This window comes from Gavia stellata, chromosome 2 (genome assembly GCF_030936135.1).
Source record: "Gavia stellata isolate bGavSte3 chromosome 2, bGavSte3.hap2, whole genome shotgun sequence".
Classification (NCBI taxonomy): Eukaryota; Metazoa; Chordata; class Aves; order Gaviiformes; family Gaviidae; genus Gavia; species Gavia stellata.
Window position 1 is genome coordinate 46,404,979 of NC_082595.1, and position 144,179 is coordinate 46,549,157.

General features: G+C 38.6%; 3 protein-coding genes across 5 annotated transcripts; 1 reads left to right on the plus strand and 2 right to left on the minus strand.

Annotated features, from left to right (window-relative positions):
* Positions 1-13,841: 13,841 nt before the first annotated feature.
* On the minus strand, positions 13,842-55,001 carry VTA1 (vesicle trafficking 1). Of its 3 annotated transcripts, none has more exons than XM_059833443.1 (8): positions 54,893-55,001; positions 41,510-41,604; positions 38,019-38,146; positions 37,293-37,368; positions 32,654-32,765; positions 23,764-23,937; positions 21,929-22,009; positions 13,842-15,048 (listed from the first exon to the last, which is right to left on the minus strand). In XM_059833443.1, the coding sequence occupies exons 1-8, from the start codon at positions 54,999-55,001 to the stop codon at positions 14,903-14,905; spliced, it is 921 nt and encodes a 306-aa protein (XP_059689426.1). In that variant the 3' UTR covers positions 13,842-14,902. The 3 variants fall into 3 exon arrangements, with proteins under 3 accessions (XP_059689426.1, XP_059689422.1, XP_059689434.1); XM_059833439.1 differs by having other exon boundaries at positions 23,764-23,940; XM_059833451.1 differs by lacking the exon at positions 21,929-22,009.
* Positions 55,002-60,159: 5,158 nt separating this feature from the next.
* GJE1 (gap junction protein epsilon 1) lies at positions 60,160-61,913 on the minus strand. The gene is made up of 3 exons (XM_059831378.1): positions 61,875-61,913; positions 60,991-61,173; positions 60,160-60,603 (listed from the first exon to the last, which is right to left on the minus strand). The coding sequence occupies exons 1-3, from the start codon at positions 61,911-61,913 to the stop codon at positions 60,160-60,162; spliced, it is 666 nt and encodes a 221-aa protein (XP_059687361.1).
* Positions 61,914-70,518: 8,605 nt separating this feature from the next.
* Positions 70,519-89,239, plus strand: NMBR (neuromedin B receptor). Its single transcript, XM_059835629.1, has 3 exons — positions 70,519-70,934; positions 86,127-86,475; positions 88,838-89,239. The coding sequence occupies exons 1-3, from the start codon at positions 70,519-70,521 to the stop codon at positions 89,237-89,239; spliced, it is 1,167 nt and encodes a 388-aa protein (XP_059691612.1).
* Positions 89,240-144,179: the final 54,940 nt, after the last annotated feature.

Genomic DNA, 144,179 nt, shown 5'->3' on the forward strand with positions numbered 1-144,179 from the left:
TAGGAGAGTTGGCAAGATACAGAAATAAGTGAATCCTTCCATCCAGAGCTAGGCTGCTTTGAGCAAGAATGTGGATCTAGAATAAAAAGTGAGAAGTTGTGGAAACCTGTATCTCAGAAGAAAACATAAGGAAATTCTATAGCATGCCAACAGTGTCATGGTACAGGCAGAAAACTGCACTCTCCATGAATGCCCATACAGGAGTATGCCAGCTGGTAATTACCACTTCCATTCCCAAGCAAATCTTGGAAGTGGCAAATACTATAAAGGTAGGAAGGAGGTAGGTAAAGGAGCACAGTATAGTAGCTAAAATATTCAGAACAAATTAAGCCCTACACCTTTGAACTGATTCTTAAGAGTATTTTTCTGGTTTAATAATCTTTGCTTCCACTTCGGGCAATCTGGATGTAAGTTCTCCAACATCCTCAAATTATTCCTCCCCCCATCCCTGGAATTTTCCCCACTTCTCCTTTACATGCTCTGCAATCACACGTCACCAAAGAGTATCTGTCCCTTCTCCAAGAGCCTGCCATTCCTGCAGCAATTATACAGATTGACAGAAATCACACTTGCACCAATGTGTAAAATCGCATACGTATGTATAAGCATGCTCCATCTCAGGAGAACAAAGCAAGCCATTCACCAGCAACTCACGTAATTTTTACAACATAATGTTAATAAAAGAAGCTACTGACAAGTCTAAAGTACCTGCCGTTACTGTTGCCACATTGCAGGGGTGGGATTGGGTTCCTTTTAAACTGTTTATGTGATTTGTTCATGACTCATGGCAAATCCAGGAACCAACAAGCTGGCTGCATGCATGAAATGATAATTGAAAGCAGTCACAGAGAGGTAAACAGACAAAAAAAAAGAGTAATTTTTCTTGCACATAAATATTCATATTGTATAATCCTCTCTGCAGAGAATTCCACATGCTTATTGAAAGTTCTGATTTTGTCCCCAGGAAAATGCTATTTTCATCATTTTAGTAAAAGATCTCTACGTCTCTAGATTCCTCCTCCCATAAGCAGAAAACTTGACATCTAGACACTAAATTAGATATGATAGAATCAGACATTAATAAGCTGGAGACCAATGTTCATATACTGAATTTTATCAGCTTTCTTTTCATGTAGAATCTGATCAGGTAATATTCTTCTCTCCCTGCCTATTTTGATAACACTAATCAAAATGTGTGGTGCTGGGGAAGGGAACCACCAAAGAAATCTTTATTTGAATTCAACAGCTGAACATTTGCAACAGATTCCAGGATTTAGCATGATCATGAAGCATGCTGGCTTGTTTGCGAATACCATAATGCATGTTACGAACCTCCATTTGGTGGCAAGTGTAGCATTTAAAGAAATAACATAGCATGTCCATTTTTATCTGCTACCTTTTAAAGCCACCCTTCCCAAGTGTGGAATATGTTTAAATGTCTATGAGGCAAAACACAAATTTGCATCAACTTTTCCCAAACATTTTACTTCGCCTCTATCTGGTCTAAAATACAATTTTAAGCACGATAGTAGTTAGTTGAGCACTTTAACTTAGTAAAAACTCTGGATACAGAATGTCTGTGCAAATCTCTCATTCTGCACAATCAAATGAATCTATGGCATATTCCACTAAGAAAAATACTTAAAGGATGAGTGAATTTTGCTGGGGAAGTTTCCTCTCCCACTTCTAGCCTCTCTTACGTTTTACTATTTTGAGACTTCAAAGACATAAACCCTCTGGTTTCAATTATATCTAGCCAGAGACAAATATTAATTACATTAAAAACTATAATTTCATTTACACTTACAAGAGTTAAGCACACACTCATCTTACTATGATGCCCACATAGAATAAAAATAGCTTACAGTATTGAAAGCAGAAATTAGCATACGAGTACCCAAAACCCCCCACTGCAATGAAGATGTAGGCAGTTCAGTTTTCAACATTTGTTTTACTTTAGAGTCTGGGTTCATTTTTCTTTCTTCCATCCGCTTCTATGTGGAAATTTTTGTGTGGGATGTGAATTCCAAATAAAGTCCTTTTACTGCGCACTGCCCACAGCATAGCTGGAAAGAAGGACAAATATGAATGCCCACCCTAAGTTTTCTAGTATTTTATATTTTGCATATGCATTCACTTTATAATTTACGTTGCATCTTCATCAACAATATCTGATATGGTCATTTTAGTGATGAAAAGGTGTCTTGAAAACTTATATGAGATTAGTTACCTATAATTCCTTCTAAGTTGTATTACCTACAGATATAGCAGCACCAGCTAGCAAATTTCTCTTTCACCATCCCCATCCACTCCTTTACAATGGCACATTTCCAGCAGCATCTGCCCTGCCCCACTGTCATCCATGGTTCTATCTCTTCCCATGTCACCTCATCACAGTCTACTGAGAGGACCTCCACACCAAAACTGCCAATTGCCTGGAGACACAGACAAAAGGACAACCTGGATGAACTTCTCCTATGAACAGAAAAAGATGCAGCCAATGTAGCGTTCACCTAGCCTCGGTCTGGTGAATACACTTAAGGATGAAGACAGACAATGGTTTCAAGTGAAACTTCAATACCTATCAAAAAAACCCAACTTACGGTGAATCCTCAAAGTAACCTAGTCCTCAAAGGATGTAGAACATCAGGTTCGTACCCTAGAAACTGGCTCTTCCCTACTCTCCTGACCAGATGGATAGCCAGCAGAAAAGCATTTTTTTTTACAGGAGACAGTACAGCCGTTGGTCAAAAGGCTGGTAAATCAAAAATGCAAAGACAAGATTAAGTGACAGCAAAGATCCTGCCTTTCAATAAAAGGAGAAGCCTTCACCAAATGCCTCAAATATAGGACATTCAGAAACCTGCAGCTACAACCACCAGCTGTACTTTGGCTTCTGTATTCAATGCTTGAGGCACTTGATCCATTGACTGAATCCCAGGAAAGTGAAGAGGGCCACCCTCTGGAACTACAAAGAGGACTGTAATCTGGAACAGTCCTCATCAAGTCTGATTTCATTGAGAAATCTGAACCACTGAAGATGACATCTGTGTACTCTTCACTTAAACTCAAAAATATATTCATGTTTTTAAGGCTTAAGACTGGCCTATGATATATTCATTTTTGATGACAAGAAATAATTTAAATTTCCTTTCTCCTAGGCATATTCTGAGCCCGATTCTATTAGCAAGGTAATGGGAGTCTCATGGGAGGACTTCTAGGAAGAGAAACAAAAACAAGAGTTAAAATGTAGTGAAGAAAAACTGTTTCATAATTTTGAGCATGTTGGAGGTTACCAGCTGTCAAACACTGGAAGTAACTGGCATCTGAAATGACATTAGGTCATGGAGGCCAGTCATAGTATACAGAGGATGAACAATTTGGATTGCATTCTACAGAAACACCTTGAAAAAATTCCTTTATAGCTAGAATGTGCAACATCAGAGTTCATATCAGTACCTCCATGGAGGAAGAGTCTGCAGGAAATTGCCTGTGTGGGATTTGGGAGACTGAGGGCAAGAGAGCATAGCATATACAATAGATTTACTATTTTTTAGAGTGAAGAAAGGTCCCTTAGAGACAAAAAGTACCAAGTAGCTATTCTTATCAAAGAGACAGCCTCACTGTACAAGTGCTAAACATGGTTTCCTTCAAAGGATTATTTCTCATTGCAGGACAAATTTTCTTCAGGAATAAAGAGACACACAGCAGACATTCGTGCATATGCTCTGGTATCCTCCTGGGAGGCCCAGAGTTATATGACAATAGCTTTGTGCCACTAACATCAGAATCCCAGAAGAAATTATTTAGTGAGTCTTCAAATATTATTAAATTGTCAAGTGGTTGACAGTCTTCTACTATAAACAAAGGCACTCAGTTTTTGTTTGTTCACTCTTTTTAAAGGCTGTAGTAGACACAGTGGCTACTGCATTTGGTCACATGAACAAAACAAGCCTCTTCTGCATTTTTTTGTACTTTTTGTCAAATTTCCTAGATATTTGAGTATAATGTCAAGTATTTTGAACTTACCCAGTGAGTGTCAGTCAGCAAGACCTTTGTTTTGGAGTGATGATGGAGGAACCTACCAAGATGTAGACTGATTGAACATATTATCCTTGCAAAGTACTTCTGAGAGTATCGGGCGAAACTCTCAGGTCTTCTCTAGAGTGCCCTACAAAGAGAAAGCCTCTTCAGCCTCTGAAAACATTATGTCTGCAAACTCAATGTTCCCAGCCTGTGTTTTGCATTTCCCTTTTCTAAAGGCTTGAATGCGAAAGAGCTTTGAAGCTGGGAGGCAAAAAGATGTTTTCTCTTGGGTGCTCTCGAGTCCTTACATTTTGCACAGCGGAGGACTAAAAAGACAAAGAAGTTGACTGAAGATGAAGAAATTTCTAGACAGGAGACTAACAGACTAGTTACTAACTAACTAGTCACTGAGAGCGAATGCCTGTAGAAAGTCATCTTGTTTTTAATCTGAGACTGGAGCTGTATAAACCAAGGGAAAAAAACTGGGCTGTTCTGAGGCTTGTCCCTAAGATTTGCACAGTGCACAGATGTTTGTGGCAGCATCTGTGTCTAAACTGACTGGAAAGACTGATCAAAGCAGTCAAAAGAGGCAAGATGATCTCTGAAAAGATGAACTGTGACAGAGAAAGAAGTTGTGGAATTAGGACTTAGATTTCAGTAGAAAGGTGACAGGTGTTTCCATTGTCAGAAACTGAAGAAATTGCAGGTGCTAGAAATGCAGAAGCATTTCTCCAATGTGCTTAGGTTTAAATTGCTTAGGGATTTGACCAAATACACATGGATCTGTAAACTTGACATATAAAGGTAGAAACATTTACAAACAGATGACTTCACAGAAAGCTGACTGAACAATACCAACAAATATTACATAATTACTATGAAAAGTGGCTGTAGAAAGAAACTTCCACATTTTATGCTGTTTCTATCTCCCCTGAATCATAGAATCACCAAGGTTGGAAAAGACCTTTAAGATCATCAAGTCCACCCATCAACCCAAAACCACCGTACCCATTAAACCATGTCCCACAACGCCTCGTCCACACGTTCCTTGAACACCTCCAGGGAGGGTGACTCCACTGCCTCCCTTGGCAGCCTGTTCCAGTGTTTCACTACTCTCTCAGTAAAGAAATTTTTCCTAATAGCCAGCCTGAACCTCCCCTGGTGCAACTTGAGGCCATTTCCTCTTGTTCTGTCACTGGTCACTTGGGAGGAGAGACCAACACCCACCTCTCTGCAACCCCCTTTCAGGTAGTTGTAGAGAGCGATGAGGTCTCCCCTCAGCCTCCTCTTCTCCAGACTGAACAACCCCAGTTCCCTCAGCCGCTCCTCATCAGACTTGTGCTCCAGACCCCTCACCAGCTTCGTCACCCTTCTCTGGACACGCTCCAGCACCTCAGTGTCCTTTTTGTAGTGAGGGGCCCAAAACTGAACACAGTATTTGAGGTGAGTTTCAGCAAGGACAACCGCTAAGTACTCCAAAGAGTCTGCAGGAGAAATATATCATCTAACGCTATGTGGTAAGGGGAAGAAAGCTTCAACAGTGTTCAGAATGCTCTCTTTGAGAGAGAGCTGAATGTTCTGATTTAGGTAGGTGGTTAAGAGTGAACAAGAACAGAAGTTGCCCTCTTTCATGATCACCTGCAGTATACACAGCAGGGCCTGTACTATGGGGCTCGTACACATTCCTGCAGGTGTTGCTGAGAATAAAAATTTTTTAGCTAATAGGAGCTGTGTTTAGATGTATCTGTACCATAAAATATAGTGCTGGAGCCTTGAAAGGAGTACCATCCTTTTCTGCAAGTCTAGAGCAATTAGGTTCAGTAAGATTTATCATTATTACTTTGCGTAAAGTACAAATAAAACCTCAGCATTTCTGACAGAAAATGTAAATGGAAAAAAGTCAAGACTTCGATCTCAAAATCTGTCAGTATAAAGATTATGAGATTAGAACCCCCACACTGGAGAACTAGCAGCACACCACACTTGGATTCATTAAAGCCATTGCCACTGTTCTAGCTATATTTTACTGAACAACAAGCAAAGCTTTCTACCCGAACACAGCAAACACTTATGTACATGAGTACTCTTACTGCCTCAATAGGACCATTCACATGGGTGAAGTTACTCAGGCAAGTAAGTGTAGGATAAAAGCCACATGTGTGTAAAGCTTCTATTATCGAAGGGCTGCTGAGCTGAAATGCAGCAGTCATGAGTACCTGCATGCTTGTTTTACAAATACAGATTTAATATTTACACTGAATAAAGTATTTTTCCCAAGACTGTGCTGATACACTTGATCACCTTCAGCAAAAATGAAATATTTCCTGTTTTTTACAACAGCTTACAGGGATTTCAGTATGGGATAGTTCCTGCAAACCTGTATTCACGCCAACAGATATGGTCTCTATTTTGAGCAGTACCATATCTTGATAATATGCTATACATATTGCAAGTTTAAAAGGTGTCTGCATTCAGAAACATGCAGACTGTGTATAGTCTTCCACAGTCACAAGCAAACATACTCTAGGTATTGAATTCATACAATGCATAAAAATCTCTTAATTCTGCCCCACACTATTATTCACAAAATACTTACAATGCATTACAATTACAAACATTAGACCTCATCAAGAAAAAATAATGCATCACGGGAAGACACTGGGAGAAATCAGGTCATCACAACACCTCAGGTCCTGCAATACCTTTTTTTACAGTAGTATTTCCAGGTATTTTGGGAGATGGACCATTACTCAAGGTTGATCAGAAGCCAGAAAAACCTTCGCAAAAGCTCAGTGACTGACAAATCGAAGAACTACTTCAATCTTGCAATCCAATCCATGAATTTATCAAGATGTCTTAAAATAAATTAATGCTTTGTCCCTAATGCCTTAAGAAAGCCATTCCATAAACAATCTATTTTCAATAGATAAGGTTTTCATCATCTCAGTAGCCCATCTTTGCATCTCTTACTAGCAAATGACTTTCATCAACAATTACCAGACTCAAACCCAGCATTGTGACAGTTTAATTACTCTCTATATTGAGCAGTCTCATCCAATGCATCCTAAATTCGCATTAGCCTGGTGAACTAGGTGAGGCTGATCAGAATTACTTCAGCTTCCAGTATCCTAATTCTGTTTAAAAATACTCTCTTGTTAGAACACAAGTGAGTGACTTGATATTTTGTCCTTTCAGCTCCACTCCATTCTAGTCCTTCAGTCAAAGTCAGAGAATTTTTCCCAGTTCTTTGCAGTACTTGCAATACTTCCCAACTTCATCTCATCCACAAATTACATGCGACTTAGATGGTGACCTCAACTTCACAGAATCACAGAATCACTAAGGTTGGAAAAGACCTGTAAGATCATCAAGTCCAACCATTACAAAAAAAAAAAAAAAAAAAAAAAAAACCACACCCCACCACACAAAAAAAAAACCCACCCACACCACACAGCACCATGCCCATCAAGCCACGACCCACAATGTCACATCCACACGCTCCTTGAATACCTCCAGGGAGGGTGACTCCACCACCTCCCTGGGCAATCTATTCCACTGTGTTACCACTCTCTCAGTAAAGAAATTTTTCCTAATATCCAGTCTGAACCTCCCCTGGCACAACTTGAAGCCATTTCCTCTTGTCCTGTCGCTAGTCACTTGGGAGAAGAGACCAACACCCACCTCTCTGCAACCCCCTTTCAGGTAATTGTAGAGAGTGATGAGGTCTCCCCTCAGCCTCCTCTTCTCCAGACTGAACAACCCCAGCTCCCTCAGCCGCTCCTCATCAGACTTGTGCTCCAGACCCCTCACCAGCTTCGTCGCCCTTCTCTGGACACGCTCCAGCACCTCAATGTCCTTCTTGTAGTGAGGGGCCCAAAACTGAACACAGGATTCGAGGTGCGGCCTCACCAGTGCCAAGTACAGGGGCACGATCACCTCCCTACTCCTGCTGGCCACACTATTTCTGATACAGGCCAGGATGCCGTTGGCCTTCTTGGCCACCTGGGCACACTGCTGGCTCATATTCAGCCGGCTGTCAATCAACACCCCCAGGTCCTTTTCTGCAGGGCAGCTTTCCAGCCACTCGTCCCCAAGCCTGTAGCGTTGCCTGGGGTCGTTGTGGCCAAAGTGCAGAATCCGGCACTTGGCCTTGAACTTCATCCAGTTGGCCTTGGTGCATCGATCCAGCCTGTCCAGATCCCTCTGCAGAGCCTTCCGACCCTCGAGCAGATCAACACTCCCTCCCCACTTGGTGTCGTCTGCAAACTTGCTGAGGGAGCACTCAATCCCCTCGTCCAGATCATCAATAAATACATTAAACAAGACCGGCCCCAAAACTGAGCCCTGGGGGACTCTGCTTGTGACCGGCCGCCAACTGGATTTCGCTCCATTCACCACGACTCTCTGGGCTCGGCCGTCCAGCCACTTAAGTCAGTGATATATGAAACAGGATGTGTCCCTAAGCTGATCTCTCTCCATTTCCATCCTGAAAATAATTCAGAATTTACTGCAATCTCTTCCACCAGCTTTAATCCATCTTTCAATTCTCATGTTAATCTATTTCTAGCTGAGTATTTTTAGAGCCTTATGTCAAGCATTACTTCATTTTAAGTAAATTAAATTCATCGCATTCATTTTCTAAAAACCTAGTGTCCCAAACCACCCAGGGCAGGGGGCAGAACGAAAGGGCTAGGAGAAAATATACTATATGCTATCATACCCATGTTTGAACTTCAGGTCTTTTGTTCACAATCTGAAGGTTTCTTTTAACTTTGTGGTTAAACTAACAGGCTTCAAGTTGATCACAATGTTTTTTTCATAATACAATTGTTTTATTTGCTGTTCTTCTGCTGTAAAATACTAACTCTGAACTTATAGATCCATTAAAAGTTCTTATTACTGGATTTATACTTATTTAAATATTGTAGAATGGAGGTTATGTTGGTCCTCTGATAAATCCAACACTTTAAAATTTGCATCAGATATTACTACTCTCTATAAATTGCTGCCCATGACTTACAACTACACTGTCTCTGTATCTCAGATCTCCTCATTCCTGCCCATTTTCCCCTAAATTATCCTATCAAGTTTTTTTCCATTTCTTTTGTTCTTATTATACATGTTCTCATTACATACTAATGCCTTCTCTGCTTCTCCTAACAACTCTATTTTGGGAATTTGTTACCACAATCAACCCTTGTCTTGTCATTACTTGTCAGGATTACAAAAATCCTGACTATGTTAAGCGTTAAATCTGAAGAAGCCCATTTTACAGATGGGTTGACTGAGGCAAGGAAAAGTTGACAATTTCACCAATTGCTTAGCTTTAGGTCTCCGAAGTCCTAGAAATCAATTTGTTGGGCTCTGATTGGGAATATGGCTGCAAGTAGAGTTAATTTCCACATATCCTTCTTTAAATATTGTAGTCATACCGCTGCCAAAGAGCCTCTGAAGCTCAGGCGGGAAATACAAGTGCAACATTTTTCTGCATAGCGCACCAGGTAAAACCCAGACCTGTTAATCTTCCCAAATTACCTGAGAATGTCTGCAGAAGAAGAGGCTGAGGGGAGACCTTATCGCTCTCTACAACTGCCTGAAAGGGGGTTGCAGAGAGGTGAGTGTTGGTCTCTTCTCCCAAATGACCAGCGACAGAACAAGAGGAAATGGCCTCAAGTTGTGCCAGGGGAGGTTCAGGCTGGATATTAGGAAAAATTTCTTTACTGAGAAAGTGGTGAAACACTGGAACAGGCTGCCAAGGGAGGCAGTGGAGTCACCACCACTGGAGGTGTTCAAGGAACGTGTGGACGAGGCATTGTGGGGCATTGTTTAGTGGGCATGGTGGTGTCGGGTTGATGGGTGGACTTGATGATCTTACAGGTCCTTTCCAACCTTAGTGATTCTGTGGTTATCACTTGTACTTAGCATTGTATTCAACCACAACAACTGCCCCTCTAGCTATGGGAACATCGCAGAATAAATACAGACACTGAAAAAGAGGAAGCAAATCAAAAGAGGAAGGAAAGCGAAAAAATCAGGAGATAGTATTTTAAGGACAAACATGGATCTCTGTAGTTCTCTGCAGACACCATGCAGTTACATATGTAGTCTCCTAAGTTCTCCAAAAGGGCCACATCAAATAAATTTTAATTATTTAATAAATATGACATTTTAATGAGCATAAAGGTCCCAAGCATGAGAAGATCTCCTCTCCATTTTCAAAATGCTGTCAACTTGTATCTTTCAGAGCTAGACTTAGTCTCTGCTATCATTTCCTCAACTAGGTTAACTTTGTCCCGTGCTATAACTCACATTTTTCCCAGTTTGCTGTAAAAATAAGTGGGTTTTTTTGGTCATTCTAGTGCACCTCCCCATCCCTCCTATCTTCCTGAAATATTTTGCCTTCTTTCTCATCTCTTTCAAGGTTCTAAATAAATTAGCCAACAACTCTAACTTCATTCCAGTCAGTGCCATGCTCCCGTCCCATGGGGAATTCTAAGTATTTCTTCCATTTTCTTCTGCAATCATTTTTGTGCCCCCTCCCATTCTGTGGAGAGTGTGATTTCTTTTTCTCCCCTAGCATATGTCTCCACTCTCTTCATGTTTGTTTTCAATGCTCTTATTTAAAGTTCCTGCCATTTAGGGCATTACATTCAAAACAATCTCTATGATCAGAATGTTCCAGTACTCTTGTAAGCCAAAAAGAGCTCTGTTGGCAACATAATACTCTTTTCTTGCTGATAGCGAAGTATCTAATGCAAATTAATGTTTTCTCCAATTCTCCTGTTACTACAGCTGTGCACTGAAAGGTGGCAACGCAATTAAAAAAACATTGTTCCTTTTCCCACCAAACTTGGTTAGAATTCCAACACTTAAAAATAGGAACTCTGAGGTGATTGTGAAGAACAATTGCTGTGAATATCAGGATGCACTGGTGGTTTAGAAACTTAGCATCAAACTTTAGGTTTTCCTAATTGAGGCTCAGGCTCTAATTCCATAAACTGCACAACAAAGTACATTTTAAAAGCAAGCAAGAATTATACTGTATCAGCAAGGGCACTTTCCAATCTCAATCAGAACATTACCACACAGTTTTTACAATAAACAGAAACTATCTTTGACCTTTAGTAAATCTAACTTCCTCTAAATTTGTGTTCTCATTCTTTTTGTACCAGGTTCCTATTTTACTGTTGACATGAAAAAGGAGAAAATCAAAAGATAACTCATTTGGAATAATGCACAATTAGAAGTTAACTTTTGGGACTACACTAGTACATTTAAAGTTCAGCGTTAACAACAACATTTGTCAGCAGTGTCTATATATTTGTACCTGACGTTTTTTCAATTCTTGTAAACAAGGTGCTAATTATGTTTTTTGGAAGGCATTCTTATAGCCCACCATTGAACTTACATGCATTATATTACAAATGCACAGACACATGCCTGCACCTCCCCCCAAATTCTACTTCAGACAGTAAGTTTTAATTTCTTGTAGTGAAGTATTACATAGCATCAAATACTACAATTACAATCACATCCTGCAATACGACCATACTTAAGTCTGTCCTTCTGAAACTTCACTTACAAAGGACATCATTAAAAATTCCACCTGAGATGACTGCAACAATTCGAAAAGAACACCTCCAGTATTAGTAAATCCAATTAGTGCACATTTCAAAAAAGATCTCCACCATTTCATAAACAATGAGCTGCTCCGCAAGACACTTTTCAAAGACTTCTATAGGAATGCTGAAGTACAATATGGAACTTTCCCTGCAGAGAGGTGAAAGTATAATGAACTGCAAAAACATTAAGTAATACCAAAAGCCTTTTAAGTAACAATCATTGAACAGATTTACTAAAATTCTACCCTACATAAGTAGCAAAACTGAACATGGAACATCTGACAGAAAACGCTTCTTTCTCCTTTCTGAAGCAAGATTGAGAACTCACAATCCAAAGGAGAAAGGCCAACAAGCATGTAGGTGGCAATCATCCTGAAGAAGAGAGTTGTCGGCTGTAGCATGCAACAAAACTGGCACTCTCTGTTATTTAATACTGTACTCATACATATTGAGAATTGGTTTAAGAGGAGCTATGGATTGATACTTTATCAAACTGAGTGGCTCTAAAATGAATCAGTCAACACTTAAAACTCACACAGCATTTAACAACGGGGCCATAAATATCAGTGCCTACCACAAATTCCAATTTTGAATAATACATTTTTTGAACTGTTCTGCAACATTGGTTTGTACTTTTGGCCTATCTGCCACATTTAAAGCTGTACCAGAGGCTACACTTAACATAATGGAAACATTTTGCTGTAATTTACTTTAGGCATCAGTTTGGATGATAAATACTCAGAGTCTGTTGCATCCAATGTTAGCAGCTTAAAGATGTGGCTTCAATCATGGCTACAAAACTTCTAAATTAGAAAAATAAATTATCAGAGTAAAATAATTTTATGCAAAATAAAACTCAGTCTACTAATTCAGGTATTGTGGTCTGAAGGGCAGTATTAGGATATGTTTAATTTTACAGAAGTCATGAGAATTTTATATGATAAATCTTCTAAACTCTAATTTATTTTCAGAAAGAATGTCCTGATAGCATCTTTAAGAATTTCTTAAACTATTGTATTAGCATTTTCATCTCCATTTCCCTCAGAGACACTTACTTTAATTTTCTTCTAGGCAGAAGAAAGTTACATATTTGTAAATGATCACTAAATAAAAAATGCTTATGACTTTTTCATTGCTTATCGCTTCTTCACTGATAATTCCCTCCCTAGAGGTTCAACATAAACACGGCCAACAGACAATCTTTTATACACTTTAAGAAATACTTGAATTTTCGTTTGCAACCTTCTTAGTTATGTTCTCCATTTCATATCATTCAATCACCAAAAAAATAGTAGTATCAATTTTAATTGAAAAGCTTCAAACTAATACAGTATTATATTATAGCTTGCTTATTTTTCCATGTAATACAAAAGCTCTGAAGTTCTTTTAATTATTTTGCAAATAGAAACAGGAAAACTGACTTTACACCTTCAAGTTCTGGGGACTGAAGCTGTGGTATGATCCCCAAATGAAAGCAACTTCAGATTTTTTATAGAAATGCAATATATGTATTTCTAAATGGATCAATGTTCTGCATCCTTCTTTCAAGTGAAAAGCAGCTTTGCCAATCACAGTGTAACACCACAATAATATACATGGACTAATTTACAGTAATTCAGTTTGATACTGAAGTGAGGGATCTATCTTGCATGAAGCACTGTACAAAACACAGGCTTATTGCCCAGGTCTGGACAGCATTACTGTCAAAAAAGTTTCAGACTGATTTATTCTAAATTTCCCAAAACAATTAAAATCTAATCCAAATCACTGTCCAGATTAGCATGCTATCCCATATCAGAAAGCAACACAAACAATACCAGACATTTAATCTATTAAATCTCAGTCAACTAAAACGCTTAAGCATACATTTAAAAGTTTCATACCACCCTTTTCAAACCTGCTGTCAAAGACTCTACACTCTTAAAAGGATATAACCAGCTAAACTTTAATGCATACTTATGTTTAATTTTCTTTTCTTCATCTTTTTGCTTTGAGTATCAGACTTATTTTAGTCACTGTAAAACAGTGCAGCTATAAAGAATATGTGAATTTGATCCAGCAGCTTGGAAAGAAAGACAGATCAGATGTCATTAAAATTATTACATAAATCAGACATGCTTTATGGTGTACTCAATTATTATGTCACACCAGTTAAAAGACTACTTATTCTTTCTTTTAAACAGCATGAATGGATTTTTAACAATCAAGAGCTCTATAATTGCAAGGGCAGACCTCATAAAGACTCAAAATTCAGTTTCCAAGATATTTTAATTAAATCCCAAGTCCAAAAAGTCTCCACAACAAAGCAGACAGGAAGAATATTAGCTGGAAATATGAAGCTCTATGACACTAATACCAGAGATGAACCTATACTGCTTTAATGGCTGAAGAACAGGCCTTTTTTTCAGCCTCTTAAAAAGATGGAACAGCTACGAAGTATATCTCCCTAAAAGTTAATGTAGTTTAGAATCTCTGCCTCCAGCTTCAGGATCATCTCTGATAAATATTAGTACTGTCTCTTAATTACCCATACATATACAAAATTGTAAGTGTTCACACAAAGGGAGCAAGAACCAATAATCAAGAATACATGTAGCAGTCCGTACAGTTGTGGGGGATTGTGTTGGAACACCATCAAAATTACTCTCTCTGAAGTATCAAGAGATGTTTTTTCCAGCAGGTTTTAAAATTAAATACAAATGTCCTCAAGTCTCCCTCAACTCTGACTTATGTCTCAGATAATACCCAAATAATTTATGTATAGAAAAAAGTCCTTCCCATTGTGGATCTGTCAGCCTTCTCACATGCTCTTGTTTCAGGAGGAAAGCGCTAATCTTAGTTACCATTTTAAAGCTATTATACTTAGTAAATAATTGTTTGAAATAATAAAATCAGAGTAAGAATTTTAACAGAACATTCTTATGCTCAAGTTTTTTACAGATTCAGCATTTCCCCATTCCGATAATCTAAATATTGTAAGATGAATTCTAACTCTCGAGCAATGTTCACAGTACTTTCTTCAGTATTTTGCTTACATCAAGCCACTGCATTCATATCTTTCTAGCTCCACTGTTTGTAAAATGAAAACAGAGATTCCTACTGTACCATTAATTGCTAATCTGACACTGAAACAGTGATTTCATTGTCATGGGTGATGGGATTGAGAACTTCTCTATAACTCCACTCCCCTAACAGGTACAGTAATAAGCTGTTAGTTCTTTAGGCAAAAGACATGAATCTGTCGGATAAAGGCTTCATTCTCTGCCCGTAATCAGTAACTTGAGGGCCTTCTGTAGATTCTGCACAGCAGTGCTCACATCTTCATATTGCAAAGCACTGCCAGCATATTTGCAATATTTTTGAGCTCTGGCAAAGTCCTCTGGAGTCAAACGGACTTCCCCTGCAAAAACATAAGTATTACAAAGTTACTATAAAAGAAATTTGACTGAGGCTTCCTTTCACATGATTTCTGTGTTTTGCTTATATTTGTGGTAATATTATGAAAACCAGGCTAATACTTGTGGTAATATTACAAAGACCAAGCTATGGTGTTTCTTCTGTTCATTTTTCTTCCCATTTGTATAATGCTTAACTTCTTTGCTGCTGGCATTTGAAAAATATAAGAGGACCTTTCTAAACACTGGTATTTGTATGACCCAGTGCCTTTCAAAAGTAAGTCAATACCTTTGAGAAAGATCTTCTCTTCATCTAAGGCAGCAAAGGAGAGCTTATTAATGACAGTAAGTTAGCTGTAATCACATTACAACCTGCAAGAAACAAGGACAGTGGTTTTTGTGTTTACAGTATAATTACTTTGCTCTCTTCTTCAGGAATAATATATAGTTAGACAACTGTTCCTTCTCAACTGGAATAACTTTTCAAAATGTAGAAGCATTTTTCACTGGCATGTTTTTGCAAATTTTATATTTCTGTTTTATCCAAGCAATGTTTATGTTTCCAATTTTATGTAAGATGACTGAAAACAAGACTGGTCCCATTAAATGTGCCCATTTTTGTAATACCAGAGAACACTAGCAAAAAAATTATCATAATATAGTATGAAACAAATAACTGCTATTTACTAATCAGAATATTTTCTTGACGTAAGTTAAAACATTGGAAATTCTGTAATGCTCCCACACATGCATTCAGTCTTCTAGAAAGCATAGTAGGGACTTACACCCTAAGTGGCAGAAGATTTAATATGTGAATAGCGTCACTGATGTGTGCATAAAATAAAGCACAGTTATGTTACTGTCCCTCCTTCCACCCACAAATTCACTGGGAGCTTTAAGGCTAATCCCATGCCACTCCAATAACCTATGGATAAATTATAAAACCTTTACTCATGTTCTTTCAGAACAACTTAACTTGTAAAAGACTGATTTTTATGCACACTGATAAATTATTATATGCAATACTAAAGAATTATGTATTTATTTAATCCCACACAGCATCTTATAAGCAATTAAAAGATTTCAGAGATTAAGAAAAAATGCATTTTAAAATGCACCATAGATTTTATACAAAAATTTGTTAAAAAAATGCATTTAAGTATATTCATGTCCTTGCTTAAACTTAGAAAGCTGTACTGAGAGACCTAAATCTTTGTTTATGGTACAATTTCAGTTAGCTGGATCCCCTTCTTTCAAAATAAAACTGTTGTTAGCAATACTGTGAGAACGTTTACTAAAGAATCTCAGTTCTTATCAGAAAATGTCTATTATATTTGCTTTTCCTTTCACCAATCTTATTATTTAAGAACAGCTTTTGAACAAATAAAACGGAAAACCTGGGAATATTAAAAACTAGACTGGTCTGCTGGTTTTCAAAACAACCCTATCCCAATAAAAAGCAGAAGGGTAAGTGCTCTTAAGATTAATTTTATCGATTTCTAAAATATACTCTAGAAGACTACTTATTTTCCCTTCAATAAATAAACATAACCACATAATAACTGTTGAATATTGAGGCACATGACAACTTGGTGGGCTCATGATCACGGCAACGTATATTAGTTTACTGCTGAATAAGTAAAGCCACATTAAATCTCTTAAAATACATACACATGTGTGTAAATATGCATGAGGGAGTGCATAAACACAGGCACACACTTAGGTTATTTTGTAACCTAAATAAAGTCACAGACTAAAAGCAGCTGGGGTCAATCTGCGACCACATTACTGAACATCTTTAAGAAATTAAAAAGACCAAGTTCCCTTCAAAGTGGCTTTATACTATGATGCCAAAAGAAACTACAACATAATTCTTTAAAAACTGGCCAAGGCATCAGTCCAGTATTCAACTAATGTATTGGAAGGAAGCCTAAATTCACCAGTCTTAATCTTATTTTTACAGTACGAGCTCTATGAATGTTTTGCTGGCATAAAGCCTTATTTATTATGAAATCTACTTCAGATGCTATTATGACATAACTTGAGGGGAAAAAAGTTAACAATTTTCAATTTATAAACCAAAGTTTACACAGTAAGGGTGTTGATCTTTTGATGTGCTCAGTGGCCTCAGCTCTATTGAAGTCAGCACTTCACAATGGACAAGCAGAATAGAAATAAAACAGCTCTGTGTTCTTAAGTTTTCAAAACAATGTGAAACTTAACTATAATGCCTGTATTTACATCAAAGGTATAACCACAAAAGTTAGCAACTTCAATTTACATATTCTAAGGGTTAAGCAGCTTTGGAGAAAAGGACCTGGGGGTCCTGGCAGACACCAATTTGTCCATGAGCCAACAATCTGCCCTTGCAGCAAAGTGGGCTAATGGCATCCTGGGCTGCATTAGGAGTATTGCCAGCAGGTGGAAGGAGGTGATCCTTCCCCTTATTCAGTGCTAGTGAGGCCACACCTGGAGTACTGTGTCCAGTTAGTACAAGAGAGAGACTGACATCCTGGAGAGTCCAATGAAGGGCCACAAAGATGATTAAGGGACTGGAGCACCTCTAATAAGAGGAGAGGCTGAGAGAGCTGCGACTGTTCAGCCTGGAGAAGAGAAGGCTCAGGGGGATCTCACCAATGTACATAAATACCTGAAGGGAGGGTGCATAAAGGATGGAGCCAGGCTCTTTTCAGTGGTGCCCAGTGACAGGACCAGAGGTGGTGGGCACAAACTGAAAAACAGGAGGGTCCTGTCTGAACATCAGGAAACACTTTTTACTGTGAGGGTGACAAAGCACTGGCACAGGTTGCCCAGAGAGGCTGTGGAGTCTCCATCCTTGGAGACATTCAAAAGCTGTCTTTTGAATTAACAGAGACATTTTTTTCTCAAACTTCTTCCTTCAGTGCTGCAAATTAGACCATGGGGAGAGTGCACGGGCAGGGGGAGACACAAAGGACATGGTCCTGAGCAACCCATTTTACAGGACCCTTGCTTGAGCAGAGGGCTTTGACCAGATGACCTCCAGAGGTCCCTTCCAACCTCAACTATCCTGTGATTCTGAGCGCTAAAAAAGCCCAACAACAGTGAGATGGAAAAAATACTTATCCTGAAACAAACCTGCTCCTGTGTTAATCTGGAATTATTAGCACAGTAGTTATACTCATTACTGAAACGTGACAGATATATGGAATCCATAACTAATGTCAACAAACATGATTCTTTTAGTTTAAGAGATACACAAAGTGAAAACCAAAAGGTAATTTGACCAGAGATTAGGAAAAAAAAAAACAGTTTTAGAATGAAAATAATGGGTACTTTACATGATGTATCTGCTTCTCCCTGGTATCCTTTTCTATCCATCACGTTTTTCCTTTTTATGAAGTTGCCCAAATACATGGCAGCTGATTTAAGAACATTTTAATAATGCAACTTGGTGTATAAAAACAGTGGCAAAGGTAATTGAAATGATTTTTGAAACAAGATGTTCTTTTTTCCCATTAAAGCACTTAAGATACTTGAAATACAAATTCTCAAAGATTTCTTCTTAAGATCATGAAAACACGTAAAATGTTAAATTATTATTTCTACTGTATGTGTAGAAAATCAAACATCAATATACACACAACTAGAATGGACAAATGGTTTCTCTATACTATACCACCTGTGGAAGGCAGCATATGGTAATATAAGAAGATTTTATAAAAACTCTGTGTAGCACAACCATGAATGCATTTAGTGTAATCTAGGGGTAATAAATTTTTTAGGCAAACTACACCAGAGAAGTGCACGCACACATTATACAAAGTTGCTGTGTAGCTCTATATTCTGTTGTCAGAGACATTAACCAATGCTTAATTGCATAAGCTATGACACTTTCAAAAGTCAATGCTAAACTCTGAAACCTGTTCCCACAGGACAGGACAATTATTGAAGGATTCATGCTGACTAAAATCAAAGGAATACTGTTACTTTAACTTAATTTTCTTTTCATTAAATATTCTACTCTTCTCCACAAAAAGTTTCCCTCCCATCATAGCATTAATCAAATTGCTTTTCCCATGTTATGGGAAGGAAAGAAAATATATAACTTACTTTAAAAATATACATTTGATCTTACTACCAGAAAGACTCTTGCAGGAATATGTGGAATATCCTGTTTGGCTATGACTATACTAGAACATTCAACAGTGCCAGGGAATGCATCTCAACACTCAAACTTGACTGTCTACACTGTCAAATTGCTGGAACAGACTCCAGCATGGTTTTGGCCCATGCAAACTAGCACTTTCCCAAACAATTCCTGGGCACGACTTGTGGTTAGAGCAGGCTAGAGACCATTCAATATTGGCAGCCTTCACAAACTACCTTGTTGAGAAGGTTTAAAAGTTTAATAGTGTGGATGTGAGTGGTTCTATGCCAGCTGTTCTCAGTGTCAAATATTTACAGGCATGTTTAATTTATTAGTATAGACACAGACATCGTGTCTAAATCATGGAGCAAATGCACTTTGCACTGTGCTAGCTCCATGGATCTACTGGAGGGCAGCACTGATCCCTCCTTCCTGTTCAAAGGAAACTTCAGTTCCATAGGAATGGTGCACACCAATGTCTAACCTCAATCCGCAGCCAGAATCTAGCCCAAATACATATATATTATAATATATTATTAATATATTATAATATATTAAAAATAATATATAATATATATAATAATATATAATATATATATTGCAACGTAGGAACTGGGGAGGGCTCCTGAGTCCCACAGTTTAGTAAGTCCATTATTACATACAGGCATTTCTAAAATCTACTTACAGGTCAGGGAACAGGGCTACTGCGGAACAGAGTACTGTTAGCATAAAAAGGACTCCTCAGCAGCATGAGGAGAAGAATGGTATCTGCTGTTACTCTTACACCTATAGCTGAAGGGAGGATGCTTTGGGTAACGACCAGGCATGCATGACAGGATGGTGACAGGCAAGGACAAACACTTTCCATTGCTCTCAAGCTTCTTAATTCTATGCATGCAAACAAAACTGTTACTGTATCTCTGCTGACTGACATATCCCTTATGCCCTCTCGAACTCCTGCATAACTGATAGTGTATTTTCTAAGCTTTCAGAACCAAGGATCTATACCAAATAATGGAACTTCTAATACTTATTGAAGAATTAAAGTTTAAATCAAAATTATGATATTTTTGACAACGAGAATTCAACATTCAAACCAAGAAACAATGATGACTAAAATTTTCAGAGTAGTTATCCAAAAATCTGTTAGAATGACTGTCTAGAGCATCATGATAAGCTGATTAAATATGAAAGCTTTACTGCCAAACAACACAAAATCTGTGTTGTTTGTGTTGTTGAGCTACCGAAACCCCCACAACAGCCCCCAAAACTCAAAAACTATCACCAAGTTTAAATGGTTCAGCTACAGGTCTGAGGTACTGTTTTCAATAAAATGAGTTAACTGTCACATGAGACATTACAGTAATACGCCAGACAAACAGTAGGATGTGCCTTTTGTTCTTCAAGAGAATACTAAAGGTTAATGTGTCTCTATCAAAGGTAAATTTTGTTATTTTTATCTTTTTAAGACACCTTCTACAAAAACGACTTCCTAATATATTAAGATGGATACATCCTTAAGCATTCTTATGACAGCAGACTAAAATCAAGCTAAACACTGAATTCCTATTGTAGCATTCCATTGAATCAAAAAATACTTTTTCAGTAAAGCTGGTATTTTAACATAGATATCCTCTTCAACAACATAATAAACTATCTAACTAAATATTTTTAAGCTACAACATACAAGTATATACCTATGTAAACTGGGTAGCCATAACAGGCAACATTTGACTGTATCTAGTACTGGAACTTAAAGCATCAACTATGTATACTATCAGCTTTCCCTGGTGAGGGTAAACTGCAGGGTAGAATGTGATCAGATTTCATACCAGGACTTCTAGACCTCCTCCTGACTCAACAGCCACGTTATATTGCCAACAAAAATCTGATTATTACAAACAGATATAACCTATCTTTTTACTATCTCTATTCCACAGACAGAAAAATTCCTAGAAAAGAGTTTATAATTTGTCCAAATGCACATCAGTGTTCAAATTAGAATCTAGGATGATTCCAGCTTTACTGTCAGTCACTACTCTTTCACAGTTTCCCTAAGGTTAGCATGTGTGCACTTCAAAGCATGATATATGCAAGCAGACATAAAATACATGTAATAGAGGTTATCAGTGATTTTAACATCAAAGACAGATGGCTTTTTAAAAGATAAAAGCCTTGATTAAATGGTACATCAAAATGACTTCATTAGCAGTACCTTATAAATTATTTCATTTAATACAGGTACTACTTATAATCAACAAGAACACATAACAATTACGCTGCAACAGAAAACACCACTGGAATGTTGTGATTACGTACTGACCCTGTAGAAAAAATTTTAAGTGAAGGGAATGTGTATTAATGACCAAAAATATAATTCAGCAAGACCATCAGGAATATACGCTTTGCTAAGTATATCAGAACCTCATCTGAGAAGAAACAACATAAATAATAAAAAAAAGGTAACACAATGCTAGCTCATTGGTTCGAAAAAGTCAGATGGACAACACTAATCATACACTGTAGCAAAGCTTTCAGAAACTATTAAACTCTTAGCAACGCAATGTTTAGATGATGTCCATTGTTTTTAAAATTTCTGAATTAGTAGCAGATGATGTCCGTTCTTTTTAAAATTTCTGAATTAGTAACAGTCAGATAACGATGACATCATTTCTCAAACTTCTTTGTTCGGTGCAGGGGGGACACACAGAACACAGCATGTCCATGTACAGACAACACAAATGCCACCACCTTACCTGCAGACTGAGCACTGTAAAGGGAAGGATCAACTAAAGGAATATTCTGAGGAGCAGGCTGAATGGTGTTACTTGTCACTCCTGCAAATCAATGCAAAAAATTGGACTTGGGTTATTTTTATTTATAGTCTTTAAAAGTAAGCAGACAAAATAAGAAAATAGAACAGGTAAACCTAATGACTCAATGATTTTTAAATTAAGCAGCTGATAGCTTCCCAATTCTGAAAGTTTGTAACAAAAAATTTTAAACCCCTCACTTCAGACTATGAATGTTTTATAGAATAATACAGAAGAATTTACAGGCTGTCATTCATTTTGTCAGTACAGTATTTCACAGGAATTTAATTTCAAACATTAAAAAAAATAAGAAAATACCAGTCCAAAAGACACTGGTTACCCTTGAGTATTGAGGGAAACCTGCTAAGGAAGAGTAGGAGTAAACTCTTATATTTGAAGTCTAAATTCTGCCTTTTAATATCAGAGCGAGTCTCCATTATTGTATTTTTAAAACTACCTCCTTCCTAATTCCTTCGAAAACAATTGGTGAGAATAAAAAAGCCAGCTACTTTATAAGGGAAATGCTAAAAGAAGAAACAGCACTTTACGCTGTGAAGCATTCTTGTATCTGTGTCACATTTTAGACACTCTTATTTGCATTGATCCAAACCCGTATTTTTGCAGTATGTCCAGAACATACCAGACTAACATAAAATTATTTCTACATCTGCTACACAAGACAATGGTATAATCACTCTTCTAAATTATCTGTTATTTCATGGAATGACTGATGGGGTTAAGACTATGTAATGCAAAGAGTTCATGTATTCCAACAAGGTACATATTCCATAATTTTCAGATCTGGTAAAAACAAAGTGCTAAATATTTACCCAGGCTGAATGTAAAAACAACACTCTCCCCTTCCCAGACCCAAAAAACCCCACCTATCTGAAGGATTTCCCTTTGATAAAGTTGTAAAAAGAGCATCCTGAACTTTTCATAGAGTGAAGCATTTTTAAAATGAGAAAGTAAAAGAAAAGGAGGAACTGGGTGACAAAAACATCTCATATATTCTATAATATAAAAATATATCTGAACCATCAAATGATAATCAGGATTGAAATCAAGGGCTTTTAGTTTTTTAGTCTTATTAAACATCATTATAGAAAGGTAACATGAGGTGAAAAAGTTGTATTCACAAACCATTTAATACAACTTTTTTTTTGGTCCAAAAATGACACAGAATAAGAAGGATATAGGAGCCAGTATTTTTAGGAGTAGGGACAAAATTTCCATTAATAATATTGTTCGAGGTCAATCACACTAAAGTACTTGCATGGGAAAAGGAGTATAAACCAAATAGAAGAGAAGTATGAATGGTACATCAGGCATGACTGCTACACTGGTGTTGTAACAGTTTCAACACTATGTTGGATTATGTTCCCACATAAAGAGCAGCAGACTCTCTGCACAGGGAAAGCTAAATATGAAATGAAGTAACATAATTTCATCTATCAAGTGAAAGATTCAAATGGTGCTTTACAGTAGGGCTGCTGCAAAGCATGATTCTAGAGAAGAAAAAACCATCCTATCTGCAGGAACAGTCCCTCTTTCAGTCCATACATCCCTCGTGGCAAAGTGCTCCAAAATATGAATTACGTATTTTAAAAACCATAAAAACATAAAAAATATTTCCGATGGCATTTTTATGATGTTAATTTATGAAGTTGCTTCTGCCATAGAATACCTATATTATTTTACTTTATATGTAATGGAAAGAGGGATAAATTTCACCTCTCCATAAAGGCATGAATTTTTTGGGTGTGGTTCAGGCATACCTGTGTTATGAGGTACTTCAGCTGGAGTGTTGGCTGGTGCATGGGCACCTGGTGGTATATGTATGCCAGTGTAATTACTAGTTGGTATGTTGTTAGCTTCATACGTCGATGACGATGTTGGTTGAGTTGTTCCACTATGGAGAGAAGATGACCCTGCTTCTTCCCTTTCAACATCTGCTAAGATGACACAAAATAGGAATTACTGCAACTTCTCTGTACAAACATTGGAAAACTTAGGCTTTCTTTCAAAACCTCTTTTCAAATTCTTGTTAGTAGAAAAATTGCCACCACATTGTGACATAAAACATTTATCAACCCAAACCACCTACGGTTGATTTGACAAAGTAAAAAAGCACATAAGATAGGATAAAGATCTAGAAACTCACATACTTTCAAAGACCTCTTCTGTTTAAATTGGTCTGAATATAAGCAATTCGTCTCATTAGTACAACCCCTTCTACTTCCATGTACTGCATCCACAGTAGTTGAACAAGATACTTCAAATATGCAGTAATCTATATTTTAATATATACATGAACCAGAATATGGAAAACTGTATTTGCCTTACAAACTCTTCATAAAAAGAAAGACAGTGCCAATCCTTCCACCCCACGTCAATTAAACAAACCATAAATAAGTAAAAAAAAAAAACACGGAGAACTTTGGGAAAGTAATACCAAACAAGAAAATGAAATGCAGCTTAGCCGAGCCGTAACTCTATCTAGAATAGTTAGAGTACATTAATGCACTGTAAGAATAATGAAGTTCAATATATCCTATAGCACGTACCAAGAACATACATATATTTTTCAATCTAGACATGTTCTTAAGGTTCTGGTCTAGTTTATTCAATGTTGCTTTGAAGGCTAATGGTCCAATTTTATTATGCTAATGACACAGTTAATTTAGAATATGGTTGATTTCTGCTCCTTAATTTGAATTCAGTTCAATTTAAAATAGCTAATTTTCTTTTACTGTGTATGTGTTCTTCTGTATCAATAACGGCAGGTGGAATGAGCACAGTTTTGGGAATGGCTTTGTTAACAGCCATTTCTTAAAAGGGAACAAAATGAATTTGGGAGCACAAAACTTGCATGTGTCTAGAGCTGGCAAAAGAGAGGTTTTTTCTTTATGAAATCCACACTGATCTTCAACTATACAAGATTATGTGATACGCAAAAACCTCCATTGCTTAATAATTAAACAGTCTAATATTACAAATATCAGAATTTTTTCCCATGTAAGGTCCTCTTCCTCCCAGAAAAAGTTCAGGTACTAGCTTTACTAAAAATGACTAAACATCTTCTAATTCACAAGACTATTTACTAAAATAAAAGGCTATAATCAACAGTATTGTCATTAGGACATTTTTACTGGACTTTAATAAATAGACAGTTAAAGAATATATTTTTGTTTTATATTGCAAAGTTGTAGTAGTTTACTTTCACAGAATCATTAAGGTTGGAAAAGACCTATAAGATCATCAAGTCCAATCATTCACCATCACTTTCATTCAGAACATCCAAGTACTAATAAACAAATTCACAAATTCCCCAAATACACAGTCTAATAAGAAGAATCTTTATTTAAAAGTATTAAAAAGCAAAGAAACCTAGAAGCAAAGTTCTGTCAGGAGTGTCAAGCACTGCTAGCAAAATTTAATATAAAAATACAGAACATAGTAAAATTTTTGTATGTCACTCTTGTGAAAATTACTTTCACTTGCTGCAACCAGTAATTCAGGCTGTGGTTTTATGAAGCTATTTCTGGCGTATACAAACAAACATCTGGCAGATTTCTAGAAGGCAAAGGATATCTTAAGGTACCAGATTTTTCCTTTGCTGTATTTTTTGTTAGTAACTCATACTGCAATATCATGTGGCTAACATGCATGGAAGTAAAATTAAACGTATTAAAACTGGCCAAAAGAAAAAAAAAAGGTGAGATTCAGAAGTAAACACTGGATATGCTACCTTTTAAATAATAATGTAATGATAGGAATAAGCCATTGGGTGAGTGCTATATTTTTCAGTGTTTTTGGTGTTAACTAAAAAAATTATTTTAAAACTGTTTCAGAAAATAAAATTTAGTTTAACAAAATCCCGGAGACTTACTCTACATAAGATTAATTAAATAGTTATGCACAACACTCATGCTGTCTGAAGGTAAGGCTGCTCAAGTTTTCTTGTAACACTGTTATCAATTATTTATAGCTTGGTCAAATTGTAGCCATAAAATTGGATTTTCCATGTTGGGTGTCTGCCTGAAGCTAGTATTTTGGGCAAGCTGTTGTAAAAAATTATTAAGCCATTTTTGAGAACGAGGGAGTAGGAGAAAACATGCTTTCATTGTACTTAGTATTTCAATGATGAGAAATTACTGGTAAGTTCTTGCCCAAGCTTAAACTGTTAATGCCATTTATTCCTTTATTCTGCTCCCTGCAGCTTCCTGTTGCCCTCACCTGGCTCTTCAATGCCATTCTGATTTCTCTTTCTCTGCACCAGGACTTCATATCCCATATCTGCAACCCCTTGCCCCATACTTGTATCTGTCTTGCACTACCACCCAATCTTCTCTCCAAGATATTCCCAGTTTCAGCTTCAAACTTCCTCACTGTATAGTTCTCTAGTCACTCCCGCAGAAGTGCAATGCTGTAGGCAACACTGGCCACGGAAGGTATGAACTCAAATGGTTGAAGTCTGGCAACGTTATAAACAAACAAAACCAACCAAACAAAAAAAGTGCTAGAAGTGCTGACCAACCTTAATACACTGCCTGTAAGAGGCAAATGCACAAAAGAGCAATATACTTTTTAATCAGGTATATGTATCAAAAGATCAAGCTCAACTGTTTGATTTGCTCATTATGCAATTGGCAAATGTTAAACTGTATTAAACATAAAAGTAGCTTTGTTTAAATTAACTCTTATTAGGTGTTTAAAGTGCCCAAATGTCATCAAAGCATTGTAACTATTCTTTCTGCAAAGTAAATATTTAAAATATTCTTTATCAAAGATTAAAGTATTAGAACCATTTTGAGATATGCACTTGCAGTATCTGTGAAGAGTTTTAACAGTAGTGCTAAATAAAAGGATTTCAGGCTGCTGGAAAAGGACATTTAAGTCAACAAACTGTTTTTAAGTTCTGTGGTTAGAACATCCATAATATTATTGAAAAACAAATCTTTTTCAGGGAATGGGAATGAATGCTAGAAAAATTAGAGAATTAATTTCTCATAAAGCGGTAATAACCTACAATTTAAAGTTCCTTGCAATTTGCTTAAGGATGCTGAAATACTAGGCTGTGAAACAGTGACACAATTGTTTCACATTCAGTTTCAGCTCCAGCTGAGTTCCTTGTCTTGGAACCTCATCAGCCTTTGTGCTTGGATCCCAGCATAATGAATCCATGTGCTCTTTAGATTTTCCTCAGAGCTACAGTATACCCAGACTATCTGTTTGTTTGTTTAGGTTTTTTAAATTATTATTTATTTTTTGAAGGCAAGACTGTGGGGAATAAGGCTGATACCCCCTGGCCCCATAACCAACTATCCAAAGATACTTTCATATAAATAGAGGATTCTCAAGGCTTAATGGCATTCCCTTGTCTAGTGTAAGGAAGCACCAATTATGACTTAACTTCAGCAGCCCAAAGCACTAAATAACTAGCAAAAATCTTTATTTTTAAGGAGTCCAGAGAATTAAAAAGGTAATCTATGAATTTTAATTTTAAAACATTTTCTTTTTCTCATTCTGCTGCACCGTTTTTCTTTAGCTTGAGATGTTGCTAGAAGATGCACAATGTAAGGTTCTACTGGAACACTGCTTTAAAAAAAAAAAAGGTATATTTTTTGCTACAACATTGAGAAATGGACTCAAAAATCCATCAACTTTTCATACACTGTTCTTTCTACTAGTTGGGACTATAAAGGTTTCCTGGAATTCTGTACTATAAATGTAGAATACATACTATATATTTGCAATGAAAGTGGTGGCTTTTAATGTATTTTACTATGACTATACCATGACCATTTAGGAACTTTCTCATATTTGAAATTACATTTTTAATTTTTTTCCATTACTATAAAATCTTGCTGGATGACCTAGAGCTACTGCTAAGTGACCTTTATGTGTACTCTAGGACTTGTATTCCAACTGCATTAATAAATCAAGCATGTCATTTAAAGGTTTCCATGGTGGCATCCTGACAAAAGCATCCATAAATCCAACAGCAGAATTGCATAAAGCATGCCTATGTTACTGTAAAAACATCTCCAAGAGTTACAATATGGTTTTCAAGAATCACAAAGAAAATAACACTTTGGAAAAAAATGGTAATTTGTCAAGCTACAGAGACCTAGTTTCACTCTGTTTAAACAGACTTTTTCCACTTGCAAGGGGAGGAAGAAAATGAGCAAGCAGAAAGGAATGGGGAAGGTCCAGTTGTACATTCAAACAATGCTGCTTTTCTTCTTATAATGCATAAAGCAAGAATTAACACTTTTTTTACTGATTCTTCTAATAAAAATTAATTTGCATAAAATGTTATCTTGGTTGTGTAAAGCATTATGGACACTTACACTACAGAGTTAATTTCCAAAAATAAACATTAGAAAGTAGTTTTCATTTCAATGCTCAGAAAATAGAAGTGTGAGAAGTTCTCTTATTACATGAAATACAATTCAACAAATAAAAAGATATTGCCAAATTACAGATATTGCAGGCTCCCTATCAATAAGGATGTTAAATTTTGGCTCACTCAGCATTTGCATCTCTTTTAAGTTGAGTTACATGTAGACATAAGTTGGTAATGAAAGCAACAGTCTTCACCAATTCACACTACTGCTTGTAACGACCTGCAATTAAGAGTAAGGATTTGAGTAATGTCTGAATTTTACTTTCTCTCCTACAACAGTTTCTTTTGCAGCCTTGAACAAGTCAGTTACCTTTGCCTCTACATTAATAAAATTAAGAAAGAGCCTATTCGTTGCTGCTGAGGAACAATTATTGCTTCTACACAAGCTGCATACACAGATTTTTAGCAAAAGCTCTGTAATATTTGCTTAGAAATTCTGTTTTTGCAATTGTTTAGAATTCATAATTCATTTCACATAATCAGGTGAGCTTTGTAAACATTACCACACTACGAGCCAGACCACTAAAGAGCAGTCATTTAAAGCTAGAAATACTTAACTGGGCTATTCATTACATTCACTAAAACAACAGACTTTTTCTCACATGTTGTCTTCTCCGTTAAATTATCAAACTGGTGTAATTTGACTTACAAAGACGTGGTAATGTTTGCAGCTGGAGTTGCATCATAAGTCTCTCTTGCTACAGCTGCACCAGCAGTTAAGAAAACTGCCTTGAAAAAGATTGTATGTTGAAGAAGAAATTAGTTTGCTAACGCTTCACTTCAAATATAGCTTTGCCTAGATTGGAGCATATTTCAGTGGGTAAGACAGCCATTCCAGTGTTTAAGTCTGCAGGGGCACCTTTAGGTAAGGAAAACATAATAACAAGAATAAATCCGTAGCTTGGAAATCAAATTGTATCATACTTGTTATTTGTTCAGAAATATTTGGATTCACTTATGTTGTAGTGTTTCTAGAGTATTAATACCCAAACAGTATTTTATCCAGGAAACGGCAAAGAAATTATAATTAGCAACCAGGCTTTTAGACACTTTTGTTTACTTTTAACAAAATAAAGGCTAACAATAAACAGGGATAGATGTTTGGTACACATTCTCATTAAAAAAATGGTGACGATTTTTTATTTTTTTATTTTTTTTTAACGTAATGGTGGCCAGGAGATATAAACGCCAAGAGTTTACACTGTGGAGAGCCACTTTTCAGACTTTTTTTGGCTAAATCTGAACCTCAAAAGCACTCTTATCTGGCTCTCTCCCTTTTCCACCCATTGATTCTCTTTTCCATATACAACTGAATGATTTTTTCAAGATTCGTAAAAAGGCTGAAGGATCCTTTGCAGGTTACCTGGTCCAATTCCTCACTCATAGCAGCGCTAACACAGATCATGCTGCTCTGGGCATAGAACGGCTGAGGTTGGAAGGGACCTCTTGAGATTATCTAGTCCAACCCCCCGTTCAAGCACAGTCAGCTAGAGCCAGTTGCCCAAGACTGTGTGTCCAGTTGGGTTTCGAATATTTCCAAGGATGGAGATCCCATAACCTCTCTTGGACTCCATTTTCAATATCTGACCACAGACATGATGGAAAGTATTTTCCTAATAATTAATTCACATTTTCCTTGTTGCAACCTGTGTCCTTGCCTGTTGTCCTATCACTATGCATGTCCAAGAAGAGTCTGGCTTATATCTTCTCAACGTTCTCCCATTAGGTATAGTTTAAGACAGTAACAAGAACTCTCCTTAGACCCACTTAACCTCACCTTGTATGCCATCTTCTCCAGTTCATATTTGGAAGACAATAGAAAACTCTCATACTACAAGCAATAAACTACTTTCTAACAAAGGTGGGCTTGGAAGAAGTAAGACTGCCTATCTTCTACTTCTTTACACTTTGCTCACTGTCTGATAAAGGTGGCAAGCCAGACAGTTTTTATTCATGCTACTTTGTCACTTTTTATCTTCTGCTGCACATTTGACTTCTGCTAAACAATCAGCTAGTGGCTGCCAAGTGGAATAGGATGCTATACCTTACTGGAAAGACCACCAGTTTAATCTTTCTATAAATAGTAGGTCATGCCCATCCTCCTCTTTCTTCACAGATAAACAGGAAAGAAGCTTCAAGATATAAGATTTCATGATGAAAAGACTGAGAACCAGAAAAGAAACCAGTTTTCTAATGTTTTGACATGTTTAAAATAAAACCAGTGTGCAGAAAATTACAAGCCTATTCATAACATTTGAAATTACAGGTTCAGACTTCAAAATCCACTGAAGACCCAGGTACAGACCCCAAGCATGAATGAATGGAAACAAACAATTAAATACTTGTGTGTGTATATGTATGTGTGTGTGTGCGCACGTGTAAATATACATGTACATAAAACTTTATGTAGCCACCTCTATGAGGTGGCTCTGCAAGTTAGATACAAGCCACACTCTACTAGTTAGATTTATCCCTTTTGCACTGTAGATTTGTTTATTGATCCTTTTCATTAGAAAAATTTGTATTCCGAAATTCAAGCTTAAGTTAAGAGATAAATGAACATCAACTTAAATGATATTTATTCAAGATAAAAAGTCTCGTATACTAGATCAGAGGAAAATTTCAAATCACTTAATGTTCTTAGTTGTTTCATTAGGTATGTGAAGAATTATATATAGAGGTTATTGTCATTGTGCAGAAATAATCTGTTTTAATTTGCATAATGAAAATATCCATTCCAAAGACATCCTATTTCCATAAGAGATTCATATTTAAAATTTGTATTTCAAGCTTCTGCGCTGACTGGGGAGGAAAACAAAGAGACCCCTTATTAATGAAACTGATCGCTATCAAAAGCAACTGGTGAAATGCAAAAAGAATTAAACATTCATAAAGCATTAAGCATAGAAAACCAGCAAACAATGGAAAAGAAAATGGGTGAAAATATTTTTGAAGTTAATTTAATAATTACATACTATTTCTATTTTGTTATATTTCAGAAATTAATAATTTTGCATATATTGTGCTTTTATCAATAACTGAAAAGCATGTTCCATTTATACACAGAACAGTAATACTATAATCTGTTTCAGCAGTTTAACAAAAAAGTTTCGTACGTGATCCCATTTGACTTCACAAAAACTTGCACATATCTGTGAAGTCTGTGGATCTATACTTTAGAAATAGGGTAGTATATAGTTTAGAAATAATATGGCAGCTCTGGTTTGATTTTTAGTTATTTTTAGTAAAAATACACATAATGAAATAGGAGAATGGAGATGTCTTTCTCAGAATAGGTTAGGATGTGATCTATACGCTCTGGTAAGAGAGAGTCTGCTTAGTATGTGTTCTGTTACTTCATGGAGAGGCTAGCTTGCATCTGCTCACAGTGGTGATGTCTGTTTTTAAAAAGCTCTAAATGAGAAAGGTTTGGATGCCCCTAACCTTTCTTTCTGAAGAGCTAGGACTTCTAAATTAGCAGAAGAGTTTAGCCAGGCCTGAGCGCATTAAATAGAAGACAGTAAAAGTTACAATTTGGGAGGTTTAAAACAACCAGTTCTGATAAACATTCATTTTGCTAAGTGGGTGTCCTTGGAAATCATCACTTTTTATCTAACAGTTAAGGAGGTAGCTTCAAGGAGTCCTGTACAGGAAAGTCAGGTAGCCAAAACAACACAGGGACTAACTAAAAACCACAAGGAAAAGGGGGATGAGTGAGAAAGTGTCAGGAAAGTCAATCTAAAAAGGGTAGGCCACAAACTTGTTTTGAAAACCACATTATTATACGGGGAGGAAGGGGTTGGTTCACAATCTGGTATTTGCTTTGAAGTTGAATTCATCTATGATCAATTCATTTTCAACTCCTATTTAACTTCTGAGAGAGGATAAACTGGCAAAGGGATCACAACTTTACAGAACAGATTTAAAAGGAGGACTGTGGGAAACATTTAAGAAATGCATGGTTCTGGTCCAAAGGTGACAATGCCTTCTTAGAGAGTAACTGTATTCAAAATAATAATCTCCACTACAGAGGAAAGAAAATAAAAATATTAAATAAGCCAATCAAATAGTAAGGTCCAATAAAAATAACAGTAGGAGAAGCAGAAAAGAAAAAGCAGAAGGCAACCTGTCATGAATGGAACATTAAACAGGGAAGCTGTGCTTCCTGCGGGGTGCTCCCTGAAGAACTGTGCATACCATCATTTTGGTCTTGGCCCAGCCCTCTGCTCTTTTAAAAAGAAAAGGGAAACACATACCGAAGCTCTCTCCTTCCATTCCAATAGGCCCAGGCTGAGGAGTCTCTCCATTCTTCAAGCAGTTATGAATGTATGCTGCCTTCCACCTGGCGTACTTCCTGTGCTGGGTGTTCTGGGGAAGGGAAAAGGCCAGCCATTTTAACCACTCACTTCTGTGAAGTAATGCATTCAAAACAAATATAAGCAGGTTTTCCACCCTGAGATTATAAAACTAAACTGCTTTCTCTGCCACCATTTGACACCCCTTTAAAGTTAAACAACGCATGTGAAATTAATCGGTGAATTAAAACTCTAACAGGATCTCAACATGAAAGGAAAATGTGGAAATCTTCAAATAGCGCAGCATGTCAGGAAAAGGAAATAAATTACACCAGGACCATCTAGTGTGAAAGACAGAGCACTGAGTGGTAATTACTGATGTGATACTGTACATAAGTACTGATTACTACTTATGTCCTATCTCCATAATTGTACATGATTATTTACTTTAGATTTAAATATCTGAAACTTAAAATGCTACTCCTCCTGATCAACAAAATAAAATCTTTTCTAATTACATTATTTTAAATTTTAAAAATGTATTTAATAGCATGAATACAGAAAGGCTCCTTTAGCTGCAGATTAATGTGGTGTTCGTGGGATATTCTAGGACATACAATATTTTGATTTAATATCTACACAACATAGCTAAAAATCAGATGAAGGACTTTAGCAATACATAAACTACCTGCAAAGCAAGTGGTTATGATAATAATAACTTCAAATAAACTGCTAATGACAAGTGTAATAGTTCAGTTATTAGAAAAAATATTAATACCTCTCAAAAAAAATTAACTACTATATTGACAGTCAACATAATTCTTTGCCAACTCTCATCTTCTGAAATGGTGTCAATATGAAGCAATAGCAATGAGAAGCAAATCTGCTGCTGGCCTTTCTGATTCCATTTCCATGGTAACAGTTTGAAACTGAAAAAATGTGGTAGTAACTTCAGTATTCAAAGAAAATCAGCATGATTTTTCACTGTTTTCAGTTTCTGGGAAAAAGGAATTCAGGAAAAGCATTTCACCTGGGTTTTCATAAATTCTTCTTTTCACAAAATATGAGTGATTAAAATAAATGTCAGAATCTCAACCATTTTGAGATTTTCCATTTCATTTTTTGAAATATACTTTACTGTTCTTAGGTACAACTTTGATATGTCAAAACATGAAATGAAATTGGCCACTTCGTATCTCCTGGGACTCTTACAATAGTGTTTTTTTAATCCAGGAATTAATAAAATAAAATCAAAAATTTTACTTCACAAAGTCTACTGCACTGTCATTTAGAACAGGGTAAAGAGTGACAGTATAATGGAAATCTCCAGCAAGCTCCCTTGCTCATATTTAATACATTGTTATCCACCAGGATGCTCACACAGCCCAGGAGAAAAATATGGTCCTCATTTTCGCAAATAAGATGTTATCCAGAAAAAAACGTATCCTGATGACAGATTTATTAAAGTGCATTTGCTATACCTCAGAAAGGAAACGTACAATTGGAAAACATGGCTTTCTGTTAAATAGTTTCTTTTAATAATCATTCCTGGCCAGGTAGCGTTATAGATGAAATTCTTTTATCATTCACAAATACACTAGAAGCCAGAAAATGCAGAAATATACATCTAGAGTATGGTACTTTTAGAAAAGACCATTACACAAGATTTAACAGCCCTTACATCCTCCTTCTGTTCTAATACCACAATTACTTCCTGATAAAGTGTGTAGATGCTGTTGTATTGGGTGTCCATGCCTGGGTGCTGGCAATGGGGGGCAGCAGGGGTGGCGTCTGTGAGGAGAGGCCAGGGCTGCCCCGTGCTGGACATGGCCAGCTCCAGCAGACCCACTGCAGGACATAGCTGAGCCCCTCAGCCAGGCTGGTGGCACCTCTGGGAAAGTGTATTTAAGAATGGGCCAAAAAAATCCCACAAAACACTGGACAGAGAGAGGAGAAGGGAACAAAGAGTGTTTGATGTGTGTCATTATGCATCCCAACTGCAAAGCTTATCATTCCAGAACTGAGAACCTAAATTTTGTTGCTTTTAGTTTGTTTTTAATATGCACTGCTGTCCCTTTTTGGAAGGCTGTCCTACTGTATGAAGATTACTACTGAGGTAAATGAAAATAACACTACTATCACACAGCTTCTTATTGATCTGACGTAAGCTGTGTCTTGTAAAACATGCCTTCCAGAAAATCCTTTTGCCTAGTTCTAATATTGAGATATGAAACATGCAGTCTTTCCTGTGACACAATCCATTCATACTACCCAATAATCAACCACTTGCCAATTAAGAATATACATATAATTTACAATACCCATGTTCTGATTTTAGGTGTTAAGTATCTGCCTTCTACTGTTGATTTAAAAGCCTTTTAATAGTTAATATTCCATACATATGAAGGCAATTACATACTGAAAGGACACACAGCTGGTCTGAATAATATGAATGGATAGAAAACTTGGATGTCTTACTATATAACCAGGTTTCAGGCTGAGCTTACTTCAGGCCAACAAAAGCTTCTGCAAAAGTCTAAGACAGTCACATGTCACATTTGTCTCATCATTCCTTCATGTGACACTGGATAAGGAAACTGTTGAAAAGTAATGATGCTAGCCGGAAGTGCAAACCTTTTACTGTATTTCTTGTACACTTTCTTTTAACAAAGTCTTCACTGATTAAACAATCAAAATGAGATAATTCTGCTTCTTTCCAATTACAAAGTGCTTCTGTCCTTTCAGCATCAACCAAAAAACCCCACATTCAGTAGTAAACATACCACTGCTAGCACTCCACATTGACATTTATAACAACTTTTTCCATCTACAAGAAGGATTGCTTCAGGACCTCTGAGGAGTCACCAAATCAGTCAGTGCACTGTTCTGCACACTGGATTCCTTCAGTCTAAGATGATTGTCTTTTCAGTCCAATTCAAAGTGTGTTCACTCTCTGGCTCTAGGAACCATTATTATTTGCTATTGTAAAGGATGTCAGGGTACGTAGCAGCCAGTTTTAAGAGAACACATGAAAGAGCAATCTTACTTGCGCCTCTTGATAGATGAAAATTGTAGATTGGTATAGTGTCAGGCTATGGAAGATGCAAGAATCTTGCAAGAACACCTAGCCAAATGTTCTTGTGCAAGACCTATCTTTAATAGCTATACTTACATTCATATATGTCATAGCATACAAGAAGTGCACCACTATCAAAACCATTCTTTTACCTTCCTCCTAATATCTAAAAATGAAAGTAGCCACAGCAACTGCATTTTAAACTGAACAAATATGCCTGCATGTTAGGCACACTTATCAGATTGGTAATTTACATACAGGATGTCAAGTCTGTGAATTCCAAGCAGGGCATGGAATAGTTTGGGTCCAACACAACCACGGGCTTGTTATGGGTCTGCAAAGCAGCAGAACTTTTGGTTTCTAAGGCACTTTTACTAGTGTAAGCATGGACGCCTGTAACACTCAAGCATGTGAGAAAAAAATATTTGTAGATTACCCGTGTGGATTTAGGTGTCCTGAGACGTATTCAGCACTTTCGTGATCAGGACTTGCTGATTCTGTCTTAGACTGTTTAGCGTCGTTGCTATTTCTTATTTATTTTTCCAGGTATTTCAACCCTCCTTTAACAATCTTTAAAACTTGTCTTCATGAGTCAGTAGCAGCTTTCTCTATTTTTTTTTTCTTTGCCAGAAGTTATCAACTATACCATGACATTTTCAAAATGAGCTTCTCATTCAGTTAATTTAGCAAGGAAACATCAATTTAAATTTTCAGAACAAGGACCACTTTACTAAGAGTACCTGCTCCTCTAGATCTGAGATGAATTCTTCTGAGGGGTATGAATAACAGAGAGCAGCTGACTATGCACCTAATAGAAAAGTCTGTTTTAAAACAGACCAAGAGATTATTCTGGTGTGCCTTAATAAAAGTAATCATGATCTTGTTCAGCCAATTCTGGAATGCTTGTTTGATTAAAAAAATACCTGTCATAAAGAGCACCGTGTTAGTTACTTCAGTAGATAATTTTTTGAATTAAAACATTCATGTCCTAGTGGCCAGATAGCAAGCCGTTTTTTATGAAGTAAATTCATATTCTTCCAACTTAACATACCACCTTTTAAAAGTGGGGTTTGTTGCAAAACCACAAACATCTGTTCTAACTAAAACTGTACACAAGTCCACCTCAGTTACTAGCACTTAAGTTCTTGCTTGCAGGGTGAAAAAATGAAGCTGGAAAAAGCCAGGAATCTTGCATCATTTGTCCTTATAATCATTCCTACTTGCTCAGTGTAATGCTATGTGTCCCACAGTAATAATCAGACTTTGCATTTCTAACTGATACTTAAGTCATGAAGGATCTTCTAACAGATAACAGTTATCTAATATTTCACATATAATTTATTTGAAATACTTAGCACAATTCCTTATTACTTACTAACATGGATTTGATTACACAATCAGAACTTACGTTCTTTGAAGTTCATATTCACAAATCATAAAAACAACTTTACAGAACTAATACAGTAATTTGCACCTGTGCTAGGAAAAGCAATCAAATAATACACTGATACCCCTAACACTTACCTCTTCAGAGAGCTCCCCAAATACTGTTAGAACGTCTATCAGAAGACTTGCAGTATAAAAGGACTTTATCATGTTTCTGTAAAAAAGAAAACATTTCACTAACTTGTTAATGTCAGTCTCTCAGGATCACATTTTAGAAGTTGGCATTTTAGATCATACTGGCTTATTTCAAGCCAATCATCACCAATTTTTTTTCTTTTAAACCAATGTTACAGAACTTACTTCACAATGTTAAATTTAGCAGTGTATTAGCTAGTCTCCTGACTACTATGCAGAAAGTTTTCAGTATTTTTTAAAGCTGGTCATCTGTTCTGCACTGAGTTTCTAGGTTGGAATGTTCAATATAGGACATCCCATATTATCTTAGAAAAAAACTAGCAAAGTCATCACCATGCTGCAGTAATTACTATAAATAAAACCACATAATGTATCATCACAACTATTTTAATATCACTGGACAGTAAAAACTATAACATGCTTGATGCCAAGCTCAGTATTAGCCTGGGGTTGCCAGTAGGTGAGCAACCTCTTAAAGAACACAAGAAGGATACCAGTTTACGTGTGAAGATAGAGACGTAAGAATAGTAACAAATTAAGTTTTCTGAAAGAGAAATGAATGCATTAAAGCACAGTTTTTGTTTCCAGTCAAATTAAAGAGAGTTAGGATATTCAAATTTCCTGACCAATACCTTAATTCAAATAACAAAACCAAAGATTTTCACCTACTTATGAAATTGCCCAGCTCTGTCTTCATTGTCTGCATACAAAAACATCTTCAAAGCATAGTTCTCCACATGAGCAGAACCAACAATTTCCTGAGTAATTGCTTCATTATCACCAAATTGCTTTTTCATCTGAAAGTAGTTGAAAAAAATACATCCATTACCTTATTAGACCCTAGCAATTCTGCAATCTAATTCAAACACAAGAAAAAGCTGCTGACTTAGAAAAAGCCAAGTACAATTTAAAAAAGAAACAACATACAATTATTTTACAAATCTCCAGCTTCTAACATAACAAACACTAAAAGTAGCATGCTAAAGAGAAAGCACATTCTTTTTGAGGGAGAAATATTACGAATAAGTAGCTCTGAATACCATCTTCAATCACAAAATACTTTAAAAAACCCCAGACCAAACAAACAAACAAAAACATTAAAAATAAACACAACTACAGTATTGTGAAGGAATAGCTACAGATATTTTTCCCCTTACTATCCAAAAGACCAGGCACTCTGAAGCCTGTGTCAGGATTCAACACAGTTCAACTGATAAAGTAATGCATGCTTTATAAAGGTACTCTCTGTCAGAGTGATCGTGTATCTTCTCTCTTGTACGGTTATTTCACTGCAGTTCACTACACCTTTCAAAGCGCCTGAGCCCTACCTTGACTGGTCTAGTGACCTATGGATTTACTGGAATTTTCAGTGTAAGCAGTGCTGCAATTCAAAGACCTCTTTTCAAAGACGTTAGAGTACAAGAATCCTCAGGTTTCCTAATAAAAATCAGTAAAGCAAATAACCCTCTAACAGTTACAACAGGTGGATTTACAGCTTCTGAATAGGCTTACTGTTCGCACATAAGGAAATCTCAGGTTATCCTTAGAGAACAAAAACAGGAACACTGCTTGATACTAACCTGCAGCCTTTATTTTGCCAAAAGATCTAAAACCAATCTCTGAATGGTAGTTATTTTTGACTGTGCATGTGAAGAAAATTTAATCATGCAGGCTGCATTTCCATATTTTTTAGATTGCTGCCAACATTTTAATACATAGAATGTTGCCAGAAAACTTACTTATTTCAGTAGTGAAATATAAACTTTCCAAACAGAACATCAAATTTGAAGACTTTTGTCAAACTCTTACTCAACAAGTATTTGTTTTACAAAGTGTAATTGTTTTTCTTATGAGTGTACCACAATATGTAATTTGCAAGATATTTAACTGAAACGAAACACTGAAGTTAACTGAGGAAGAAAATAATTTGTTTATATATATATTTCACCAGCCTATATATACACACCTTACACTCAGAAAATAACTTTTTACTATACTTGATCTGATGTTCAATGGAGATAATTTCAAATGCACAAATGACAGTTACATATGCTTCTAAAAATAGTAAAGCTAATCAGAAGTTGTTTATTTTTTAAATTACCCTTCACATAATCTGTGATTCAGTACAGCAGTACTGATGTTTTAAACGATGATTCATAATTTGACCCTAAAAATCAATAAATTTGGTTTAAGTTTACTAAAAACATTTAAATGAAACAGTTACCTATTGGAAAAGCAAAACAACAAAATCATATGTAAAAATCACAGAATCACTAAGGTTGGAAAAGACCTGCAAGATCATCAAGTCCAACCATAAAAAAAAAAACCAAAACAAACCAACAACAACAACAAAAAAACCACAAAAAAAAACCCCACACACCCACAAAAAACCAATATTTCTGACAGAAACAGGTAATTTGGATACAAAATCACTGTATTTAATTAATTCACATATTTGGAATATTATGAAGTTTCTTGCAAGGAGCACATCTGGTAATTTCCAGGTACATCTACACTGTTTTATTCTTTGCTACTATAAAGTTCAGGATTGTTTGTAAGCTTCTGTCTTAACCTCTAAAATAATCAGTTGTGGCAACACACAGAAAGTGGTGAAAAACATTTAGCATAGAGTTGCAGCACCCCTTTGTGTCCCCTGCTGGCTAAGGGCAGACTGAAAATGGCTGCTACTGAATTACCGCAAACGTCCAACTTCTCAATATACCCATGCTTCCTAGCCCCAAAAATGCTGTGTTAGATCTGCTTAGAAGTGCTCTCTCCATCCTGCCACCACTTGGTTACGCAGAAAGAACTTCAATACCTGAGTGTCAGCTGTCACACAGACAATCTTACCAGCAACTGAAAGATGAAACCATGGGTTTTTGCTTGTTTTCTAGTCTTTCCAAATTTGAAACAAAAGGGGTAACTGAATACTCCATGCAGATTAGCTGCTGCAGTACCACAACGGATGGAATAACTTTTAACAATTCTTCAGGAATGAAGAGGAAAATCTTTTGGAGTTTTAATCTCATCTCTCCTGCCACCTCTCTTCCCTTTTGAGCATGAAAATCAGACCCGTTAAAGATGTTAAAATTTGATGAAATAACACAGCAAGAAGTCACTGCACACTGGATTTTCCATTGCTAAAAAATCAGAGATAAAACATAGCAAGAAGCACAAGGTACGAATAAAGGAGAAATGGTTCATGTTGGCTTTTTTTTTCCTGAAGAACTGAAGGCTGTTGCACTAGTTTCGCACAAACTCTTCAGGCATTGCTATGGCTAGATTTTGGATGGAGTCATTAATACTGAACACAAAAAGAACCGCTGCTTTACTTTTCAACATTACTTTCTGGTTCCAAATGAGCACTTAAACCTTAAAATCCACACACTGCTTCCTCCAGGACTACTGAAAACTACAGCACATGAACATAAACAGCTCCTGGAACTTAAACTGACCATCTGTACAATGACTTTACCTTTCTTTGTTTAACTCTGTTCTATTTAAGGTTGTTTGCTTCTTAATACTATCAGGACCCCTCAAAAGAGTGTGGCTTCGCTATCTCTTACCCACACAGGTAAGACTGTGCTTACAAAAATTCATAGTGTAAGATCCCCAATCTCTAACAGGGGATACGATCAAAAGTATCTTTATCTTTTAGAGAACGTTTTAAAAAAATCCCTGGGTACAACAGTTTAGATCAAAAATTTCAAAAGCATCAAGGACTAAGCTAGCCAGTCCTACAGCAGTGAAAATAATTCTCACAAACTTCAAGGAATCAAAGACAAATAAATAGAAAAAGTCTTCTAGAACGCCTGTATTTATTTCATAATGAATTATGACTTCTCATGAGAATATGTATGAATAAAGTATTGTAATTTGTGTTGTCTAGAAAAAACCTTAAGGCAAATGTCTGCCGCATGAAATTTCAGTTATATTTGTGCATGCATACCTACATATAAACATACATACACATATAGTTTTATCTCTTTTCAATCCTTCTCCCAATTTATTATATACAACTTAAACTCATACAGTATGCCTGCATACAGAATAGTTGCATCAATGACGGATGACAGAGGAAAGAGTATTTGCAAAAGCTTAGATAAAAATTAAAGTAACATCATGAATCATTTTAGAGAAGAGCAATAAATTCTACTTACAGCTTCCAACTGATCCATAAGTTTGGATAAAAATTTACGGCATTCTGGGGTTTTACTATCAATCTTCATCCCTGTTTGCATTGCATACAAACGACCTTTAAAGGAGATAAAACACACACACAAAAAAAAAATCAGAAGTGATTAAGGCAAAACCCATAAGCAAACAAAGCAATGCCCCCCTAACACATCTGAAAAGACAATCTCATCTTGCGGTTTAACAACATACTACTACAGTATTAGTGAGCAATGACAGCAAAATCTAGATTAAGTTCAGTCTTGCAGAGATAGTAGGAGATATTTTTCTAAGATTTATGCTTTATTTTTCTCAATGAGTATTTCTGCTGATTTCAGACTGATGCTTTTATGACTATGATGCAGTATTAAGTGCTTTTGTAAATAATCACCATCCTTATTTGCAACTCTCTCAAACAGGAACTTCAAGTCTATGTTTATTCCTAATTATACATGAATAATTTTCATATTACTTACATGTATGTATAGAATGTATGGATATCTCTAAAAAATGGAACTTCATATAGCAGGAACTAGCTAGCTTTATAACTTCACTTTAGCAAATGGAATTAAGTATCTATTATATCCATGTATATGCATACATATGATCAAAAGACACAAGACACAAACCTGATCTTTAAATCAGACAAGACAGACTTTATTAAACTTTCCCAGCAAGTAAAGTTGCCATTTTTCATATGATCTTGAAAATGAATGATTAACAACTTCTGATTAAAAATTATCTTTTTACTATCAAAAATCTATGAATTTTAGATATGCACATGGCAGAACTTGATATGCTTCAGGAAATTGTGGGTAAAACCAAACAACTATTATTTACTAGGACTGACACACACAGAGAAGGGAAAATGGACAGAAACATTCACTAACGAAATGCAGAACATTTTTCACAAAAAACCCATTCCACTAACTGTCACTCCTGACCCTCAAGGGAGTCCTACAAAACACCTTCAAATGCAGAGCTTAAGAACTAAAAGCTGTAACGTTACCAAATATTATCATGAGCTAGTTATTATGGCATACCCCAATGCCCTTCTTCCTGCAGGACAGTTCTGCAAGTGATCCTTACTTGCTTCACAGCTTTACCATCTCTCTCCTTCCAAGCATCTCTTCAAGTACTAGAGATAGCCTTTTCCCTCTAAATTATCTCAATAAACACAAATAAAAACACAGTTGTTTTCAAACTGCACTTACCCTGATGTTTGCTGCAGAAGAAAGCATTATATGCTCAAAAGCTTGTCTGACTTTTCCATCTATTATCAGTCTGTCTAATAAAATTAGATCTCTCTCTACAAAACTGACCTAGGTTCTGCTGGTGAGCATCATAACTTAACTAATTTTTCTGGATTTTAAAAGTAGTATTTCACATTTCATATACAACTGATTATTCAAACCAGACAAAGTGTACATTCCTTATTTGGGACTGCAAAGCTGACACATTTTTTAATGTTAAAACTGTTGGGCTGCCCAACCATTTAAAGACACCACCCACCCCCCCACCCCCCCCAAAAAAAAAAAAAAGTACGTGTGCCCTCCAATGCCTCTCTACTTTTACATTTACAATTTATAAAACCACCTAGCACCTTCGTATTCAAGTTTTCAGTAAAGAACAACCAAGTAAAAGTCTACTCTGAGTGAAACTTCAGGAATGAATAAATGCTACGAACAACTACAACTGACCATGACAAATGAAAGACAGCAATTCTAACAAAAATTGCTATGTAGGTTTCATCAAGTGACAACACTAATATTAAACTAATTACTGATATGTATTCTTAAGCCCACCTTATTTATCTTCAGGATGCTTACATATTAATATTAAAAATTATGAAACCAGCACATGTAAAGTTGAAATTACTTTTCAAAAGAGATCCAAACACAGAAAAATACAGAGATTTGTACGTAAGGCACTCAAATTAATTTAAGTCTACTGCCAATTAAAGTACCATAATCACATGGTGAGGAGTTAATGCTTACAATCTTCAATTAAACTTATTCTTAAGTACATACTTAACTGTAAGCTTCCCTGAACACATTTCTTAATATGATTTAATAATGTAAAACTTAGGAATTAACATAATGGATGCTAGACCTATGGGCCATCTAGCTCAGTTACTTCTTTTTGACAGATGCAAATATCAGACATTTTCAGAGGAAAGTAAATTAATTTTAGACTGCTATGAGTTAGGGTGACCTAAATTCAGAATATCCTTGGTCATTACTGGATATAGATTTATCTTACTTGCTGAAGTATGCATCTTCAAATCTCCTCCAAAATTCATTTACATGAAAAGAACTCTGTTTCCATATAAATGGAAATCTTGCAAATGTCTTTAGTCTGGAGGATCAGCTTAATCATTAAAAGGTCTGCTTATTTGTAACTGTTACTCTTCTGTTACCTATATGTGGCTGTTCTCATATTCATTGCAAATATATCCATTTAATTAGTGAAAGCAAGATAATTTTTCTCCTCAGTAATATCCAAAGGGGTGAATTGACATGACTGTGACATCTGTATGCTTTGTAGGCAGCCCTAAAAAGCCAGCCCTCTCCCCTCTTAGGATTTCAGAGACTGGGAAAAACTCAAAGACTCCTTCAGGCACTCCAACGAGCAAATGCAGAAGAGCGAGTCTTGAACACACAGAGAACACAGGTCAAAGAACAATAGTTACAGATAAGAAACATGTTTTTCTTGTCTATATATAAATTCACACTGTAGGTGACATCAAGCAATGTTCCATACCAACACCACCTTCCTGCTAACAAAAGACTCTGGGACCAAGGTGCCCAAGAGTCCTCAGGTCATTCAGGATTGAAGGACTATTATCCAAAGCATACAGACTGTCAAGAAAACTATTAAACTGCTCTAGCAGCAGCTCTACAGATACTAAGAACAGAGACATCCTACAGACAGACTATTAACGTCACCTGAACTAAGATTAAATGTGTTCCACCTGTCACAGCAATTACATCTCTGTACCACACAACTGACTATACGCGAAGAGCAATATGTGAGTGAATCTGAAAACAGTAAGTAATCCCTTGCCTTATTACAGACAACATGACAAAGTGTCTACAAGTTCTACTCTCTGCATTTTTCTGTATTATTATTACATCTTATTCCTAAGGCACAGAGTCTTAATTTATTTCCAAACACAAGTACTTCCATGTCTGCATTTTTTATGATCTCTCTAATTTTGAAATGTCTGAAGTATTCTATACGAAGGCTATCTGTAAGACCATGTTCGTTTTAATTGGCAAAGGTAGTAGTATCAAGGTGTCAGAAGTCTCTTCCACATCTTTTACTTTTGTATGTAGTTTATCACACAAATACTACTTACGGTGAGGATACATGATAGTAACTGAAAGATATGCTTTGACCTAGTGAAGGAAATCTATTACGTTCTTCTCCCGTTTCACTTGCAAACAAAAAAATATGGGCAAACTCACTTCATTACTAAATTTTCAGCAGCAATGAGCAAAAACATAATTTTCCTGTGTTAATATCATCAGTGAAATTTTAAACTGGCAATTAATGGTCAAAGATCTGTCCTCCATGTTTATGTTGACAGGTAATCTCAGTAGCAAATAACTCATAAGCAAGAGGCCAAAAGTTTACCGCCTCCAACATCTTTGTTGAGAAAGCCAAACGCTAACATGAGTTCAGTGTCATGTGTGTGTGTGCGTGTGTGTGTGTGTCCATATCTGGAAGAAAACAGAGTAATTATTTACATTCCTTTAAATACAGCTGTTCTGGTTTCTATAATATTGCAAAAGCAATGGAATGTATTATTACTGTGCCGGTGAAGTCACAAAAATTTTGTTTTGATGCAAGTGGTTCAATTTCTAATAACTAGAAGTTAATCTCCTGAGTGGTATGGACACCAGAGAAAGAAATCCTCTTAGTTTTCTGTATTACAATTGCATTATTTCACCTTTTAAAAACACTGCACTTGAGATGTCATTTTACATCAAAATTATTTCAGAGTTTTCTCTTCAGAACTTCTCTCTATACATTGAAAAATGTTTAAACTGCATGTCCCTGATGACCGCAGTAATAGACTGTAAAACTAAACAGGAACCATTTGCTTGGTAACTTTTGATAAAAAATTTCCTCTGTGAAAAGCCAAGCTGCTGAAAATTCTGATATAAAAAGACAACTAAAACCATACATTGTAGCTACAAAAGCTTTCAAGTTTTTAAAGCCTAAACGAAGTATTTGAAGAATGTAGACAATCTTGGAAATAAGTGACTTGTAATTCTCATCTCCACTATTTGAGATGAAGATCCGGAATACCTGGAAACAAATAAAGGAATGCAATATTGGTTCTTTTTAAGCTCGTTTTATGCACTTGGCTTCATAACAGATATAATCTATGGTTTTTGCCCCCTTTATCCAAATCAAGTAGCAAAAAAGATTTTTGTGTGGCCAACAACAGTAGCATATTCATAAAGTAAAGCACTAAGGAGGTAAAGGAGGCCACAAAAAGCTAATGTCTAAATATTAATTAATATTATAAGTAGAGCTAAAGTAATTGGTAAACTTTTATGCATGAAGACAGAACTGTTTTGCCAATTATTAACTAAAAGAGGGTTTGCTCTCAGTTTGCAGACAGGACATTTATCTTCAAATTCATAAAGACTTGGCAAGTAATCACTCTCAGAAAAATGTTTAGCCAAGACAACTACAAAATTTATGTCTTGATTTGTTGCCCTTAATCTTTGTTCAGCAAATACTAAGTGTGGGTGTGCTGGAAGGAATTATACAGTGAGCTTTACAGAAACTTCTCTGCTTTTATTTATGTCACGTAATACCACGTTATTTTTCCTTTGCTAATACACAGCACAATTTCAGAGCAAGTATTTTGTCTTTAGTACGTGCCAGGCATTCATTCCTAATACACAGTAAGTTATTCCAGATTTATGTTTTGATAACAACTGAAACTCCCCTCACTCCCATTTCAAACTAACTTCATGCATAGTAAAAATACTGGAGAACAAAATTTCCAGCCAGCAGGCATGGACGATAGGCTGATTCTACCTTCTAAATTCTGTCCTACTATCCATCTTTCTTTTTTCCTGGTCTAACAGGATCAAAAGATTACTGTTCTTTTTCCTTACGTGTATTTAATTCTCTAGTATAGAAAAAAAAATATCAGGAACTGGAATATTTTTGACATTTAATAGTAACAAATTGACATTAAATAATAACAAAAAACATTGCCATAAACTCTAGCCATATTTTGATTCTGATTAAGAGATGAAAGCTTTTTCAGCCCATAATTCATTACTCATTCATATTCTATACACTTCTCTTCCCTTTGTCAAACCACTTACAGAAAAATGTTTGTTAACTGCTTGGTACAGGAAGACAACAGTTGGAATCAAATGTGTGAAGCAAGGGACACAAAAACATTAAGTTGGATTGTATTCAAACTACTGTGAATGTATTTTCATAAAGAAAGCATCTGCAAAGAAAAATAAAAATGAATTATTCTTGCTTTCATGAACATTAATGTATCACACTTCATTCATGTAATTTCTGCATGCAGATCATAAATATATGCTATTTCTATGTGGCTAAGTCAAAGTTGTCTGAATTCAAAGACTCTTAAAAATAGGTTTAATAGCACTGACAAACAAACTTCGAAGGGCCTTATACCGCCTCTTCATTACATGATGCTGGAAACTGGCAAAAACGACAAGTATTAAGCCGGCAGCATCAATTCAAAATCTGAAACATTCCAGAGAAAACATTTTACTTCTAAATATTTATTTTCAAGTAAAATTAGTTTAAGGAGAAATGAAAGGAAAAAAATTTCTAAGACAAAAGTGGGGGGAAGGAAGACTACACACAGATTTAATTAAGAAACTCAAAACTAAAAAAGGATAGTATCATGACCCGCTCTTCCCCTCAGATTCTTTCACAGTATTCTAAATCCTACAGAGGAAAATGGATTCCTAACAGTGTATTTCAAGGTTACGTTACATACTAGACAAACTTTGTCAAGTCAAAACTATCTCAAGTAAAATGTCTCTTACTTAGAATTACTGAAAGTTATAATAAATTACATTAGAATTCACTGTTATTTGAATAGCAACTTGTAAACAAACTAAATAGGTGAAACAAAATTTGCAACTACAAACAACAGGGGTAATTATTAAGGTTAGATGACAAAACAAGTAGTCTAATAATATATATTATGAATCCCAGGAAAACACTCAGTATTCTACACTGCCATTCTTCAGTGGGGTTTAAGGACCAATTTTGGTCTTGTAAAATTTGAGTAAGAGATCTGTATGTGGAATTCATAAGTTTCTAAGCTTTTGCACAATATTTAAACTATCAGTATTTTTCAAAGCTTGTCTCTATAGGCTAATAAAGAAAATGAAATATTCTAATTAAAACAGAAAAACTACCTCAACTGTAGGATTTCTAGTAATTGAGATCTCAAGAAGGCAAAAGGAGGAGAAGGCAGCTACTCTGGATTAGTTATGGTCAAGTCTTGCAGATAAAACAGCTTATAGTGATTAGAGCATAAATCTGAAGCACTCCTGTGGAAGACCCTCCAGTTTAGTTTAAACTGGAAGAAACCTATTTCATGCTGCCGAACTACTCTGTGAGGTGAACTAAAGCACCCTAGATGGGCATGATCATGAGGTAAGTTTCTGAAGTGCACTCCTGACCTTAATTGCTAACAGCATCCAGGGCTGCATTAGAAGCATTGCCAGCAGGATGAGGGAGGTGATCTTTCCCTTCTATTCAGCACTGGTGTGACACACCTGGTGTGCTGGGTCTAGTTCCAGGCTCCCAGTATGAGAGACATGGGCAAGGCCACGAAGATGATGAAGGGCTAGGAATGTCTGTCATACCAGGATAGGCAGAGAGCTGGGACTGTTTAGTCTTGAAAAGAGAAGGCTCAGAGGGTCTTACCAATGTGCATAAATACCTGATGTGGGGAGGGGGGCAGTGAGGAGTGAAGACAAAGCCAGACCCTTCTCAGTGGTGCCCAGTGACAGGACAAGAGGCAATGGGCACAAAATGAAATACAGGAAATCCAATTTAAACACAAGAAAAATCTTCTACTGTGAGGATAATCAATGGAACAGGTTGCTCCCAGCAGCTATGGGGATATTCAAAATCTGCCTGGACACGGTCCTGACCAACCTGCACCAGTGACCATGCTTTGAGCAGGGGATTGTAATATATGACATACAAACTTCCCTTCAACCTCAATGATTCTGTGATTCTGTAAACTAGAATGCTAATATTTATGCATCCCTTCTTCAGAAGCAGCAGTAAACCTCAGGCAGGAAAAGACAGTTCTTAATTCTACTTCCAGAGGTTCAAGTTGAATAAAGATCCACCAAAAAATGTGAACTATACAGTGGAAAAATGCATATTAGTATATTTACACCGTACAATTGAACTTTAGGAGTTTTATACAAATACACCTCGGAAATAAAGTTTCAATCTCTGAAGTACACTTGTTCTATTTCATGTTCTCATTCATGTATCTGTCAGAGCAGATTATTTTTAAATATTACCTATGTAACCAAAGCAAGTGCCAAAAAATACTACACAATAGTTAATATCATCTTTAATTTTTGCTTCTACCCACAGTTTGCTTTGAGGACTGTGGCGTTTATGTGTTTATTTTCGTTATTCCAATCACTTGTCATTGTTTTAATGTCTCTACAGACAAACCAGTTTTAAGAGGACAGATTTCCCACTTACAAATCTTTGAAACAAATCACAGCAAACAAGCTAAGACTGAAGACAGAAAAAATAGAAAGCATGGGGGGAAAAAAAATTGAGAAATATTTTTAGTTTATACTCACAGCACAATCAAAACAAGTCTCTCAGTACACCATAAAATGGGTATCTACTACTTAAATATTTGACCATTTCGATTGACCTATCCTGAGTAAAGAACAGATTAAATCTATTCTTCAGTGTGTAATCTCTACTAATAGGCTTGAAATCATGTGTAGTATTAGTAGCACACAAAACAGTTTTCTGCCACCAGCAATATAAGAATATGGAAAATGTACTTTTACAAATGGATTATATAAAACTAGTACAAAAATTGAATATTTAAACTGGAAAGCTCAGGAACTGGATCTTATTAGATAAGGAATGTTGTAAGAATATTATTTGATGCATTTCAATTCTACAATGTTCCAGTTAAATGAAGCCAGTAAGTATGTGCAGAACCTCTGCAGTGAAATACAACAAATACCAGTTACTTTTACTTCCATTGATACTTCTGAATTACATGCATCTTCTAAATTAGTCATTCAAAATGCATCAAGATACAATAAAAAGTTGAATAAATTAAAAGCTCAATTAAGATATTTGTCTGTTATTAGTCCTCTGCTTTGAGGAAGGATCAGTAAAAAATTAACAATATTTCACTTGCAAAATTACACAGTATATTTCCCAAAGTCTGAGTCAGGCCATGAACTTTAATTTTTAACTTTTTTTAAATTAAAAAAAAGAGAGTTTTATAATTGGTATACAGTGGGAAGCTTGTTTCATGGTTGTCTGACTAAACTTGAAAGTAAAAAGCCAGTCACATTTAACAGATGGGTATTTCTGTTAAAAGCTGAATGACTTTTGATTCAAGAGGTTGTCAACTAGTTGTGGGAAAAAAATTCTTTCTTTTGCTCTTCTCTCCTGCTTGATCCCACAAAACCAGAAATGTCAACACAATAGTAAGATCCTTCGGAAGGACTTCTCTGGTGCTTTTCTATCTCAAGAATTTGAGAATTGTAGGAAATTTTCTTCACACCTTTTTTAAACACATCAACTCTACTGATCTTACGTGTTTTCTGATGTTTATCAGACTGTAAAGCAAAAACCATCACAGCCCTGCTTTTTGGAAGTTACTAGAATACTTTTCATGTTGCTTTCACTGGATATCCAAACACTATTCTGTGTTAGGATGTTATATATCACGAAACATCAATGCTTTTCTGGCAACTCACTGGCATTCTCTCAATACTTTTGAATTAGAACATCAATGGCCAGTAAGTACAGAAGTACAAAATAAAATACAAATCATCTATGAAAAGAGCTTCATAAAGGCTGAAACAACAGCTATGAAGGAAAATCTTGCTTTAAACACTAAAACATAAATTTTCAGAAGACAAAACTACCTCTCAAACCTTGCAATTTTTCAGAAAATAACTTCTGAGTCAAACTGCCTATGGCACAGTTAGAGATATAATTTCTTTAGTTACTACACAGGCCCGAGATGTTTTTATCAAAGCCTGCCTCCTTGTGTTCGCAGAGTAACATCTCAAAGTAGACAAACAGTTAGACTCATGTAAGTTTTTAACATAAGAAAGTTATTTTATTGACCACCAATCGCTTATTTTCCTTTTGCTAGGCAATCAATGTAGCATCCTTTACTTGTATTCCCTTATAACTACAGAACCTTCTGACCTTTACTGAACCTGAAATAGCTATATACTTAATAACAATGATAACAAAATAATATGAAATGTGAGAAAAAGTATCATATGGGGAGCTAAGCATTTTAAAAGAAGGTGGTAGATTACTGCAGTGCTGAACACTTACTTACATTAACCATAAACCGTCTAATCTTTTTAAAAGGAGAATTATTTAGTGAGATCATGTCCTCTACAACTTAAAAAAATAAGCTTGGTTTCTTTGTTTCTCTACAGTCTATGTTCGAAGTAGAAAAAATTTTACAACCACGTAAATTTACGGTACATACTGTCAGGAAGCAAATATATTTTTACTGCTTCAATCAATTATGTCCATCTACTAACAGTAGCTAGGGCTAAAAAAAAAGTAACAGTTTACAAACAATAAATAAAGCTAGTGATCATATGCTGCTTTGAATCTGAATACCTAAAAATGGAGTTAAGCATGAAGGCTTTGTAAGGAATACACAGGTCTACGAGAAATAAAACAATTTTTTAATTTTTGCAGTTTCTAGCAAGTACCACAACAAAAAGCATCTGTGATGTGATATGGTGCACAAGAGCATCAATGTTGTTCTTCAACATTTTATTTTTCATGTGGAAAATTATGTGGCAGCTGAAAAATACAAATCATCCCTGCTGTAGCTGTCCATATTGTGCAAAACAGAGATTAATGTTCATCAAATTACAGTTTCTTTAAATCAACATTTGCCAGCAATATCAAAAAAGCAGGAGTCCTGTCTTTGCCCCAAGCCACTGTGACTTGTTCCTTGTCTTTGCCTGTGTGGGAGCACTGCTATTTGAGCAGTAGTGAATTGGCCTGGCTGAAAAACAGCTTTTTGTTGTTTTCATCATACAATTACATCAATATTTGGTTCTAAAGCACATTAGGGTTGGGAATGAGAGGCCAGAGAAGGACTACAGTATCTTTAGGTGGCAGTGCTGGTTTATGCTAGTTTAATGCTTCAAATGAACTACACCCAGAAAACGTAAGAGAAAAACATTTAAAATGCTGTGTGCAAATAAAACGTGTAACTGCCGTTCAGATTCCCAGCTTTGAGAGCACGCTTCTGGCACCAGTGGATGCTGATGGGAGACAAAAAACAGTAAGATGAGCACTAAATAGTTGCTCCTGAAAATTTTATTGCTGACCTATAGAAAGTAGTATTTTAGGTTGCAAACACGTCTTACCAGAGTTCACTTACTTCTGATATTCAAATTAATTTGTGTAGCAGCTCTTATGATCAGAAATATACAAGTGGAATTGAACTAAAATGCACATAAATCAAACCCTAGCAAACATGTATGTCCATACTGAAAACTACTGTGCCGTGGAAACATTAATATTGGGACAAAGCTTTTAGCTAGGGATGAACCACTCCTGGCAACATTCCAAAGCTACAAACACCTTCTTCTTCTTCAGACTGATAGTTACATCCATCACATGACCAAAATTCAGATGTTCCCCCTCATGCAGTGGCTGTGCAAGCAGACTTGTGACAGAACATGCAGCACTGTCTCATTACACGACCTTTCACAGCAGGGACCCCTCAGCTGGCTGCTGCAACACACCACCCTCCTGGTCCCACAACAGGCGCGGTGCCAGGCACACACCTGCAGTCGAGGCTGGCAGAGGAGCGCCAGCACAGAGAACACATGTTCCTGCCCACAGCAAGCTTTCCTCACACTATTCCTTCCACACAATACATTATAGCAAATGTATAGAGCTCCTCTGAAACACATTTCAAAGGCTCAACAAAGAGATGTTCAGTTTTTTCAGTGAAGCATCTAATGTGAAACGTTGCTTTAAGTCCACATAAAATCTGTGTTGCTTTCAAAACATTGTCTGAAAAGTATCCAAAACCTTTTTGTATACTCAGACTTTAAAAAACCTACCTTTTTAGGAAAGCTTTTATTATTCATAGCATGCTAGAAATACATACAGTATATTTTTTGACAGTAGCAATATTAATTACTAATACTTTGAGATTCCACACAATTGTTCCAAACCCACAGTGTTCAAAATTAATGGTTCATAAACCTTATTTTCGCTTCAAAGCTACAATTAAAATAACAAAAAAATTCCTATGAAACAGGAATTCTGTATTTTGGTCAATCCAGACAAACTCATCAACCACAGGAGGAAATGTGTCATCAGTGGAACACTGGTGAAAATTAGTTCTTCTCCTTTGTGTATTTAAAAGAACAAAGGATCCAAGCAAAACCTGTCTTGAAAAAGAGGTGTCACTGCTTTTTACTTTATGTAATAATGTAATGAGAAAGATATCTCTAGAATATAATCTTCACTGTACTCAGTAATGAATCGGATGTGCTGAAGTACTCCAATGAAAAAATAAGATATGCAAATTTTCATGCTACTTAGGACAGAAAATGGAAAGCACTTTACAGAAAATGCTAATTATTCAACAGTTATTTTTTTCCTGTATGCTAAGACTTAGAAGTTTCAGAATGAAAAAGACATTAAGAAAAATAGACCAAAGCATTTCTGTTTTAAAACAAAAATAGACTTGTATTTTGTTACCTACACTAAATGCTAGTATTTTTAGCGTATAGCCAGACAGGGTGTTACAGCTGATTGAAAACCACAATGAAATAAAGAAAAACAGGAAAACAGTGCAACTAGACCTAGCTGGTGCTTCCTGCAACACAAAGTATGATTCGTCCTGTGTTTTTCCATTAAAAAAGAGCAAGTACTATTGAGAACATCCAGTGTTCTAAGACGTGGCTATCTTGCTTCTCTGGTGGCACTTTTCCACATCAGCACAGTATTCTCCTGCATAACACATCAAAATTAAAATTATTCTTGTGACACTGAGCTGACAGTTTTTTCAGAGCTTTCTGAAGACTGAATTTCATGAGTTCATCCTTCTAAACTTAAGATTGCCTTACAAACTAGAGTACCAGTTCTACCTCTATTTTTAATTAACTCCATTTGAAGACAAACTATCGCCAAGTAGACCCCCGCAAATGACCTCCTCGCTTCTCAATTAAAAGAAAAAACCAACACAAACATACATTTCTGGTGATCCGCTGGTGTTAGAAATTTTCCAAGTGCAGTGATTAACTGTGACAGGAATTTAAGACTATTAACAACAGGCTTGCATTTCTTAATTAACTGTGGAAAGCCTTTTAGAAAGGCTCACAGACCACCCTGAGCACCATTAGCTTAGAAGCCGTAAGTTAGCTTGAAAAATGTAAATATTAATTTGAAAGATTTATAGTAAGATTTTGCTGTGTTCATTTCAATGAAACCAGCAAAAAAGAGCCACGCTCTCTGCCCCTCAGAGAACCCTGAAGAAGTGACAAAGCATCACAGAACACTATGAAAATAATTAAAAACTCTCAAACCTAAATTGCTTACTCAGATACAGGACAGAAAGAAGAAGGTCTTTTCAGCAAGAGAAAAACTCTGAAAAGACTCTCGAATGTTAGTCTTTTGCGATACTTATTAGGACTACCCCAACACAGAAGACTTGACTTTATACGCGTGCGTACAAGCATGTATTTAGGCTGCTGGCATATCCACTACGACGGCAAAGAGGCTTAAGTCTGCAAAAACAGAGCACATGAAAGACGGGTTGGGGCTTGCAGCTGAAGCGGCAGACAAGGAAGGCCGTGAACACTCCGTACCGCCCCAAGAGGTGGGGCTTCCTCCCCCCCGCCCCCACTTCTCCGTACATACGACGGGCACTCCGCGCAACCCAACAAGCCAGGCGGACAGAGGGAGGGGCGCTCCGCGCGGTGCAGCGACTCGTAGCCGGGGGGCGGTGGCGGCCCCAGCCGCGGGGAGCGGAAGCGGGGCGGAACGCGACAGGCCGGGCCGGGTCCGGCTCGGGGGGCGGGGCGGGGCGGCGCGGCGGCCACCTCACTCACAGTAGTACGCCACCACCGGCTCGCGCTTGTCCAGCTCCTGCGCGGTTCGCAGATGGTGCTGGATGCTCTTGAACTGCGGCGGCAGCGGGGGAAGCGCCGTGGCCGCCATCGCGCGGGCGGCGACGCGAAGCGGCAGCAACGGACGCTCGACAACGGCTCTCGCTTCCCAGCCTGGCGCCGACCGCTTCCGCTTCCGGCACGGGACGCCGGGGAGCGTGCGCTGTGGCCGGGCTGCCGCCGGTGGCCGTGCGTCCGGGAAGAACGCCCCCTGCTGCGCGGGAGGGGCGGGGACGGAGTGGGCGGCGGGGCGGCAGGCCGGGTCTCGGCCTGCTGCAGCCGGGCAGCGCCGGACAGAGCGGCCCGCCCGCGGGGCCGTAGAGACTCACGCGTCTCCTGCGTGGCTCGGTAGTGTTTGAAATGAGTCCCACAGCCGCTGTGCGCCGGGGCCTGGAGACCTGGTGGTGGTCGGGGCTTCCCTTGGCGCAGCCGGGTGTGCGGCGGCCTGACCCCGGTTCTCCTGGGCCGAGCGGTGACGCCCTCCCCAGCCTTCCTCTGTCCCTTCCTTTGGCACGTCAGCCCAGCCATCTCTGCAGACCTTCCTCGTGGAGGTAGAGCTGCAAGAAAAATCCCTTTTCAGGTTGAAAAACCTTCCCCTTGGGCTGCCGTGAGGCTCACCAGCGGTCTGGGAGGCCCTTGGGCGCCGAACCACCCTTCTAGTCCCAGGCCTCTGCCCTTTGTCCCGCTGCAGATGGCTGGAGAAGCCTTCTGCTACCATGGCCTGGTTAATAGCGCTTCACTGGACTGGGCGGCTTCGTGGCAGCTGTCAGCAAGTCCAACGGCCCTGGAAAGTACATCTTGCAGGATAACTGCTTCCCAGATAACTCTCCAGCAGAAGCTCCGGGGATTTCTCTTCTTACTGAGAGGGGATAAGAACAGTAAAAGAAATGGGAACCATTGAAGCAAAATTGTTTCAAACGGATCTCGCAAATTTCAGTACAAATTATTTTAGTGTCTGCCATCTTCTCCTTCTGACATAATAGTTAAAATTTTTACATTTCTTTTAAATGGCCAAACTTCCCCTGGTCTCAAAACGGCCGTCTGCAAGGCAAGAGAATGTCAGTGCTTCAGGGCATAAAGAAACATGCGTGTTGGAGGGAGGCACAGGGTAGGAGATGTGGCTGCGTTGTGTCATTGCTATCATGAGAACAGAAGGGAAATGATGGCTGAACAGAAGAAAGGAAGGCAAGAAAGGAACAGAACAAGGAGTGGTTATAGGACTGGGATGTTGTGTTCGTGTACTAGAAGTTGGCTGGCCCAGAGCAACTATACCTTTGATGTAAAGGCAATCACGTCACTTACTGGGTGTATTTAGCATGTCTCACTGAAGATGATGGAGGGAACAATTATAACTCTTTGTTAAGTGAGAACTGAAATGGGCATGATGTCTGGCTAGAGACAAAACTGACTGCAAACGCGTGAGCTGGGGATTGCTTTGAGTGCTGTGTGTGAAAATGAGGCAGCTAAAGTATGGTGGAAAACAATGAAAAAGTCAAAGAAGCACTTGCAATGTGACCCTGATGTAAGCAACAAAAATACTTCCTACTCTGTTCTGGGAGACAGGACTTCATGTTTGCTGTAAAGAAATAGACTTGAATCAAAGAATCCCCATGTGTATTACGTAATTCTTTTCATAATGGCAAAAAAAGTCTTCAGGATCATCTCAAATATTTGCTAAGCATTTGAGCTAAAATCAGTGCAACACTGAGAAACGCATGCAGGCGTGTTATAAATCGCACAGGGAGTAAGGGTGGAAAGATGCTGATAGAAAGCAATGTGAATGAGGATAAAAACGTTGAGAGTTTGGAAGACTAGGAGAAAGAAAAGTTTAGAGACACCTGAGAATACAATGAGTGCCAGGAAAACAAATGGCAAATATAGGAAAGAGAAGTGTTGACAACCATGGGGAAATGGTTTCTTTACGTGGATGTAATATCTCCATCAACGTGTTCCAGAAACTAATGACAGAATCAGTCACAGAAAAACATTTGCACTAAAAGGCAATAATGCACATTTTGGTTTTAAATGAAAAACTGAGGAATTTGACAATTTTAATTTCACAGAAAATGCAGAAAAATCTGCTTTGTATCTCATTTGGAAGAAGAACACATTTTAATATGTTCCAGATTTTGACTGCCAAGGGAATGGGCATGGTGGTGGGTAATGCAGCTCCTAGAGCCCCCCCCAGGGGTCCTCAGGCAGTCCCGTGCCTGTCCTGGCTCTGCAAGGCTCTTGACGGTAACAGGGAAGTCCCCTGAGGGGCTGGGGGTTGTAGTCGACAATTGACGACCCCCCCACCGAAGGTCCCTTTCCTCTTTTCACAGGTACAAACCATAATCACCCATAAGTACCCAGTACAGAAGGTGCCCAACCGGCAGAATAGGCAGTCAGCCTGTGGTTTTTGTGGTTTGATTTCAGATCATAGCTGCAAGTAATTGCACGTACATAAAGCAACCTTGCATATAAAAGCTGAGCTTTGGATGGAGTTAGCTGAGGATCTCACTAGCGGGGTGATATCCACCCGGTCAAGGATGCTTGACCGTATGACACTGCTAGTCACCGTAATTGCAATTGTAAGTTTGATTTGTATTGTTATCGTTTTAATTTCAATAAGGTATTTGTATTTCTTTATTACATCTCGTATAGTTTCTATTCGTGACTATATAGATGCTGAATAAATTGTATATAAATTGGCAATCCTGATACTTGATTGGTTTACTTCTCTCTCTGGGGGCCCAGTGGGCACTTTTATTCTCAAAAAACGTTTTGTCGGCACTGGTTTAGTGTGGCACATACACCCATTTCAGAGAGTTGGGCGGAAGTAAGGCAGCCAGGGAGGAGTCCGGGTGTGGGGCTCAATACCCAGATCTGCCTCCACAGCAGCCTGAACCTTAACCAACGCAAAACGCCTCAGAACAGTTGGGTTATGACAGGGGTTTTAGCACTCCTCTGGCTTTTCTGAAGTGTTTTGAAATCTACAGAAGAAGAACAACAAGCAATGGAAATATTAAGCACCAGGGAAAACACTGACAAGGTTGTGAAGAGTTATTTTATTATTATATAAATAGCTGATTAAGTGTCATTTGAGTACGGTTGGTCATGACTGTACCTAGCACATGGAAGTAAATTCTTCTTTTTAGCAGTTATATATATTGTATTTTATTTATAAATAAAAAGGTTTTTTTTAACCTGAGGTTATGAGTTTAAATTGCAAAGAATAATTCCAGATGGATACCGACATATACAACAAAAAATTAAGCATGTGTCGACCAAAGCACATGGCATATTATGCAAGCAAGAAGTTAGCACAGTGATTCTTCTTCCACTTGTAATGCTTGCAAATATCAAATAACTAGTTTAATATTGCACAAATCTGATAGTGTTGACTGGACATATATTTAGAACAACATATATCTTATTTCCATAGGGAAAAAATAACACAACATTAATGCTTTAATACAGTGAATGTATTGAAATTTATCATCTTGCTCTTGATCAACTTATTAAAAATTCACACATCTAGTTGTGAGACACTTTGATTTAAATGGCCCAGAATCAATCAAATCCAAGACACCTAAATCGTGCAATTCTATTTATGTAACGAGGACTACATTTGTGGGTGAGCATTACAAGGCTCTTATAACCCAACCTTGTTTGGAACTACTTAACTAACAGTTGGTGCTAAAAGATTTTGTAGTAATTTTTCCAGACTTTTCCAAATATTCCTGAAAGGACCCAAATGCTGTCACTGGCATCTCAACTTTTCATGCTTTTATGCTGAATGTTTTTTCACATAAGTTAAATTTAATTCAAGAAGCAAAGATGTTCTTCACTTCAGTGTTACAGGCCTCAAACTGTGTCCAAAGATGCTGACGGATTCCTTTTGACTTTGCTGGTTCCTGGATCACTGTTAAGTAGCAATGCATCTGAGTCTCTTGTTTCACTGAGATTCAGAACAGAAATTGTTCAGTTTAGTAGCCATAGAAAATGATGAAAGAGGAAGAAACCTTCCATTTTTTTTCCTAGAAATTGAGGATATTTGAAAAACAAATGGAAAATAGCTAGTTGTTATGATTGCTATTTGTGCATATTTTATGCAGAAAACTACCTCCTCCTTTCTTTCCAGTTTGGAATTCTGTTTTTTTTCCATTACCTCACTTCAGCACAAGGAATGAAATCACTTCCAGGTTTAAGATGTCTATTAGTCCTTAAGAAGAAACTGTCGCACACAAAAACATCTGATACCTACCTACATAAAGACCTAACCTATTCAAATACACTTATTGCATGGAATAATTTTAGTATGCAGAATATTTTTTAACTGTTATTCTAGCAACTTTAGTCAGAGCAATAAGAAGTTAGATGTGACACACAGCAAAAAATTCTGTGGGCCTAATTCTGCAGTCACACACAAGCAAAACTCACTGAAATCAAGGCATGACTGGACCCACAAAAGGCTTTTCTCTGAGATTTTCTTGTGACACTTTTATGCAAAACTAAGTCATAAAGCCCCTTTACTCCTTCAAAATGCGATCATAAAAATTGGTAAAGATCTTCTACATTGTAAGCCAAAACATAATGAGGGTAAGGCATTCCAGTCAGCGCAAAGAATACCATGCTAGTCTTTCACTGGTAAAAGGAAGTTCACAGCTAGGAGATGACGCTAGCTGGGCTGCTGCAGAGTAAGCTGATATCGATGGATATGTTGTCACCACAACCTAACCAGGCATCTCTGCCCCTGGTGTCTGAGATGCAGGTTGCAACAGTGGCACTGCTTGGGAAAATGTTTGAACACTTTCTGGTACCCAGAGATTATCCACCATTACTGCGTAACTCTCAAGCCATAAGAACATGTAAGAAATTTGGAATAGTTTTTACTGGAAGGTCCATAACCTTATTAGCTCCAAGTGCATGTGTTCAGAAAAGCTGTGAATAAAAATACATTTATAAATAACCTCATCCTCACACACAGACACTCCTCTGGAGGCAAAACTATTGTATGTGGCAGGTCATGAAAACATGTTACTCTTGTAAATCTTACTGCCTTTGTTCTTGACATGGAAAAAAAGATTATTCATGTAATGCAGTGGTTTTTAGATGAGGACTAAATGTCAGATGACTACTCCACAGCAGTAATCATGAGTGTGGTTCTCTTCTGCAACTCTGCGTAGAGGCCAGGAGATGTTTTTTGTTATAGCTTGAAATGTTTGTTATAAAACTGCAGGTGGACAGGGTGGTAAATGACTAGGAGTGATTGACATCACTGAGTTTTTAAGAAACAGCCTTCTACATGAGATCTCAAAAATCTCAGCAACACACAAGACCACTGTAATCACAGTAAATGTATACATTGCAATAAGAAAAATTGTCTTTTCAAAGTGCTCTGGCACCATGCACCGGGTAATGTTAAAATTTTTTTCAAGTACTCCCATATCACACATGTAGCTTGCGTTCACTTTGAAACCAAAGAGCTGAATCTGAAGCCAAAAAGCCACAGCTTCAAGGATAATCCTTAAGAAAACAGAGAAGATATAAAAACCAGCATAGAATGACTTTTGGAGGATATCTTCCTGTTTGATGCTCTTACACGCAGCATAAAGGTGAAAAAAGGCTCCGGGTACCAGTACAATCACCAGCTGTAATGCCCAGAATACCTACAATGTAGCAGAAACATAGTTGTCAGATCATTTGCAACTGCATTGGGACAGCTAAAACACACACATATTGGAACATTTTGCAAGTCTGTTTTTAATCCATATCAAATGTAGAAACACTTAGATGACGATAATGGTAAAAATCACTGTTATGTTTTAATTTGAAAAGTTCAGTTGGTTTCTGAAACATGAGGGTTGTTATGAAAAATAGAAAGTACAACTCCATATTTAGTCACAGATGAAAGGTTATTAAAAGGAAAATATTCGTGGAAAAGCTAAGTGATAATTAGCCCAGTCAGTTACTACTTCTTATACGAAACAATTATGTTTAATTTTTGCAGTTTATTTTTTTAACATTGGATTTCTACAATAAAAGAAGAGAATTACCTGAGGAGTTATAGGCCTGAACTGGTTGTAACAGAAAAGATTAACCTCTCTCTTGTCTGGGTCACAGCTGAAATGCAAGGCCTCATTTCCATAAACAGCAAAGCCCAAAACGCCAAGGAAAAACAAACGGACTGAGCCAAAGAAAAGAGTGTGGAATTGGCCAATTACCGTTGGTGGTCTGAGCTGCAAATCACAGGGTTATTCAACATGAAAACAGAAATGAACAGCATTATTGTTGGAGGCCTATTTGCTCTTTTTCATTATCCAAAGTACTTATGTTATTCTACTTGTTTTAAAAGTAGAGAGTTTGCCTATGAAGGCTGCGGTAGCTTTCTAACAAAATAACGGCTTAGAACACTTCATTGTTGCTAGTAACTTTATATAAACATTCATTTGTCTAGCACTTATCAGTTAATGTCTTTCACTGCCTTTATCTGTATTCTGCTGTTGCAGAATGCACCAGACGGAGCTGAACTCTTCCACCCAAAGTCCATTCGTTTTGCTGCTGTACCGGTTCACGCGATGTCAGGTGATGGCAAAGTAAGGACCGCTGTGCCATCATCAAACCTAACGGTACTTATTCTTGCAAATTAAATTTCAGCTTCCCCCAAAGGGGCGTTTCTAGCACCAGTACTTATTCTTGCAAATTAAATTTCAGCTTCCCCCAAAGGGGCGTTTCTAGCACCCAGGCAGGCCTGTTTCGGTGGGCGTCGCGTCCCGCCCGGGAAGCCCTGCTGCCGAGCGGTCCGCCAAGGAAGACATCCAGCACCGCTGCTCAGTGCTCGGGGGGACGGAGGACGCGGCGCGGCTCCCTCGCGGTTTGGGGCCGGACCCCTCGCTCCCGGCTCCCGGCTCCGGCCCCGGCTCCGGCCCCGCGTACTCACACATCCCTCCGAGAAGCTCCGCATGTAGTTGGGGGACATGTTCGGCGAAGGCGCCCGGCGCGGGCGGCGGCGGCCGGAGCTGGCCCCCGGCCCGGCTCGCTCCTCCCTTTGCCCCCGGGCGGGAACCCGGCTCCCGGGCAGGGAGCGGGCGCAGCAAAAGCGGGGGCCGCCGGCGCCGGACGGTAATCCCCGGCCAGCACCGTCAGCAGCGCCGGCCGCCACCGCCACGCCGCTGCCGGGTGCTCCCCTGCCCCGCCGCCTTACGCCGGCCTTTCACCTCCGCCTCGGGGTACCCGCTGTACCGACAGTCACCCCAGCCCGGCCCCGGCAGCGGGGCTCCCCCGCGCTGCCTCTCTCCCGCCCCGGCCCCGGCCCCGGCCCCGGCCACCGCCCTGGCCGGGGGCTGCGCAGCAGCCGCAGCCCCGGCGCGGCGCTCTCGGGGCTGCCGCCGGCGGGAGGAGCCGGGACCCCGCGAGCCGGGCCGCAGCGGCAGCCTCCCGGGCTGCTGACAAGTTCAATTTACACCATCTAGAGTTTAACAACTTATTTTTAACTCAGTAAGTCCGATAAAAAGTAAGGATGCAACAGAACTTGGAAGCTGCAGGTCCAAGATTCTGAATTCAAAGAAATAACAGCAATTGAATTAAAACAAATAATATTAACCACTCCAGTATTGCTACAAATAACTTAATGGCAATAATTGCTATTAATAATTTGCCAGTGTGCTCTACATGTGCAGTTGAGAGAACTCCAAAAGAGCTATGCATGCGAGCCCATGCATGCGCCAGACACTCCCGCTGATAAACAGCCGCAGGGATGTACCTCAACATGTTGGTTTGAACCTAGTGGGAGTCTTATGAGCAGGTGGAGAGAGGAAGGATGGAGATGGGAAGCCAAAGGAGGGGAAGAGGTAGCTCGTCATTCAGTCACTGGTGCGCAGTAGCTTATTCGGCGTTCTGAAGAGGATGCACAGGGAAGTGAAATCCAGCCACCAAATCTGAAGAGGGGCATTTACTCTTGCCTCTAAACTCATCAGAGAGCTTCCCCTGTAATTGATTGCAGCGTGACTTCAAGCTGATGCAACAAAAAGTATTGCCCCCTCTATGATGTACGCTCATAGACATGGAAACATAGGCAGGAGGAGGGAAGAGACGGGAATCGGGGTTCATTTTATATGTGGATTTAGCTGCTGTGGCTCTAAAAGGTACCATAATGACTATATTAATGGCATGATTAGAATTACTGTTGTAAGACATCGGAATACCCTTTGGAAGGAGACCCTGCCCTGCGTCTCCTGAAGTAGCTAGGTTACAAAGAAGGTGAAAAGCGCTTCAATAAGTGCGTGTTATTTACTACAGCTCCTTTTTCAGGCAGTTAATTAAATGTCTATTTATCTCTTGGGGGGCTGTAAAAGGTGCTGTATTAGTAGCACTGAGATTGGGTTTCTAAACTTTTCTTAATGCAATCTGTTGCTCCACTGCGTAGAGAGAGTATTGAGGTTTGTATATATTGAATGAACTAAAAGCAATAATATCTCACAGTGGTATGTGATCTGCAATAAAATACTGTGGTTCTCAGGATGTGTGACAAACCTGCACAAAAATGCAATAATTGTGATTACAATGAATTGTTTTTCTTCTGCTCATAATACATATGGAGCTTAATTATCATCCAAACACAATTTTTAATATTCCCACAATACTATAAAATTACTAAATTACAGAACCACAGAATCACTAAAGTTGGAAAAGACCTGTAAGATCATCAAGTCCAACCATAAAAAAAAAAAACAAACAAAAAAACACACACCCACAAAAACCCAAAACCACCCACAAACCACAAAAACACATGACAACCCACACCAAAAACAACCCACCCACACCACACAGCACCATGCCCATCAAGCCTCATCCCACAATGCCACATCCACACGCTCCTTGAATACCTCCAGGGAGGGTGACTCTACCACCTCCCTGGGCAGCCTGTTCCAATGTTTCACCACTCTCTCAGTAAAGAACTTTTTCCTAATATCCAGCCTGAACCTCCCCTGGCGCAACTTGAGGCCATTTCCTCTTGTCCTGTCACTCGTCACTTGGGAGAAGAGACCAACACCCACCTCTCTGCAACCTCCTTTCAGGTAGTTGTAGAGAGCGATGAGGTCTCCCCTCAGCCTCCTCTTCTCCAGACTAAACAACCCCAGTTCCCTCAGCCACTCCTCATAAGACTTGTGCTCCAGACCCCTCACCAGCTTCGTCGCCCTTCTCTGGACACGCTCCAGCACCTCAATGTCCTTCTTGTAGTGAGGGGCCCACTCAGCATGCTGGACAGATGTTTCATGTCGGTAATATTTTAATGATTTAAATTTTTTAAAATGTGAATTGCTATTAAAAACCTACTGTTGAATGTACTTCAAAGGATGCTTGTATTGGTAGTTCTTACAACCTCTTTAAGCAGAAATGTTTAAAAAAGCAATAATGGCAAAACTGAAAAGCTCCTAGTTTCTAAATTGAGACAGATCTTTCAATGCTTTTTATTATGCTTGGTATAGTTGCGATAATTTTCACATTAATCAATGAACATGAACCCACAATAATCATTAAGTTTGCTCAGGAAGCATTTGGTTTCACTATAGATAGAAACAATATTTAAGAACACATTTTAGGTAAAAAGCTGCACTACACAAATGCTACTTTGTATCTTTTTATTGTTAGGTGGAGATAACATCATTACTTACCTGACTGGATTGCCTAATTTAAGACAATCAAATAATTCTCTGTACAACCTCAGTAACGTTATGCAAACTTGAATTTTTGTCCTGTGATAAAGACGTTAAAAGAAGAGTAAGCTGGCAATGCTCTGCTTTAGTTCTGGGAACACACAAGGAATACAGCTGCATTGCAATAAAAAATGAATTCTGGAGAGGTTGTCAAATAAACCCAATACAAACCCCAGGGGTGTCTGCGCTCAAACACCTCTGAATGTGATGAATGGGCCCGCAATAAAACTGTCGGTTCCTTTGAAGGGGCTCAGTACGTGCCATGTAAGCTGAAGCACAGGAAGCCCGTTATCTTTGCACTCGGAGGAACTAATAGCGACGTTTTTCTTTTGTCATGTGTGTTCAATAATGTGCTTCGTAACACCACATTAAGAGGATGACTTGAGATGGGAGTAGAGTAAGCTGGCATTGTGCGGTCCTTTTGAATGCAGTCTGCTAAGGCAACTCAAGCTGTTCCTTGGGACTTTCTTGACAGAAAATCATTATTTGTTTTGAATCTGCAGGAGCGTCTGTCTGTTGGTTGTCTATCATGCACAAATGGGATGGAAGATGTTGGTGTCACACTTGTTTCTAAGTGAGTCCTAAGCCTGGCTTTCAGCTCAAAGTTGCAACTCAGCAGAGTGCTCTTTAACCTTTTAATGAGTTGAAGTCCTACTGAATAATCACAGTTAAACAAATGGAAACTAAATGCATGCATAAAGCTGCCCTTGTGCTTAGAGGGATGAACTGTGTGTTTAACATTAAGCACCCAGTTCATTGCTTTATTAGTGTGGTTAAATGTAATGGTACTTATCCTTGTGCCATGAAAAAATAGCACCGTGAAAATGGCACAAGATTAAATGGCACAAAAAATGAACTGGTATCAGTAAGGTAAGGTTTTGTCTGCCAAAAGACAACTTGCATGCCTAAATCTTGGACAACAGCCTCTTCTGCCAGCTTTCCAGCTTTGCCTAGTGCTGAAAGCACCTGAATTTCCATTTTGGTTTGCAGAGTTCCCCACGTTGAAGCTTAGGCCCAGCGGAGGCCTCTACTAGCTGCAGATCGGTGCCTCCACTGCAATTCGGACCTGAGATGGAGGTTGCCTCATGTTCAGCTAGGGCAGGAGGCTTAGGAGGCAGGTGACCTCCTCAGATCCTCCTGACTGCTGGTTTATGTTTAGCACAAAGAGTAGCGGGCAGGATGCAAAGTCTGGGAGTTGAGAAGGATGGACTGAAGAGAGTCTGGATTTACTGCACAGGGGTATGGGCTCAGCCATGGTGCTCGGTCTGGAGAGATGTGTGTCATACGTAAAGCTTCTTCCTTACTTTGTATTTTTTTTTAATTAATGCAGTCTGTTTAATCTAAAAAGCATATTTTGAAAAAAATAAGAAATAGGCATGATGAATCACTCTAGCATTCTATTCTATAGTCACTGTGTCCAGTCATACAGACTTAACAAAGAGGAATTTCCATATTGGTGTTTGTTGCAGCTTTGCCAGGCTTGGGAGGCCACAAACTACTGCTTGCAGGCCAGTGCTCCAAGGACATAGTACTGCCAGTGTACACAGCTCGGCTCTGACCACAGAGTGTAGCTGCTTCTTCTGTTGTCTGGAGTCTTGAAGGGGAAAGGGCTGCATGGCACATATCTGACATCTCTTCTATTAGTTAGCTGCTGCTTAGAGCTTATCCCTGAGCAGCCACAATTGAACTCAGCATTTCTCTTTTGAACATATCAAGTTTGCTAGCTTATGCCATTTGTGACATTCTCTACACAAATCCACAACAATGCTTCTTTTTAGATTAATTCTTCTCATATCCATTTTTCCCAGGGAATGCACTGGCATTGCCAAGAGATGATTAACTTTCAGCGCTGTTTTACTAGTAAAAGAGTCATAGAGGTTTGATGTTGTGCTGTCTAACCTTAGAGTCTGAGGTCTGGCCTTAGAGATGTGGCCTTAGAAGCTTAAAATTTGTCCTCCTTGGAGGCTCCACAACATGGAGCATTTTATACCCAGGTAGAGAGCCCTTGTCTCCATCCCCTCCTTTCTCCAACTCTGCCTACTCTTCCCACCTGCTTCGTGGACCCACTTCCAGCTACCCACGTAGTAGCAGCAGCAAACCCTGTTATCTATTCTGAAACCTGGGGGTAGGGGAAGTGATCTGTTTCTGTATCCTCTTGTCCTTTAAATAGGGCCCCTGACTCAAGAAGCTGAAAGGTAATGAAAGTGTCTGCCAAAAAAACCTCCACCAAATTAAGAAAGCCTGTATTCAAGTAACAAGAAAGAAGACATGACTTAAGGTTATTGTACATCTGACTGTCTGGAAGAAGTTACTCTCTGCTACAAGGCATGTCCACTTTTTCAACTGTATTTGCTGGTCTAATGCATGATACTACACAAATTTCTCTGAGGTTTGGTTCCTAATGCTCAGTGTTTAAAATTAAATAGTATTTGTTCCTTGCTTGTTGCCTTGTTTGTTTTTAATGCATGGCTGATGATCAGGCCTTCAAACTTGATCACTTCCAGGGTTGCATTTGAACATTTGAACACAGTTCTCATTTAGTTTGCAAGCATGCGTATTTAATTAAAGGCTACTTACTGCAGGTAGTTTTGGTGGCAGATATGCTTGGCTTTTCGTGAGACTGCACAAAGTTTGTTGTGATGTGCAAATCTGGAGTTAGCCCTGGAATTACCAAGCACCTTGAGCTGCACAAACACGTGAAAGGAGCCTTTTTCCCTGTTAGAAGCAGTTCTCGGTAGAGGGCGTTTGTGAGATGTGTGCAGTCCCTTATTCCTACACGGACTGGTATCGCATCCCTGTGTTTGGGAGTTACTGATAAAGCAGATTTGCCTTTGACGTTTCCAAGTTGAGGCAGTCCCTGCCTTGTGGTGTTGCACTCCCAGATACGCTCTGTCTACACCTGCTGATTTCAGCCTATGTACAGTTTCTTTCCCACTAAGGAGACTCACCCATAGCGCTCTTGCTCTCTCCTTCACTCGTGTGCGAAGTACTGTGTCACAGCTGCATGTTGAATTGTCTCTAGACTATAATCTGAAATAACATTCAAAGAGTTGGATGGATTCTTTTGTTTGAAAAGAGAAGGACAAACAGTTTGTATGTGGGGATCTGAATTCTGTCTGGTTTATGTCAGGGTCTGTGGAGCTTTTCCCTCTCCTTTTTACCTCTGCAGGAAATTGTCTTCATGTTGTTTGAGTATATTCCCTTGTCTTTACACAGACATCCATTGAATGACAATAGAAGCATAATCTAACTTTCTGTTTCCTTTGAGCTGGAGACACTTACAGTCTCTAAAGCTTATTTCCTTGCTGTTCAGAGTTCTGAAAATGTAGGGTAGATAAAATCAAGTAATGACAAAAATCAGGAACATAAATTCCCACTGAATATGTTCCTAATTCCTCAACCTTAGGAATTCCATCTTTTGGACTAAAGGACAGGTAAAAACTATTAGGATATAAGAAATTCTCCTGGAGGGCAGCAATAGGAGCGGTGATGTTGTGCAACAAAAAGCAAGGGGTCTCACCTCTCTCCATGCAAAGTGCAAGAAGTTTATGCCAATAGAAGCTTTTGAAGTGTTCTGTTGATATTCATGCAAAAAGACTCAGCTTCTTGATGTCTCAGGTAAATCAATATTAAAGACATGTTGACTTTAAACTACTCTCCCAATGGGAATCATATTGATTGTTCACATATAAACCCATTTCCAAATAAATTAGTGAAACGACCATACTCTGAGGTCACAGTGTTAAAGACACATTTTGGATTCAACCAATGGGAACCAAAAAGACTGATTCGGACTGTTTGCAGAAACCTGAATATTGATGGTCTTAGAAAAGTTTGTGTATAGTCAGCAAAGTAAAGGGTACCAGCAATTGTGATAAATATCCAAGCTGACAGCAAGGCTGCCTCAGAGGGAGTGTAGCTGAATTTAACACCATGTGGAGGAAGCTTGATCTATAACAAGAATCACTTACAGAGGAGCTCTGTGACAATTCCTATCAGCTGCGTAGTGGTAAAGGTGAAATCTCGAGCCTGATCATTTCTGAGGACTAGCACTGTCTGGGTTTTCTAATAAACTAATCAGCATTATATGAATCGGTAATTTACACAACTTCAACACATTTCTATATTCAGGGAAGTGAGAAGGGTCACACAGATCAATCAATAGATACAGAGAAGTGTAACTTTTAAGAAGCAGTAATACTTCTTGTTTGATAGTCTTAGTAAAAGGTTATTTACGATAGATTGCTGATGTCTTTTAAATTTAATTCCTCTGGACAGCATGCCATGGACAGGCTATGTATTACTGCTGACATGACATGCTTTGCTTCTGTTATTTCAGTGGTCAAACTCTTTCTCCCACTTCAGCAAGTTCTCTGTCCATTTGCTTTCTCCATACATCTATCATAAACCCATTGGGCTTCAAGAGATCTGTTGTAATAATATGAACAAGCAAGTACACTGCAAGCTCACACATACTCCCTTTTGAGAAAAGGAAGGGAAGAATCAGTCTGCACAGCATGTTACTGGCAAATGCTGTCATTCCTCTGCCTTAGCTCTTGAAAACTTCAGTCCAGTAGATTTGCTTCTCTTTCAGCATATTTGCAATGCTACCTACATTCATGGCTTCTGCTGGAAACAGATGGAGCTGTTTGGAAAGCTTATACATGTGCAGACACTAGGAAGTAAAAGATATTACCTCACTGAAAAGCAAGAAACACTAGGGGCAAATGCTACACTTCAAAGAGGCAAACAACGTTTATGTGTTATACCATTTGCATAGCAAGTCATAGATAAAACACAGCACCTATCCCCATTTCCATAGTCGAGACTAATGTGAAATGCAACTTCGCAAATCAAACCCTAAAACGTTAAAGGCAGCTGATGTCTTTGGGTAGGGTCTATTCAGAACCTACAGCCGGATGACAGGAGTCAAATCACTTCATCTCCAAGCCCCTCGCTCCCCGTCACCCTGTATTTCAAAGCGCCGTGGTTTCACCTGGGTAAGATGCTGGAAGACGGGTTTCCCGGAGGCGATCCCGCCTTGCGCCCGACGTGGCGGACAGCTCCCCTGTTTGCCGGGCAGCGCCTCTCGGGGGGCTGCTGGCGGAGGGCAGCGGCGCGGGGAGCGGCCCCCCTCGCCCCCTCCTCCCTCCCAGCCGCCCCCGTCGCGCCCAGGGGCTGGGACCCCGCGGGACGGCGGCGGCTCCACGCTCCGCGTCTCCCCTCCGCACAAGATCCACCTCGGCGCCTCGGGGCTGGGGCGCGGGCACAGGCGCTTGCAGGAGGAGAGGCGGGGCGGCTCCTCCCAGCACCAGGTATAAGTCGGGGCTGCGGAGCAAGAAGCGGGCTTGGTCTGCGCCTCGCCCCCGGCTCCGGCTCCGGCGCCCGCAGCCGCGGGGCGAGCAGCACCGGCGCCGCTGGACAGCGCCGGCGGCTCCGCGGCAGCGCGGCCCCGGCACTTGCGGGGCGTCCGCTGCGGCCCCGGCGGGCGCGGGGAGGCGGCCGCACCGCGCCTCCGCGGCGGCGGCGCCCCGAGGTTGCTCCCGGGGGCGAGGGCAGGCTGCTGTCCTGAGGCCGGTCGCTGGCCCCGAGGCTCAGCATCTCGCCCTCCTGCCCGCCGGGAGAGGGCTTGTCCGAAGAGCTGAAAGGGAGCGGCACCGGATTTTTTATTTTTTATTTCGCCCCCCACTGCGCCGGCGGACGGTGCTTCCTCTGCATTTCTGGGGGGAGAAAACTCGACAGAGAAAAAGGGGGAGGAAGAAAGGCAGGAGGGAAAGGGGAGAAACTTTGTGACTTGCAGAGAGGTGAAGCTTTCCTGTGATTCCCACTGCGCTGTGCACTGGAGACCTCCGGTCTGCCTGGAACTGGATGGAGGCAGAGCTGCCGCCCGAGCTCATGGCAATGCCCCTCGGGGGGAATGGGAGCACCCGGCTGGTGCCAGATACAGCCGTGCTGCCCCCTGCGCAGAGCACAGCCATATTCACCGTCCGCTGCGTGATCCCTTCACTTTACCTGCTCATCATCACTGTGGGCTTGCTGGGCAACATCACCCTCATGAAGATCTTCATCTCCAACAGTGCGATGAGGAGCGTGCCCAACATCTTCATCTCCAGCCTCGCCACGGGCGATCTGCTGCTGCTAGTGACCTGTGTGCCCGTGGATGCCTCCCGGTATTTCTCCGAGGAGTGGCTCTTTGGGGAGGTGGGCTGCAAACTCATCCCTGCCATCCAGCTCACCTCTGTTGGTGTTTCTGTCTTCACCCTCACCGCCCTCAGTGCTGACAGGTAGGAAAGCTTGGCTGTGCCTTTTCAGCCCTCTGCATCTTGGACTAAGGCTAGCTGGAGCTGGCATGAAAGGTAAAGCACCCCTCTGATAAGGTATCCCTGGTTTGCAGTCCCTGCATTCCAACTTGTGAGGTGCCCATACTTCTCCTCCCCTCACTGACTGATAGCAAGAACTAGTTCAGCCTCTGGGAATTTGGAGGGACCAAACTGTTTTATTGTAATTGTTAGAATTAAACTTTTGGTTCACACTATTCATTTTGGCTTCTTCTGAACTTATAGAAAAGGGAAAAAAGAAAAAAAAGAAAAAAAACCCAAACAAACTAGAAAGTAACACTTCCATCTGCAGTACTTGTCAAATTAGGAAGAAACAGAGAGCTGGACCCCAAGTTTTCCCTCCCAATTAATATAAATGCATACTTAAAGGATTTACAGCAACTGGGTGGCTGTTTGACTGTGCTTCAGGCTCTGAAAGACAAAATATTGCAGTGTAATTGGCAACCTGAAATTAAATGAAATTATCCTTCTTCCCTTATCTAAGCAATTTTTTTAAGCCAGAAATGAAAATGTTTAATTCCTTCTCCATGGGAATTACCCCATTTTCTGTTGTTGGATTTTAAGCTGAACAAATGCATTACATTGGTGCATGATGTAAAGGCTTGAGTTTAGTAGTGTATCTTCACACTTACAGTAACATCTTTTAAACTTTTAAACCTTTTTTAATAATGTATAACTGTAATTTATTTCTTTTTTGTAGCCAGTTCAGTAAATAATTGGATTCTACCTGAGAGTACTCTTCAGAGGCCATCAATTTCAGGCGTGTTTGAATCAGGACCTAAATAAAGTACTTGTGTATAAGGACTTTGTAACGGATGAAAATGGATTATATTTTTGAAAAAGAGCTTGCAAAACATTCCTTAAAGTGAACACCTGTAACTCTCTGGTTACCTCAGTTAAAAAGTATGTCAAAAACTGTCCTTCGAGAGCCAAGCAAACCTTGCAGTTTTCTTTCTGCTCCATTTCCACTGTTTAGAAGCCTGATGGTGGTATCTTATTTAAAAAGGGAAGAAGTTATTTGCAGAGGAGATCATATCTCAATGAAATACAATGTGAGGGAATGCTGGTGGTTTCATGTTTGAGGATTCATTCATTTACTTTTTATATAGCATTGGAGCATTCATTGTTTGCTTTTTCCATATGATTTTATATCCTTTTAATATCAGTAAAGATTCAAGAAGTAACAATGCTGACTCTGTTTACACTGAATGCATTTAGAATTACACATCCTAGAAAACAGCTACAGATGGTGTACTGTGACCATTTAAGCTCATAATAAATACATTCCTCCAGCATTTTGGAGTCCACAGTATATACAAATATCAGAAATGGGTATACTAAGAACTTAGCAACTGTTTCTTTAACCTCTGCCATTACATTTTCAGCTCCTGAGAACAAAAACCATTTCTTTTTCAGTCAGAAGAGCAGCCACTGACTTCAGAGACGAGTGTCTTATCTCCTAGGGGCCCAAATCATCTCTGAGTGAAGCTGGCTGGACTCTCAGTGGAGTTTGGGTTGGACTCAGGTCTACTTTTTTGTACGACAGACACTTGTTGAACTGAAGGGGAGACACTGGTGTGGAAGGAGTTTTGTCACACTAATTTGTGGCCAGATCCTAGTCTGTCATCTTGACTAGATTCGGTTATGGGGAAACTGTATGTGTAATTATGTCGGCAGATCAGAATTGGTGGCAGCATTCTGCCCCTAAGAGGTGATGAGGAGGCAAGGCCTGGCTGGAGGAAGTGTTACCTCTAGAAAAGCAAACCTAGCATAGGTTGTTAGCAGTTTGGAAGCAGTGATATTGCTAAAAAGGCTCCATTATAATCCAGTACATATTTGGTCTGGTATACAATGTCTTCTCAGTGACCCCTTCTTTCACAGATAATGATCAAAGTACGTTTTAATATATGATCATTAGTCTTTCCTGCTTTTTACTCCCTATTACCACAGGACTGTATAGAACTCCAGACATTGATTACACTGAAGAACAGATTTATAAATATTTAGAGTTCTTTACAGTGTGCCTGCATGAATTAGAATAAGGGGGGTTGTCCTGGTTTCCACAGTGTAATTAGCACTTCTTGTTTATGTAGAAATTCTGCCTGGCAAATCACATGTATGTGAAACATTTAACAGCAACGGCTACAGAAGCAATAAGCTCTGAACGATTGTTACCTACAAACTGAAGCTATAAGGAAGAAAAATTAATATTAACTGTATATATATCTTTTCTAAACTTGCTTTATTTCATATGGCTTTTTGTCACAGAAGTGTCTCTCAGCACTACTAGTGCTTTCAATGTGACAAATGTGCACCTCCTATTTGGAAGCTTCATTATCTAGTACTGAGATTATTTGGGTTTTGGTTTCGGTTTTTTGGGGGTTTTTTTGTACAAACATGATATTTAATTTGTAACAGTGCTTCCCAGGCTTCCCTAGAGCACACTTTCAGACTGAAGTTGGCAGCACACAGCAGATATGCCCAAGGTTGCCCATCCCCATCCTGGGAATAGCAGCTGGTCCCATCAAACAGCCCTTCCCACCCCTAAGCATCTGTGCGTCTGGCTGCCAGGGGTCGGTGGTGGTGCCCTGCTGCAGCCCCACACAGTTTGGGGCAGAGGAGGGTGGGAGGTTAGTGGCAGTGGTGGGGATGGTGGCAGCAGAGACGATGCAGTCGTGGCACTGGCAGTGCAGTGTGTTGGCATCAGAGGAGGGTACAGTCTCCCTCTCCTCTGGGGTGCAGAAGGCAGCACAGGAGCAGTGCTGCTGAGCTAGACATCTCCTCTCACTGCCATGCAGATGTGCAGGGACAGCACCCCTGCCCCTCATGGCCACTGGTCCTATGGATTTTCCTCTATTGCAGAGAAACCAGACCACCTCTAGAAACGTTAATATTTCTCTGGTTTAAAAAAAACCAAGAGAAAAACAGAGGGTGGATTACAGAAAGAGAAAACCTAATAATTACAGTGGCTGACAAATGGAAAAAAGAAGATGACTGAGGGACAAAAAAGTACAAAGCAAAAAAAATAGGGAACTGATGGGGCCATAGGGAAGACTTCCCATAGCACTCAGCACATCCTGAAAGTGCCCACAGAGCTGGTGCGTGATGGCCAGGGGTGCACTTCCTAGAGGTGTGGATGGACAAGGAAATACAAATCGGTCTCCTGTATAGCTTGCTTCTCCAGGGGCCAGGGACTGCAGTTTTGGCCAGGGCTAATGGATGTTGATGAGAAAGTCCCAGGACGTGGTGTGGTCTTGGATAAGGAGGGTAAAAACAAAGAGGTGAGAGGAGAATTGTAGCCAGAGGGACTGCAGCATGGCACACATGAAGAAAAGGTGTGCCAGCATCTCCTCACTGCAAAAAGGACAGAAGCCAGGGCTGAACCTGGCTTGAACTATGCCTGACTTGAACCATCCCATGAATTTGTTCACTACTTTAGGGAGTGCTTTTCCAATTTACATCCCTGGTGGGCCATGCAGTTATCCCAGAGTGTAAACTGGGCCCGTGGGGCTCCTCATCCTCTTCTCAGGGCCATTTTGTGCCTGGGAAGGACTCTAGGGTAAGGAAGTGGAGCACAAGTACAGAAAGATGTTTGCAAGATGCCTTTCAGAGCTAGAGGGCTGGATGACGCATAAACCTTGGTGTGGAGAGGTGGCTGGAGAAGCTCAGGGGGCAGTGGATTAACAATGAGTGCTACAGTGTGCACATATGGCCATCACTGCGTTATTGTGTATGCTGATGAAAAGCAATTGCATCCAAAAAATGCCAAGAGACTGGAGTGAATAGCCTTTGAAGGAATAAATGGCAGCTCCTTACAACAGCTTTAGATTTGTCCCACATAGCCTTTCCTTTTCTCTTTGGCTGTCATTTATGCCTCATTTTTTATGTGACCTGTAAAAATAGGATTAAATTTAATTCTGCTACTTTTTCTAGATTGAATTTTCTTTCTAATGAAGGGTTTAAATGTGTTAGCTCAAATACAGTCCTGCTGCACTATAGTGAAGACAGTGAAGCTGAACAGTGGAGCAACTGGCCCTACTGCAATTGAAATAGCATCTTCTTTGTGTTCTTCCTAAAAAGTGTGATAGAAAGACACCTTTGATGAGACACAAACTTGATTAACCAGGTAGCAAAATTATTTTTCATTAGTGCTGTGACTCCTTTCCTATATCTTAATAACAATGGAGTTTGAAAATTTAAATTCATGCTTAAATAACTAAATACTGACTGAGATGCTTAAAATGTGTCCTATAGATTTGAACAGCTAAATTATTTGGTCCTTTTTGTTTGTTTGTTTGTTTTATTTCTTTATTTATTTGCTTTAATTTTGGAAGATTGCATTCTGTATTTTTAAAACTGTAAAGAGACTCAAAAATGTTTTGTGCAAGTTTAGTATCTATGTGCTGACTTCTGACTACAACTGATGACAAAAGCCATTGTGGCTCAGTTTACATGCCTACTGTCTCCACCTTTTTGGGGACTCAGGAAATATTTTGAAGACATTCAGAAGTGTGAAAAGGTGCCCTAGTAACTACTTTCTGAATTTTCATCAGTAAAATCACTCTTAATAAAAATTTTTTACTCTTCTTCAGAATTTTTAAAAGTTTCTTCTTTTGTTATGTCAGGTGCTGATTCAAGCTGAAATACAGTGATTGGAGACCTCTAAAATCCTAATTTCTTATTACATGTGGTGGAACAGGTGGAGCACGAAAGTGGACATGATTTCCTTCTGAGCCCTAATAGTTGACATTCAGGGACTGAAGAGCGTTGACAATGAAAGTAGTATTAAATGACATTCTGAAAATTACCTATAATTAACCAAAGAATAAAGAAAAAATAAAGGTAAAATGAAAGACTGCATGTATAAGAGAAAAACAGTGCCTTCACTATATATAGTAGATGGGAAAACAAAATTATGTGGAACCAGTAGAACTATGAAATCTATAAGTATATCTCTTAGAAACCCTAACACTTGAGACAGGTGTATTGAATGAATGACTTATTGAAGTACATTGAAAGAGATGATGGTCCAGATGTTTTTCTCACCGTAGGCTGTAGCAGTGTGGTTATAATTATGCGATAACAGGCAAAGCAAAAGAAATTTAAGAGTGATTGGGCAAGCTTTGTCTCTCACTTTTTTTCAGCTCACCCTTTAGTTTATATGTGCAAATTTGACTGAGAAAATAAAGCTTACCAGAACACCTTTGATGAAACTCTGGCATATATTGTCAGGAGCAATCCTTTTTGTCAAGTGAAACAGTGAAGCCTGTCCTCACCTGTCCCCACCCCAAAATGTTCTAGTTCGATTATATCCATTCCATACGGCTAAAAGGAATATGATGGAAAATATCCCGGAAAGAAAAAAGGGATGGGGAAAAAAACCCATGCAACGATGCAGGAGAAATTTTGTATCTGGAGTAGATTGAGGAATTACTTATTTTAGGGTAAGTTTGTCTAAGTCAGGCAATTCAAGTCAGCTGTTGGAGAAGTTCCTCTTGTGACCATCTTTAAACAGCTGAAAATGATTTCTCAGCAAATAACATTTTCCTCCCAAGTTAGGCAATTTTTTCTCAAGCTTCATACAGACACACACATCTGTTGAACTCCTGCCTTTGTGCGTGTGTCCTGTGTGTGCTCTTCAGCTGATACAGAAACAGCTGATTCCTGAGGATGGCGAAGTGAGAAATGGCTGTGGTGTTTATCCTAGTCACTAATCAATGCAATGCCTGTGTTGTGCTGGCATTGCTTAATGCAAATGCCAGTGTCTGACAGCTTTTTGTAGGTTGCAACCTAAACCCTGAGAAACTGTTACAAAACCATTCCTCCTGTTTCCTGTTTCTTTGATCAGTTCAGTAAAAATCCATGCTTGTGGCAGACAAAATAGCTGCTGAACAGCAGATCCAACTGAATTCTTACCAAGCGGGCCTGAACGTGTATCTTCATACATTTGTTTTGTTTGTCTCTCCCCATAACATGGTACACAATTCCCTTCTATATTACGTTGCAGTGGGTTTATCCAAATTGGACTGTTGGAATCCTTAACTCTGCATTCAGCAGGTCCTCAGAAATAATGTCAAAGACCAAATACACTCTACCAATGCTCTCTGGGGAAAAAATTTCACATGTTTTCTATGATGATAAATTTATTGGAGAACAAATAATAAGTATCTTTTATATATGTGCAGAGTGATGGATCTCTCAAATATCCTTCCCAAAAGGGACAATTTCATTGAGCCCTGATTTTAAATAGTTTAATTATAGAAGAACTGGTGTATTTCTCATATAGGTTTTGCTGTAGGACCATTCTTCCAAACTATGTATTCCTAGCGCTAAATTCTTTTTGCCTTTTTCATATGTACTAATGAAACAAGGCATATGCAGTCACAATCCCTGTGTACCTCCACTAGTAACTTCTAAATCGATGCCGAGATTCCGCCCAATCTGACAGTGTGATTACAAGTAGCAAGTAAGTTCTTACAAGTTCATGAAATTTGTGGAAGGTAAGAAGAAACCTACTTTGGTGTCCGTTGAAGAGAAGTGTGTTTTAGAATTAACTTGGCATAACTTGCAGATGTTAGAGAAAATAACCAAGAGACAAACAATCCATACAAACATTGGCATTAGTTCTGCTGCATGTAGATTTAATTGTGTATTTCCAGCTTTGTATGAGCATATGTACAAATAAAATTGTGGTCTATGTATGGATATGAGAGAAATGGATTATTCTGATATGTTATCATTCTATCTCATATGATTCTTTTTTGTTCTTCACATGACTAGCCCAAATATTGTTTCATTTTTTTTAACTAATTTTCACAGTATTTTTTTTAATATAGTGTCATGTTTGTGCTTTGGCTCCAAGTTTGTTTGATTGTTTGTATTTTAAGGATTGCTGTATTATCTTTTTCCTCTGTGGTTTTTTAATATTCCTTTTTTTACTATGGTGTGTACTTGGTTTTTTCCATCTACATTGATTTAAATGCAAAATTACAACAGAAGTTGCAAATGAAATTGAACTGGAAACAATTATAAAAGTGAGAGTGGAGCCTTCCAAATTATGATACTGGAGTAAATAAATGAAGTTGCAGCTTTCTGAATTTAGGAATTAGAGATTTGGGGTCTAGATTCTCAAATGGTAAAATCTAAGTCTGTTCCAGATACTTTAATAGAGGTTTGGTTATTTAATTCTTCCTGGCTTGTAGCATTTCTGAAAATCATCTGACCATGTAATGTTCTTCTCAATAGTTACATTATCTGCCATGGCATGGACTGTTACTGAATTCATGAAGGAAATGGGAGGAATGATTTTGTAACAGCAACAATTTTATAAAGGTAAACTGGCACTGAGCATATTTTACACCCGGGATTTCTGATTCCAGGCATTTTCATTTCTGTAACTGATATTTTTATCAATCTTCTGCTCCAGCAGTGATGATTTTATGAGATCTTCTTCATTCAAGTATGTGTGGATGTCATTGCTGGGAGTCATGCACTAAGCATGGATCTCAGATAAGCATATGGATATGCTTATGTGGATATATAGATAAGCATGCATCTCACCTTGTCAATCTAAAGGCAGGGGTATCAATGGGATTTGGATCAAGCCCATTTGGGGAAATGTTTCTGTTTCCTCAAACTCCTTTGACCCTTCAAGATTCCGAATATAAACTCTGAAAGAATAAGACAAGATTAGATATGGTTTTCTAAGATTATTTTTTCTTACAATAAGATTATAGTGAGGAAGAAGTAATATGACTAGATGGAGAGCAGAGCACTAGGGGACAAAGCCCAGCAGTACGTAAGCTTGTCTAGGCTTGCCTACTCTCTAACCTAGGTGTTGACCTTCCCCTCATCCTGCCCACCCCTCATGAGCAGAATCCAAAATCTATAATTCCAAATTAGTGTTGGAATGAAGTAAATGCTCCAGAAAGGCAATAAAGCCAAGAGAATACACATGCTAAGCTGCTGTGTACGTCCCAGTGGGAAATGCTAAATCCAGAGGTTTGTATGACGTAGCCTGGTAAAAATAAGGTTTTCTCCTCATTGATGAAAAGCTAATTTCGAACCACTGTCTAGGAGGCCTGGGCAATGACTCCTGGACACCCTGGCTGAATGAATGTTCCGTTTTGTTCTTGGAGAGGCAGGTACCAGAGCTGCCTTTGTCACATCTGTTTTGTGAAGGCTAATGACTTTGGTGTGCTCCAGCCATTACTTAAACACAGCTTTGAGATTAGGCTCCTCAGCTTTGCTGTGCTTAGTTTCAGGATCCTAATGAAGCTTAGGTGCAAACTGAGTGGGTCTGGTCAGGGGAGCTCCTGGCATGCACAGCAGGGGAAATACAGCTACTTGCATAATTTAGAAGTCACGAAAGAAGGGGCAAAGTGGGCTGGGGTAGGCCAGCTGTTGCACAAGGCTTCTGGGTGGTGTTCTTGGGACCAGGCACCTGAAAGTGTGTATTTAGCTATGCACATATGTTCACACGCACATACATATGTGTGTATATATATTTTTTATATATATATATATATATGCACAAAAACATATTCAACAGTGTCAAAACATAGGCCTGAGCGCTGGAAGTCAACCACTTGTCAAACTGCTAGAGCAGCCCATGGTGTGGATTTGACTAGGTCAATCAACATTCTCCTAAACATTTTCTAGGCATGATTCAGGATTAAACGCAAGCCCAGGGGCTGTTACCCACAGAAGCATAAACTGCCTATCTTGTTTGGATGTGGTGGTCTCATATTGGGAGATTAAAGAGTTTAATGGGATGGTCGTGGGTGTCCAGCCAATGCCACCTGGCCTCCAAGAATAGGCTCTGGCACTGTGTAGTTTGCTAATATAGATGTAGCATAAGTTTTTGTTAGATTTGGCTCCTGGTTGCCTACCCTTTCTCCTCTCCTCTCCTCTCCTCTCCTCTCCTCTCCTCTCCTCTCCTCTCCTCTCCTCTCCTCTCCTCTCCTCTCCTCTCCTCTCCTCTCCTCTCCTCTCCTCTCCTCTCCTCTCCTCTCCTCTCCTCTCCTCTCCTCTCCTCTCCTCTCCTCTCCTCTCCTCTCCTCTCCTCTGCTCTCCTCTCCTCTCCTCTCCTCTCCTCTCCTCTCCTCTCCTCTCCTCTCCATTTTCACAGTGGAAACTGATAGAAACTGTGACTCTGCTGAAGACATATTTGTCTGTCTTAAGATATCTAAAAATATGTTCATCAGTGACTTGGCATTATCAAATTTAAATATAAATCTACAGGGAATACTGACATATATGAACTCTTCTGAATAATAGTCAGTGAAACAATTTACTATTATTGGACTCAGGAGGAGAATTGAACAAATTGCTAATGGTACTTTTAACTAGTGCAGTTATAAGTAAATGGGCTTAGACAAGTAGGACTAAAAAGCCAGATTGCAGGCAGTGAGCTAACATTGCAAGATTTGTACTAGCTTGTAAGAAATCTAGTTAGCTAATATGAAGTGAATAGCAAGAGAAAGAAGCTGAAAGAGAAGAAAAAATGAAAAGGAAAGAGAAAATTTATCCTCTGAAACACTGAGTGGACAGGACAGGTAATATATTTCATGCAGAAAAAAAAACCATCCTGGGAAACTTATGTTTTGATTCTTTTCAGGGTGGAGGAATCATCATCCAAAAGACTAAATCAGACTTTTTTGTTGAAATATTATTGATAGTTTTTGGCTCAACAGAGCGTATTTCTACAGAGGGGAAAACTTTTTTCACTTAGGAAAATCTTAGGATTTTCCCCCTGAGAAACACAGAACACATGCCCTTGACATTAATTTTAATTGTGTTTACACATGGTCTGCTGGTCTTCATTTCAAACACTATTCATTATATTTGGCTATCAGATCTCTGAGATGCTCATTCCTGGTGAATGCAATTCTCTGCACTTAGATAAGCACAGAACAAAAGTATTAGGACTAACTATAAAATCTTCAAGAAATCTACTTTAAATTGCAAGAATTTAAAAGAATAAAATTGAACAAATGTGAATCTCAGGCTGTTTGTGTGTTGTGAAAGGAGTTTCCACAACACTGGACATCAAATGATTCTACATAGTTTTCAGCTAGGTAAATTGCCCTCCTCTTGATGATGTGACTGGAGTTGAGACTACAGAACTGCCCATACAAAGAAAAGGGATTTGACCCCATACAAAATTTCATTCTACTTTAGTGGAGTGGACTATAACTGGACATGATATTAGCATTTTTAACAAATATTGACCATGCAGCTATGTTTCCTCTTCAGATATATTTATATCCTTCTATATTGTTAGGCTAAAAGCTGTCTTTTTGTGTTTGAAATCTTCATGCAATGACACAATAAAATGCTAACATAGAAACGGTTTTGATAAATGACTAGTTTGCAGGAAATGCAGTACTATGACACAGCAACAACACTTAAAACAGAAGCTTTATAATAAAGCAAATGATACCAACTCTTCCAGCTCCAGGATTAAAATGCAAATTCAATCAAAGTAGTGTGGCTCCGCCTTGCCTGAATTAGGTCTCTGCTTGGTTTATGACACTTCATTATTATATTTATTTATTTGCATTGGGATGGCATGTAGGAAAGTGGGTGATAAATTAGGGTCCTATTTGTGGCAGGTGCTGTATGAACAGGAACAAGAAGAAAGTCCCTGACCTGAAGGGTTTTTAAGGAGAGACAACACAAGATACATAAACAAAAGGGCAAGGAAATACTGAGGCAATTCTGGTTAGAATGGTAGGCTGGAATTGTAGTCCAGTGGCTGCCTAAGTATTGTCTAGTTGTTTTGGTTTTTCTTTTTAACTTGTCTTTGAAGGGCATCACAGCAAAGTACTCTAAAAAAAGAGGTAGCACTGCAACGGAGGGACAGCTTAGGCCTAATCGTGAAGCAGCTTCTTTTGCAGTCAAGTGTGTGGGAGCGGAATAGCATCGTGGACTCAGCAGAGACAGGACTAGAGCTTTGCATACTAATTGGGAGCTGAGAAACACCTTTGTGAAGGCCTTTGGAAACAAAGATGGGGAAGAGTAGATAAGCTGTACTGGAGTTTAGAAGGTAGCTTCTGGAGGAAGAGGGTATTCTTTCTTTCATCAGTTTTTTTGGGTTGTGTGGAAGGGAGGAGATTGCTTTATAATGAAAATACACTATACAGACAAACCCAATATCTGCAGAATGTGTGAGTTTGTGCTTGTGTCTGTTGGCAGAAATCCCAGCTCCAAAGAAAGGAAACTTATTATAAAAGTATTTCCTGCATTGGGATGCCTTTGTCAGCAGTGATAATGATAGAGGATGTAGGAAGACAGAAGTTACATGAAAGCTTTTAATTAAAACCAAATGCATATTTATAATTATTTCCTGATCTTCATGGCAACGTATAATTTTCTTTTTTCATCAGTGAAGTAAAGGAAAAGATGGATTTTGCTTACTAATTTGACTACATAATTTGCACCCTTACCGTGATTTACCAGTGTATTTTATTGATGGGAAATATGCACTTTGTAATTTAAATTGTTGGTGGTATGTTTTAGCCTTACACTGGTTTTATACAAAGGAAGAGGCTGGGTATTCATTTTGGGAACACTTCTAATTTCACTCAATTTACATATGATTTTATCTGTAACCTGTCTCTTTCTACACTGTATCCTTTCAGAGATATAAACAAGATGACAGATTTTGTAAAGCACTTAGTGCCTTCTCCTTCCCATTGACACCGAGTACTGTGCAGGGCTGAGTCGTAGGAAGAAGAGTGCTATCTTGTAGTCAGCTGAAGTAGCAAGTAGAATTTTGATAGGATTAAAGAAGAATTTTTTTGGGCTGAACCCAGCTGTTTTTGTGAAAAAGGGCACACTGCTCCAATGCCTTCCAACTTGAAGTCAGTTGTAGCTCGGGGGAAGGCATGCTGTTTGCTGAAACAGCAATACATGCCAAGGCACAAATGTATGCCACATTTCCTGTTAATGTAAAGGCTTCTGAAAAGGTCTCCTGTTTAGATATTAACGAGAGCAAATGCTGCTAAAACAATTAATTGTACATGGCCACAGTCTTGGAGGACAGGACTGTGGTCAAAATAGTTGCAATGGGAAAAGAGAGGGAAAAAAACCCCTGTAGTACAAAACGTGATTCTTATCCAATGTCCTTTTCCCCCACAAAGTCCCCAAACCAGCTCTTCCACAGCAATGTAAAGTTTTAAAGAAATGAGCAGATGTAAGGACTTGACGTCACCTCAGTTGAATGAAATGAAATAGAAGGTCTGTCTGTATGTAATGAAATCAAGACAGACAGCAATAGGAAGCAAATTATTGAATAATAACGTCACAGTTTGTGCTGGGGAGCATTCATGCAGAAGCTTCTATCCTTCCCATGGCAGTATAAAGGATTTCTTTACACCTTGGTGTCCAGGGAGTTTCTCATTGTGTGTTAGAAGAAATGGTAAACATAAATTAACAGAGACAGTTTACTGAGTTTAATTTTCTACTCCATAATAAAAGTGAAGACACAGTAAAACCCCTCTCTCTGAATTTGGAGAGGATATGAACATAAATAGCCATGATACCAAAGACTTAAATAATTTAGTTAGCGTACAAAGAACAGACCCCTTTGTGAAAACTTTGTAGATAAGTTAAGAAGATGTTGCGTCAGATGAACTGAAATATGCATTAGTTTTCCTGGAAACAGGCTGGCTGTGGTGACTGGCTGTATTGGGTTATGTTGATGTTGTTTGCCTTGAGATAAACAGTATACTAAGATACAGCACCTTGGAGGAGCTTCTGGATCTCCTGGTAACAACTGATATACAACCTTGAGACTTGGTATTGTATACATACTAAACAACAAAGTCAGTGAAATGCCCCAAATGGGTGTCCTAAGGCTGATCTACCTCATTATAATGTTAAAAAACACACCTCTTAGCTAGAAAATGCCCCCAACCCAAATAAGCCCCCCACTCTCTGGGCATGTGTAGTGAATTAAGAGAGAACTGTATCTTTAAGATGAAGTAAGAAAGGTACTAACTAATAGTTAGTTAAGGGGTGGGACCAGTAGGCGTAACTAACTTTGTTAGCTGTTTAAATACTTGTCATGATTTCAACTGGGTGTGCATGCTAGGAGGAAAAATCCCCCACGCACCCAGTGCTGCAATAAACCAATGTCGGCTTTCTAAACTATCATTTGGTTTGGAGAGTTTTCTTGGTTACGATTTTCGGTAACAGCCATATCACTAATATTCTTAATTATTTAGTGACAAGAGAATTTATCATAGTCCTGAGAAAGAGGGCTCCAAGGCACATATTGACTCAAATATTCTCTGAAGAAAAAATTTGCTAGGGTACCAAGACAGTGTCCTGCTCCATACATTTTCATGGCATAGCCATTTCCACTGTTAGTTTCCAGAAAACTCACAACTTGCTGCGTGGGGATATAGCTTTTATCCGCAGTTCCTCAAACATCTGCTCAAGGTTTTGAGGTGTTATGACGTACCTGTCAGAACCTGCAAATCAGCCATAAAGGGTATTTGGGATCACAATTCCATTTCTCAGCATTCCCTTCAGCAACCAGGTTATATTTAGCCATAACCTAACCCTGGGTATGTAGTTAGGCACCTGTTCATACCCATACATATTTATACTTGTATATGCATGTATATGTATCTACATGCATGGATAAGGAGTTTTATCACCAGCAGAGACATTGAAGTTACAGTTCTCACTCTAAGCTCATTGTATAGCTAACAGAGAAAAATAAGCACCTCAGAGGGTGATTTAATGCACCTGAAACCTGATTCACCCGTTGAAAGACCTTAACATGAACAACATGATGTACCTGGAGTATGAATCTCTCCTGACTCCCTTCTACCTGTTAAACATTTCTTCATATGTTAAAGAAAAATCATTTTTCCATTTCTCAAAACTTCTGCAATTTCAAAAAAACCCCTCAACCATCCCAAATCAATTCAAAACTAGAAACAAAAAATTGAAGAAGCAAAAAAAAACCCCATCAGATAAAGCAACCTTCCAAATTACCACAGCTTAGGCAAACCAAAATGTTTTGTTCAATGTTCAGTTTTTAACAAAAACATGAAAACATAATTTGCCTACATTCTGAAAATAAATGTTTTCAAAATAAATTAAAAATCTAAGCAAAACATTAAGGTATCCTTGAGATGTTTTTCTCAAAGCATACTTGGCCTTCTAAACCTGACTTTCTCTTGTGGTATGTTTCACTTTGTATCACCTTCTGCAACAATTTTTTTTTTAATAAAAGAATTCCTGACCAGAGTCTACTTCCATTAATCTATTTTACTTTGCTCTAGTGTGGTATTTCGATTCTCTGCAATACTTCCCGTTTTCATTGTAATGGTTATGAAATTATCAATTCTGCAAAAGTTTATATGTAATCATATATTATGAGACAGTTTCCCAAAACGCGGTATAGAGCAGCAGCCTCCAATTGTTTATGTGGAAATGTTGACTTTCTTTAAGAGTTTAATACTGCTGCACAGACCGTTGGGAGTCATTCCTGCCTGACTTTATGAAGATGCTTATATTCCAGGCATTACAGTCAGGACAGTGTATCTGTGTGCAGAAAGGTGCTGGGGTGGAAAGGCAAGAGCCACCACAGCAGCAGTTGTTGCTAGTCTGGCAAGAGGTGGTCAATGCTGATTATTGTCCAGCGCTCCCAGGGGGGCTGGTGGAGTCTGAGAGTGCGAAAGCGTGGGGGCAGGCAGGAGGGAGTCCTGGGCTGCGGGAGCTGAGGAAGGAAACGAACTCTAGTGTGCCTGTGCTGGTATGAGCGTGAGGTGGAAGTATGGAGGTAGGGTGTGTGTTCGTGGATTTGCTGGGAGGATTTGGGGAAAGAAAGAGCAGAGTCATGGCTGCTTCTGCACTTTCACCAGGCTGGCACAGAATGGGCATCTACAGCCACAGGCTGTAGCCAGGGCTCCTTTTGCCCCCTCTGGTGGGTATATATGCAGATGAACTAGAGATTTAGAGAATGCAAATTTAAGAAAGACTACAAACATACTGACATTTCAAATAAGAACAAAATACGACATTATTTTAATCAAAGGTATGAAGTGACCTTATGAATCACATGTTGAATTTGAAAAGATACCTTTTAATTTGCAACTGCATTTTGATCAATTTCAGGTACAAAGCAATTGTAAATCCCATGGACATCCAGACCTCCAGTGCAGTGCTATGGACCTGTGTTAAAGCCATTGCCATCTGGGTAATCTCCATGCTCCTAGCAGTTCCTGAAGTGGTGTTCTCCGAACTAGTCCACATCAATGACACAAATAATGCCAATTTCACAGCATGCATACCATACCCCATGACGGATGATATGCACCCGAAGATCCATTCTGTGCTGATTTTCCTTGTGTATTTCCTTATCCCTCTTGCCGTTATTAGTATCTACTACTATCATATTGCAAAGAGTTTAATAAAAAGTGCTCACAACATCCCCGGAGAATACAGTGAGCATTCCAAAAGACAGGTAAGCAATTTGCTTTTTATATCCTGATGCAAGATTTGTGTGCTGTATACACTTATAAAGGAAAGTACAGGACCTATAACATCCAAATTGTTGGATTTCGCAGAGGATTACTTCAGGTTCCACATGCATCACGTAAGCTGAGGATTATCTGAAAAATCTCCTTGTTTTCACAATTACTCAGTATTAAGCCCAGTATGTAAATGCATATGAGCAAGGAAAAATATAAATTCAATGCCATCAATGCATATTCCTAACAAGAAATAGGATTCATGTATGTGATTGTATGTGTTGTTAGTGTAACCATTACTTGTGTTCTTACTGAGGAACAATGTTTTTGTAGTTAATGCTAGTGGCTTCACCTATCTCTATAGGCAGCCATTTTGGGAAGAAACTTTACATGGACTTTTTGAGAATTCTCCCTGTTCTATTTGTGCTTGGAAACGAGAAAACTGACATAGGCAGTGAAAATTTTTCTTAGGGGATCTAAGTTTCTTCTCAGACCAAGGAGTCCTGAAAATACGAACACAGAGCATGAACAGATTCTTTTTTGGCTTTCTCAGTAGATCTTTCTTGGATACAATCCTGAACTCGCACTTTTCTAATACCCTTTCTATTATAGATGCTATAAAACTTTTGGTATATGTTTTGTATACCTTTGAGACAAAGCATTTTAAAATGCTGGGCAAAGCCAGCTTCCCTGTAAGGCACAGGAAGCAATAAGATAGCAACAGGCTGCTCATTAGCAGGAACATTTATATATACAAACAGCTTTTGCAGTGAAAGTGCCTTAACCACTTTACAAAAGTATTAGTATTGATAGAGAAAAATACTTATGCCCATTAAAACAATTTGGAAGGGTTTTCTCTGCCAATATTTTAGAAAATACTTTTACACTTGCTGAAATCTCTTTGCATATATAGCGTGTACATATTTTTTAAGAAGAAAGACCACATTCCCTCATGTCCTTTTTGCTCAGCATTTCATTTCTACTCTAGCCTGTTTCTTGTCAAAAATGCATATATATTAGCACTTCATGTATTATTTTATTTTCCTGTGAAATATAGAGAGCCTTTTGGCTGAACCCTCAGGATGGAAACAATATTTAATTTATATCACATTTCTGAACCCACATGTATTTTCAAAGTAAGAACATATTTTTTCATTCTACTTAGTTTTTTCTTTTTGTTAATCTATGAGGCTCAGAAGAATAGAAAATTCCGGTGTACTTACATATCTCCCAGCAAGAGGAAGTAAATTCAGACTATTGCTATCAACTCATGTTTCTTTAGGCCATAGCACAGAAGTGTAATATTCACCCTATACCTCTGTACCTTTTAGTCTGCCTTTGCAATCTGTCTGAGTGCAAAGCCTACCAAATTGGAAGGGTAGAGTTTTCCCATCTTTTGTGAATTCCCCACTGTCTTTGGTTTAGACAGAGCCAAGGAAACTACTTGCAGTTTTATTTAACAGATTTTGAAACCCTGTTAGAATAAATTCACTTGAATTTTTCAGGTTAAAATTGATAGAAAATTGAGCAAAGCCAGAAAACTTCCCTGCCTCTGCAAAACTTTGGTACCTGACATAGATAATAGATCTTTTGGGAGGAATATGTATAGAGTTTCTGCCTCCCTTTGGTGCCTTCTACCTGGCCAGTTTCCCTCCCTCTCTCAGTTTGGAACCGCTGTGTAGGCTCATTTCCTGCCAAATTTTCAGCTACTCACAATATCTACATTGTAATCCAGTTATACTTTAGCACTGCAATTAAGGTACATTTCTTCATGTCATTGTTGAAGATTAAGTGAACCTTTCACCCTACCCTGGAATTAAGATGCTTCAGACTGCGCAAGGCAGTTTTGGTGGTTTGCCTAGGAGAGAGGTGCAAGCTGAGACATTGCAAGCAAAATAATGGGATTGTATGGCTAACACCCTAGTAATGTCCCTACATTTCAAAGCCAATGGTTTCTAAATAGCTTTCTAGTCAAAACTAAGTTTCAAGCCAAGCACCGAGATCTCATCAGGAAAAGTTGTGTTTCATGGAATCCTTTGGTGTATGCTTTCAGGCTAAAAGCCAGTGTTTACTTGGCTCATGAATCACTCTTGCTGCATATATCATATAGAAAGAGCAAGCTTCTGTAACTGCAAACAGCTAGGGTCTGTCACTGAAAGTAAATTGAAAGTGAGAAAGGAAAGTAAATGAGATGATAGAAAAAGTAATTCAGCCCCTGAAGGAAGCATTTTTACTGGCCTTACTTATGATAGTTGTTAAAGTTAATATAAAACAAAATGCTACCTTTTAATTAAGTCTATTATGTGGAGTAGTGCTATTTGTTGTTGTTCATTTGGGTTCTCTTCATCTTTTTAGATGGAAACTCGGAAACGTCTGGCAAAAATTGTTCTAGTTTTTGTTGGCTTCTTTGCTATCTGCTGGTTTCCTAACCACGTGCTATACATGTACCGATCTTTTAATTACAATGAGATTGATTCATCAACAGGACATATGGTTGTTACATTAGTGGCCCGAGTGCTAAGCTTCTGCAACTCTTGTGTCAACCCATTTGCACTGTATTTTCTTAGTGAGAGTTTCAGAAGGCATTTCAACAACCAGCTTCGCTGCAGGAGGAAAGCTCAGCAAGAGAGATCTGCCAGCTACTTGCGCAACTCTTCCGCCATTCAAATGACTTCCCTGAAAAGCAATACCAGGAACACAGTGACTAGCATGACACAACTGAATGGGCACAACTTGAAACAAGAAATGTCATTATGATTTAAGAGGTGTGATTTTGACTGTGGAACAAATTTGAACTTTTTCTTTGCAGTTTGTAACTCACTTTTGGGTCTTACATGCTTAGACTATCTGAGTCCTCAGCACAGAGGATCTGTTAAAGTCTGGCCAAGCTGAGGTTATTTCATACCTAGTCTTACTTTTAGATAGAAGTGAAGAGTATGCTTTATTGAGAAACAAAACTGACTGGCTTCATATTGTACTTCAAAGGAGATGCTAATATATGTTTAACATAAAAAAAAAGAGAATAATGAATATTAGTGTAGTTGATCTAACATTGCTTGGAAAAGTATAGATTTTCTGATCTGAAAAATATGTATTTTTAACTGCATATTGATCCACGCTTATGTCTTGCTCTAATAGACTTTGGATGATTTTAGCTGTGCTGTGTGTACAAGCATTGCTCATTAAGTCTGGTAGGCATTTTTTGAACCAATTAAGGAGCCATTGTAATGCATAGATTCTAGTTTCAGATAAAAAAATATTCAACTATCGAGTGCCAGATCTTTACCTCATTTAAATCTGCCTTGTTTTTTCACTTTGGCAGACACACAGTTGAGAATTTACTTTTTGGGGGTTCTGTTTGCTGCTGAGAGCAGAGGTTTCTCTGCTAAAATTACATTATTTTCATGATTAAGATCTCGAAAGAAAAATGTTGTATGCAACATGCAGGTTTTCTAGAACTCAGTGTCTGAAAGCTCATTTCTCTGATTTGTTAAGTCTGCAACATCATTGGATTAGAGTGTCTACATGCTTTACGTTTGCTACTACTAATGGCAAGGCTTCCTACAGCTCAAAGCAATCTCAGAGTGCAGAACCCAGATTACTAGTAGACAAAACCAAAGGGAACGATGCCCTGCAGGAACACACCTAACTTTGATCACTAATGATCACCCAGCCCATGATATCAGACAAGCTCTAGTCTGAAATAACCCCCAAGTGATGAAACACGGGTAGCTGGCATTGGTTTCTCAGTACCAGCTGTTCGCTGTCTAGATCTACTCCTCTTGCCCACACTGTTTACCAGTCTAAACAAAGCCTAAGTACTGTTGAAAATCTCAGCTTTAAAAGACACTTTTTCTTTTCCTGAAGGCCCTTGTGCATAAATAGTAAATGCACTTCTGAAAATCCTAGCTGGGCTGTCTAAAAGAAGGATTTTCAAACATCTTTTGCAAGTCATCCCAGTGCCATGGACAGTGCACAGGTCTTTGTCAGTATTCCCAGGAGGACATTTTCAAGGTACATGGTCAGTGCAGATCTGGGATTAAAACAGCAGGGAATGGTGGGTGCAGTTGTAGTAATCAATTAGCATTCTGTCCAGAATAAAATTGCTCGGAGGATTTACTGCTCTCTCTTTTCATTCACACTCCTCTGCTGGGGATACCTTATATAAGGCTTGCAAAGCTGCCCTTCAGACCACAGGCAAGTAAGCAGTTGGGCTTTAAAACACCTCTTTTTTTTTAATCTTTTTTTTTTCTTTTTAAAAATCAGTTCCCTTGTCAACACAGGTAGTTAAATAGACACAATGACTGAAGTTTGTTGCTGCAAAAACTCATGTAAGGCTACCCATATAAAAGATTCTAATCTGTCTCAGAGCTGCACCAGCTCTTGCTGAAAGAGCTGATGGGGTAGGAGCTGATTCTCCCCTTATACAGCTGCATGCAGTCAGACTAATAACCACTCCCCAAGCCAGGAGAGAGGTTAGCTGGGGCAGGGTCTGTTCTGGGTTTGAGAGAGAAGATGCCCACAATGTCCTTCTTAGGAGAAGGGGCAGTAGTGGCAGACAATGGCACCTTGTAGAAGTAGTTTTTTATGGCCAGTTCATGACCCAAATGTAATTTTAAATAACTTTTTCTTTCAAATTGGTTGGAATTGCTCCAGCACAGATCAGTCTTTGTCACAACACTGTAGCCCTTACTTCTGCAGTGACTTCTTTAAGGTGAACAGTAGGAAGTACGCTAGAAATTTAGATTGGATTTCAGAATTAGTTGCTAGTCTTATAATTTCAAAAGCTGAAGTGCTAATACAGTGTAGCAGCTTATCGTTCCTTTTGTCCTTATTAATGCACTTGCTGTTAATTTAGTTCTATTTGTAACTCTGTGGAATCAGCTGAAAGTTCAAAATTTCTTTCCCAATTCCTGTACCTTCAAGTCTAGTTATCCTCCTACCCCAATTTTTAAAGCAGTAAGAAGGTACATTGATGTAATCTGTATGTGATTTTAGCTAATTACCTGAGAAAAACCCCCAGTTTTTAGCACTCATCAGAGAAAGTAACAGATTGAAGGTCTGAATGTCAACCAGCGTGGTCCATCTGGTGAGACCTATAGTATGTAATGTTGTTAAAGCCGTGTGCAGCATTCAAATGACAAAATTTTTGAAGTTCAGTGTGGACCAGCTCCATACTGCCTGCCCTAGCTGACTGCAGTGGCCCTGTGGCTTCAGTGGCTCCTTGGAAGGCTTTACACAAAGGAGCAGATTGACATGATCTTGTAAATCTATCTGTAATAAATAGTTCAGGAAGTTGTCATCCATAACTGCCTAACACTGCCTCATCCTCCTTTTTCTCCATTTTGCCTCTTCTTCTCTCTCTGCATGCCTTAATTCTGTGTGAGCCCACATGTTCTTAGAGCTCCTCTTTAATTTTATGCTACTAATTCTTCCTGGATATAAGCCAGAGTTTTGGATTCCTCTGCTCTGATCAGTCTTGAATAATTTTTACTCCTGGATATTTTACACACACAAAACACAAAAGCTTAAAGCCTTCCTTTCTCAATTCTCAATGGTGATCATTGACTGTGATCAAGTTTGTCTTTTACTTCTGCATTTTTTTTTTTTCTAGTTCCCTGCTTCTCATTTTGTTTGGCAAGCTCTCTACACAGCATAACATTTTATAAGACTTCTAAATCCATTGTGTTTTTTATTTCCTGAAGGCATTTGTCTGATGTGGACATTACCAGATGATACAGGTATCCTACTGGAAAAATAATAATCTAATTTATAGTAGATTTGATGCTTGTGGTTGATTTATACTCTTCAATCAGTGTCTTAAATTGCTACGTATGGTATGGACAGCGCGAGCCTGCCTTCTGGCAGAACTGCAAGCTACAGCCTGTTCTTTTTTGTTGTGCACGGAAGGTATTCCCAGGTAGACTATAACTTCTTCTTCTCAGGAAATCAGCACAATTTTAGTTCATTATTTCCCAGGCCTAATACTCAAAGCCTATTTTGAGTAAGTGACCCAAAATGTATATGCCGCCTCTCAAATTCTTGTAGCATGGTGTGGGGGAATAAGTTAATCTGTCTGGAGCTTTACTAGACTTGTTGCTAACCCAATATGTACCCTTTGGAAGTGTCTGTTACTGTGCTTTTGTACACATTGTATACAAGTACATCTGTATGTATGATGCTATTTCCAGACAACACTGCTTGCTAAAAATTAAAAAAATTATTGCAGAATGCATTTTATGAAGTCTTTTCTTCTAACTCTGTAGTCAAAGAAACAAAGGAAATGTGTAAATGAGATCATGTCAACTTTTCAGGTGCTACATTGAGATCTATGCCAAAACAGTGTTTAAAATACTGTTTTGATTCTTTTGTTCCATTGTGAAAACTTTCTTGTCAGAAACATTAGTTCTTTTCTATCTTCCTCTCCTGAACTTTGAGTTGGTTTCTTTCAATAATATTTTTGCAATGATTGAGAAAACTACCATCCCTTCTCACAGTCACTGAAAAACAAGAGAATAGAGGTAATTACTGCTTCCTCAGGGTAAGACTTTTTTTTTGCTAGTCTAGAACGAGCACAAAATAAGTCTGATGGTAGCATCTTGCCACCCCACCCTGACTGTAATAGAAACATTACAATGCTGAATCCTGAAGTGCCAGTGTGGTTGAATTCTCAACAGACTTGAGGTACCTCATTTGGCATTACACTGTGAAGTGATAATTGTCTTCAGCAAAGCCACTTTGGTTAAAATACAGAACAATGTCCTTACTTTTCACAACACACCTGCCCCATAGATATTTTTCTTAACTCAGTCAAAACAGGTTCACAGAATTATAAGCACAGGAAGAGTCAATCTGGGAGTAGGGGAGAAAAATGCTTTCTCATAATTTAAACAGATTCATACTAAGTTGGAGATTTGCAGTGTTAATATCCAGTACCATTTCTTTCTTCACTTATTTCTAAAATAAGAGTCTGTTGTGCAATAGTCAGCCTTTCAATGAAATCGCAACTCAACGTCACAGTATCACTGGCTGCCTTTGAAAATCCACCTGCATGTTTGTAGTACCTGTAACAATCACAGGGCTCTGCATGGATGCTCCGTGTTACCTGCTACTGGCTTCTTCCTTCTTTCTGGTACCATGGTGAGTCTTCTCATTCTCCTGCATGCGTAAGGCTAGCAGGGCCCCATCTGCTATGCCAGAAGGGGGTATGGGAGGAGGAAGAATGAGAACAAGGATAGACCAAAAAGGTATGTCTTCAAATGGTGTTTGCTGGCTCAAAGATTGCCAGCATGACTGCATTTTGGCAAACACAGTCTGAAAACATAAAAGTTTTAATAGGATAGGGGTACCTTGGGATCTGGATGAGACAGAAAGACATCTGAAAATGTGCATGCTATAGCTCAAGAGCTGTGGCTTCCCAAAGAAGTTTTATATTTCAGGCTATGGAAATATACAACAAAGGTAGAACCAAGTACAATGCACAAGTACATTCAGGCACTCCTGGGATTGGTCCTGGTCCAGTAGAGTGAAGGGGGAAGACTGACTGAAGAACTTGACTCCATGCTTTACATTACAGCAAGTTTTCCAGCCACTGAACTGGCAGGTCGGCACCAAAAGTGTATTGCTTAGCCAGATCTGCTTTTGATTTCTCATTTAATTTACACAATTGTCTAAGTCAGTTTTGAAAAGTTGCCTTAATTTGTGATTGTTTCTGACTTATTTCTGACTCCCAATACTACTGCTATCTTAGTGACCAGCAATAATGTAAAAGAATTGTTTTTGCTTTTAACAAACATCCATTAATGACTTTCATGACCAAAGTCAACAGGAAAATGGCAATATACTGGAGATTAATATGTTCATTTTTCTTTTAGAGGGTATAGTTGAGGATTGTCAGTATATAAGGTAAAGAAGTTTGGATTTTGTATTATAACATGATACAGTTAGTAAATTTCTATAGCATTGATTTTATATAATAGGTATAATATGTGGCCATCTAATCTGGTGAACTGTTTTTACTCTATCAGGAGAGGGATTTTGTTACTTCATTCTTTAAACAGGGGGAGTAATTTGTGAGGCAAAAGCTCTGTGTCATTACTACGGATTCACCTTGTAGTGCATGTGTCATACAGAGAAGACACTTCTGTCGAGTAAACACGAGAAGATATTAATCCTGACTCTCTCCCAAGAGGGATAGAGCTTTAAGTTAGCTGTTTTTAACCCTTCCCAATTCTGAGCTGCTCCACGAACCAGTCTGTATTGCTGCTGGCCAGTGCCTCCAGACTGCGTTTCCCATGCATCTCCAGCAGTCTACTTCCAGCAGACCCACTGTGTGAAGGTGGGCTGCAACTTTTTGCCTTAGCTCCCGTAAAGCTGGAGGGTCCCATCTACATGGTATCTGAGACAAGATATCCTTGTTGACATTAGCAATTTTGCAAGACCTTGCTCTATAGCAGACAGCCCCTCCAGTGTTTGTACCATGTAGTACTTACCTGCCTGTTACATAAGGTCCTTTGCATTTCAGTCCCCTCAGCATCTTCCCATTTCATGCCCAAGGCATGCAGCAGCCAGCTTCTCACAGCAGCTGAGGGTTGGAAAGGGAGAACAGGAAAAGGATGAGAAGGATGTGTTTCAGATGTATCCTATACATGCTTGTCCCCTCTATATATGCATAATGGGAAATCAGCTCCACCACGGGTGAACACCTTTGGAAAGCTAGCTGTGCTGAACTGCTACCAAAAATGCCATATATATTTTAGGCATAAAAGACAAGTGCCTGAATGCCCCTTGTGCCTTCTCTCCATGCGTGCGACTGTCACGCCTGTTTTGCCTCCTGTTGCTGAAACTCTACGCAGCACCTGGCTTGGACAGCTAGCCCTTGCCTGAGTGCCATGACTGTTGTTGTCAGAGCACCCCTATTCCCAGCGGCACGTACTGTCTCTCGGCCTTTTTGCGGTGCTCTGCACAGCTGTGCACAGCCTTTTCCCAGGCTGAGCTGGGGAATGCATTCCACCCGTAAGTTATTTATAGCCTAGGATTGTATATATTTCAAGGTTGTGGAAGTCTGGAGTTATACTTAGAGCTCAGGGTAGATGATCTTAGGACAACGAAATAAAATCAATATGATCTAAAAGTACTGCCAGTTCTAAAATGACAACGTAGCCTTACCTTCGAGCATCCCAATATGTGAAACTAAATGCTGCCAAGCCCCCATCAGCTTTGCCGGTCTGAGAGCAGAGTTACCTGATTTCTGTAACAGTGCAGCCATTTCAGAAAAGCACAGCTCATCTTCGGGTGGGCTCGTTAGTCTACAGCAGCTTCTCCCATCTGATCCTGTAGCTGCAGAGAATGGAGGGGAAGTATCCGTAGGAGAGAATGGCAGCAACGGCAAATATTATAGCTTTTACTGTGCAACAGCCTCAGTTAAATGCTTCTCCCATGTCTAGACTGTTTTCATTTCCTCTCTAAGCAAAGAAAGATGTATTCGACATGTTTCATCATTATCACTTTCTTACAGATTCAGCGAAGAAAACCCAGGGACTGTAGCAGTGCTCCACTCAGTGAAGGAATGACACGGTTCTAAACCACCTTTGTACCTCCGGGAGCCGTATGGGCTCCTGTGCCTCAGTTTAACATTATATCCTTGGTTGCTCTAACAGCCTGGCTCAGCTGCTGGACCTGAGCATTGACAAAGAAGGAAAAGCTAAAATCACTGGTGCCTCTCACTTGTCTTTTGAGTGAGACGTCACTGAGGTTGTTGTTACTTTTAGGACCACAAACTCTTCCACTTCCACAGGACTTCTTTTTATTCATCGCACAGGGCAGGAGCTGAAGATAGCAAGGGTCACTGTAAATCCAGCATTTCCTAAATTTGGAGACCTTTGCTTTGCTACTTAAATAATGACTTTTTACTATGATTTTCTTGAATGTTCTGTTTAATGTTTACAGAGCCAGACTATTTTTGTGGGTTTAGCCGTTATTGAAACAAAGTGGCTGGGTCATCCTGACAGCTTGTATCACAAGAAGCCAGGCTGCGTTTTCCAGCATACTGGTTAATACTAACAACAAGCTTAAGAACACGTTTCCATTAAACATCAAAGCTTCAGATCAGCTTATACCTGGACAGGATTTAGCAGGGCCTGACCAGAAAAGCAACTAATAAGGATGCATTTCTGAATCATATTATTAAAACCTGGGCAGATGCAAATTTACGGTTTGAGCCTTTTGCCCACAAATGCAATAGAGAACAGAGGCTGCATGCGGAGGAGAGGAAATGGTCTTTTTAACACAGTATGTATGGGAGGGCCAGTGTGCTGATGATCGCACCCTGCGAGATTGCCGAATGGGCAAGTACATGCTTGGAAGTTAACCAACTTCTCAACTGCTTTTCAAAGATGTAAAGATGTTTCATGATGATTTTATAATGACAGTAGCAGCCTGAATTGGGTTAAAAAAAGAGGACATTGCTATAGAGTTTTCTACCTTCCAACAGTGTGTAACCAAGCATTGAATGCTGCAGATCGATGATCATTTGTGCGGGAGATCTAGAGTCCTTTCTCCTCCTAATTAGGAACACCCATTAGCTTTCTGTGGCAGTGCTTGGATTGTGGATGCAAGTGTGATCTGAGAAATCACGTGGCAATGTACAGTGTCAGCATTCAGCTACATTTAGCTGCCAACAAACAGAAGTGTTGGCAATTCCCATGGCATTGTCGGATCTGCAATCAGACTGTGTAACTGGAGAAAACAGGTACAATAAAGGTAGTTTTAACCCTCTTGTACTTAAGAAAATGAGAGGAAGTAACAGGAGCTTTCCGTTACAAAAAAGAAAAGGTTTTTTAGGTCTTAACAAAACAGTTTTTTACTACACTAACTTGGTATCTTACTGCCATTTGGCTAGCCTGCAAAACCTGACCGTCATGTTGATCATATAGAAAATTGTTTTTTAAAATATAGGTTGCTATCTTACAGAAGCCATTTTGAAAATACAAAATGATCTCTGGAGAAAATAGCTTGAGCTTAACAAGCTAGCCTAAGTCCACATCAAAATTATCTTGTAGGAAATGCTAATCATGTAAGTAACTAATTACCATTTAATCATTAACATTTCCTGTTAGACATTAAAAGATAAGCAATTGCAGCTATTTCTGACTTGAAATTTGACCAAAAATTATTTAGAACATGAGTCAAGAAGGGCCATTTCTGCAAACCAACTGTTTCTTCACTGCTTTTTGCTGTGCTGATTCTCCATTGTCTTGTACCTTATGTTGCCCCTTATGTAGAGGGAGCATGAAGATGCTTTCTGCTCTAAATTCTAGTCATGTAATTAACTAGTAATCTCAGATACAAGCCCTTTAAAACTGTCAGGAATTCCCTGAGAGAAAAATGATGGATGGTAAGAAAACAGTTTGGCAAAACATCTCTGGGTGTTGGGTTTTTTTTTTGTTTGTTTGGTTTTTTTTGTTTGTTTGGTTTTTGTTTGTTTTTTTTTTTTTAAACTTCTGTGTTATGGATCACCATCTAGCTCAGAGATGTTTGGTAGGCCTTGTTTTAAGTCTGGAATAACTAGAAATCATGAGTTCAGGAACATTATTTTGGGCTCACCCTGATGTAAGTGGGTACAAAATAGGAAACCTTACTCTGTATTTTCTAGGAAGGGTTTTCTGTACTAAAGCATTAAGGTCATATTGATGTTTCTGAAAGATTCACTTACTTTCCTATTTACCTTTCCAACAGAAACTTTAAGGTCCTGAAATTTAACAGGAATTTATACATGCTTATTCTTGGCAGTGTAAAGCCATAGTAAATATATAGTAAAATAGAGATTCTTATATGACTTTATTTAAAATTTTTCTCAAATATATGCAAAGCAGCTATACAATTCTTATTGATATTAATAGGAAATGCATATGAATATAGAGAGGACAATAAGGTAGTTCTTCAAAGTGCTTATGGATTATAAATCAGACCATATGCGACCGAGTATTCATTGCACTACCTCAGCAGTTACTTCAATTTCAGTATAATTGGGTTCTAATTAAATTTTACTTTTGGAGAAAGGCTGCTAAAAAAATAAATATTAAGAGCTTTATTTTTCAAGCTGAGAACATGTTGGCAAGTGTTCATTGTAATAAGCCTGTTAAAAATCCATTTATTCATCTCATTTAGCTTCTATAATTCCCATGGAAACATAAAACCAACAAAGAACAACTGAAAACCAAACTCAGGTGTCCTGAGTGATGGTTTTCACTAGGATTGTCTGAAAATTGGAAATTCTTCCCAAGAAAATAAATTATACAAAAAATCTCAACAATTTTTTCTTGAAAATGTCCCATTTCATGTGAAAAAAAGTAATTTAAAATCTATTAAGAAAAATGACAGTCCTGTTTGAATCTAAGCAAAAAAAGGAGAAAAATCAGATTTTATACTTAATGCCAGAGATTTTCTGCTTTGAGGAGCAGAAGAACCCAAACTGCCCAATTCAAACTCTCTGGCATTAGTTTTAAATCTAAGGAACTGTTTCACAATCCCCGTGCAGCAGTGATATGTGCAAGATGTTAAGTTTTAAAGGATCTGTCCTGTGTACAGAGAATTTTTACTAGAGAATCCCCTTTATATTGAACTAAATTACAGATGACTTTTATTTCATGTGAAAGATATTGATATGAACAAGCACAACATAGTAATTTGACTGAAAGGCAGAAAGTAAAAAGTGGTTATTCCATCAGTCTGTCAGGTGAAAATAAAGATATTTTCTGACAAAGTCTTATATCAGACACTGCATAAGTGAAGCCATGGCACATCAGAACCCTTCAGTGTGTTCCCAGAGCCTTCACAATGGCAGAAGCAAGAAAAAATTTCAATGCAAAAGCAGCTTCTCTTCTTACTGAAGCAAAAAAGTACACAGCAGATATAGCCCTTGGGTACACCCTGGAGCCATGTCAAATAGATTAAAATATTTTCTTTTTTGTAAATTGTCTTTCACGAAATCTTGGATCAATGACTGTGCACAATGCCCGTAAAGAACAAGAGAAAATATCGAGTCTGTGGATTTTTAATTCTCACGTGTTTTCAAAAATACGGCAAAGTTTGACAAGTGAGCAGAAAATACTATGGGTGGTGTAAACAATGGGAAAATGCTGATTTTGCAGTGCATCTCTTTTGCGCTTTCTTTGCTAAGAGGCAAATAGGTTTAGAAAGATGCAAAACCTTTGCAAGCCATAAATACATGGCAGAGAACCAGAATAATTCATGTACCTGACACTGCTGAGTAGATGCTCGCTCCCGTAGGCCTGCTGAGGGCTTCTGTATCTTATGGCTTTGGTCAGAAGTGGGGATAGCTAACAGCACAGGACTCATTGGGAAAATGGGCTTGGCAAAACCCCACAAAACCAGACCAGTATCACTCTTTAGATAAATCAACAAAGATATTAAATACTAATTTAATATTAATAAAGTTAATGTAAATAATAATGGTGCACTTCACCTGGCTGTAAACATTCATGCAAATAGAGGCTAGACACGTCTTCCAGAAATGGCGCTCAATTTAATTGCAATCCACTCTTCCTAGCACACGTGTGTAATTTACTTTCTACAGAGTGTGTTGCACTGCAGATGTCTATGCCCTCATCCAGAGTAATGCACAGCCTGAATGTCTGGATGTTTATACAGTCCTGCAGCTAAAAAAATGGTGTTTGATGGGCAATCACAAATGAGCACAGTCTGGTTTCTGTACACAGTCCTCCTTTCTCATCATAACCATCATAACTGTTGCAAAAAAAAAAAAGGTGGAAATCCTTCCTGCTTTTCAAGACTTGGTAACAGAAGAACCTTATAGTCTGCAGATAATGGTGTTCTGCCAGGAGAGAAAGGCATAACCTCTGTAAGACCAGTGCTGAAAGCAGAAGTGGTTGGGTATCTCAGAGAACACTGTACCATGACCATAGCCCCTGCTTCACTGACTGCCCTAAAAAATAGTCCCCCTTCTGTGGCTGGAAAAGACAGCTTGGTCAGTTCTGCAGATATTCCTGCACAATTCAATAGCTACTCAGCACGCACAACAAGTTGGGCACTACACATGCCATTACCTGTGCGCAACAGTGGCATGTTCACCCAGAAGAAGGAGTTCCTCTGACATGGGATGGGGAAATAACAGGGAAGAAGACAATAGGAAGGTACCAGAGAAGACGTTCCTAAGGTTTCCCAAAACAGGAGGCATTATTCTGGAAACCTGGCTTCATTTCATCCTAGGACTTACAGTCCAAGGGGAAGTGGACATGCACTTCCACATCCTCGTTGTATTTTCTCAGGGTATGGGGGACTAGAACAGGGCAATGCTATATAGGTATTTGTACATCCTCCTGGTAGGGGAGCCCTTTCTATAGGAAGATGCATGGATACAGTGTGGCATGAACAAAGAAGAGGAATCCAGCAATACATCCCTCATCAGGGATTTTGGACAGAGATGCTGCTTCTCTTGCTCCCTTTCAGTGAACACTTCTAATTGTGTATTACAATGTCATGCTCACACAAGGATTTTCCATTCTATCAGGTATTCTGATAGTTCGCACCATGAGAAACATCTGGACAATTTCATATGCAGCAGTTTGTGCTATGGCAGTTAAGAGAGATATTTTTTCTCTTCCTATTTAAATTCACTGAGTTTTTCAGCTCCACAAGAGAAAGAAAAAAACCCCAAAGCCAAAAATTAATCTTTCATATAGTAATATCATGATAGAAATGTCTTAAAAGAAAAAAAGGAGGAATATGATATTCTCAGTCTGTTTTTACACCCCCAGGCTATGGTGATAAACAATATTTTGCTTTTCTTCTCCTTCCCCATTCCTGTGGCAGTGTTAGTGTTGTTCCTTCTGGAAAAACTCCATGGTGCAAATAACAAGATAAAACCACTTTCTCCATGGTGGGAGTTGAAGATGGAACATTAACGTGAAAAATCAATGGTCCTCATAAGATTACAGTTTTATGGAGTGGGGAAAGGAGACATCTGAGACAGGCCTTTAAGTCTTAAGAGGTAATATATGAGATTTCACAGACTATGCAGTACTAACTTTACCTACAGAAAGTTTATGGTGCTTAGGAAGGCAAATTATTTAAGCTGTCTACAGACTACTGTCTGTGATGTGCTGGGGAACGTAACATGTGCCAAGGTCTTGTGCTGAAATGAAGCTGGGATATAGGTAGGGCAATCACCCAGACCTGAAAGCTGGAAAGTGTCTAGTAATAACAGACATATCCTTACAGCATCGGTATGCCTTTCAGGAAGAAAGAATACAGCATCATTGAGGCTGGTCTCTAAAACAATTACCACATATATGGAGTTTTAGTAGAAGGGAAACTTCTCTTTTTTTGTGATTTTGTGATTAAAAAAGAATGGCAGGTCTTTGTGGTAGGACCCTTACTGTGATTTGGATGAGCATTTTATTAGAAGTACAGCAGGGAGAGAGGAAAGTAGCTGAGGAGGTAGGTAAAAGGACCATAAAATACTGTTATTTACTTTTAAAAGTAAATCCCAGCATCCTGTATTGACAGAAGAGATCTTGTATTTGTTTTAAAAGCCTTACTGAAATAGAACACTGCTACCTCACCCCAAGCAGATAAAGGAAATTTCAAGGGCAGATCACATCTGGAATAATTCTGAAACTATTGTGGAGAGCAAAAGCTACCTCAATATCTTTCCAGTCTTTACATTCAAAAACTGCCTGGTACTGAAGCCCCACAAAAGATTGAGAAGCATCAGGCTCCTGGTGAATGCGCCTTTTGTGCTGACCGAGCCTGCCTGACCTTGCTCCAAAAAACCCAGCCTTGGGAGCATCAGTGACCACAGTATGTGCCCCATCATGGACACCAGCTGAGCATTCCGGTGTGAGGGGCAGCTTGTGCTCAGAACACTCAGGCATACAGGATATGAAGGCAGCAATGTGCCGGTTCTCTGAGCCCTCCGAGGGCTGTGTGGACAGGCTGAGTAGACCTTACACTCCCTACAAACATCTTCTATATCTTGTCTTCTGCACAGTTTGGAAAATGCTGATGCATATGTTACACCTCCCTTAACTCCCTTATATATGTATACCTGACAGTCATGAGCTTCCTTTCCTATCTCTGGGTATAGCACAGGAAAACAGAATCATGGGCAAGAGTCCAAACGCGCCGTTAACACACACATGCACACATGTGCACACATGCACTTAAGTACTGATAGGAATTAATACTAAATGGATCGTCCTGGTGAAAATCATGATCAGCAGTAAATCTAAATGTTAATTTAAAATATTTATGCTTTGGCTCTATGTGCTTGTATAGCTGCACTCTCCTAGTCATGTATCCAGTCTCAGGCAGGTTTAGGTGTGTTATAGTGCAGGTCACTGTTAAGATGTTCACTGGTCCAGTATGATGAACATAGACATGACAATCACAGCGGTGCAGTCTTTTCCTGTCCACGATGTGTTTTAAGATAAGTGGTCCTCCATTTCATTTCCTCTTCTTTCACTGGCTTATCTATTTAACTGTAAATATGTGTATATGCAGTACCTTTGAAGTTGCCCACTCTTTATCAGTGTTTTAAGCATTAGCATAATGAAAGCAATGCTAATAAAAACGATGTAATGTTATCTGTTTCTGAAGTCCAGGTGTAATGTTACACAAAAGTTTTCATTACATCTTACTCAAAACATCTACTTCATAACTCTTACTCTTCTCTGTAAATGCTGATGTATAAAATGCTTGCTTTCTGTATACTCTGTGAACCTCAGTGGTTTACCATTTGGGACAGTAACACTGTGAGGTTCAAGAGCCTGAATTTTACTGGTGTTATGGTTTATTTCTAAAAGAACATTTTATAAACTCAGACTTACTGTCTCCTGTACTCAGCAGACAAGTAGATGTATCATTACATTATATAGACATTAGTTTACTTTTCTGGTGAGAAATATTTTCCTTTTTTTTCTTTTCCCTATGTCGGCATGATTAATACAATCTCACTTAGAACAAACAATGTTGGTCTCAACTATGCATCTTAGCTCTCATTTGAAAGTATTTTTGATAAAACGGACAAAAAGTGTGTTGCTTGAGTCCTCATTCCCTCTCTCTAAAATTGTTTCATCCAGCTGCTAAAAAGGGTAAGAACAATACTACACAAAGGTGGCTATTATGTGAAAAAGAAGGGAGAAAATCAGAAGCCTAATCACTAGTCTTAGTCCAACACTATGCCTCTCCCCTAATGACAATATCCAATGCCTGGAACATATAATAAATAATTTGTCTCAGGTGGACCTCCTATTTCCAAAAACTGTCAGCAGCTGCCTGGTTCCCAGACTTCATGTTCCTTCAGCTGTCGGTGTATCTGTAATGACTGCCAAGAAGAGGGTTGATTAGTACATACTGTGGTAGCTCTTCTAATTAAGGCTTTTCTCTCCAAGGGTGTGAATTTCACATTTTGGTAGGAAGCCACAATGGATTAGACTCTTTGTTGACGCAGCTGAATGGAATTTCAGGTTACTTAGTCCCCTAACGACTGGCCCCTCAAACTTTTGCAAGTTCACTTCCCCAGAATAGTATTTCATAATATGCAACCTCAAACCTCATTTGTTCAGAAGTTTTCAACATAGTACTTTTAAGCAGAGTTGTTACTTTGTACTAGTTCTTGGCAGACGTTCTGGCTCTGCAGAAAGTATAATCTGTTTTGATGCAGGATTTCCGAAGGGTTCATGTACTCTGAATTGACTGAATAGGTATCCAAATACGTGTTTCTCTCTCAAATAATTAATCTTCTAGCTGTTTGCTTAAAGCCAACTATTTTGTTATGCTAATGATGTTTCATCAATATAGACACAGAGAAGACTTAAGCTTCTTGGGAGGAAAAAAATGAAGCTGAAGAGTCAACCTTGCAAAAAGAGAAAAATTCTCTTCCTTGGGCAAAGGGGTGCTCTTTTGGTGTGTCTACAGCAATGTGACTGACTGTAAGTAGCAATGGCTCAGTCCACCACTCATGAAGTGGCTGCAATTCTGCAAGCCACACACAAAAGGATGGTCTTACTTGACAGGAAGTATTCCCTGAGTGCCGTATCTGGGGTTTTAAGAGTCTGGAAAGCATCAGAGTGGGTACTAATGAGATAAGTAGACAAGGAGTTGAAACCTATGAGGTGAGTTTCAACATCTAAGTCTTATTCACTAGTATGCCCTACCGACCCACCGCTTTCTCTGGGGATTCACAATGATTTTAAGTCTGGTAATTCTCCAGTTAGATTTCTGATTAACATGCGTAGGATATGCTCTTATTCTGTCTTCCATTTGAGTTGCATTTGGTTTACCTTTTCTAAGGCATGTGTTCCACTAAGGCTGCCAGGGAAGTCAAGTAATCCTAGCAGAGTGTGGACCACCAGCAGCTTCCACACACTGTACTGAGTGGTGGATCCTAAATCTGAAACAAGACTTATCCGCTGGAACAAAGATGGCAATCTGCTCGTGACCACCTTGGCTTTTGAGTAAATGATGAGAGAGAATGGGAGGAGAAGGAGAGGGAGAAAGTGATTAATTTGCTTGCCAGGCTTACCTAGAGCAGAGTAGGTGTCAGAAGACAGACTAGCTGTGGAGAGTAGGGAGATGCCAAGAGGCTGCCATGCAGTAATGGGGATGTGAGAGGACACACAGGAAAGTCTGGGGTAGGCAGACGAGACCAAGCAGTGACTTGGGATCGGAGAGCTTGGAGATAAGGCATTGCAGGGGGAAGAGGCAGCAGGGAGCTGGGTTAGGGGACGCTGAAGCTACTCAGTATGTTTGTCAGTAGGCTGCTGTCACACAGGCCTTTTGGGCATGCAGAAGCTCTCATAGCTTCAAGGAAGACAGCTGCACTAAGAGATGATGGCTCAGTGATAAAACTGTGCAGCAACTGTGGGACTTCTTCTGGCAGCTGCTGTAACAGCTTGATTTGTTTTCAGTTTTCTGTATATTGTTTTCTGTGAAAAAGGTCTAGCTGAGAAGCAAGGAGGAAGGTTGCTTATTTCTAGGTGATGCTGCCTGGCTCCTGTGGCACTCTCTGGAGGCTTCCTCTCCTGAAAGGCACAGGGTATGCGAGGAAATCTAATGTTCTGCATGGCCGGGTGGGTCAGGCAAGCAACCTGCAGTTACAAAGTAACTCCTGGAAGGAGCGAGGGGAGCTTTTATGGTAGAAAGCAGACACATAAGCATCAAAGAGAAAGAAATTCAAGGGACCAGAGGTTGCTGGAGAAAAGAACTTGTCCTTTAAGGAAAAAGTGGTAAGGGAGGAAACTTGCAGGTTGAGCCCAAGTCATAGGATTCCTTAGTTATCCTAAGGTAATTAAGAATGTTGATCCCTAGCATCAGGGATATTGGCTTCTCTCAGTACAGGGATATTGGCTTCTCTCAGTACATGGGCAAGGAAAACCAGCCAGTACAAATCCTCCAGGACCCATACTCCAGGGAACATCCAGATATTTTCTGCAACACCTTCCATTGCGCCGACAGAGGAAAGTACACCTGAGAATACCCCTTGGAGAGGCAGGTTCAGATAATGAACTGGACAGAAGCCTTGTGTGCCTTTGCTGAATGCTCCAGATCCTGGCTCACTGGCAGCTGCTCACTATCACTGCAAGTTGCAAAGTCAGTAGTTATTTAGATAGAACAAGTTGGTTGGCCTTGTACATGTGTCTGCCTAAAAAACACTTGTCAGGCAGCTAGCTAATTGCTAGGTAATAATCTTTGGACAGTGTGTTGCAGGGTCTCTTTTCCATTTCAGCTCATTTTTTGAGGCAGTACAAATTAGCAGAAAGCTGTTTAAAATGAAAAACTAGTTTAAAGCTGCTCTAGGGAGCATCCCTGTCGCTGCCAGTTGCAGTGAAGGAAGGGTCCAGCACAGAAAGGCAGTGTAGTTGTGTCCTCCCAGTTCCTACTTGGTATAGCCTTAAGGCCAGCTGAGATCAGCTCACAGCAGCAGGAAGCCATAAATGATACCTTGTAGTTTCTAGTCATCTTTCCCTGAATAAACACTGCAAGAGGAAAAAATTGTGCTAAACGTGTCAGGAAATTATTATTACTAAAATATGTAGCATATACTAGCAACAATCCAGCAACAGTTTTTTCCTGTTGCTTAACCTAGGAGTATGACAAAGACAGAATTATTTTTAAGGTTCAGCAAAATTCAGTTGACTAACTAAATACCAGGTTATACAAATGGTGGTATAAGTACTGTGCTAATGAAAATTTCTAGCTACCAAGTTCCTAAGTGTCAATAGGAGAGTGTTTTCTGTGTATCCACTGTGTTGAAATAATTCAGTCCAAAGCTGGTGGGTGGTGTCATCTGTGACCACAACAGTCTCATAAAGATAATACGTGGGTACAAAATGGTCTAACAACTTATTTTAATTGTCAATGCATTGGTGCTGATGTATCAGACTTCATTATATCAGTTTTGAAATTTTAACATTTCAGATGAAGGTTCAAATGAAAAAAAGAAATCACGGTATCAAACCTTAGAGAACCAATCTGAAGAGGAGATAGGTAGCTGGTTGACAGAACTAAGGCCACTTATTTAGTTATCCCAGAGGTGTATTGATGATTTTGCAAGGAAGTCTTTCTACCTTCATGGGAGATGGACTTCATCTTCTAGTAACAGAGAAAATAATACATTTTCTTGCTCCATTTCCTTCTAGTTATTTTATTTATTTACTATGGTGCACACTTAGTTGTGGCCTAAGGCAAAGCCTTCAGTTGTTAACGGTAGCCACTGAAAAGCATGGGATAACATAGGTGTAACATGAGTAGTTCTTACCAGGATATCAGCTCAGGGTATGTGCTTGGTTTTCTGTCATTTTTTACTACAGTCTGCTAACTCATACAAGAGCTACAAGGCCGCTTTTCCTTCACTAGGATTAGTAGCTGTATTTCAGCTGCCACACTGTGAAAATGCCTTTTTCTCCTAATGAAAACAAGGCCCAAGGAGCCAGTAACTCAAACAAGAGAATTTAGGTGTTCTTTCCTCACAAAATTGCTTGCAAATTATGATAGAAAGATGGGCAAATTCATTTTCAGTAATGTGATAAGAGAGAGCTAAATTAATGGATATGCAATTAGAGAAAAGAGGGGATGATTATAAATGAAATATCTTTCATTTAGATCTGAATATGTAGATCCGCTTTGATCAGTTAACAAAATGTATTGCTTTTTCAGCACAATATTGGTTCTTAATAATATTAAAGGAATTTGATTTCTTTGACTGGGAAGAAGGCCAATCCTAATCACACTCACCATAAATACTCGTCTAATCCCTCTCTCTGTTTTGTCTCCCACATATTAGTTCAACAACATTTCTGCATGTCTAGTAATTTATATACATTGCCAACACAGCACAGTCTTCTAGAAGGTATGTTATTTTAGTCTATAAATGCTCAAGAATGGTTGCTGCAATCTCTTTCTTAAGCACCTTATTCATCACATGGACACCATGTGTTTTTTGAAGGAGCATGAGTTACTATTACTCTCTACAGTTATTGTAGCTAAGAGTGAACAGAAAAAGAAGAAAGGGGAAGAATAGCCAGAAAAAGGATAGAGAGTGAAATAGAGAATCATCATAAAGAAAATAAAATAATTTTTTAAAATCTGTTTTATCTATTTCATCTATTTGTCAAGCTCTTTCACAGGTAATGGACTTACATCATTTTATGGAAATTCAGGCGTAAGGTTAAATCATGAGGAAGAATGATTTGCTTAAATACTTTTAATGAACTTTGCTAACTTCCAGAATGATTTGTATTGTCAGGAAATCTCAAATGCAAATTTTTCCCAGGCTGAAAGAATACTGTTTATCTCTCAGGGTGAAAGGAGAGATGGACAGGAGAAGCCTGAAATAACATGAATTGAAAAGCATTTTAAAGGCCTGCTCAGCCAGTTCTCTATAACAGCAAGTTTAACCACTGATATTTTGCTCTGATAAAGAGTTATGAAGTCTACCTTGAAATAAAAGGATAATTCCAGTCACTGTGGTTCCATAATCTGCCTTTCCAGTAAGTACCATTGACCTGATGTTTGATACACTGGCATTATTGAGCTTTCCTTCTAATATCTAGCTTCACAAATTCTTCTCTATATTTAAGAGGACAGTAACTTATTTTCTTCTCTGAAGTAACTAGAATAGCTGGTTCCTGTCCTAAAGTTGTGATTTACATGACCTTTGTCAGATTTGTCTCCCATTCCTTTTTACTCTAATAAAGCATTAAGTCAGAGAAGTGTCACTAAAAAACCCCTCTGATCCCTTTGTCACTCCTTAGGAAATTATTGTTAGCCTTCTGTATTATATTCATCAAAATGTTGGCTTAGACTCCTATCTTCTTGAATTTAACAGAAGAAAAGAAGGCAGTTCAGAGGAAATTTAAAAAAATAATCTTACCATGATGTAATCTGGTTTTCACAGTGGAAGATCCCGAAGGGGTGTTCATTTTCATTTCCTAGAAGTCACTCTTATGAGTAGCTGAAGTGCTGCCAGCAGCACCGTCTAAGACATTAAACATTTTTACATGCCATGGAAAGTGTGTCACCCCATGCCACAGCCTCATGCAAGTCTCCCAGAGGAGATATACCCTTGGCAAAGTAAAAAGGCTTTAAACTGGAAACACCTTACTGTGCTGACAGAGGAGTGTCCTGTTCAATGCCCTTCCATTCCCCAGGGCTTTTTTCACTGTAGTTGCAGATACACTTATATCCTGTAAAACCTTATATCTCTTTGTACAAGTCTGCTACTGGCTATTTGCGCAACAAATACAAGACCATGAAAATAGGATTCTGAGGATCTGCATGTTCAGGAGAAAAGAAAATTAAGGCACAGGAAGTTATCTGAACTAATCTCTATTTTCTGTCTCTCGGACAGTGAAAGGGAAGTCATCATGGACTTACTTAACATACATGTGTAATCTCACATTAAACCTAAACAACATTTGTGAGATTCCCAACAGTAACTGTACAGGGAAATGCTGCATCCCATGGTGTTCATGACTCAGGCCAGCCCGTTTCCAGTTGGTTCTGTGATGGCACACATCCACACATCTAATGCCCCATAAATGAGGCGGGAAATGAAGGTCTCTGAACTAGTACTTAGATTATGTTAAAATACAATATAAATATTCTGCCCACTTAGCATATGAAAAAGGGAAAATTGTTTGCCATGTCTTTTAAACATTTATTTGTTTATAAAATAAACTTTTTATAAAATAAACTTGTTATAAAAGAAACTTTTATTCTCAAGTTTTATTATCCTTTAAAAAGCGAGCTTTGCTAACATCACCATGTAAAATATGAAGACAGAACAAATTATTTGGGTGCATTTTCTGCTCTGCTTTTAAAACATGTGACTTTCTGAGACACTTATGCTAGAATATGGTAAGGACACCAAAGAAAATAGAATTACCTCTAACTTTTCTTACTCCAATACATTCAGCATTTGTGTTTGTCTCTATAATGAAAACAACTATGTTTTTTATCTCACTAGGAGTCAGTACCTCCAGCAGCAGAATATGTTTGCGTGGAGCTTCATACAAAATAAAACTGAATAATACCTAATGCCAAATCAGACTGCAAGTCTGAATGCTGGATTACACTTAATTACATTGATCAATGCAGTTCTATTACTGTCTCCACTAACGACAAAATCTTGACTTACCTGCTTGAATAATTGCTGGCTGTGATCAGGCATCTGACTGAGCTTTTGCACAAGAATGCCCTTTTACATAAAGCTGAAGTGGATATTTGCTTTTACTGATGCTTGTGTGAAGTTCAGCTCATGAATATGTGCTCTCTGATTTGCTCTCTGAGAAGAGAATTGGTCTTAAGCACAAACACTCCAGCAATGCTTTCTAATACTGTAGGGCTTGCAGGTGTTATGAGTCTAAGTCTAGCATTGGAAATTAATTTCAATACCTCACATGGCCGATTTAGTTATCAGCTTTTCTCATTTTCTGTCTGAGGATAGCACCATCTTCTGATGGCTAGGCCTAGAACAATAAGCAGCTTCACAAGCTACTAGGTGGATACTATAAAGGATTATTTTAAACATTTTGAACATTTTGGAATGCACTATTATCTCCCAAATTATGTTTAGATTGGTTAATTTCTCCCTATTGTTAAAAAGTACCATTTAGTAATACAGCCCTTCCTTTCTGGAGATCCCTGTGGCATCCTGTCTACTTTCTTCTGCGTGGTGGCCTGTAGGAAATTTTTCTCTCCCCTTCTGACAAAAGTTGCAGCTCCACGTGCTAGCATTAGGACCTGTTAATAACAGGAACAGCGCTAACATTTTTGCCTTGTGACTACCTGGTCCTTGCTTCACTCGCCCCCGGGGAGGAAGGAGGTGGGAAGGGGAGTGCAGTGGAAATAGGCTCCTGTCACTCCAAAGTCCATGTTTCATTAAGGCAGGGAGTTTAAACTCCACTTTCCTGCTTTCAAAAGCAAAACAGGATGGTTATCTCACATTTTCTTCCTCCTACTGTTACTCCCACCACTTTTAGGTGCAACTGCAGTATGTGCTGGAGCATTTGAAGGATTAAAGTGTGAATGGAAAAGGTGTGGCTTGAAATCTGTAGTTGTAAAAATGTGCCTCATTTATGGGGCCAGTATTCTGGGCTACTACAGTAGTGGAACTGTATATGAATGAAACATACTAACAAAATTTTCCCTACAGTATTGTTTTCAAGAAATATAATTCATTCTCTGAAAGTAACTTATTACAAACTAGACCTAATATTTGCTAGAGTGCAGGCGTATTAATTTGCAGTCAAATATGATTGAACACTAAAAAGTGAATGCAATTCAGCGCGTGTCAGGCAGTTCTTTTACTCCCATGTCTGAACATCTATACATCTGTAATTGCCTCCTGTCTTAGATGGCACAAAAAGGGGAAGCTGTCCTTTTATTCAACATGTACACATAGCCACAGTTATTTCCTCTTTATGACTAAGTTCCCATATGCTGTAAATGAACAAATAATAAAAGCCCTTGAAGTGAAAAAAGGACCACACAATCATTACTGCAAGTAAATAGAATCATAGAATCATTTAGGTTGGAAAAGACCTTTAAGTTCATTGAGTCCAACAGTTAACCCAGCACAGCCAAGTCCATCACTAAACCATGTCCCTAAGTGCCACATCCACAGTCTTTTAAATACCTCCAGGGATGGGGACTCAACCACCCCACTGGGCAGCCTGTTCCAATGCTCGGCAACCCTTTTGGTAAATAAATTTTTCCTCATATCCAATCTAAACCTCCCCTGGCGCAACTTGAGACCGTTTCCTCTTGTCCTGTCACTAGTCACTTGGGAGAAGAGACCAACACCCACCTCTCTGCAACCCCCTTTCAGGCAGTTGTAGAGAGCGATGAGGTCTCCCCTCAGCCTCCTCTTCTCCAGACTGAACAACCCCAGTTCCCTCAGCCGCTCCTCATAAGACTTGTGCTCCAGACCCCTCACCAGCTTCGTTGCTCTTCTCTGGAGGTGATCCAGCACCTCAGTGTCTTTCTTGCAGTGAGGGGCCCAAAACCAAACACAGTATTTGAGGTGTGGCCTCACCAGTGCCGAGTACACGATCACCTCCCTACTCCTGCTGGCCACACTATTTCTGATACAGGCCAGGATGCTGTTGGCCTTCTTGGCCACCTGGGCACACTGCTGGCTCATATTCAGCCAGCTGTTGACCAACATCCCCAGGTTCTTTCCTGCCAGGCAGCTTTCCAGCCACTCGTCCCCAAGCCTGTAGCATTGCATGGGGTTGTTGTGACCAAAGAGCAGGACCCGGCACTTGGCCTTGTTGAACCTCATACAATTGGTCTGGGCCCATCCATCCAGCCTGTCCAGATCCCTCTGCAGAGCCTTCCTACCCTCCAGCAGATCAACACTCCTCCCCCAACTTGGTGTTGTCTGCAAACTTGCTGAGGGAGCACTCAATCCCCTCATCCAGATCATCGATAAAGATATTAAACAAGACCGGTCCCAAAACTGAGCCCTGGGGAACACCACTTGTGACTGGCCACCAACTGGATTTAACTCCATTCACCACAACTCTTTGGGCCTGGCCATCCAGCCAGTTTTTTACCCAGTGAAGAGTATACCTGTCCAAGCCGTGAGCAGCCAAATAATAGTACGTCCATTGATTAACTGGAATGAATCCTTAACAATGTGAAGCTGAACCTTGGTCCAGCTCAAAGACAGAGGTTTAGTCCTATTTGCGTCTCTACCATTACTGGAATTATTAGCATATCAAGCTGACATTTGTCACAGCTTTGTGTCTGTAAATCGCCTTAAGTTACGCTAGCAACAGCACTGCAATATGTGTGGCTGTATGAACAGAAAAGCCAGAGTGTCCTACGGCCTCCAGTTCCAAATTTGCTCTTCTCCCTGCCTGCTGAGAGGAGGAACAGGTGGTATATCCTCAACATATACAGATGCCTTTGCATCCTCACCTGGATCCTGGCAGTGAGCATAATTTAGACTCCTGGGGTACAGCCTTTTTGCTCCAGGCTGACACCAAGCTCTGTAGCAAAATAGTATCCCTGTATTTTCAGTAGCACCAGAAAGCACCACCTCTTTTTACAATTGCAATATCTGTTCTGGTTTTTTCTATAAATGCAAATTTTGCAAGTATTATTCCCTAATCCGTGAATTAAGCACTTGAGTTATATCAGATTATATCAGTATTAAGTACATCAGACAGTAACACAAAATGTTGGCTTACAAAATTTGTATAGAAAAAAATAGCCTGTTTTTGCTTTTTGCTCAATTTTGGAGTGAAAACCTAAAATATTTGAAGGTGAGAAGAAAGAAAAGGCAGATTTGTCTTGGCAAAATGCAAATTCTTTTCATGGGGTTTTGCTCAGCATAACAAAAGGAACCATAGCAACATAAACAAGCATATACATTCAAAAGCTGTAATTGACTGATAAGGTTGAGACAAAATTAAAGAGCAAAATCTCTAGTGTTCAAAGTTTGCAAGCAAAAATGCAATGATACTTCAAGTTTTGCATTTCGATTCAGAGGTCATACAAATTCAGGGATAAAGGTCACAGATAAGTAAATTCGAAATCTCTGGGTTGCGTTTCTACTGATACAACAAATTCTAGTAACTAGAAGCGTGCCTTGTGAAATGCAAGGCTTTGTGCAGTGTGCAGGATGTTTGGTGGTAACTTTCCCAGTTCCTGGAGGTTCAATGAATTAGAAAGTTAATCTGCCAAGCTGCTGCTATTGCTTGTATTATACTGATCAACAATCCTGATCTTTTTCTGTAGACAGCCTGTCATGACACCAGCACCAAATGCTGTTTTATTCCTGCTGCAGGCCAGACATTATTTTGCTTGGAGAATCACAGTCTGCTTGGGAATAATAACAGACTGGATTCAATCCATAAAGGAGAAAGAATATTATTAATGGCAGCCGCTGTAGCTTCCTGTGGGGGAAAAAAACAACAACAAACCACCCCCCCAGAAACTGAAAAAGAGCAACAACACAGAGCATAGCTGTTTTACAATATTTATCATCATTTCAAATTGAGATAATGAGTTTGGCTGATAAAGGTTCTGTAAAACATAAAGCCTTTGTTAAGCAGTTTGATTTGTACTTTATGACCTTCAGATTGAAAACAGGCATTTATGCACATGATAATGTGATGAGAGCTGACCTGGAGCTCTCAAAATTTGTCATTAATAGGAAATAACAGGTGAATGGAATTTCTAGTGCTGGAGTTTCCATTGAGGATTTTCAAGGAGTGGTTTTCAGTTTAGCATGACTCAATATTTTCATCAGTGATCAAGAACCAGATTTAAAAAAAAAAAATTAATACCAATGTACACATCACACAAAGATGCCACTGAGTGGCATATAATGAAGGCTAGGTAGTCACGCTTACCAGTTTTGTTAAATAATTTCCAAAGAAAAGGATGCATAAACATTACCAGTCCCAAACGCAGAAGTTGCTGCTATACTTCTGTAATGGCAAAACGCATTTTCCAAAGAGGTAAGTAACTAAGAATAAAATCACAGTGTTGCATTGTAGCAAAAAGTATAGTATTACCCTTATATATAGTCGGAGGCAATTAGCAAATAGAAACATGGCTTTACCTCTGTAAACGGCTTTTTTACTGCAGAAGGAACATACTGAATCCCATGTTTATCCACATTATAGAAGGATGATGAAAAATTGCACATAGGGAGGTGCAAAGACTAGAAGTGATGAAAGATCTGTAACACATGGCTTTCTTTTAAAGAGTAGAAGGGTTCACTTTGTTTAGTATATCAAAAGGAAGAGTGAGAGGCGATGTGATTCAGTTGTAAAATTATCTTCAGCGGGAGAAAAGACTAGGTCTATTAAAATTTTTTTCAGCTCACTAAAAAAAAGTGATGAAAGTCAATGATCTGGAATTAAAGCTGAATAATTTAGATGAGAAATTAAGTACATTTTTACAAAAGCCATAATTGCTCAGTTATACAAACTACCAAGATAAGCAGTAAACATTAACAAGGACAGTATTTTTATTATCACAGTTATTATTGATTAAGGTCTTCAAATGAAGTTTCAGTTATTTCTGGGAAAACATGTTGGTCAAATTCAAATTACTAAGGTTAATATGAGAATAACTGAGATAAATTCAAGATACACTAGAAGTCAAAGAAATTGCTAGTTCTTCACAGCTTTCAGGTTTTGCATCAGCATTTCCAGGTCTATCTTTTAAATCAATATACTGTGTATATGGTAGCAATGCACAGAACACGCATAAGGGATGTGTGTGTTGGAAGGAGTAGTGGTGGAAAGGGGAATCTCCTGCAATACTTTTCTCTCTGCTTTCCTCTCTTTCTCCAAAACTCTCAGGGTGGTTTCTGAACAGTAAGCTTGCATAGAGAAGGATTTATCTTAGAAGGATAAGAAAGCTCTATGGAGATAATAGTTAGCAAAACACTTTTATGTCGGAACTGCCAATAGCACTTGCTGGTTCAACTGATAATTTCATAAAACATATTGGAGGAGATGGGGCGAGGCTGTTTCACATATCCATTCAAAAACAGCTGTGATATCTAATATAATCTGGAAAGTGGTAATAAACCTCACTGTTCCTAACTTCTGCTCCAAAATGCAGTAAAATGTAATTTTTAGAACCAAAAACTGAGCAGATGGACAGTCAGAACAACACTGTAGCTGACATCAGGACCTTGCTTATAGCACTGGAACTCTGTGACCGCGGCTTGCTAATTAAAATATTTTCATGCAGAGTTAGCCTTTATTCCCCCAGTTAATGCTTTTAGACCAGCTATGGCAATTACTCTTTTTTTTTTTTTTTTTAAGCAAAATTGCAGCATTCTAAGGTGCTGATTTTCAAAACAACAGCCTAGGAATAGAAAACAATCCTAGTCAAGCAAATATTATTTCATGCAGAAGGTTACCTAATTCCTTTAGTTACTGAAGGTTTTGTACAAGAAGGGCAGTCATTTCGCAATGGGCGAGTCTCCTCTGCAGACTGCGATCAGCTGGCGATACCTGCCATGTTTGTGTGGTTGTGATGAAACCTCCTGATTAATTTAACGTCTTCAGAAGCAGCAGATACCATGGAATATTAATGTTCAGGATGCCTGAGAGCATGCTTGCAGCACAAATGGAGACCATGGCAGAGAGTCCCTAATTTAACATTGGACACCAGTTCACACTGTGCAGCAGAAATGCCTTGCAGGTGTAGCAGGTCAGACGCAGGCACAGTCAGGAGGTGCTGTCTCTAGGCAGGGCGTGTTAGCTTAGAGGCAGTCTTAGGTGAACACAGCTTCCAGGATTAGCTTTGGTGTATCAAGTAACTGTAGCAATAGTCTGAGGGGTCTGTTGGCATGAAAGTCTTCTGGAAAATTTTACCTCAGCAGCGTACTACATTGAAGCATTAGTTTCAGTAATATACCACCTACAATCTTGACAATTATGCTGAAATTACCCTCTTAAAAGCCCATGCATGTAAAATGGATTGTTTATGATGCAGCTTTTACATTAGAATGCCCTGTCTTTATCACATGCTGTGTAATATATATGTTTTTTCTTTTTAGATCAGTATCAACATTATTTTTGTAAGCTAATTTTCCTTGCTCGCCGTATTTTTCCTCCCTGTTTATCCATGTCAGAACCAATCCCAAGCTGTTTGAAGTCAGCAGAAAGACTATTGCAGACTTCAAGTGGATGTGAAGTGCAAGCAGAGACAGCAGCAGGCTCTGTCATACCCCATAGAAAAGGATAGTTCTTCCAAACAGAGAAGTTCATTTGTGCAGGTTACCTGTCATGTTTGGAGAGGTAAGTTTAGGATGGTATTGAGCAGTCTAAGAAGACAGAAACCATTTTCATTTGTGATTGGTGACAAGGCAAGAACAGTTTATAAAATTAAAAATCTGATGGTGGAAACAGCTATAGATCTTGTTCCTAACACATCTTTGCACTGAAAATGTATTCTGAATTAAATCTGATTTGATCTGATTTCGGCGAATCTGCTAGTGTTAATTTGCCTATTCCAGAGTCCCACCTTTCCCCCCATACAGCCTGACTGATTTCTAAAGCAGACATAATACATTTCTCTTTACCACTGACCCATTTTGTAAGCCAGCTTGATTTAGTCATGATGTCTTAAACAACGTGAAATTTTTACTAAGCAGAGGTTCTGATTGCCACGTCTGGAATGTAAGGAATCATTGCCAAACCAGGTTTACTTTTTCTTTGGAATTTACTGTATCAAGAATGATGGTTACTTGTGTCTGTTTGCTTTATGTTTTGCTAGAGTACCCAGATATATCAGCTGTTTTTTTCTTGTGCAAAGGAAAACGCTCTATCAGTCTGCTCTGCAAAGCACACCTAGATTAATCCTAAAGGCTAAAATTCATGAATTTAGTGGCTTTGGTTGATTGTCAACAAAGCCAACTAAATGTACCCACATTTTTCGGTGCTTATTGTCCTATCAGTTATGACTGATACAATTAGCTTTGCACTTTTTGCATTGCAACTGCCTTATCACTTGCCATTTATCCTGTCTCATGCAGTAGAATATATTTGCTGCTTAAATTTACAAATGGTTTATGAAGCAAAATCCCATTAAATCTGTGTGCATACTGGTTTCCTCTCTCATTCTCATCATGCCTCCATCCCTTGATAAAAGGGCACAGACACTGCTGAGGGGATGACCATTGCTGTTATAGATACCTTTAGATAAATAAAACCTTTTTCTTTATCCATATGAGAGAAACTTCTCTCTTTTAAGCATGCATAGGAACTTCTACTGAAAGGATAGTGTAGGCCAAGTTAGTGATCATTTATGTTGTGAACAGAATTAGGATCTAAATGATACATACAGAAGCACACAATTTGCTTGACCAATTAGCCTGAGGCTAATGTGCTTCCCCGACTGGTGATGTGACTCTGTGAGCTCTGTGTTTTAAATAATATTATCCATATAATTAATATAGATTGAGGAGATGTCCAGAATTATAATGAATATGGTAACTCTTGAGCTAAACAGATAATTATATCAGGAGGAAAGAATTAGCCAAATTGTGTTGGGTTTTGGCAGACACTAACATTGGATAACTATATTCAGCTTCATTTGTCCCCAGCTGATACAGGCAATCCAGTCTCCAGAGATGGACAGATGTACATAGTTCACTCCGTCACCTGGTTCACCATCTTCTCATGTGTTGTGTTCTCTCTATGGCAACAAGCTGCTACTGGTAGAAATTTGGCACAGAGACTTGGGAGTGAAGCATATATGCACCTATCTGAACACACAGAAAGCTTTTGAATTGTTGCAATGTTTTTAAACATTCCTTTTTTTCCCTTACTTCATGTGCATTTTAATAAATCAAAGGTCTCTGAAGCCAAAGCATTGAGGCTCAGCGGAAGCTCATTATTCTGGATTTAGCTGCTATAATTTTGGCCTCTTAGAAGCAGTTAAAATTACTCTAAGTGCTCTTAATTTGGAAACCTTTTGATGCCAATAGTCTCCTTGGTGTCTCTCACTTTGGTCTTGGCAGTTTCAAAGTGCACACCAGTTTAGTCCTTGCTTGTGTGCCAAGTAACTAAAGATTATCACCAGTGATAATGTTAATTAAAATTATTCTTTAAAACTATGCCAAAAATATTCCTCATTTGGCAAAGAGAATGTGCATACATGTTATGAAAATATAAAGGTCTCTCCCAACTTTATAAAATCCCCAGAAATAGGGATTCTATACTGAGGCAAGTCTTTTCCAAAGAAAATCTTTGATCAAAATTTCACAGACACTCAAACCAAAATGAAGGCCAAGATGTCAAATGTTGCAAATGCAGTACATAGATATATGAGTGTCTGTCTCTCTCTTTCCCCATAGATTACATTATAGCATATTATTTATTTGTGGTTTGTTATATATCATGTAATACAATCAAATTATATGCCTATGTGTGTATAAACATGTGCATGTTTGTGTATGTTATATGTGTACACCTCATGTATAAAAATATAATATGTAAAATGTATACAAATATAAATATACCTATATATAATATTATGAATAAAGCACTAGGCCCTGAATATTTTTAAGATTTCCTAAGTTTTTTGACTGCTTCCTTCTTATTCCTATTGTTTCCTAACTTTATTCAGAATCACCTATGAAGCTACTTTTTCTACCAAACCTAATGAAAATCTGTTTTATTCTCATTACTGCCACTACATGACTTCTTCAGGTACTTGTGCATTTACAAAAAGATGTTGATTGTGGGGTGCAAATATAGGCTTGGAAAAAATATTTGTGTTCTATTTACCTTAGCCTTCTCCTGTTTCTACTTTCACACCTTGTTGGGTAAATTAAAGGACAACTTTCATGGTGCTAATTTTCCTGTAAGCACTTCTATATATTCCCTTGAAATGACTCACATCTTTGTTCGTAGTGTGAGATGAGGTGTCGTACAACTTCCTCACTCGAGGGAATTGCTTTTTTGCACTTATTCCAGTAGTGCCTAACCAAACAGTATAGAGATACTATGACTGAAAATAAGAACAAAATGAAAAGAATTTTGCATTTGGTTTCTGCAAAGAGTCATTCATCCTTGGCAGTTGTTAATAGGAACTGTATAATATAGGGTTGAGCCTCGAGGAGGAGAGGGGTTTAGCCCAGGTCTCATCGCGAGCTTTCGGCAGCAGTCCTCCAAATTTCACAAACTGAAGAGTTTGTGAAACTCTGAGAGGCGTCCCACTCAGGGGGAGATGCTGGTCACAGCCTGCTGTGGCCCAGGAGAGCTCAAAGGGTCTCACTTGGGACCGCTGTTTATAGGTTTGTAAGACAATTGGCTTTAGTCATCAGCAACTTACTGGAAAGTTACTGGAATTCCAGTAACACTGGTACCATTCTGCTTGGGCTATGGTCCAGGTAAGGGATATTCCAAGGCTGTCAAGGGATGACTGATTATTCCCACTCTTGTCACCGGCCTTGAGTTGGGTAACAGGAATGCTTGGTACAGTCAGTGCTGCTCCCCACCTTAGCCATGCAAGAGTCCCTCCTAAGGTCAAGGGTCTTCATCTAGTTATCAAACCTTTTTGTATTTAATACTGTTATGACATCTCTCACTTTTATTTTCTGATTGTAGCATTGCAGGTAAGGGAGAGTTGTGGTTTAAATCACCATGTAGACCAAAGAGTACTCTCTTTCAGGAAAGTACCACAGGGCTTTTATTGAGTGTTAATGCTACTGAACAAATTGTCTCTTAGAGATTTAAAATATGTGCTTTCAGACAATCTATGTGATCAAAGTAACAAAAAGTTCAATTTTGTTTTTTAAATATAAAGCACCTGTGTATAAATTAATTCTCACAAGTTGTAATTCAGTAGTTAGGAATTTTCTGCAAGATGATTGTAGATAATACTGTGAAGACATAGTTTGGTCATTTAATTTTTATTTTCCATTTTATTACATGGGTAAAATATTATACAACATTAACCACATAAAACAGATTGATAAGAAACATTTTTCAAATTTGTAGAACAAAATGCTTTCATCTATTCCTCGCTGGTCATAAAAAGAATCTTTTTCACATCACAAACTTTGAAGTGAAGTCTTGTAAATTATACTTACCTTTCTCGTATGAATAGCTTTTCTATTGGTGAAATATGGTATCGCTTTTCTGTTTACAGTAGCTATATAGTCAATATAAAGCAGTAGATGTCAAGTCCAGACTGAATATACATTTATGAAAATTTGTAAAGCAGTTGTATATAACTTCAAATTTAACCTGCTTACTTAGATGATGTAAGAGGTCCAGTTTTCTTTATACAGAACAATATTTAATAAGTAACAGTTACAATTTTTTATGAACTGTCATCAGGCATAGCATGTTCAAGTGCACATCTGAAGTTTCATGTCTGATATTCAGCTGAAAATTTACAGCACAGAAATATTAAAAAGATATTCTTGGATTGACCTCCATTCTTCGGCAATTCCAGGCATCATGGGCACAGCTTAACTACACAGCTAAAGTGAGTTTGCATCATCAGTAGATCATAATGGAGCATGAGTAGATAGAATTTAATCTTTAGTGAGTATCTGTCTACTAAAAAATACATGAACCTTAATAAAAATGTAGGAGTACTGAGTTCAGACACACTCGCCGAGATATTGGGTTTTGCAGTCATTACAAACATACTTAGCATGAAAAGAGGGAGAAAAGGAAGGTTTCTAAAAAAATCATTTGTGCAATAGAGTTTGTTTCTGCACAGGACTGAAAACTAGTTTGATTGTTTCCAAAACATACTTTTTCAAATTTAAGAATGGAAGATCTAAAAATTATGCATTTAAAACTAAAGGCAAGAATGGTGTTGAACATTGTGATTCAAATTCTCAATCCTAGGAAAATATTGGATTGAACCCACCAGAGAGATCAGAAGATTTGTAACACTCATATTTCTATTAATGCGTTTTATGTCCTTAAACCTGAATACATTTGGATCAAAAGTTAGCTCTAGTCTCTTTCAGAAGCTCATGGAATGGTGGGGTCCACTACACTAACTCCCCCTTCAACTTTCCTCCTGGATGGCACTGACTCTCCCACCGAACAGGAAAGTTGGGCAATTCAAACAATTGCATATATTTGGTGGTTTGGTATCCAAATCCATTTAACCTTCATACTGCCACTTGGTCTTAAACCATGACACCCATGCAAACTTTCTACTGATTTTAATAACCTTTGAATCAAACCCCTGGAGTTCTACTGGCTTTGCATTTGATTAACTACCACTGTTTCAGAGCATTTTCAGCAAACAAAACCAAACCCCCAAACACACAGGAAAATGCCAGTAAGGTTCTCCATTAGGAGATGAAATTTATATATAGTCATGGAATGACATGCATGATGAGTTTATAAAATTAAACTTGTAGCAAAGAGGCCAAATGGGAGGTTTAATTAGTAAGCCAAATAATTGTAATCCCTACACATTGTTCTGTTTGTGCAAAGCATTTGTGTCATCTTTCCATTGCATAATCAGGCTAAATAGAATTATTAGCTTAATGAACTCCCAAAGTATCTCATTGACTTTCAACAGCTTTCACCACTGATGATGTTCAAACACCCTCAGAGCTGGTAGTTAAATAAATAATGCAAAAACCTAGAAAATTTGTAGTTGCATCCATAAAAACCTTTAGTGGATAAGGTGTTGTACAGAAAAACAGTAATGCTTGAACTCCTTATCTTGTTATTTTTATGAAGTAAACTCAGGCAGCTGCTGGGACTGGGTGGTAGTCTAGCTTAAAATCCACAATATTCTTTGGGACAGATTGTTTGGTCCTGTTATGAACTACTTGTAGTTTTATATGCACGTTAAGACTAAAGTATTCCAGAGAGGGTGAGTTTAGGGCCAATACATCCTTTGAAGATGAGGGCTTAGTGTAATTACAGTGTGATCAGTATAAGGGATAGATGATATCCCTTCTATCCCAAGCAAACAGAAAATTTTCATCTATATGTTCTTTATTTATGCAGTCTTTATTCCTTTTAAACAGAAATTATTTTCAATTCTTTTTAAAATGAAAATCTACAATAGACAAAAATTCAGTATTAAGTCAGTCAATGGTTTGTAATTAAGGAGAATAATGTCAGCCCCTCCCCCTTCTTTTCTTGTGTACATATTGCAATCACATCACATCCTTCCCTCATTTTCATGTCAAAATAGTAAGGGAAATGAAGCAGAAGAAACTCATCATGTCTTGCTTGTCAAGCATGACTAGTAGGATGTTCTATAGTCTATATGAATTATCTGCTGGTTTGCTCTGGCCAGGAAATTAATTTGCAACTGCTTTTAAAATTTCTAGTTCTTCATCAGAATAAGTTAACATTCAGAAGTACTGAAGTACAATGAAATAGAAAAAGCAACACTACACTTTCTATCCTCTTTTGCACTAGTTGCAGTCTTATCTCTGATACAGTCCTAGCAAGATGGAGAAATACTGATTTTTGCTGATACAGACTGAGTGCTCAGTTCTTGAATACCAAGCTTGAAGCATCTTTTGTCAGTTTTCCAGTGGTGTTAGAGAATCAAAATCTGAAACCTGAACAAATTGTCTGCCTTGAGTCTGTCCCACTGACATGAGACTCTGTCCATTACACTGTGCTGGCCATTTACTGTGATGCTAAAATCAAAGCCAAGAACTGTAAGACGTATGTTTTTCATGGGTTCTGCAAAACATGCCTGGAGGTCTCTTTGGGCATCAAGGCAGTCACTGATATCAGACTCATTAGCCTGTGCTTGGCTCAGCTGCTTCCAAAGCTGAGAATTTGTGCTGCTTGGCAATCTTTAGACACCAAAACCTCATTGCTAATTGCGTGACTTTGCCCTGGAGCGGGAGCTGCTCCAGAGCTGCTTGCAAGCTGCAGGAGATTAAAGGGCCACAGATCAACTGTGTTGCACCATATCACTCAGTTGCGCTAAATCATATCTACATCTGCTCTACTTGGTGACTGTTAATGGGAAAAGGGAGTGTTTTATTCCAAACCCTCACTTGACGTAAATCAGTGTGACCGATGTGAGCAGAGCTGTAGCAGTGTATGTGGCCCATGCTGTGTTCTTCTCCTCAGAGTATATTTTTCTCTACATTAAATTTTAGGGACTCTCACCCCCTGAAACTGTTGCTATACTCTACATTACCAAAAGCATGCTTTACTCATGTGTTAAAATGTTAATGTTGTTATACATTTCAGAGCCACTTAATTGTATAAAAAAAGAACAAGGAAATATGTTTGATAAATTTAGCCCAATCACAAAGCTTTTCCTCAAAATGGTTTATTTCAGAACATACAGAGAATTTGTGCTGTTTGGTATTTCAAGAAGAAAGAATGATCTCCAGAAACTTTCTCTCCCTTTGTTGTTTTCATTTGTAAACCTATTGTGTATCTTGAAACCATTGTTCTGGTTGTACAGGAAATTATTAATTTCCTCTGTCTGCTTCCATTTTTCATATGCTTGGTCTGTGATTTTCAGGCTCTGTTGCTTCCTTTTAGTTGCTCTACCATTTTCAGAGGAGAGAGGAAAAAAAGCTGCCTCTTTTTATAATGTACTTCTCTTCCATTATCGCTGCCTTGTTACATTTGTGCAATTCCTGTCTCACCTGTTTCATGATATTTTCTCTCAGAATTTAATTGATACGAATTTTAAGAGAGTCTTTTCAATATATTTTTTCTTAAAAAAGATTTATTGCATTGTAATAATTTTACTAGTGAAGTAACAGATTTAACAAACAGGATCTAATCTTCAAACATATTTTCTAATGAAAGGATTGAGACTGAGGGCAGCATCCTCTGGGGAAAGCCATAATGTTGACCTGCACTTGCATCTCACTACCAATACTATTGCAAAAGAATGGGAAGGGGAGGGATAGTTTGATGTATTACCCCTTAACCCATTCTCAGTTTCTGCTACAGAGGTGCCCTGGAGCTGATCTTCAGAAAAGTGATAGGAATGGGGGATAAATTAAGTCAGGAATCCTGACTGAAGGTACCAATGTGCAGGGTGCTGGGTGACACCAAGCAGACGTGGAAAGGTCTTGTACTGGGGCCTCTGATTACATTTTAAATGTCTACACATGTGAAAATGTGTCAAGCCATCAAGGATGAGGTCAGAGTATCTGGTTTCAGTTCAACCATGTCAATATCATTTGATAATGCTGACAATACTATGTAACTGTAAGTAGTTTGTGTATTGCTTTATATTGCAGTTATGTGAACTACAACTCTTTATTTATTGAGAAACCTTTTCAAGAAGCAAAAAGAAGTTACCTTTACTGAATTTGACTGATAAGGCAAATGTTTCACTTTGTATCTGTTAGCAGAGAAAAAATTCTGAGTACACATGGGAAGTTTTGCTTTGCTGGGTATTGCAAGGCAAGAGGCCTATTAGGGATACTGACGCAAAGGGGCCATCTCCGAAAGATCCACATCCCACGAAAAACTGAGAATCAGCTGTAGTTTCAGAGAAATTCAAAAGGACATTTAAATACAGATAACTAGAGAAAGTGTGTTAACACTGACTTCATATAGAGGAGTAAATAAGGAATAAATAAGTAACATTTGCAAATGTTATACTCTAAAATTTTCAGGAAATAAAAAAACCTCAAAACCTGTTCCAACTCTACTTTCAAAGGTCAGAAATAACAAATTAAAAGTAATTCCTGTAAGTTTTCTTAACGTGTTGAGTGACATTTCACTCTGGGGCATGGGTATATTGAGGTCCACCCCCAAAAAGAGCTTTCTACTCCTTGGTCACATCTTTCTGAATGTTTCCCTCCTGGCCCTGCCAGCCCTCAGCCAGCCCACTACATATTTAAAGATGGTTCAGTATTGACCTATTGTTTCTTATCATGCCTGGACTGTCTGGCCAATGACATTTATATTCACCAAAGACATCACAAAATTTAGTGGAAATGATGAAAAATTGGTAGCTACAGGAAATACTCAGTAATGTATCATAGACTACCAGAAGATAGCGCAAAGGGTCCAAGCTAGCCAAAAATTAATCCTTTAGGAAAAGTTGGTATTTAGTTCATATTATGCCTCTTATGAAACATTTCTTAGTTTGGGGGGGCTGTTGTTTGTTCGTTTGTTTTTAATATTTCCTCTGTTTGTAATGGACCTGAGGGAATGTCTGCATGCTACAGATTTGCCTTTTTTTTTGCTGCAGGACATATTGTTCAGGTATGGTGAGATACGAATGTCCTCATCTGTAGTGATAACAGCTTATCTTGTAAGGATGTAGGTTCACGGTCAAGGCTGGTTTGTAATAAAAGATAGTTTAAATTATTGCAGTTACCCAGACCATCACAGCTGCATCTCTTTCCCTTAATACAATCTCTTGGGAAAAAACTGGGGCTTGGGCAGAAGTTAGATGGCAAAGTGAAAAAAAAGTCAGGAATTTTCAGTTTACAACTAATTAAAAAATTAATGCTCAACCTTAAGAAGGACAGAGCTATTTCTGAACATGCCGATTACTGTATTTGCTAGAGCCAGTAGCAAGCAGTGGTACTCCACATCAACGTTCACACTCTTACCGTAGCAGTTTGCCACAACAGCAGTCAGTACTCCAACAGGTGCAAATATTGAGTCATCCTGATATTTCCTAACACATTTCCAGAACTGTCATCAGACTTGTCAAACCTATGTGTATGATTGCTTTCTTTCGGGGGATCCCCCGTCAGCTCTTGTCACATCTGTGCTTGCATGGCACCAAGAACTGCGAGTGTCAGGAGTGAGATACTTCCCTTTTCTTGTACCAAGGATGAAAACCTTCTTACCTGTCTTGTATATGTGAAGCTGGAAGGTGCAGTAACATTACAGATCTCCCTGTCTTCTCATCAAAATGCACTCTTTTGTTGTACAACTTGTACTAAGTTTAATACGTGTTTGACTATTAGGAACAGTCAAGATTTGTAATATGTATAAGCAGTCATTAAACCCACTATGCTTTCTAAATCCATTTGTAACTCACACATTTATCTCAGCTTCCTTGTAATTGCTATAAAATAGAGTTTCAGATTATTATTTACCTGCTGTGTTACAATTAGCATGATCCTAATAGCTTCAAAATGGAAAACTAAAGCTGAACATCTGAGCCTAATTATCAGTTCACATCACACATTACAGGAACTGGTACTTGTTGCTTTTGGCAGAGTTAAGAGCAAATAGAATAGCATGCATAATGGTCATATTAGGGTGCCAAACCTAAAAATGTAATTAGTAAAAAATGAATGTAATTTGATTTCTGGAGAGAATGTTATCTGAGGAAGAGAGGGATGTTACATTATGTTTGGGTGACCAACGGAAAGGAGAGGAAATGAGCTTGTATTCTTCACAGTGCAAATCCAAAACCAATAGAAACCTGATTCATTTTCATCAGCATTATTAAGTATAAAGATATCACAGAAGGTATATCAGGGGAGCATGAAAAATCTATAATTTGGATTTCTGCAGCTGTAATCTCGCATAGTCTCTCATAATTTGCATAGGGAATGATGGTACAAATGTCCCTGCATTAAGTACTTTGGCAACGGCAAGTGGCTTCCAGTTAGCATTGTCAGTCAGGCACGAAAATCCTGATTCTTACTTCTTTCAGGACTTCCTTGAAGGGTTAATTAAACAATATCACTGAAGATCATCTGAATCTCTGTCTGGGAATTGTCAGCCTTGTTCTAATTAAACAGGAGCCTTGGAAGAGCATTTGTGTTGGAATTTATTAGAAGGAACGAATTCTTCATTCCTTTGCAGAAATAGGTGTTCTTGTCCCTGGCTGAAATACTTCCTTCGTGGACCTCCTCTGGTAATAGACCTATGGTTCTTCACATAAATCTGCCTGTTCCTGACGTTGGTATTAACGTTCAGTCCTGCTCTTTCCATTCTTCCTCCGGTATGCATTTTTTAAAATGTTTTATTTTATTTCATACTTTCCATACGGTATCCTTGGATTCTGGTCTCTGCCTGCTTCCCTGACTTTTTTTTTGAAGGGGAGCTTAGCAGGGGGCTAACTAGCATTTTCTTTTTTACCTTGCTACCACATTTTTTTCCTATCAGTCTTATGAGAAATGTTGTTTCAAGGTTCCTGTTTTAGTAGATACAGACTGACTATTCCCAGACAGAGATTCAGGTGATTTTCAGTGATATTCTCTTGTTCCTAAAGACAGACAATGAAAGTGCTGAAGAATGATCAGATGGTTTACGTATCAGGAGTATGAGGGAGGTTTCGGTGTTCAACACTGCAGTATGTTCACAGTGGGAAATACCCTAAGCAGATGAACACTGTGTGAGTGCTGGAACAAGAGCCTTTTAGATCTGACATGATTATAGGGGAGTTCTACTAAAGCAAGAAGTTGAGAACTTATGTTGATACCCGAGATGAGGAAAATCAGGTATAGAAGAAACACTAATGCATGGAAGAGTAACAAACAGCAGGAAAACAAACCAGAAAAAGTGCAAATCTTCAGGAGATTAATAGAAAACTGAATAATAGAGTTAGTTGCATGACTTTTTCCATGGGGATTAAAAAAGGGATAATGATCAATAAAATACAGCTGCAATGCTTCTAAAGTGACTTCATAAAACAAGACCCTAAATTAGAGTAAACCAAAATACTGCTGAAAAATACAGTGACTGGATATTGTGGGACTTGCAAAACCACTGATCTACATGTCACTGAAGACAACAGAGGATTTGTATGTATTACCCAATGAGTTTACGTTATAAAACAGCAGAAGGTTTCTAACTGCCAAAGAAGTCGACCTTCATATTGGTATAGAGGGGCAAAATCTTCAAATGTTTTAAGATGGAACTCAATCCATTCACTGAAAGGGTTATTGCCATAGCTGCTTGCAATAAGAACTATCTGGGACTTGTTCTATTTTTGTTGTTGTTGTTGTTTCCCACAAATGCACACCAAGTCATTAAAATTAACAATTGGAAACCCACTAGATTTTTCAGTTATGTGCCCACGAAACTCCAGGTTTATCACTTAGCACATATTTGATCTTGGTCTCAAGTCTAGACTCTCCAGTCATTCACACATTTATACATAAGCAATGGTCTGGCACAAACTTCAGTAGAGATTTTTTTCTGTGGATATAAGTGAGCTTGGCTTAACACAGACCAGCTATCTGGCACTTACCTCTTCATGAGCACAGTGTGAACATTTTAATCCTGACCTACAGACATGTCATCAGTATGAAAAACAGGACACTTGAGGAAGGAGGTCCACTCTTGACCTGACAGCTCTAGACAGCCTCTTTCTCTCTAGAGTTATTTTGACCTTCAGCTGCTGTTCCAGACTCTCTGTCTCCATCTCATACACTTGCCCCTCTGTTCACTCTATCCTTCCACTTTTGCAACTTGGCAAATCCATAAACCCACATAGCTTATCTCTGACATGCCATGCAGATTACTGAACTGACCTGCCCATTCACTGTGCTTACTATTTTAAGGATCCCTAACTGCTCCATCTCCTGAGCCAAAAGAACAATTCTTATGTCCTCATTGGGTTGAGTCTCTAATCCTCATAGATCCAAGCGATTCTTGGATCACAGTCATTAGCAGCTTTCAGTATAGTACTATTTGTAGAAAAGTTTCCTTTCTCCCACTTTTTTCCCAAGAAGCCAACTAGTTAGGATTTCTACAAAAACCGAACCAAAACAAAAAAACCCTGAAAACAGTTTAAACATCCATTGTTACTTAATTTGTAAACCTACTCAGATTGGCAAAATGGATTAAAAGAGCACATTTTAGTTCAAATAGCTTCTAGAGAAAATTGGAGCTATTCTAAGCCTCCTGCCTTTCCTGGCACACACGGCACTTCTGCCTGACAGCTTCCAATAACTTTTTTTAATCCTCCCACAACTGTTATGACAAACTGTAAAGACTGAATTGCTTCTTCTGGGTTACACTTGCAAAACTTTTTAGCAGAAGTGCTTGATCAAATAATAGAGATTTAATATCAGTGGTAATTTCTCTCTATAATCAACAGGTTTTATCCTCTACCAAAACAACCATGGCAGCCTTTTGTGAAATGACTGCTAACTGGTAGCAGCAACTAAAGGAGAAATGATATGTCAGTAGCTTAAATGTGGATGCTATTAAACAGGTCTGTTTTGGTACTGGACCTGAAATACATAGAGGCAATGGAGAGAGTGGGGGGAATGCCTTGCAGTTCAGCTATAAATGGCACAGAGATGGGATTTGATCCAGTCATTGCAGAGATGTACCAAGAAGCTGACTGCTGGAGGGCTGCACCTCCAGCCATCTCCAGTGGGAGAGCCACACTGAGACTGCAGAGACACTACTCTGGTTTTCTCTCCCTGCATACGTTCAGACAGGCACAGTAAGGTGTCTGTGCACTTAGAGTGGTCTGTTTGCAAGGCTAATGTGATTTTCCCCCTTACATGAATTCACTTCTCAGCAGCGTTTTCTAGCTTGGTGACCAATCTCGCGATCCCTTCTAGTCTGCTTCTTCATTGTAAAGTTATATTGCACAAGAAACATGCAGCAGTATTCTGAAGCATGAGAAGTGAAATCTGTTGTTTCTGTACTCTTTTTCAGGATTAAAGTGCTCCTCTTTTCAGTGTGGTTTTTCTAAATGTCCCAAACTGGCTTTAAAACATCTTTGACATGACACATTTCCACTGTTTCTGAATCACACAGTTGTTTCAGAGCAAAACCAAGTTATTCTCTGGGTGAAAGAAAGGCAGCATTGTAACACTGTCAGAAAAGAGCCTGGCCTAGAGTCAGAGCATCCCAGTACCATGCCAAGGTGAGGCGGACTTCTCTTCACACCTTTCCAGAGTTAAAGGCACACTTGCACTGTTAGTGAGAGGGAGGATGGCAGAGACAATCGGTTTTTATGAAACAATAAAAAAAGGCCTCTGTATTTCTTATTTTCCCCCAATTTCTTTATCATTACATTGCTGAATCTCCCATCTGAATTCTTTCTCTGGGTGAACCTTCTCAGTTCCAGGGGCCTCTTCTAGCACATGCTGTGCCTGCTATCCAGATACAGGAATATACTACTTACTCCTTCTCGCCTCAGGATTTAAAAGCAGCTGAGAGCACTGCAAAACTTGTTACTCTTTGCCTTTCAGTATATAGATTAAATTATCACTGTACCTTTTTTCACAATGGAATCCTCACTGAGGAGATCTCTCCTACAACATGACTAGTTATGGCAGCAAAACCGTCCGTATCCTGTCACTTTTCTATTGACAGGAAGTATCACTTTTCTGATATTTTAAAGTTTTTCAGCAATTCAGTATGCCTGAATTAGTTCCATAACTTGCAACCATGTACAATGTGACTTCACAGGTAGAACTGCCTTTTAGAAAAATGAGTCCTTGTACAATGAACAACAGATCTGCCAACTTTGCTAAGATCCACCTTACAGGTATGTGATCTGAGTAAGATATTTCTGCTTGGTCTGGCCTTGCCTCTGGAAAGAAGCGAAATTGTATGTTGTCATTCCTAATTCCGAATGACAGCAATGTACAGTAATATAGGTCCCTGTTCCGGCTGAATGAATACAATTTTCAGAATAACTGCTGTAGATGGCAAATATCATACCCAATGTATTTTCTGATGTTATAATTCCTTTTCAGATCTTATAATGCTACTAAAATCTTTAGTTGGGGTATTGAATGAGCCAAGAGTCCCGAGGGAAAAAAATGAAGTGAGATGATATAATTAAAGACTGTGCCCTAATACACACGAGGGATAAATTAAGATTGCATAGATCATCTTAAAGTTTTGTAAGATATTGTTAGGCAAGATTAAATTTCTGTGCTAATTCTAGCAAAAGATAGTTTGAAATCTGTCCTTGGAATGTGACTTCAGAGAGAGCTAAAGTTGCCCAACATCTCTAGAAATCCAGCCATTCAGTCTCTGAATACGTATGATTGGATTAGAAAATTTGGACCCATGTATCTGTCTGAGAATCAGGATTCTTGATTCCTGGTTCACTGCCAAGGCTAGCTTTGATTTAAATAGCTGTATTCCTCCTGCTTCCCTCTTGCTTCCTGTGCAGTGTATTTTTAGGACAGAGGTACATAGTGCACCGCTAGATCATAAAGCAGTCCCACACCTCATGGTGGAGCAAGCAATGAGGTGCATAATGCACAGGGCTGCACAGACTACCTCAAGCATCTGGAAAAGCAAAGAGGTCTTTCTGGAAGAGAGAACAGTAGTTATGAATATGCCTGTGATGAAATGCATCATGGTGAAGATATACTTGTATTGGGTAGAAATCATCTAAGGCAGTAAATTTATCTCTTTTCCCTTCTTGTGTAGCATGGTACAGCACTACACAGGCTTATATGCTTCAGGCTAGAGCCCATGTACTTGCAGATTCATGATAACAGGATAGCAGGTACTACACAAATATATTTATACTGTATTCAGACCACAGATACTTTTGGTGTTACCAAAGTGTGTATCTGCACACCAGCATCCCCATTTATTGGATGTGTGGAAAGAGTCAACCTGGTTGTCTGTGTCTGTGTGCTACTAAGCAGAGCCAAGGTTTTTGTTGTTTTTCTTAGTCAGTTATTTAAATCTCTGAACAAATCACTGTATTTACTAATCCATGAATACTACAAACCTCTTAATTTTCATTTTGATTGTCTTCCACAAACGAACTTGGCTAGATTTTGGGCAGTTAGAATGATTTCATTGTACATGTGTCACCACGATTACACAATCTTTCTCTAATCTTTTAATCAACACAGATACAATTCCTGATAGTGTATTTTAATTTTACGGCAAGTGATGCACATGATTTCCTGAGTGACCCAGACAATTTAATGGAACAGCTAACTTTTGTAGTTTAAAACTAATTGGATTGTTCTGCAGCTAGCTAGCTGGGTTTATTTTAAATAGATTCTAAGCAATTTTTACTTTCATATAACAATTTACTTCAAATAACAACTGCAAATAAATACATGGTCCAACATCTCATTCCCAACAGATTTTCTGTTTGGCCAATATCTGATTAAGAAGTTCCAGTTCTGCTTTAAAACTGTTAACTACCTCTGATGAGTGTCTGCCTCATATATTGGGAATATAATCCTCGGCCTTAGTGCAAAAAGCAACATCTGCTTTGGTTTTGACTAACACCAGCACAGTCAGAATGTTTGTTGATGTCAAGGAGGGGACTTTACAAATTTAAAAGGCACAATAATGTCAATCTTGCAGCAGTTTTCGATGTTAACTTGCAATTCTCTGAGCTTTGCAGGGATCTATGCACATTCATTTAAACCATGGGCAGAAAATGGAAGTGAAGATGACCTTTCATTGCATTAAGTTGATCTTTGAAGAAGTTTTTGCAGATTGCAACGGTTGCATGAAGTATTGCTCCATTAAACCTATGACACAGCATGATATTATAAAGAATATGCCACTAGGCATTGCTGAGGACACTTCCCACTAGCTTTCATCTGACTCTGTAATTCTATGTACAGTATTCTAATAATTTCCTTTTCTTTCTTGAATAAAAGTATTGCTGATGTATTGAATAGCTAATTAATTAACTAGATATAAGAGACCTAAAATTACTTATGCTTTACCCTTGTTTTATACCAATTCAACTTTAAAGGCTGTTAATTTTAAAAAGTCATGACAACAATGGTTCATATATGTATGAAGAGCAAAAAACCTCTGAGGTAAAAGCACTCAAGTATGTAATTTTAGCAGAAAAAAAAAGGATTTGTATGATGAAAAGTAGGGTTAAATAAATATCCATTGCCATTTGAGCAGGTTAATAATATTTTAAAAGGCCATTTTGTGTGATACTAATTTTTTGCCCTTTGAGTGTCAAAAAAGCCCCCCATATTCCCATATTTTCTATTTCACATTTCCCCCTTCATCTTGGTTCGCAGGATAGGCAAGAAACATAAACATATTTAAAGATATTTGGCAATTAAAAAAAAAATGTCTTTTTGAATATACATACAATATAACAACAAGATTATTCTGCTATAGTTTTATACTATAACCATTTAATGGCAGCTTTGCAGTGAGGTGGTGAAATCAAATATGGTTCACAAAATTGCAGTGGAAACATGCAATCCACACATGCAGTTGTACAAAATGTGCACACTGAAGTATTGATAGTGCATGCTTATCATTGAATAGTCAGGATTACTGAAGGCAATATTACTCTACTGCTCAATACAATGAGTTGCAGAGATCCCCAGACACCAGCTTCACTATCTTATCAACCCCAAAACTGTAAGTCATTAAGCCATGGCACTGTGCTGAAATTAGTGAGCTCATTCTCTGCAGCTTTGCAAGTTTTCAAGGCACAGCACAACAGCAGCACAGCTTTATGGTTTCCTAGATTCATACCTGTGCCTCCATGTCTTCTGTGCTCCTCTGCTAATTGCACTGCGTCAGTTGTGTGGTGTCAGCACACTCGCAGCATGCACATTTCTGTCATTGTGGAGTGGATGTTTCACAGCTGCTATAACCGCATGGAAATGCTTTGTGATGGAATGGAGGGAAGTCTGTATTCCCAGACATTTCATCTGGGAACATTTAGAAATATAAAATAAAATAAACACCATATTTTGGGTGCTACCTGAAGGACTTGAAAGGCTATTTGCTTTTTGCAGATCTTTTGATGACCATGACAGATGATTTCATTGCACCTATGTGCAAGAAGGCAAGAAGTCTATTTAAGGCAATAAAACAACACTGCAGGGTGGTGGCAAAATTTAGTGTGTGAATGGTCCCTAGCACCTCCTTCACTCTCTGGCTTTTGGAGGGAGCAGTTCCCCATCATGACCTGCTTGCACACTTTCGAAGGAGAGATCTCCCAGACCCACAAGCAGCATGCAGAATAAACAGCAGCAGGATAACGGGTAGTACTGAAAACAATAGAACTGATTAAAATGAGCAACCAGTGCGGGAGCTTATAACTATATGTTACTAGCATAATAATGGTCAGGCTAAAGAAGTCAACTGGTAAGAAAAGAAATGCATTTGTAGGTTGTATCAAGTGCTCACCAACTTTTAACACACAGTAATGAAAAATAACCAGATTGTCCTGGCAGGGACAAGTGTTTCAGTGCAGCCATTTTCAAGGACTAGTTCTCCTTTCAATAGTAAACTAAATGGAGTAGTAGATGGAGGCTTCAGCACCAGACCTGGCACTGAAAACTAAACTAAACAATATTGAAGGAAAGGCTGCACTATATGCCTTGTGCACTGGACAGGAGGTAAGATGAGATCTACCACAAAGGAAGGGTAAAATTCCACACTGAAAGGCAAAAAGAAACAATGTTGTGCAGAAAGACCTTAATTAAGATCTTAAGGTGCTCATAATTTATTGCAAAAGGGACAACAGATCATCTGAACTGCTGTTTTTTTGAATGAGGCTGACTCGTTCAAAAAGTTACCCCCATGCTGAATTCATCCCACTATATTTAGCTAGAACTATTCTTCTTAAAGGACAGGCAGTCTTGTCTAAGGATAACAAGAGACAGAAGCAGCAGTATTATCCTTAGTAATTGATTTTCATGGTTTAATCACTGTCACAGGAAATTATACTTAATTTTTTAGTTTGAATTTGTTTTTTCAATCATTGGTTTTATTATGCCTTTCTTCACTAGATTAAAGAGCTGTTTAGTGACTTGTAGTTTCTCCCTGTAAGGAAACATATACCTTGTAAACAAGTGTCATCTTCATACTTTTCAATTTTAAAGATGTAAGTACTTTCCTCAATCCTTCATTAATTTTTCCATGCTGTTCTCACCATTGTCTCATTTCTACCACCCTTCTAAACTTACAGAAACCAGAAGTAGATGTATTACTCTACTATCATCTCATTAAAGTTCTGATTTTGCAGAAATAATGCTACATGCTAACAGTATGCTGCTTTCTAGGACACAGAATACTGTTCCTGTCATAGATCTGTTACTTTGCATTTGCTATACTGAAACTTTGTGCTTAAGCAAGTTTCATTTGCCAAGCAGTTCAGAGCATTCTCTCTGACTGCTCACTCCTTATCAGTATTTACCACTTTGTCAGCTCTGTGTCATCCGCAAATATTATTGGATTGCCTTTATGTGCTTTTCATCACTGAGGTACTGAGAGCTTTCAGTCTATTATCAGGCTCTGTAAATGCTAGAAATACATCTATTTTATGATGATTCCCCCTTGAGAATGGCATTTTATCATGAGTTAATTGTATAAATTTTAATCCATTAAATTTATGCTTCATGGATGCTGCGTATGCTCCTCATTTTTTAATCAGACTGTTGCGCAGCACTCAGATGAGTATCTTGGTTCAGCCTATATTGGGCCCCTATTATGTCTTTATCCACTGTAAGTGAAATCCCCTCCAAGGATATCACATTTGTTTGACAAGATCTTGTTTCCATAATACTGTGCTGACTGATATTCATTATATGCTTTCTCTTTAATTCTTTATGAGATAATTTTAATTCTTTATACTTTTACAGGCTTAATGGCTGGACCAACACGCCAGAATAGAGCTAACAAATACCGGCTGTTCCAGCTTCAGCTGCTCTAAGAGCAGGATCTGGGTTTTCTCGGTAGAGAGTCCCATAGCAGTCGTTGTCACGCCCCAGACCAAACCCTTTTCGGATGGCAGCAGCACATTGTGTCGCTGTTGCAGTTTGCCACGTGGTTGTCTGGGGAGCGCTGGCTGCTCAGGAGCCTGACGTGTGCTTGGGAGCCTGATGCATGCCTGGGAGCCTGAGATCTCTTTCCTCTCCTGAGAAAAAGCACTGGCCCAGATAGAAGCAATTCATGGGTCAGCCTGCATCAGAACTGCTGAATAAGCTGCTAGTTCTGGCCAGGAACTTGCCTAATATTCCAGACTTTACTAAAAATAAGCATCAGCAAACTAGCTGTCTCCTTAGCCAACGGTTTTGCTACTCTGGGTAAACTGTCTGGGCTTCCTTAGCTTACGTTATTTCTCCACCATCCACACAGGAGATTAAAGCATTCCTTAATTATTAATATAATGAAAAGTACTTCAACATTCATATGTAATATAGTATCTCCTTGCTTCTTTCCAAGTACAAATCAGAAATATTTATTAAACACTTCACAACTTTATATTTAATGACGTTTTGGCTTTTCATTACCTATTCAGGTACTCTGGCTTTTTTTCTCCTTTCAAGCAATAGATCTGCAGTGTACTATAGATGTCTAAAATTTAAGTGCTTGCCTATGTATTCATGCTATTAGTCTGAAACAGCTTATCTTTTTTTTTTTTGTGCTTTACACAAAAGCAATTTTCTGTTTTGAAGGGTTTGCCTATTGTTATATTTGTCTCATTCTAACTGCTACTTTATTTTCCAAACCTGTAATAAAAATATAACTGATAATAACTATCATTTTAATTCTCCCTGGATGTGGAGTGAACATTTTCATCCTGAAACATTAGCAATATTCATTTTTAGAGAGTTCCTTCCTCAAAACACAAGAAGACTGATTTTCATCTGGCTCACATTTCAAGAAAAGGAAGAATCAGGTATGTTATACCTGCTCTATGTCTTTCCTTCACAGCATGTATCCAGACAGGGTAAAATGCATTCCCTGAAAGTTTTGCACCTTTCTCTTTCAGGTGGGACGTTAAAAGATGCAGTCGTGGATACTTTTTGGATCTTATTAATAAAATGGATCTGAAAACATGCAGAGACCAGTGCCCATGCCAGACTGGTTGGTGTCTCTTTTGTGCAAATCTTCTTGTGGCAAGTACTCTGGCATGTCATCCTATGCCTGCTGTTGGGTCCACACTGTGCAAGAGCAGTGTTTATTTGTGCAGCTGTATCTCAGTAGCTAGAAAGATGCTGGTTTTGCACTATGTGTTACTCTTGACTCAGAGTAAAGAACAGGATTTTATCTCTTTTTCCATTCCTTTACACACAAATGTCTGCAACAAATGAGGAAAGTGACCTTGGCAGGGAGGAGAGCATGGAGCTTAACATATCTCAGGTTGGATCAGTTGGGTCAAAGGAGTTTGACCACAGAGAATTTAATTTTGATATTTTTTGCAGCACTGAAGACACTGGTACTGCAGAAGGATATTACATTTTGTTTCTTCATTTTAGATGTATTACTGTTGGAGAAGGTGACGTAAAGTTTAAAAAGTAATGAAGTGGTGAGGTTTTTCCATAGAAAGCAGGATCTTTCAGCACATCCTTCCATGTTCTAATCTCTTCAGGAAACTTGTTCCACAGCTGTAGCTGCTTTATTTCCAGCACTTTCCATTTCATGGGCTTTGTAAGCTGCATTGCCAAAAGCATTAAAATCTAATCTGAAATAAAATGCAATGAGTGAGTGTAAAGAGCAAAAAATGGGAAAAGGAACTTAACACAAATGGCTTTCTTGAGCTTTGATTAAACTGAGGTATTTCAGTTAGTCTCTTTGAAAACCTGTTCTTCATCATATTTAGAACTGTGCAGAGGAGAACAGTAATAATTTAAAAGTACTTAATGTTTTATGCAGAATTTTTCGTATCTGGAAAGGAAAAATGTATTATCTAAAAATAGCTTAAATGGCTGTTGATATTGCATTGCTTATATTACACTGGTAATACAGTTCTGTTACTCTACACTTGGAGCATTTCTGTATCATTTCAAAATGAACAGAGACGTTGAGATGAAATAGCTGAAGATAAATATTCTTCAAAGTTTTTGATGTTAATGAACATACCAATACAGGAGTTCTGAAGAAGTTCAGTGTAAAGCAAATCCTTTTTTCTTATTTGTAAGAGCTTGGATACCTGAAAGTGAGCCAAGGTATTCCCAATGCTTATTTTGAGGAAGTTTGTGAGTGGACATTGCATATTGTATTCTACTTCTCAATAATCATCTGAAGCATTAGGAGACTGTAGATTTTGATAAGAGTATCAATAAAAATATTTCAGTCTGTGCCTTGGATTACTTTTTTGGGGAGGGTTGAATGCGTTTTTCAGTTTTACTCATAGAACATAATAAATGGACATTGGATTATTGGTGCTCCAGAACACAGATAAATTGCAATGTGATTTCAAGTATGTTGAAATGCATGTACTTTAGCTTAACTGAGACTGATGGTAATTTTTTTCTCTTGAACTAAATTTCATGGCACTATGCAGTCAGCAATAATACTCATCTGGTGTTTTATCCTGTGTAAAGATACCGTCGATCCAAGTTACCCCCAGCTAATGTTAATCCATCAGAAAGCATATTTTTCACCTATGAACTGCTAGCGTTCAAGTTGTAGCACTGCAAGTGTTATGACCTAAAAATAAAGAGCTGCCTTGTTTTCATGTTGCATGTAGTAGTGGAATACTGATTATTAACTGAAGCCTGGCAAATCTCACAAGGATTTGCCTACATTTATGAGTACCTGAAAAAGCCCACTCCTTAATACCAGACCAGAAACAGGTGAAAGGAGAGTGAAAGTATTAAAAATTGTCATCATTTAAAGTTGTGGAAAGAAGGAAAAGAAGTTAAAGAACTTGGCACTCAGCTCCTATTGAAATTCAATGGGAATTGAACTTGTCAGACTCAGCTTGAAATCTTAAATTTGGGGCCAGATTTTGAAAAGGTTTTACTTATTGAATGCAGACATGCATGTAGTCATGTGCTCAGAAGCATGCTAGCTGCCTAGCACAGTGACATCCACACGTCAGTGAATACTTTGATGTCAAAATATTAAATATATTGACTTAGTCACACACGCTTCTGTAGCTGGAACCAAGTAATACCAAAAGTAGGTAAAGTGTTTGAAACTCTCTACTACATTTTTCTTATATATTGTTGACTATCAATGACTCTTAATTTTCTGGCCATTTAAGAGTACTTTATAGTTATATTTATTCTTAGTCAGGAGATAAAATACCTGATAGTATATGGTGGTCCTGAAACTACTACAGTAATCATGAACAATCTTATCCCAATTCTTCTGAAGCACATTTCACAGGAATTAAAGTGAAAATCTTCCTTCACAACAGTTGCAGAGATTTAATTAATCTTTATCAATGGTAATGATAAAAATATATTTCCAATCCTTTACTGATTAAGTAAAAGACTGTCTTTTAAAGCTTTTAAGCTGCTTATTTTTGAAATCTTCACACAAGTGATTTCAGAGAACGTTGATAACAGAAGTGTTTTTCAATTAAAACAGTTCTTATAGAGGCCAAAGTAAAAGACTCCATGGTTTTTGTAATCCAGTAATGTTAGCTACGCTTTAAAGTAATCTTTTTCTAAGTAGGGCTTGAAATGAAACAGTAAGCACAGTTGTAGGTTGTATGTATGCGAACAGTATACAACAGTATAGGCTGTATGAAGACCGTAACAGAAAAAGAAACTACAACCCTGCCACAAGAACTTTGTGTAGTAAAGAGAAGATTAATTTACCAACTTCTTCTATTCCCAGCTGAGAGATAGGAAATGAAAAATCCTGTCAGTTACTAGTCTAAAGGCAGAGTTACATACCTGAAGTCCCCACTGTTAGTTTTTCCATTGATATGACTCTAGGTTCTTAATGTCTCTTAAAACATAAGGATTAACTTAAGGCTAAAAGAGTTGTGTTAATGATAGATGAAGTTCCGTCATAGTCCGTAAGATATTCACTTCCTCTACGCTTGTTGTTTCTCTCATAAATCCAGCTGGCCTCCTCATTTCATCTATGGGGAGATGCCATCCTTCTGCACAGAGACCTTGCAAAGCCCACCACCATGCAAAGCAGCTACCCGGCTCCCCATGCGGAAGTGATGCAGGGACGCTATTACCCTGTGTTGTTGCAGTCAGAAAAGGAGCTCGAACTAGGGAAGGAAAACAACTTTCTAAGCTTGGAAACACCTTACCCTTGCCATACTGAGCAGACACCCTTCCAAAGTGCCAGCGAGGATAGGAAGATGCTCTTGCTGACTGCTGGGCAGAGTCTACAGCAGCAATCAGGTGGCGGGCATGGAGGGATACAAAGAGGGAAAATGGAGACCAGGGACTGCTTGGGAGAGCAGGCTCAGAGCAGGCCCAAGCCACCCTCAGTACCAACCAACCTGATGTCAGGACGCTACCGAAAAGGGAGGAAAGATCTTGAGAAAAATGGAAGAAGTGTTGTCTGCTGCTTACAATAGAAGGAAGAAAAAGAGACATCAAAACTCAAAAGACTAGTAAGCCTGGTATGAAGACTCCCACTTAAAGCAGTTCCCATAATCTACTTTCCGGACTTAACCTTTTTCCTGTTATAATTTTATAATCTCTCTGACTTGTAAATTCATTGAGTTCTTCTCTATATTAGTCAAAGATTTCCTCACTTGGCTCCCAAAAGATGCAGTAAAAGACAGTGATCATGGTAAAAAAATTACTTAATAACACTCCTGCATCTTTCCAGAGACTGTCAAATGGCTCCTTACCACATGATCCCACTGTGGTAGTAGCTGCCTAATTACAATTCTGTACAGCTCTCTGAAAGTGGACCATGTTCATCTTAAGATGATATGTACTCTATTTCAATGTGTTGTCTCACTCTGCTATTTACTAAATGTTGCATCTGTTTGATACCTACAGTGCTATATATAATAGATAACAGTCTCACGATGCCTAATGAGCATATTCGGTTACTCCTGATCTATACATTTTTCTTGGAAACTGCTAGGAGTGTATTTCATTGTTGTAGCTACATCTAGCAATTGTGCTCTTGTATACAACTTCTTGTTTAGAGAAAATGGTGTGGAGGCTGCCTTGTCAGATGCAGTTTTGCACAAAGTATCCTGAGCAATTGCTCAGACATGAGGGAAAATGTTATGATGCTTCTATCACAGGAGCTTCTTGATGCAAAGAAAATGAGACAAGCGTGGCAAACAGGTCCATGCTCCCTTGTGCTAGTATTAATGGAAAACATCTGAAAAAACCCATACATCGTTATTTGCCCATAAGTATGAGCAGGGATCTGTTGGGAATTGTGCCTCTATTTAACATGTAATGCCAATGACAGAACTATTGATTGTTATCTCTGCCCTCTGCGCTCAATCTGTCCTGTCATGAATGAAGCATCTGGGAGTGGAACGTCAACAATTTATTGTTTTGAGTCTTATTGCCACAGAATAAGATCACTAGCATCTTTCATGCGTCATTCAAGAGGTCTAAGACAGGGCTCTTCAATCATCAGTTGCCCATAAACTGTAGCATCTCCAAAACTTTAACACTCCATGGAGCTTTTTCTTACAAAATGTATATTTAAACAAAGCATGCTTCATTGCTTCTCTACATACCATGTAGCATATGGTTAAATTGCCTTTAGGATATGCATTTTGTTCTACAGATAGGTCTTATTTTTTACTGTTCCTTTTCCTCACCCATTGTGCCATTAATTATGACCATAAAGCAGTCAATTAGTTGAGATTAAAAGATTTGGTTACAGACCAGACCCCTGGCAGTATGATTTCACTCAGCTTTAAGTTTATCTTTCTGCAATCTTTTTTAAAGCTAAAGCCATTGCTGGATTTGAAGTAATAACATCAGTGTAACTAAATCCAAAAGCATTTCAGAGAAGAGGTAAAAATAGAGGTCCTGAGTCTGGTAGCTTGAAAACAGAGTAAATGCTTTACAGACATTGTCTACTAGATTAAAAAAAAAAAAACAAAAACAAACAGGAAAAAAGAAGAAATAACACCTATTTGGGAAAGACCTAAATCAACAACATCTAATCTCTTCCAGTAGATAACCAGCAGCTAATTTCTTTCAGAATTGTGGCCCGCCAGGAATAATCACATAACATTGAACAATTCAGAGGTCTATTTAGACTGTAGTCTGTGTGACACAGAGGCTGTTTGTTCTGTGCTTGTGCAGTGCTTGGTCTACTCTATTACTCTCTTTTACTCTATTACTCTATTACAGAGTAATAAAGACTCCTCCCCAGTTATGGGACATGTAAACTTCTGTGATACAACACCAGAAATCAGGAATAAAGAAAAAGCCCTACAGCATTATCTTTCTTCCAGATGTCTACTGCTAGGATACAATTAAAATGTAATCATTAATTGAGTAAGAACTTTGCCTAAGCATATAAACATTATATAAATATATACGAATATATACATTTATATATGATTTATATAAATGTATTACAAATATAACTTTGCTTTAATATACATAAAGCTGATGTGGAAAGTCAATAATTTGATTGTACGGTGTGACTCACTGTCATTTTTAATGTAGTTTTTATATTAATAGGTGGCTCAATACAGAGAGTATTGTGTGGGAGTGAATGACTGGCTAAGGGAGACTGAAAGTCTGAGATACTGTTCGAGTGTTAATGATAGTTCAGTGCTATTTCTCATGCAATTATCTGGCCCGGGCTATTACTTTTAGAAATTTTAAACCAATCAACTAACAGGCTCATTATGGGGAGCCTTGATAGTTTGACATTTAGCTCTATTAATGTTCAAGGACGAAAGAAATACAAAGAGTCTTTTCACATGTGTGCGATCAACAATTATAAACAAGGCAAATAAAGCAATTTTTAGAATATTCAGTTGTAACTGAATAACATACTGTGATGTAGCTTGGATGCAGGAAGGGAAGTCCGCAAACTACTTATCTTCTGTGCAGGTACCAGGTTTAGACATTGCTCAAGTGTTCATAGTCCCCAATGGTCAAAATGAGGACTACAGGACCTAGGCATGTGATACTGAATTAAGGATACCGTTGCATTTTTGGTTCAACGTTTTTTATTGCCAGCAGAGAACCTCACTCATATGAGCTCTCATTCTTTCAATCGCTTAGTGAGAAAAACAGGAGAAAAAGACAGCATGAAAGGGTGTTACAGATCACTGTATAAGTATCATTTCATCTTTCTGGGGCTGAAAACTTATGTGAAATTATAAAGTGGTTTCCAGAAGATACAAAAATACCCACTGGAATTCTGGCAATATCTTAAAATATGTCAGTTCATTGTGAGGATATTACAAATGACAGCATAGCCTTGGTGGATATTTCCAGTCAGTGTTTTGTCTTAAACTTTCTATTGTTGGCAACAACCTTTTATTAACTTTCAGACAAGAAATCACTTGAAAATAACAACATGAGCAGTATCTCTTTGTAATAAAGAGATGACACACATACAATTTACAGTGTCATTTTCCATCATGACTATGCATTAATTATGGTCAGAAACTGGTTGTCTTCAGAAGACAGATTTAATATAGTTCAGACATTGAAAACCTGCATGAAAAGAGAGTGACTGTATTCTATACAAGCTAGTCTCTGAGGTTTTGCTATGAGACGATGTCTACCTGTGACGTGAAGAATGAGCTTTACAGCAAATTTTGGTGTGTTGAATTTGGTCATTCCTGAACTTTTTATTGACATTGCTGGCTATTGTTCAGCCTCAGATCATTCTTATTATATTCAGGAAGAGCCAAACTTGGTATAACTAGCAGTCAGTGTGCATGACTACATCTGTATCTAATCTGACTAGATGATGTGAACCAGAGGCAAAGCACGAAGTATGTCTGGGTGTTCCCTTCTAGATAGTCATCCCTAAGGTAAATTCTTCATGTGAGTAGCAGGGTTCACAATATTAGTCGTGCATAAGTCTGGCTTCACAGGCTGACTCAACTTTGCTTAATTGATAGTTTGGACATAATGCTAATGGCCTTCAGAACAGCTCTGTATCAG

Bases quoted from the DNA above. Each gene is read 5' to 3' on its own strand.
- GJE1 (XM_059831378.1), bottom strand. From the start codon at position 61,913: ATGTCCCCCAACTACATGCGGAGCTTCTCGGAGGGATGT. The intron at 61,174-61,874 runs GTGAGTACGCGG...TGTGATTTGCAG, and splicing joins GGAGCTTCTCGGAGGGATGT to CTCAGACCACCAACGGTAAT. The intron at 60,604-60,990 runs GTAATTCTCTTC...GCTACATTGTAG, and splicing joins TCAGGCCTATAACTCCTCAG to GTATTCTGGGCATTACAGCT.
- VTA1 (XM_059833439.1), bottom strand. From the start codon at position 55,001: ATGGCGGCCACGGCGCTTCCCCCGCTGCCGCCGCAGTTCAAGAGCATC. The intron at 41,605-54,892 runs GTGAGTGAGGTG...TCTCCTTTAAAG, and splicing joins GCCGGTGGTGGCGTACTACT to GTCGTTTGTATGCAATGCAA. The intron at 23,941-32,653 runs GTATGTGTTTCC...GTGTCATCTTAG, and splicing joins AATGGAAGGAGAGAGCTTCG to CAGATGTTGAAAGGGAAGAA.
- NMBR (XM_059835629.1), top strand. From the start codon at position 70,519: ATGGAGGCAGAGCTGCCGCCCGAGCTCATGGCAATGCCCCTCGGGGGG. The intron at 70,935-86,126 runs GTAGGAAAGCTT...GATCAATTTCAG, and splicing joins ACCGCCCTCAGTGCTGACAG to GTACAAAGCAATTGTAAATC. The intron at 86,476-88,837 runs GTAAGCAATTTG...TCATCTTTTTAG, and splicing joins GTGAGCATTCCAAAAGACAG to ATGGAAACTCGGAAACGTCT.